We start from the raw sequence: 144179 nt of genomic DNA, 5'->3' as shown, positions 1-144179 counted from the left end.
AACTCATTACAATTATTATTACTATTACTACTTCCTACACTACTATCACCACTACCACCACCATTACATGCTACATCTACAACTGGTAACTTGTCCTTGCTTGAGACCTTTATATTATCAACACCCAGCAGTATTTGGCATTTAGCAAGTATTCAGTACCTGTGGATAAATGATATCCAGTTGATTTTTGACATCGACTACATAACCTTATAATCTGTCTTTTGGGCCACTTTAATTTTTTCATATTGTTTCTTTTGTTAACATTTATTACAGAATTGAAGCTTAGTGTTTCTGAGAGAAACACCTTTTTTCATTTTATTTCATATGATTTTGATTCTCACGCTGGGCTTTTTTTTTCCCACAGTTGAGAGAATTGTGAGTAGATCCAAGGAACACTCCTGGTTATATAGAAATGCAGAAATCAGATTCAGTAAATATGAGCTGTTAGGGTCACCGATACAATATCATATTATTTATATAGTTCAGTAATTACTGATTGTCTGTAATAAACAAGGCATTGGTGGGGAAAGTGGTGCAAGGGGCCTGTTGTAGAAAGACCCAGTACAGCACTATTGAGGATGTTAAAATTACAGTCTGGGTGGATAGCCATGTGTCTTCTAAACATTTAGTTTGAATTATATTGTACTGATGAATAAACTTATTCTAATAATCTGTCAATTTATACACCCATTTTTACTAATTGGTTGATTAACTGTATCAGATCAACCAGTTGATTGGAACATTATGAGAAAATAGTACATTGAAACCAAGATCACAGCCAATGCAAGGCAAATCTCTACCTTAGATTATACAGTGTTCCTTATTTGCCAGGAATATAGTCACTGGGATTGCTGCAGTGATAAGTAGGAGTAAGCCTTTATAGGAGCTACTTTGAATAAAAGCAAAAAAAGGCTTAAAATTAAAGCAAAATCATTTTTAAAGATTAATGTCAAATAATTTATACAAGGCCCATTTTTACATTCTCCTGATATTTGAAAATGGATTTTTACATTTACATATGGTAAATTGATGATGAACATATTCATCCAAAGAAATAATTCCTGAGCCAACAAGTTATCCTATACTCAAGTTTTATTTGTAGTTCTTTCTGGATTAAATATTTTAAAAATTTAAAGTACACCTTTGTAGTTGAGAATACTTATATTTCATACTCCACGTTCCAATATTGGGGGTGAAATTTATACTTCAGTCCTTAGGAAAAAAGAGAATGCAAGAAAGATTTCTAGCTTCTGTCTGTTTCTTACTCAATCTTCTCCAAGGAAAGAGAAATAGCTTTCTTATGGATAGATCATCTCTTATTGTTGTACTTCCAGGGAAGTATCAAAAGCTGAACTGTAGCTTTCCATTTAAATTGTATTCTCTACATTCCTTTATTAAAACAATAAAGTTCATATATTTATCTTATTTTCATCTGCTGAATACTAGTTTTACTTCTTGAATGATTACTAAGCCAGAGGTATAGGAGAGAAATGTAGTGAATTATAACATCAAACACAAAATATCTGTATTTCTGCTGACCTGTAAAAATAAGCCTTTAAATTGCCACTTAGTGCTTGGTTTACTTTCACAAGGAAATTGTAACATAATGCATACTCAATCAAAATATGTGTTTGAACTTATCCTGACTAAAAATACTGTTATGAAGTTATTGGTATTCAAATTAATCAGTCTTCATTGAATAATTTTGGTAGGTTTTATATTAACATTTAAATAAAACATAATAGGTAGTTCTCAATAATTGCATTTACATGCTCTTATTCAGTTTATTTAAATGTCTGGAAAAATATGACGTGTGTGTGTGTGTGGTGATATTATAAACTCTTTAGAGATAACCTTTTTAGTAATTCATTTTGCACATAAAATTGACAATATTCCCATCTCCCAATTCAAATCCCTTCATGTGGGCAATAACTGCCTATTAGAATTATCTGGGGAGCTGTGAGTTAATACCCATTACTGGATTTCTCCTCTGGGAATTCTGATTTAATTATTCTGGAGAAGAATCTGGTTGTGTATAGTTTTCAAAGTTTTACATGTATTTCATATGTACCAAGGTTGAAAACATTATTCTGGTTGGTGGGCCTGGGAAGCTCTTTTACAGATTACATGTCAGATTCACCTAGGAGCTGATACCTACAAAAATACACTCAAGGACTTTAATCCCTTACTCATGGGCTCATTATCCTACTGGTTATAATACAGCGAATCTTGAAAGTGGCTTTTTGGTGATTCCAAAGTAAGGTCAGGTATGAGAACCTCAGTTTAGATCATCTCACTTTTCTTACAGCTATTTACTAGCACCATGGACAGCACCCTTAACTTAAAAATTGGGAACTGGGATCCTAGAATTCTACAATATTTGAGTGAAAACAATCTTTGGGATGATAAAATGTATTATATTTTCTAGATTATAAAAGTAAACCGTATAAAAAATTTTAAAAGTTTGCCAAATCCTCGAAAGCAGGGTGAAGTTTCTACAGCCTTATTTCTCATCATTCTTTTTAATTCTCCATCTAACATAGAACATTCCTCATTCTGTGGGACACACAGTACCCATCTCCCAGCTCCCATTCGCTTTGTAAACTCCTCTTCCAGGTTCCAATGTCACTTTCTCAAGAAGTCATCAGTGACTTCTCAGACTGTCAGTTATTATTATATGCTTTTATAAATACATGTTGACACCTTTAACATTTTATCTCAACATGTAATTATAGACACAGTATTCTGATTATTAAAGTTTTCTCCTGCTAAGCAGTAAACTCCAGAGTCTGTGACTTTTTTTGGCTTATCTTCACGTTTTTCCCCCTAGCACAGTGCCAGGCACAGAATAGACACACAATGAATGTTTGTTTAATTGAATTGAATTTATTAGCAACCATAACATGGTGGAATTTTACGCATTCTAATTTAAAAATCTAATAAAATTTCTTGCTCATGTCATTTATTTTTGACTTCAGTGTGCTGTTTATGCCAGTACTAACATGTGCAAGGTCTTTTACTATCACATAAAAAGTTATTTATGACAGTAAGCTGTTTGTTGTTTTCAGTTATGTATGAGTTATAAGGAAAAATGTACTGGCTTGTCAGAAAGCAGATAAATTTTAGTGAATCTATTTAAGAAATAGAAAGACACATTTTCATATTTTCCCTGAAGTTACATATAGTACTATTTGTAGAGAGTTGCAATAGATAGAGAGATATAAATATATAGAGATAATATGAATATGTGGTCTGCTTTTCTTTTTAATCATCAACACTCATTTATGAAGAATGGTGAAAGCCAAAAATTAATATGCTAACAGAAATGCATTCTTCAAATATTTACATTCAGTCCCTATGTGATCTCATCTGGATATTTAAATTTATTATTTATATTTTATTTGTATAAAGTTAAGGGGTACAAGTGCAGTTTTGTTACATGAATGCATTGTGTAGTGAAGTCGGCTTTTAGGGTAACCATCATCTGAGTAATGTACATTGTACTCATTAAGTAGTTTCTCATCTTTATTCCTCACCATCTGCCCACCCTTTGAAGTCTCCAGTGTCTACTATTCCACAGTCTAAGTCCATGTGTGCACATTATTTATTTTCCACTTACACATGAGAACTTGTAGCATTTGACTTTCAGTGTCTGAGTTGTTTCACTTAAGATAATGGCCTCCAGTTCCATCTACATTATTGCAAAATACATAATTTTGTTCTTTTATATGGCTGAATAGTATTCCATTGTGTATATGTACCATATTGTCTTTATCCACTCATCTGCTGATAAACACTTAGATTGATTCCACATCTTTGCTACTGTGAATAGTGCTGCAATGAACATATAAGTGCAAATTATTTTTATATAATGATTTCTTTTCCTTTGGGTAGATACTCAGTAGTGGGATTGTTGTGTTGAATGGTAGTTCTATTTTCAGTTCTTTGAGAAATCTCTATACTGTTTTCCATAGACGTTTTACTAATGTACATTTCCACCAACAGTGTATGAGTGTTCCTTTTTCTCTGCATCCTCGCAAACATCTGTTTTTTTTTTATCTTTTTAATAATAGCTCTTCTGATTTATGTATGGTGATATTAAATTGTGGTTTTAATTTGCATTTCTCTGATAATTAGTGATATTGATCATCTTTTCATATGCTGTTTTTGGCCATTTGTATATTTTTTTTGAAAAATGTCTATTCATGTCATTTGCCCACTTTTTAATGAGGTTATTGGATTTTGTTGTTGCTGAGTTATTTGAGTTCCTTGTAAAATCTGGATATCAGCTCCCTGTAGAATGTATAGTTTTCCAGGCTTTTTTCTTATTCTGTAGGTCTTCTGTTAACTCTGTTGATTACATCTTTTGCTATGCAGAAGCTTTTTAGTTTAATTAAGTTCCAGTTGTCTGTTTATGTTTTTGTTGTTTGTGATTTTGAGGCCTTAGTCATGAATTCCTCACCTAGACTAATGGCAAAAAGGGTTTTTCCTAGGTTTTCTTCAATGCTTTTTATAGTTTCAGGTTTTACAGTTAAGTCTTTCATCCACTTTGTGCTGATTTTTGTACAGGGTGAGACATAGGGGTCCAGTTCCATTCTTCTGCATATGGCAATCCAATTTTCCTAGCATCATTTATTGAAAAGAGTATCCTTTTCCCACTGTATATTTTTGTTGATTGTGTCAAAGATCAGTTGGCTGCAGATATGTAGCATTTTTTTCTGGGTTCCCTGTTCTGTTTCATTGATCTCTGTGTTTATTTTTATACCAGTACCATGCCGGTTTTTTTACTATAGCCTTGTAGTATAATTTGAGGTCAGGTAATATGATACCTCCAGCTTTGGCCTTTTTGCTTAGGATTTATTTTGGTATTCAGGCTCTTTTTAAGCTTCATTTAAATTTTAAGTTTTTTTTCTAATTCTGCAAAAGTGACATTGGTATTTTGATAAGAATTGCAATGAATTTCTAGATTGCTTTGGGAAATATGGCCATTTTCATGATATTAATTCTCTCAATCCATGAGCATGGGATGTTTTCCCATTCATTTGTGCCCTTCATGATTTCCTCAGTTTTTTGTAATTTATCCCTGTAGAGATCTTTTACCCCCTTGGTCAAATATATCTCGTTACTTTATTTTTTTGTAGCTATGGTAAATGGGATTGGCTTCTTTGTTCTCAGCTTGATTGTTATTTGTGAATAGAAATGCTACTGCTTTTTGTATGTTGATTTGGGATCCTGAAACATTGCTGAATTCATTTATCAAATCTAAGAGTGTTTTGGAGGTCTTTTGGGTTTTCCATGTATAAAAACATATGTTCAACCAGAGATAATTTGAATTCCTCATTTCAGATTTGGATGCCTTTTATTTCTTTCTTTTGTCTAATTGCTCTGACTAGGACTTCTAACACTACATTGAATAGAAGTGGTGAAATTGGGCATACTTGTCTTGTTTCAATTCTTAGAGGAATTGCTATCAGCTTTTCTTTGTTTAGTATGATGTTGGCTGTGGGTTTGCCATCTATAGCCTTTATTATTTTGAAGTATGTTCCTTCTATGCCTAGTTTGTTGAGGGCTTTTATTGTGAATGGATGTCGGATATTAGCAAATGGTTTTTTGCATCTATGGAGATAATCATATTGTTTTTGTCTTTAATTCTATTTATGTAATGAATCATGTTTATTGACTTGTGTATGTTGAACCACCCTTACATACCTTGAATAAAATCAACCTTATCATGGTGTAATAGCTTTTTTTTTATGTACTCTTGATTCAGTTTGCTAGTATTCATTTGAGGATTTTTACACCTATGTTCATAAGGGATATTAATCTGTATTTTTCTATTTTTGTTGTGTTCTTTGGTATCATCCTGATACCAAAGCCAGACAAGGTATCATCCTGATACCAAAGCTTCATAGAATGAGTTAGGGAGGATTCCCTCCTCCTCGACTTTTTGGAAAAGTTTCAGGAAGATTGGTACCAGTTCTTTCTACATTTGGTAGAAGTCAGCTGAGATTTCATATGCTCATGGCCTTTTGTTGTTGGTAGTGGTGGCAGATTTTCTTATTACTGATTCAATCACACTATTACATATTGGTATGTTCAGGATTCCTATTTCTTCCTGGTTCAATCATGGGAAGTTGTGTATTTTCAGGAATTTATTCATTTCCTCTAGGTTTCTAGTTTGTGAACTTATGGTTGTTTTTGGTAGTTTCAGAAGATCCTTTGTATTTCAATGTACTTCAACAATATCAGTTGTAATGTCTCCTTTTTATTTCTCATAGTCCTCATATTTATTTACATTTATTTTGATTTTCTTTCTCCTTTTCTTTGTTGTCTAGCCAGCAGTTTAACAATTTTGTGTATCTTCTCAAAGAATTATCTTTTTGTTTCATTGATTATTTGTTTTATTTTTTGCTCTCAATTTTATTTAGTTCTGCTCTAATATTTGTTATTTCTTTTCTTCTGCTGGCTTTGGGTTTGGTTTCTTCTTATTTCTCTAGTTCCTTGATGTGTGAGATTAGGTTGTTAATTTGTAATCATCCTATTTTTTCAATGTAGGCCTTTAACACTGTAAACTTCCCTCTTAGCACTGCTTTTGCTGTATCTCAGAGGTTTTGGTATGTTGTGTCTGTGTTTTCATTCCTCTCAAAAATTTTTTAATTTTCATCTTAATTTCATCACTGGCTCAAAGATCATTTAGGATTCTGTTGTTTAATTTCCATATGTTTGCACAGTTCCAAGAGTTTTTCTTGGTATTGATTTTTAGTGTTGTCTCACTGTGGCCCAAGAAGATACGTAATATGATTTCAATTTTTAAAAATGTATTGAAACTTTTTTGTGGTCTAACATATGGTCTACCATGAATAATTTTCCATGTGCTGATGAGAATAATGTCTATCTAAAGTTGTTAGGTAGACCGTTTTGAAAATGTCTGTTAGATCCATTTGGTGTAAAGTCCAATTTAAGTCCAATATTTCTTTGTTGACTTTCTGTCTCAGAGACCTGTGTAGTGCTGTGTGTGGGAAGGTATTGAAGTCCCCTACTATTACTGCATTGCTGTCTTCCCCTTTTTTAGGTCTAGTAATATTTGTTTCATGAATCTGAGTGTTATGGTGTTGGATGCACATATATTTATGATTGTTATATCTGCTTGTTGAATTGTTTCCTTTCTCATTATATAATGACCTTCTTTGTCTTTTTTTTTACTGTTTTTGATTTAATGTCTGTGTTATCTGATGTAAACATAGCTACTCCTGCTGCTTTTAGTTTCTGTTTGCAAGGAATATCTTTTTCCATCCCTTTACCTTCAGCCTATATGTGTTTTTACCAGAAAGATGGGTTTCTTGTAAGCAGCATACAATTGGTTTATTAAAAAAATTCATTTCACCAATTTTTATCTTTTAAGGGGAGCAATTAGTCCATTTACTTTCAATGTTAATGTTGATAAATCAGGTTTGTTCCTGTCATAATTGTTTTTTAGTTGTCTTGTGGAATATTTAATCTGTTTCTTTTTTTTTTTTTTTCCTGTTTGTCCATGCGGTTTGGTGGAATTTTATCATGTGCCATTTTATTTCTGTCTCTTCCTTCTTCGTGTAATTGTTTAACAAGATCTGTGAGTTTCAGACTTTCATGTGATTTTTATGGTGGTGAATATTGATCTTTCATTTCTATATTTAGAACTCCTTTGAACATTTCTCATAGAACCAGTCTACTGGTGGTGAATTACCTCAGTGTTTCCTTGTCTGGGAAAGACTTTATTGTTTTCCATTCATGAAGCTTACTGTGGCAGGATATAAAATTGTATCAGAGTGAGATTTTTTTAGAAAGCTTTTCAAACTGTTTAAACAAGCAATTTAACATGACACGTTTCTTATTAGAAAATGGTTATGCACTGATGAATGCATTGCTGTGCAGATGCCCTGGGTTTCCCCTGGCCTTTACTGGAGAGGGTGGCCTTGCACCAGGCAGGTGAGTTTCCAGTGTGACCTTAGCTGCCTGGACATCCACATGCCTCCCTTTAAAACAAGATCAATGCAAGATTGCATTTTTCATTATTATGTTACAGACAACAAGTGAATATATATATATATAGGGATAGATAGAAGGCAATTTGTTGAAGTTTTAAAAAAAGGTAAAAAAAAATTTGTGGTTAAATTTTGTTCTTTAAGCACCCTGAAAACAGGATCCTAATCTCTTCTGGCTTGTAAGTTTTCTGCTGAGAACTCCACTGTTAATCTTTTGAGAATTCCTTTATAGATGAGCAGAGAAGATGCTTTTCTTTTACTGATTTTAGGATTTCCTCCTTCATCTTGACTTTAGACAGTCAACTCTCTAACGTGTGTATCATGATAAAATCCATCTTGCAGCTGGGTGCAGTGGCTCACCCCATAATCCCAGCACTTTGAGAGGGCAAGGAGGGCAGATCACGAGGTCAGGAGTTTGAGACCAGCTTGGCCAACACAGTGAAACCCTGCCTCTACTAAAAATACAAAAGTTAGCTGGGCATAGTGGTGGACACCTGTAATCCCAGCTGCTCAGGAGGCTGAGGCAGGAGAATCACTTGAAACTGGGATGATGCGGAGATTGCAGTGAGCTGAGATAGTGCCATTGCACTCCAGCCTGGGTAACAGAGCGAGATTCCACCAAAAAAAGAAAAAAAAAATCTTGCAATGTATTGACCTGGTGTTTAGTGGGCTTCTTGTATCAACATGTCTAAATCTCTTCTTAGACTAGAGAAGTTATTGTCAATTATTTCCTCAGATAAGTGTTTCCGACTTTTTGTGTTTCTTCTCTCTCAGGAATACCAAGGATTTTTATGTTTGGTTACTTTATGCTTTATGCAGTTTCCATAATTCTTGATGATTTTGTTCATTCTTTTAAAATCTATTTTCTTTATTTTTGTCTGACTGGATTAATTCAAAAACCTGTTTTTAACTTCTGAAATTTTCTCTGCTGCTTGGTCTAGTCTAATATTGAAGACTTCAAGTGTATTTTATGATTCTTTCAATAATTTTTTCATTTTCCAAAGTTTTGTTTGTTTTTTCTTAAAGATATCAATTTCCTTGGTAAATTTCTTGTTCATATCCTGAGTTGATTTTATGATCTTTGTATTGTTTTTCAGATTTCTCTGAAACCTCATTTAGCTTCTTTAAAATGAATACTTTGACTTCTGAGTTGGTGGAGCAAGATGGTGAAATAGAAGGCTGCACCTTTCAACCCCCCAAGAAAGATACCAATTTAACAACTATCTACACAGAAAAACAAAATCATCTTCATAGGAACCAAAAATCAGGTGGGCCCTCATAGAGCCCAGTTTTAACTCAGTATCACTAAAAGAGGCATGAAAAAGATAGAAAAAAAAGGTCTCGAATTGCTGACACCAGCCTTTCCCCACCTCCCAGCACTGATGTCATGGTGTAGAGAGCATCTCTTGGCACAGGGAGGGGAGAAAACAGCAAGTGTGAGGCATTGAACTCAGTGCTATCCTGTTAGAGCAGGAAAAAAAAACCCTACCAAACTCAGCTGATGCCCACCCACAGAGGGAGCATTTAAACCAGTCCTAGCCAGAGGGGAGTCACCAGTGCCAGTTGTCCAAACTTCAGTTTCTGCAAACCTTGCTACCAAGGGACAAAGCACTCTGGGTCTCTAAGTAAACTTGAAAGCAGTCTATGCCATAAGGACTGAAATTCTTAGGTGTGTCCTAGTGCTGAACTGGGTAAACAGGCAGTGAATTGGTGGGGTGGGCCATGTGACCTACTGAGACACCAGCTGGGATGGCATCACGCCTTCCCTAACTCCAGGCTGCACAGCTTGCAGCTCCAAAAGAGACCCCTTCCTTCCACTTGAGGAGAGCAAAGGGAAGACAGAGGAGGACTCTATCATGTATCATTGATACCAGTTCAACCACAGCAGGATAGGGCACTGGTTAGAGTCATGAGGCCCCTGTTGCAGGCTCTCATTCCCATTTCACATTTCTAGAAACAACCTAGGCCAGAGGGGAACCAGCTGCCTTGAAAGGAAGGATTCAGTCCTGGCAGGATCCATTACTTGTTAATTGAAGAGAACTTAGTCCTTGCACAAACAGCAACAATACCCAGATACTACGTTGAGGGGCTTGGGTAAGCCTCTGAGATTTGCTAGCTTCAAGTACCAGCATGGCCACAGGGGAGTAGAGCACCAAGCAGGTTCTTGGAGCCCCCGGTTTCAGGACTTGATTCTTGGATAGCATCTCTGGACCTGCCCTGGGCCAGAGGGGAACCCACTCCTCTTAAGGGTGAGTCCCAGGCCAGGCAGCATTTATCACAGGCAGACTTAAGAGAACTTGGGCCTTAAGGAAATACTGGTGGTGAGCTGGCAGAACTCTCCGTGGCCTGTAGTGTCAGTGGCTGTGAGTGAGGCTTCTCTGTCTTTGAAAAGGGGTGGGAAGAGCGGGAAGGACTGCATCTTGTGATTTGAGTGCCAGCTCAGCCACAGTACAATAGAACACCAGGTAGACTTCTAAGGTTTTTGACTCTAGTTTCTGACTCCTAGACAGCACCCCTGGACACATACAGGACTGAGGGAGCTCACCACCCTGAAGGGAAGGACACAGACCTGGCTGGTTTTACCACATGCTGATTGTAGAGCTCCAGGGCCTTTAGTGAACATAGGCAGTAGCTAGGGAGTGGTTACAGCAGGCCTTGGGTGAGACCCAGTGCTGTGCAGCCTTCAGATCTGACCTAGTGCATTTATTGTGGTAGTAGCCACAGGAGTTCTTGTGTCACACCACCCCCAGCTTTTGGTGGCTCAGAGCAGAGAGAGAAACTCCACTGGTTTGGGAGAAAGTAACGCTCTTTACCTGGTTGTCCAGAGAATTCTCTGGGATCTGTCCAAGACCATTGAAGTGGTACCTCTATTGGTCTGCAAGAAACATGGTGTTACTGGGCTTGGGTTGCCCCTCAAAGTACACACAACTTAGATCACAACACCCAGGCTGTTTCAAATATCTAGAAAGCCTTCCCAAGAAGGACTGCTATAAACAATCCCAGACAGTGAAGAATACAATAAATACCTAACTTAATGCCCAGACACCGAAGAACATCTAGTAGCATCAACATCATTCAGGAAAACATGACCTCATGAAATGAACTAAATAAGACACCAGGAACCAATCCCGGAGAAACAGAGGTAAATGATCATTCAGACAGAAAATTCAAAGTGATCATTCAGACAGAAAATTCAAAATAGCAGTGGCGAAGAAACTCAAAGAAATTCAAGATAACACAGAGAAGGAATTCAGAATTCTATCAGATAAATTTAACAAAGAGATGAAGATAATCAAAAAGCATTAAGCAGAAATTCTGTACTTGAAAAATACAATTGCATACGGAAGAATGCATCAAAACCTTTTAATAGTGTAATTGATTAAGCAGAGGAAAGAATTAGTGAGCTTGAAGACCGGCTATTTGAAAATACACAGAGGGGAAAATAAAAAACAATGAAGAATTTCTACAGGATCTAGAAAATAGCCTCAATAGGGCAAATATAAGAATTATTGGCCTTAAAAAGCAGGCAAATAAAGACATAGGGATAGAAAGTTTATTCAAAGGGATAATAACAGAGAACTTCCCAAACCTAGAGAAAGATGTCAATATCCAAATACAAGAAGGTTAGAGAACACCAAGCAGATTTAACCCAAAGAAGACTACCTCAAGACATGGAATAATCAGACTTCTAAATATCAAGGATACTAGAAGCAGAGAGATAAAAGAAACAAGTAACATACAATGGCGCTCCAATATGTTTGGCAGCAGACTTTTCAGTGGAAACCTTACAGGCCAGGAGAGAGTGTCATGACATATTTAAAGTGCTGAATGAAGAAAACCTTTTACCCAATAATAATATATCTGGCAAAATTATCCTTCAAACACAAAGGAGAAACAAATTCTTTCCCAGACAAACAAAAGCTGAGGAATTTCACCAATGCCAGATATGTCCTACAGGAAATGCTGAAGGGAGTGCTTCACTCAGAAAGAAAAGGATGTTAAAATGAGCAATAAGTAATCACCTGAAAGTACAAAACTCACTGTTAATAGTAAGTAAACAGAAAAACACAGAATATTATAACACTGCGACTATGGTGTGTAAGCTACTCATCCTAAGTAGAAAGACTAAACAGTGAACCAATCCAAACTAATTACTATAACAACTTTCCAAGATATAGACAGTACAATAAGACAAAAATAGAAACAAACAAAAATCAGAAAGTTGGGGGATAAAGAAGCCATAGAATTTTTCTTAGTTTCCTATTTGGTTGTTTGGTTCTTTTTGTTGTTTTTTATGCAAGCAGTGTTAAGTTCTTGTCAGGTTAAAATAATGGGTTATAAGATAGTATTTGCGAGTCTCATGGTAACTTCAAACCAGAAAGCAAATAGATATACAAAAAAATGAAAAGAAACTAAACCATAGTACCAGAGAAAATCACCTTTACTAAAGGAAGACAGCAAAGAGAGGAAGAAAGAAGAGAAGACGACAAAACCACCAGAAAACAAATAACAAAATGGCAGAGTAAGTCCTTACTTATCCATAATAATAATGAATGTAAATGGTCTAAAACCTCCAATCAAAATACATACAGTGGCTGAATGGATGAAAACATAAGACCCATTGATCTATTACCTACAAGAAACACACTTCATCTGTAAAGACACGTGCAGACTGAAAACAAACAGGATAGAAGAAAATATTCCAATGGAAACCAAAAAAGAGCAGGAGTAGCTATTCTTATATCAGACAAAATAGATTTCAAGACAAAAAAATATAAGAAGAGACAAAGAAGGTCATTTTATAGTGATTAGAGGATCAATTCAGCAAGACAATATAATAATTTTAAATTTATATGCACCCAACATTGGAGCACCCAGATATATAAATGAAATATTATTAGAGCTAGAGAGAGAAATGGCCCCAATACAATAATAGCTGGAGACTTCAATGTCCCATTTTCAGCATTGGACAGATCTTCCAAACAGAAAACCAACAAGGAAACTTCAGATGAAATCTACACTATAGATCAAATGGACCTAATAAATATTTGCAGAACATTTTATCCAACAGCTGCAAAATATACATTCTTCTCTTCAACACAAGGATCATTCTCAAGGATAGACCATATGTTAGTGTGTTAGTCTGTTTTCACACTGCTATAAAGAATTATCTGAGACTGGGTAATTTATGAAGAAAAAAGGTTTAATTGACTTACAAGTCCACATGGCTGGGAAGGCCTCAGGAGCTTATAATCATGGTGGAAAGTGAAGAGGAAGCAAAGCATGTCTTACATGGTGACAGGAGAGAGAGAGACAGACAGAGAGAGACAGAGAATTCCACACTTTAAAACCATCAACTTTTGTGAAAACTCACTCACTATCACAAGAACAGCATGGAAGAAACACCCCTATGATCCAATCATCTCCCACCAGGTATGTCCCCTGATATGAGAATTAACGTTTCAAATGAGATTTGGGTGGGGACACAGAGCCAAACTCTATCAGTTAGGTCACAAAACAAGTCTTAAAACATTCAAAAAAAATTGAAAATATCAAGTATCTTCTCTGACCACAATGGAAAAAAAACTAAAAATTAATTCAAAAGGAATTTTGGAAACTATACAAATACATGGAAATTAAGCAATATGCTTCTAACTGACCAGTGTCTTGATAAAGAATGTATGAAAGAAATTGAAAAATTTCTTGAAAAACATGACAATGGAAACATACTGTACCAAAAACTATGAAATACAGCAAAATACAATCCTAATACTAAAATGAGAGAGATTTACAGCTATCGGTACCTTCATCAAGAAAAAGGAAAAACTTCAAATAAACAATCTATGAATCATTTTGAAGAATTAATCAAGAGCAAACCAAACCCAAAATGAGAAGAAAAGAAATAATAAATGTCAGATCATATATAAATGAATTTGAAATGAAGAAAATAATACAAAAGATTAATGAAGTAAAAAGTTTTTTATTTTATTTTATTTTTATTAAGTTTAGTATTTTTATTTTTATTTATTTTTATACTTTTATTTCTGGGGTACATGTGCACAATGTGCAGGTTTGTTACAAAGGCATTCATGTGCCATGTTTGTTTGCTGCACCCATCAACTCATCATTTACATTAGGTATTTCTCCTTATGCTATTCATCCCCCAGCCCTCCAACCCTGACAGGCCCTGATGTGTGATGTTCCCCTCCCTGTGTTCATGAGTTCTCATTGTTCAACTCCCACTTATGAGTGATAGCATGCAGTGTCTAGTTTTCTGTGCTTGTGATAGTTTGCTGAGAATGATGGTTTCTAGCTTCATCCATGCCACTGCAAAGGACATGAAACTCATCCTTTTTTATGGCTGCGTAGTATTCCATGTGTATATGTGCCACATTTTCTTTATCCAGTGTATTATTGATGGACATTTGGGTTGGTTCCAAGTCTTTGCTATTGTGAATAGTGCCACAATAAACATACGTGTGCATGTGTCTTTATAGTAGCATAATTTATAATCCTTTGGGCATATACCCAGTAATGGGATCATGGGGACAAATGGTATTTCTAGTTCTAGATCCTTGAGGAATTGCCACACTGTCTTCCACATTCGATGAACTAATTTACACTCCCACCAACAGTGTAAAAGCATTCCTATTTCTTCACATCCTTTCCAGCATCTGTTGTTTCCTGACTTTTTAATGATTGCTATTCTAACTGGTGTGAGATGGTATCTCATTGTGGTTTTGATTTGCATTTCTTGGATGACCAGTGATAACGAGCATTTTTTCAGATGTTTGTTGGTTGCATAAATGTCTTCTTTTGAGAAGTGTTTGTTCATATCCTTTTTTGATGGAGTTGTTTGTTTTTTTCTTGTAAATTTGTTTAAGTTCTTTGTAGATTCTGGATATTAGCCCTTTGTCAGATGGATAGATTGCAAAAATTTTCTTCCATTCTGTGTGTTGCCTGTTCACTCTGATGATAGTTTCTTTTGCTGTGCAGAAGCTCTTTAGTTTAATTAGATCCCATTTGTCAATTTTGGCTTTTGTTGCCATTGCTTTTTGTGTTTTAGTCATGAAGTCTTTGCCCATGCCTATGTTCTGAATGGTATTGCCTAAGTTTTCTTCTAGGGTTTTTATGGTTTTAGGTATTACATTTAAGTCTTTAATCCATCTTGAATTAATTTTTGTATAAGGTGTAAGGAAGGGATCCAGTATCAGCTTTCTACATATGGCTAGCCAGTTTTCCAGGCAACATTTATTAAATAGGGGATCCTTTCCCCATTGCTTGTTTTTGTCAGATTTGTCAAAGATCAGAAGGTAGTAGATGTGTGGTGTTATTTCTGAGGCCTCTATTCTGTTCCATTGGTCTATGTCTCTGTTTTGGTACCAGTACTATGCTGTTTTGGTTAGTGTAGCCTTGTAGATAATTTGAAGTCAGGTAGCATGATGCCTCCAGCTTTGTTTTTTTTTATTAGGATTGTCTTGGCTATGCGGGCTCTTTTTTGTTTCCATATGAAATTTGAAGCAGTTTTTTTCCAATTCTGTGAAGAAAGTCAGTTGTAGATTGATGGGGATAGCACTGAATCTACAAATTACTTTGGGCAGTATGGCCATTTTCATGATATTAATTCTTCCTATCCATGAGCATGGAATGTTCTTTCATTTGTTTGTATCCTGTTTTATTTTGTTGAGCAGTGGTTTGTCGTTCTCCTTGAAGAGGTCCTTCACATCCCTTGTAAGTTGGATTCCTAGGTATTTTATTCTCTTTGTAGCAATTGTGAATGGGAGTTCCCACATGATTTGGCTCCCTGTTTGTCTGTTGTTGGCATATAGGAATGCTTGTGATTTTTGCACGTTGATTTTGTATCCTGAGACTTTGCTGAAGTTGCTTATCAGCTTAAGGAGATTGGACCAAGCGGACCTAATAGACATCTACAAAACTCTTCACCCCAAATCAACAGAATATACAGTCTTCTCAGCACCACATCACACTTATTCTAAAATTGGGCACATAATTTGAAGTAAAACACTCCTCAGCAAATGTAAATGAACAGAAATCATAACAATCTGTCTCTCAGACCACAGTGCAATCAAATTAGAACTCAGGATTAAGAAACTCACTCAAAACCACAAAACTACATGGAAAGTGAACAACCTGCTCCTGAATGACTACGGGGTAAATAATGAAATAAAGGCAGAAATAAAGATATTCTTTGAAACCAATGATAACAAAGACACACGTACCAGAATCTCCGGGACACACTTAAAGCAGTATGTAGAGGGAAATTTATAGCACTAAATGCCCACAAGAGAAAGCAGGAAAGATCTAAATTTGACACCCTAACATCACAATTAAAAGAACTAGAGAAGCAAGAGCAAACAAGTTCAAAAGCTAGCAGAAGACAAGAAATAACTAAGATCAGAGCAGAACTGAAGGAAATAGAGACACAAAATCCCTTCAAAAAATCAGTGAATCCAGGAGCTGGTTTTTTTTTTTTTTTTTCTTTTTTATTGATCATTCTTGGGTGTTTCTCGCAGAGGGGGATTTGGCAGGGTCACAGGACAATAGTGGAGGGAAGGTCAGCAGATAAACAAGTGAACAAAGTTCTCTGGTTTTCCTAGGCAGAGGACCCTGCGGCCTTCCGCAGTGTTTGTGTCCCTGGGTACTTGAGATTAAGGAGTGGTGATGACTCTTAAGGAACATGCTGCCTTCAAGCATCTGTTTAACAAAGCACATCTTGCACCGCCCTTAATCCATTCAACCCTGAGTGGATGCAGCACATGTTTCAGAGAGCACAGGGTTGGGGGTAAGGTCACAGATCAACAGGATCCCAAGGCAGAAGAATTTTTCTTAGTACAGAACAAAATGAAAAGTCTCCCATGTCTACCTCTTTCTACACAGACACAGCAACCATCCGATTTCTCAATCTTTTCCCCACCTTTCCCCCCTTTCTATTCCACAAAACCGCCATTGTCTTCATGGCCCGTTCTCAATGAGCTGTTGAGTACACCTCCCAGATGGGGTGGTGGCTGGGCAGAGGAGCCAGGAGCTGGTTTTTTGAAAAGATCAACAAAATAGGTAGACCGCTAAAAAGACTAATAAGAAAAGAGAGAAAAATCAAATAGACACAATAAAAAATGATACAGGGGATATCACCACTGATCCCACAGAAATACAAACTACCATCAGAGAATACTATAAACACCTCTACACAAATAAATTAGAAAATCTAGAAGAAATGGATAAATTCCTGGACACATACACCCTCCCAAGACTAAACCAGGAAGAAGTCAAATCTCTAAATAGACCAATAACAAGTTCTGAAATTGAGGCAATAATTGATAGCCTACCAACCAAAAAAAGTCCAGGACCAGACGGATTCACAGCTGAATTCTACCACACGTACAAAGAGGAGCTGGTACTATTCTTTCTGAAACTATTCCAGTCAATAGAAAAAGAGGGAGTCCTCCTTAACTCATTTTATGAGGCCAGCATCATCCTGATACCAAAGCCTGGCAGAGACACAACAAAAAAGAGAGAATTTTAGACCAATATCCCTGATGAACATCGATACATATCCTCAATAAAATACTGGCAAACCGAATCCAGCAGCACATCAAAAAGCTTATCGATCATGATCAGGTAGGCTTCATCCCTGGGATGCAAGGTTGGTTAAACATATGGAAATCAATAAACGTAATCCATCACATAAACAGAACCAATGACAAAAACCACATCTCAATAGATGCCTAAAAGGCCTTCGACAAAATTCAACAGCGCTTCATGCTAAAAACTCTCAATATACTAGGTATTGTTGGAACATATCTCAAGATAATAAAAGCTATTTATGACAAACCCACAGCCAATATCATACTGAATGGGCAAAAACTGGAAGCATTCCCTTTGAAAACCGGCACAAGACAAGGATGCCCTCTCTCACCATTCCTATTCAACATAGTATTGGAAATTCTGACCAGGGCAATCAGGCAAGAGAAAGAAAGAAAGTGTAGTCAATTAGGAAAAGAGGAAGTCAAATTGTCTCCGTTTGCAGATGACATTATTGTATTTTTAGTAAAAAGTTTTTTTTAAGTTAAGCAAAATTGACAAACCCTTAGCCAGAGTAACTAACAAAAAAAGAGAAAAGATTCAAATAAATACAATCAGAAATAAAATCAGAAAAAAAGGAGACATTACAACAAATACTGCAAAAATTTGAAGGATCATTAGTGGCTACTCTGGGTAACTATATGCCAATAAATTTAAATCCAGAAGAAACAGACAAATTCCTAAACACATACGACCTACCAAAATTGAACCATGAAGAATTCCAAGACCTGAACAGACAAAAATAAGTAACAAGACTGAAGCCATAATAAAAAGTCTCCCAGTAAGGAAAAGCTGGGACCGCCAAGGCTTCACTGCTGAATCCAACCAAACATTTAATGAATAACTATTACCAATCCTACTCAAAATATTCCTTAACATACAGGTGGAGGGAATACTTCTAAACTCATTCTATGAGGCTGGTATTTCCCTAATATTAAATGCAACAAGGACACATAAGAAAAATGCAGGCCAATATATCTGATGAATGTTGATGCAAATGTCCTCAACAAAATACTGGCAAACTAGTTGAACAATACATTAAAAAATCATTCATCATGATTACATGGGGTTTATCCCAAGGATGTACGAGTAGTTTAACATGTGCAAATAAATCAACATTCCATTGATACATTATAACATAGGAATATAGGATAGCAGAATAAAGGATTAAAAACTATATAATCATTTCAATTGATGCTGAGAAACTGTTGGATAAAATTCAACATTCCTTCATGATAAAAACCCTAAAATAACTGGGGATAGAAAGGACTTACCTCAACATAATAAAAGCCATATATGGCAGACCTACAGCTAGTATAATACCGAATGGGGAAAAACTAAAATCCTTTTTTCTAAGATCTGAAACATGACAAGGTTGCTCATTTTCACCATTGTTATTCAACATATAATAATATTGAAGTTCTAGCTTGAGCAATCAGGAAAGAGAAAGAAATAAAGGGCATCCAAATTGGAATGGAAGAAGTCAAATTATACTTGTTCATGTATGATATGATCTTATGTTTGGAAAACCCTAAAAACTGCACAAGGAAGCTATTAGAATTAATAAATTCAATAAATTTGCAAGATACAAAATCAGCATGCAGAAATCAGTAGCATTTCTACATGCCAACAGTGAGCAATGTGAAAAAGAAATAAACAGGTAATTCCATTTACAATTGCCACAGATAAAATTAAATACCCAGGAATTAACCAAAGAAATAAAAGATCACTATGATTAAAATTATAAAACACTGATGAAAGAAATTGACGAGGACACCAAAAAATGGAAAAAAAATCCATGTTCATGGATTGGAAGAATTGATATTGTTAAAATGTCCATACTACCAAAGGCAACCCACAGATTGAATGCAACTCCTATCAAAATACCAATTACGTTCTTCACAGAAAGAGAAAAAAGATCCTAAAATTTATATGGAACCGCAAAAGACCCAGAATAGCCAAAACTATCCTAGGAAAAAAGAACAAAACTGAAGGAATCACGTTACCTGACTTCAAGTTATACTATAGAACTATAGTAACGAAAATGGCATGGTACTGGCATAAAAACAGACACATAGACCAATGGAACAGAATAGAGAGCCCAGAAATAAACCTACACAATTATGTGAACTCATTTTCACAAAGGTGCCAAACATATACATGGAGGAAGAGACAATCTCTTCAATAAATGGTGCTGAGAAAACTGGATATTCATATATATATGAATGAAACTAGGCCCCTATCTCTCACTATACACAAAATCAAATCAAAATGGATTAAAGATTTAAATCTAAGACCTCAAGCCATGAAACTACTAAAATACAACATTGGGGAAAATCTGCAGGACATTGATCTGGACAAAATTTTTTTGAGCAACACCCTGGAGACAAAAATACCCCAAAATATAAAATTTTTGAGCAACACCTCAAAGCAAAAATGTACAAATGGGATTATATCAAGTTAAAAAGCTTCTGCACAGGAAAGGATACAATCAACAAGGTGAACAGGCAACCCACAGAATGGGAGAAAATATTTGCAAACTACCCATCTGATAAGGGAATAATAACCAGAATACATAAGGAGCTAAATAAGAACCCTATAAAAAAATTCTAATAATCTGATCAAAAAAGGGCAAAAGATTTGAATAGACATTTTCCAAAAGATGACATACAAATGGTAAACAGGCATATGAAAAGGTGCTCAACATCCTTGATCATCAGATATATGCAAATAAAAACTACAATGAGATATTATCTCACCCCAGTTAAAATGGCTTATATCCAAAAGACAGAAAATAACAAATGCTGGAGAGGATGTGGAGAAAAGGGAACCCTTGTGCACTATTGCTGGAAATGTAAATTCTATGGAGAACAGTTTGGAGGTTTCTGAGAAAACTAACTAGGGATGCCATATGATCCAGCAATCCCACTGCTGGGGATATAACAAAAAGAAAGGAAATCAGTATGTTGAAAAGATATCTACACTTCTATGTTTTGTTGTAGCACTATTCACAATAGCTAAGATTTGGAATCAACCTAAGTGTCCATGAACAGATGAATGGATAAAGAAAATGTAGTACTGATACATATACGCAATGGAGTACTATTCAGCCATACAAAAGAATGAAAGCCTGTCATTTACAAAAAATATAAATGAAACTGGAGATTTTATGTTAAGTGAAATGAGCCAGGCACAGAAAGAAAAACTTTGCATGTTCTCCTTTATTTGTGGGATCTAAAAATCAGGGTAATTGAACTCATGCACATAGAGTATGAAGGATGGATACGAGAGTCTGGGAGGAGAATCCACCCCCATGATCCAATCCCTTCCCACCAGGCCCCACCTCCAACATTGAGAATTACAATTTGACATGAGATTTGGTCAGGGACACAGATGCAAACCATATCAATGGGTGAATAGGTACAAGGCTTCTTGAGTAGCTGGGGTGGCATGGGTGAATGCTAGTGGCAGAGGTCATGCAAAGCTTGTCTCCTTTCTGAGCACTGTGCATTTGTGTCAGCAGATATTGTAATGGGCTATGTGGGTTGGCCTCCAGGATAACAGCTGATGCTTTCAGGTGGGAGACAGGTTTGACAGTAGTAGTCGGGTTTATGCTTGACCTTTTTTAACCAGGAGAAGTACTAGGACATTTCATGTGTTGGGTTGGGCCATGGAACACTCAGCTGTCCTGATCTCATATTCTGCCTCCATGGTGAGGGAGGTGATGTCAGATGGGGCTGGGCTGGGAAAGTGTGCACTCAGGTCCCCCAAGGGCAGGCACAAGCACTGACCCCAATGAGGGACAGGGGCAGTCTAAAATTGGATCCTTAGCTTTAAATACTATTTATGTGATGATGACTGGCAAATATGTATCTCTAGTTTGACCTTTCTCTTGACTTCTATGCTATGTCAACTTCCTTCCTACTCTACTTCTCCACTTAGATGTAGATAGGAATCTCTATCTTGACATGTCCAAAACTGACTTCTTGATTCCCATCCGCAAATTTCCGATCCTCCTTCTGCCCCTATTTTCTCCAATGCAGTAAATTTTACTATAATTGATTGAGCTGCGCAGGGAGAATCAAAGTAGTCATTCTAAATTCCTCTCTCTTCCTCAGCACTCGTTTCCAGTGAAATTGCATATGCATCACTGTCAGAATATATCCTTTGTCTCACCACTGCTTACCATTTCCAATATCCTCAACTCAGACCAAACTGAATTCCTTTTCTCACTGGTCTCTCTGTGTCTAGTCTTGACCCCTGCAAGGCAACCATGGCAGGTAAATAATCAGATCATGTGGCTCCTATTCTTTAACTCTCCAATAACATCCCAATTCACACATCATGAATGTCATGCCTGAAAAGCTAATATAATATAATATAATATAATATAATATAATATAATATGCTTTCCTACAACCTTTTTGATCCCAATCTTCTGCTATTTCCCCTCCCATCATCACTTTGCTCTAGCTCACTTGCCTTCTTTCCAGGAAGGTTCTAAGTATGTTCCTGTCTCAGGACCTTTCAAATTTCTGTTCCTTCTGACTGAAATAGACTCCTACCAGTTCACCAGGGTGACTCTCCTCACCTCATTCAGATTTATTCTCACAGGTCACCTCCCAGAGTAAAGTCTTTCCCCTTGGTAAACTTTTTGAAATAGTATCTTTGTTTAAACCCCTCAATCATGGTTTAATTTATATTCAAAATACTTATGACTACCTGACATTTTATTATATAACAGATTAAGTTTAACAAATTCTAGCTAAAGGAACCGCAAAGGAGCAATAAACCTTCATTATGTACAGTTTCCTTTAAGGTCTGATGGAATTTTGGATGATATGTGTAATTTCAGTGCCGGTGGAAGGAGTTCTCATTGGTAATGGCAAGAGAGACACCAATGGGCACATAAACAATTTATTGGGACGTGAACAATGCAGTGTGCAGACTTGGTACTGTAAATGGTAGACAAGTTATTTGACAAAAGAATTCTATAAATATTGGTATTTAATGACTTGATTAACTAATTATTATATATTCATACATTACTCGACTCAGTTCCCTATGGAATCCAGTAAGTTTTGGGTGTCCTTTTTTATTTTTTTCTTCCCCTTCAAGCTTGTGTGATTTCTCAATGTTTCCCATGTATCCCATTTAAGAACATGCAATTTTGCACTTTGGAACTGAGGACTTTTCCATGCAGAACCCAAATACCCAAATGGTTTATACCAACAAATATTTTTTGAGTGTCTCTTAAAGAAAAGTCATTGTTCTTGATTAAGTAAAGGATACAAAACAAAATAAGAGCAAAACCAAGCCTGTATGATTCCACTTATATGAGGTGCCTAAAGCAGTCAAAATCATAAAGGCATAAAGTTGAATAGGGGTTGCCAGGGAATAGTGGGAAGAGAGAATGGGAGTTAATGTTTAATGGACAAAGAGTTTCAGTTTTGCAAGATAAAACAAGTTCTGGAGATGGTTGTTGATGGTTGCACAACAATGTGAAAGCACTTAGTGCCACAGAAATGTACACTTAAGAATGATTACAATGGTAAATTTCACTTTGTGCACATTTTACTACCAAAAAATTAAGAGATTGTCTCTGCCTTCAAAGAACTCTTAATCTAGTTAGCATGACATGTAAACAGCTTTGGCAGTTTATGAATAAGGCATAAGATCTTTGGCTGTTTATGGATCAGGTTTACTATCCTGGTGAGAGTATGAGGTGGTCACTGTGGTCAGTTCTACCTGGCAAATGTTGTGCTTATTGGAACCCACAATCTTGACTCAAAAGTGAAGATATCCACTGAATGAGGCATCTCAATTCAGCTAAGTATACCTTTACAAAATGACTCAGAAAAATGTGCTTGGAAGTCAGTTCTTCTATGTTCAGCAAGATGGGAATGCTGAGCTTTGCCCAGTAAGTCATTCTCATCACTTTAGTAGAATGCTGACAAAGTTTGAAATTGGCCTCTTGCTGTTTTAGATGACCTGGACTTCCTCCCTATGTTTTCTAGCCTGATCCTGTAGTTCACACAGACAGGTACTGATGAAGCTTTTGTCTGTTAGTGAATGTGGATTCTTAGTAAAGAATTACGTATCAGGCTTTACTTCATTGTTTGTTTTAATATTTATTTTTATTTTAGTTGAGGCAAAGGACTTTGCAGTGCTCTTCAGATAAGGGGACTGACTATTGATTACTGTTCCTAATGCAGCTGGGGCTGCTGTAAACACCTAGGAAGGGCAGCAGAGAAGGTTGAAGGTGAAATATATGTGTAGGAGCATAGGACTAACATCAGATAATTATTAATAGGCAGATGTTCAGTTCTACCACAATTGATTCTAATTCAATAGGGCCTAGGTGGTGCCCAGGAATCTTTAGTTTTAAAAAGAACCCTGGTTTTGTTTTGTTTCTTTTTTCCCTTCCATAAACCGTTAAGTAAGATAAAAAGAAAGCCTATCAGCTTAAGCAGAATGTTTAACAATAGGGTCTATTGGCAACCAAGATAACAGAAATACTTGAGATGGGCCCTTATTAAGCCTTTCTACTGCGGATGAAATATGTAAGTGGTACTTAAAGCTTCAATGACAATGGGACAAAATGAGAAAAGTTAGTAAGGCAGAAAGTTATTTCATTGAGAGCACTAAATCAGGGATCTAAATACAAGATTGACCGAGTTTTTTATTAAACAGTGGTTTATTAAACAGTGGTCAGTTATGTCTATTGATAGGACTAATTGATAGAACCAATAGGTTGTCTCAGCATCACTGAAACAATGTTTTTAATCTGTCTGTTTCTTGGCCTGTCTTTAATAAATCTTTTAAAAAATGCTGGTAACGTCACTGAGGAGCTTTGAAAGGCAACATAATATAGTAAAAAATAGACAGCTCTAGGGCTGAATTGAGAATGCATTCTTTATTTCCGTACTGCTGTGGTACCACCATTACCACCAATGACTACAACTTTTATCACTTTCTGTTTTTTTGAGTACTAATAGACACAAGGCATTATTCTAATATTCAGAACAGCAGTTCTGTGTAGGAGTTTTCATATTATTTTGTAGATGAGTGAGCTAAGGCTTAAAGAGCTTAAAGGAAAGGACTTACTCAGGATCACACAACTAGTAAGTGATAACATGGATCAAAAGTTTCACCTGACAAATAGTGGATACCTCCCTCATTCTAGCTGGGTGATCTTAGAATAATTTATAATCTACATTTTAATTTCCTTATTTTCCAAGTGGCAATAATACGTTCCTCACAGTGTCTTTATTAGGATTAACAATTCAGTGCCTGATTTATAGGTTATTGAGAAACTAGTAGTATGATGTTGCAGAAAGTCTAGGTATCTCCAAATATTCATTTCCTCTTCTTTTCATAGCATTAAAAAAAAAAAGAAATTTTTACTGGGCGTACAGCTTCTCAGATTTGGTGTGCCCACACCCCACCTCCCAAGACCTCTGAGCTTTGCAGCTAAGTGTGGCCATGTACCAATGAGATGAAGGCTGAAGCATGTGGCAGCTGCCATCAATCTTCCTTTCACATGAATCAGCTGCTAAGTATCCTTTGTTCCACCTCTTCTCTGTCCATTTCTCTACCCTCTTGCTTAGGGATGATAGAACAGTGATAAGAAAAGGAGAGCCTGGGTCCCTGAGGACCTCATGGAGAAGAGGTATATACCAACCTGGCCTGCCTATCTTCAGACCTTTACATGAAAGAGAAGTAAACTTTCCTCTTCTTTGAACTCTTGAATAATATAAATATGAGACAAATATTGTAGACTATTTAATATTGTAATATTATGTGTAAAATTGCACTAGACATAATGTTATGTATTTTTTGCAGTATGTGATAAAACATGCTTCATATTAATATAGATATATCTATATACATGGAGAGAAGATGGATGGAGAGAGATTTGTTTTGAAGGAGATATTCTATTGGTTCCATTTCTCTGGAGAACTCTGATTAATACACTAATACAAGCCATTTAGAAATTATTTCCCATTGCTGAGTTGATATTTCCTTTTTTCTCTGGTGTTGACACTTTAAGATTTATGAATAGCATACTTTAGAAAATTCTGTACATAATCAGTTATCATTCTTTTAGTACCTACTAAATAGTATATATTTACCTAACGAAATTCACCCTTCCAAAACTTTTACAACTGTGAGTTAAATATTGTTGTTCCCTTTACATCTACGCTGAAAAAGATGCTATAATCACTGACACATTCTAAGTGAAATTACATTTAATAAAAATAATTGAAATACATTTTATAGTCTTAATAATATTCTGTTGTTTTATATTTCTCTGAAATATTTAATTCATTGTCCTAAGTGTTTTATTTATTTTATTTAAGTATCTTCTCAAACTATCATTTAACCTCTAACCTCTATGATTCTAACACTTATCATCAGTATGTTTTATTTTAACATGCTTACTCGTTTATTATATGTCTTTACACCCTAGAAAGTAAAATTCATGAGAATAGTGAGTCTGTCCATTTGCTTTTCTGCTGTTTCACAAGCACCAAGAAGAGTTTATGCATAAAATATGTCAGATAAATAAATTAAGAAAATGACAAAACCAGAATTTCAACCTCAGCAGGTTCACACTGCTTACATAATTACAATTTTTATTATGCCAAGAAAAGGGCAATTTTTGGATTTGAATTTTTTCGGAGCAGGAGGAATTTAGACATGGTAAATGCTAGCTAGCCATGGTAACAGATAAGCCCTAAATAATTCCAAGAGTTTTAATGCTGCAGAAGTTTATTTATTGGTCAATAACTCTTTAATGTGGCTGCTCAGCAGCAGACCTCTGTAAAGCGATTCAGGGATGAAGACTTCTTCCAATTTGGGTTTCCACCATCCCTTAGGGTTTCAATGTCCTTGACTGGCAGACAAAGGTAAAGATTAAGATAATTTTCCCGAGGTTTCCAGTCTCAGAAGTGACATGCATCATTTCCTCTCACAATCCATCAACCAGAATCTAGGCACATGGCCATAGGTAACTATAGAGGCACGTAGAAATATATTCTAGTTATATGTTTTTAAGAAAAGGGAAACAAGTTTAAGAAAAACCCATGTGTGCCACAGAAGACAACAGATTACAAACATAGATCATACAATTCTGCAAGGTTGTGATGGGTACTGTATATTCAACTTATTTGTATATCCAATAGCTTTAGCTACATGTTTATGGCATGAATAAAAAAATAACTAGATTATAATCGTAGTCTTGATGAAGGCACCACATTTATCCATCTTCGAACTCTCTCTAATGCCTAACACAGTTTATCCATCTTTGAACTCTCTGTCATGCCTAGCAAAATTTGATTACTATTTATTAAGTTATTCAAATTCAATTAGCTAATTAACACAAAATTTCCCATCAACTTGTAAGCACAAGAAGTGAATAGGTTTGACTGATTTCAAAGTGGCTGTGTAGCCATTATTATTGCTGTTCCTACTTGAAGAGAGATGTCTAGTTAACTATCCTTTTCTTCAGGAGTGATAGTCACAGTTCAGGTGAAAATGTAGTTAAGTCATATATTATGTGACAAAATTATAAACATTTATGAACAACAAGAAATGCTACACAATTGCCTTAGGTTGCCATTCGGTAGAGGCAGAGGAGGAAATGAGAGAGGAGTATGTGAATAGTTATCACAAACATTTTAGTTCTGGCTGATTGATAGATTTGGGGGTATTTCTTATTGTATTAAAAGTAAGTGAATAAATGAATGAATAAAAGCAGACAGTTCCACAGATAAATAATCATAGTGAATTATGAACCATGGAATATGATTAATTCAAATTTGTTTCCCTGGATTATAAGGGGGAAAGGAAAGAGTTGTTGCGTTTGCATGCATAATGACCAAATAGTGGGTTTATAGCCTCAGTTCATTTATTAAATTAAAATAACACACAAAAATGTTGCTTGAAATGTGTACACAAATAATTCATTAAATGAATATTTTATTTTTCCAACGATTTCTTTTTGCGAGTCAGAAATCTCTGCCACATCTGAAATTTATCATTAAAGGTCTGGTCAGTCAACTCATTCTTGAAGAATGCTATTATCCTTTTCTTCTCCTGTTCAACTTTATACTAGGTTTTATTGTCTTCTAAATGTTAATACACCTGTATTGGGATTATTAAATTTGGAAAGTATTCACCATCATTCCTGAGCCTAATCATTTCAATCCATGTGGGATTCCCTGCTAACATATCAGTCTCAATTATAAACATGTTTACTATTCACGTGACTATTTACTTTCCCCCACATTATTCAGTATTATTTCAACATTCAAAAGGAGATAGTTTTGTTGACATGTTGACCCACAGAGTAGTCAAAATATCAAACAAAAGTAACATTTAAAATAAAACTAGATTTTACTGGTGTGTGTGTGTGTGTGTGTGTGAGAAAGAGAGAGAGAGAGAGACTTTGCTGAATAAGAGAAGAAACCTTTCCTTGGGGTGGCATGTTTACATATGCAAAACTTAATTTTTACGTTCATTTCCAGGGTAGTAACGTTTATCTGTAATTCTAGAGTTAGTATATCTAATATCGGTAGATCGTATATCACATTGTACATGTGCTTCAGGGTTGGCCTCAAAGAGACATCTGTAATAAGACATTGCCATTCTCAGTGTAACTATTTCGTATACTAATTTGCCTTATCTCTTTGCAGTGGGCCAATTTGGATTTTATTTTTCTCCCCTTCTCTATCTTTTCTTTCATTTTACAACTATTCGTTGACAATCCTTTTGTTTTTTCTTTTATTTTTTTTTCTTCTTTCCTTTCTCTCCTATTTGTCTGTCCTTTTCTTTCTTTGTTATATTATAGTTTCTCCAGGTTGGCCAATTTCCATCTTATTTCCATTTAGAATAATTTGGCCTCTGTTATTTCCAAACCTTTTAAAATAAGTTGAAATAAAGATATTCATAAAGATCATTTGCTTCCAGAAATCCACTACTGAGAAGGTCACTCTGGTTTTTCATTCTAAGCTGAGGGCAGCGTGGTTAATATCACCTGTTGAGAAAAATTGAGGTTGCCTAATAAACCGGTCAAATTAGTCTATGAAAAAAATTGACTGGACTGATGTCAAGTGGTTTAGATAATGAGAATTAACCAAGTTTTACAACTGGTTTTATTGTTGTGTTTTAGTGCTTGTTTATAATGTGCATGTTGCGTGTATGTAGCATGCCTGGTTTTTAGTGCTGGTCTCACCTGTCCTTACTGGCTGGAAGGACTTAGGAAGCCATTTAGCATTCTAGTCTTCAGTTGACTCAGCTATAAAATGGCAGATTTAAGTTGGATTTTTAAGGTCATTTAGTTTGAGAATTCTGTATTTCTTCATGGATTAATTCGTGTGCTATTTTATCTTCCTACAGGGTTGTGTGTCTATGTGATTGAAAAGTTGATTCCAAACTGTTATATTAATGCTTTGCGTAGCTCTCCCTAAAAAATAATCTCTAAATAAATCAGTGGTGTTCAGTGGTTGTGGACTTTTGGCTGTGTATCTTTATGCTTTAGCACAGTATAGTAATAATCTACTGCATGATAAAACCAAAAGTGAAAATCTGAATGTCACTAATTTTCTTTTTGAAATAGCAACAAATCATATAGAAATGTGTTCAGAAGCTCAGTGAAAGAATAAATATCGGAAAAATACCCAGTTATCATTAAGAGGGGGCTGCACAGGATCTCTCTGGAGAGGAAATAGCCAAGCATAACCATTATAACTTAGCTGGATGGCATGAAATACATACAGACTTTTAGCGCCACAGGAATCATTTGAAGGCTGGAAGCTGTCAGGTTTAATGGCTCTAAGTGAATAGGGAGAAGGAAACTCCCTGAACCCGTTGAAATAGCTTCACAAACAATTCCATTTCTCTCTGATATTTATGTTTGATAGGCAGAAAAGGTTGTTTCTTTTGAGAAAAAGAAGAAGCTTCATTCCTCAGGTTGAAAGTCATCATTTTAGAGCATGACATTTGAAGACATAAACCCAGTGGGAAAAATGTAAATTAGAAAACAAATGTGCTGAAGGATAACACAATCGAGCATTTCCACCTGAACTATTTTGGCCATGAAGACAATCCATTTACTGAAATAGAGTGAGAATAGTAAGTGATAAGGAAAGGGAGCTGAGGTTTGACCATAAAGAAAAGTGTATATATATATATATATGTGTGTGTGTGTGTATATATGTGTATATATGTATACATATGTGTATATATGTGTATATATGTATACATATGTGTATATATGTGTATATACACATACATATACATAAACCTTCTCGTAATATGGACTCAGAAAGGTTAAAGAAAATGACCAATAAACCAGGAAAAAGAACAGAAGCACAATTTTTGACATTGGCACAAATTAGATCACACAATAGACTGTTTTAAGATAAACCCAATTTTTATTGCATATATACTGAAGCATATAGTTAGAACTTGTGTCTTTCATAAGATTCCAATTTCTCTTCCTGCTCCCTAACATATTGATAAAAACCATTAGCCATAGCTAAGAAAGAGTCACATTTCGGTTCAATCTGAAACCATTTTTGGAATAAACATAATTAGATTACAATATATAGAAAACTGCTCAATAAATTGTTACAAAGTGAACACACTCATATAAATACCACCCAGATAAAGAAATAGAACATTACTAGGATTACAGAAGTACTCCCCAGACACCTTCCAGGCATGACATTCCCACCTCTGCTATCTACTGACACTTAACAGATTAGATTTGCTTATCTTAACTCAACATTATGTCTGATTCATACATAGTGTTACATGTAGTAGTTTATTTTCATTGTTTCTAATATTTTATTTTATGAATATATTACAATTTATTTATTTGTTCTGTTTTAATGCTGATAAACATTTGAGCTGTATCAGTTGTGGACTACTATGAATAATGCAGCTGTGACCATTCTTTCATATATAGAATATTACTTCTGCATTCCATTGTTCAAAGCACTTACAGATATAGAGCGGATTCAAAAGTAGGGACAATAACCAACTTATGTGTGTATAGAGAAGGACAGAAGTATTGGGGGCAATCATACCGCATGAGACTTTTGAAAATACTACTCAACTTCTCAGCCACTCAGTCACCAATATAGATTACTCAAATGGTTTACAAGAAAAAAGTGATGGCCAACGTTGGCTTCTCTTTTCTCTTAGAGACTTTGACCCTTAAGTCCTCATGGGATTTCTAACTCCCTGATGCCTTCAGATAGGTTTTTAAAACATTTTTTCCACCTCTTCTAGGTCTGCTTGGGCAGAAGCCTTGTCTAAAACTAGCTATTATGCCTACTACGTTTGAACATTTACTTTGAACATTACAATGTTCAAAGTAAAACAATGGGGATTTTTCTTAATAGGCTAATCATGTGTCACTCACTTGCTCCAAATGCTTTAATGACTTCCTGTCATTATTTATATGTTGAGATCCAATGTTTTTAACCTGTCCTTTGAAATAGTGAATGGTTTGACCCCTGCCTAATTCTCATAAAAGAAAATGTCCACCAGAACAGTTAAATAGGCAAGGAGATTTTTATTCAAGGCTATTGCAATAGGGGAGAGAGATTGAACTCAACTCAGTTGAAACAAAAGGCGGTAGAGTTTTAAGCACTGGAGTAATCTAGTGGAAAAGTACTGAAGGACATTAGGGAGGAGGTTGGTTAATGTGATTAGGCCATCTCTGCTTGGTAATGGTCCTTATTTGTTTTAGGCTCCTAGCTTCTCACAGAGACTGGGAAATAGGTGCACTATCTCCTTCAATGATTGCATTTCAAAGGGATGGCTCTGAGATCCTTGAGAAGGACTTTTCTGAGTGGTTGAAGATTTGCATTTCAAAGGTTCTCCCCAAAATTTTTAATTATAAGTTTTCTAAGGTAAGTATTCTAAGAAAAGGAAGATCAGGGGCCTATAGTCAGGAAGAAATCTGTCTAAAATTTAATCAAGTTCAAGGAAATATTAAGGCTCTCCTGGGTGCTGTCCTGCTTCACTTCATCACTTTAGGTTGTTCCCTGCTTCTCTCTCTCTTTCCCAATGAACTCAGCAGGATGCCTTGATATGCAATTCTATCTTAAATGCTTTTTGCAAATCCCTTTGGCCTTCTACTCTGACTTGTGTTTCTACTTGAATGACATTTCCTAGAAAGGCTTTTTTGGACCCACCAATTTAAATTAGGTAGTCTTATTTTAGATATAGATATGAACATAGATATATACATGCTTAAATATAAAATTATTTGGCTACATGTCCTTATTTAGCAGTACTCAGTGAAGGCAGGGATCATCTTTACTTATTCAGCATCTAGCATATTACGTGATATACAGAAGGCATAAAATAATTCCTTAATAAAAAGAGGTTCAAGTCTCATTACCTCAGCCAGGTGATCAGGGTCCACATCAATGGTCGTAAGTCATGTTGATGGTATGTACCCTTGGGATGATGTGATGAGAAGAACTCTTTACCTGTGTGGTCTTCCTTCCCAAAACTCATAACCCCAGTCTAATAATAAAAACAACTTTGGCAAATCTCAATTGAGAGATAGTCTACAGAATACTTGGCCAGTACATCTCAAAACTGTCAAGGTCATGAAACAAAAAAGTGTGAAAAACTGTCATAGCCAAGAGGAACCTAAAGAGATATGATAATTAAATATAATATGCTATCCTGGATGGGATCCTAGAACAGAGAAAGGACATTAGGTTAAAACCAAGTAAATCTGAATAAAGCACAGACTTTAGTTAATAACCCTGTATCAATATTGGCTCATTAACTGTGACAAATGTATTATACTAATTTAAGATATTAATAGAAGGGGAAAGTAGGTACAGGAAGTGTCTGTAGTATATTTCTAATTTTTCTATAAATTAAAAATAATTCTAAAATAAAATGCTTATTTAAAAAATACTTGTCTCAATTCAGTTGCTTCCACATAAATGTTTACTGAGCACACACCTGTACCGTAGAGATATAGAAGGGTTATAAGTTATTCAAACTGGGATGGAGTTTAAGGATTTCATGATCCCATTTTCTTCATTTTATTCATGAAGAATCTAAGGTACAAGGGCATTAAATGACTTTCCCAAATTATATAGCCATCAAATGCTTTATTTAAGACTGGACCCTAGATATCCTTACTTTCTTTCCAGTGCTCTTTCTGATATAACTTTGTGCCTTCTGGGATAAAACCTACTTCCTTGAATAAATAATGCAGTTTGGGCCCATTCATAAAACCCTGTAAATGTAATGACTGTTTAGCAACTTACATTTTTGACAATTTCTTCAATGTTAATTTCAAGCAATGTCACCAAAATGCAAAATTATATCAGGGAGAGTCTATATCATCTTTTTTGGACTTATTCTGTGAAGGGATACATTGTTTAAACAATGGGAAACCTGATCAAACTGGCTTAAAGAAATAAGAAAAATTTATCACACATAGCACCCTATTTAGAGGTAGCATGGTTTATGGTTCCAGAATTGGTTAATTGCATGGAACAAGGAGAACTTTCCCAGTAACATGATCATCTGACTTCTCCAACATGTCTCATTGGCCATACATGTGCTGAATGCCACCTGAAAACTAATCACTGACAAAGGGAATAAAGGAATGTAATTAGTATAATTTGTTTTAGTTAAGATTCAGGGCCGGGCGCGGTGGCTCATGCCTGTAATCCCAGCACTTTGGGAGGCCGAGGCGGGCGGATCACGAGGTCAGGAGATCGAGACCATCCTGGCTAACACGGTGAAACCCCATCTCTACTAAAAATACAAAAAATTAGCCGGGTGAGGTGGTGGGTGCCTGTACTCCCAGCTACTCGGGAGGCTGAGGCAGGAGAATGGCGTGAACCCCGGGGGGCGGAGCTTGCAGTGAGCCAAGATCGTGCCACTGCACTCCAACCTGGGCGACAGCGAGACTTGGTCTCAAAAAAAAAAAAAAAAAAATGATTCAGCTTCTGGGCCTTGAAAGGGGCACAGACTTCAATCTTTCCTCAGGTATATGGCCACATAAAAACATACACACACATACGCAAACACGCTCACTCACTCTCTGTCTCTCTCTCTTTCTGTATCTTTCTCTCTTTCTCTCTTTCCATATATAGAGTTATACTACATATAACTTTATAACACACACACACACACACACACACACACACACATCTACTATCTCGTTGTATTATAGTGACCCTAGAGTAACTGTGTGAGGTAAAAAGAACATTTATCACAATAGGTGCTATACAGATTTAACTCAAATTTTGCTAAGGAAATTCATTCTCTCAGTTGGAGATATAAATAAAATTTCATTTTTTAATAAAAATTGAGCCAATAGAAAAATTCTAATAAAAGCACTATGTTAATAAGCCATTAATTGCTGGTTCACAAAAACATATGACAATGAAGATTTTGCTGTGATAGGTTAACTTAATGAAAGTTTTCTTTTTTTTCCTAAAAAACTGAAAACAGTTTATTATTTGTTTTATATATGTTAGTCCCGTACTCCCCACAGTTTTTAATAGTTGTACTGGATTTATATTATTAGATCACATAGCCATTACATACTATAATTTCTCCCGTTTAATCCTCACTTAATTCTATAAGTTGCTACATACTTAATGTTTTTCACCAGTCTTTACTGATCTTGGTTGTTTGAAGCTTGTTCTGTAGTAGATTCCTTGAGAAGTACTCATGAGGAGAATAGAAACTGAACTATTATCGCTTGCTGTCAGTCTCCTGTATATTTGAATGTTAGTTTTTCTGAATATAAAATATTTGGTGCACTTTTTTTCTTGAGTGTTTTAAATCGGCTATTCAGTTTTCTTTTGGGATAAACTGTTGTTGAAAATTCTAATGACAAACTAATAATCCAATCTATTATGTAAGTCATATGTTCTTTAGCCTAGATTCCAAAAGAATTTTTTCTTTAAATTCCTGTTCTTTTACAAGAATATTTATTTATTGCTTTTGGTTATTCTGGGTTTATATTTTCAAGTGTATATTGTACATTTTCAATATGTATTTTCAAGTCTTTTTTATTTCAGAAATTTGTTTTTGAATTATATTCTTGAGAATTTGTTTTAGTGCTTATCAATACTGGTTTTCTTCTTCAGGTATTCCTATTATCCATATGTTGGATCTTCTTAACTACTTCAATATTTCTCTCTTTTCCCACATCATTTTCATCTCTTTCTTCATTTGTTTTTGATGTTTAATATTTTTCTCCTTTTTTCTTCTATTTATTTCAAAGTATTGTTATTTACTCGTTTTCTTTTAAGTCTTCACTTCTAAAATAATTTTCTTAATTTCTAATTATTTCTTGAGTGTTATCTCAGTCAATTATTCTAATTTTGGTTTATGTTACTGTCATATTATATTACTTTCTTAATGACTTTAAGTCATTTTGAAGTATTATGTTACAGTTTTGATTGCTTTTTGAAATTTTTTTTTCTGGCATGCTTTTCTTTTCTATAATTGTGCTATACAATATAGTACCAACTAGCCTCACATAGCTATTTACATTTTAATTAGTTAGAATTTAATAAAGTTAAAATTTGGTTCCCTGGGCTCATTAGTCAATAGTCACATGTTCACATGTGTCTAGGAGCCACTATGTTGGATGGCACAGATATAGAATATTTCCATCACCAGGAAAAGTTCTATTGGGCAGACCTGAACTATAAGGATGTTATTCTGTTTCTTATTTATCTTTTCTCTTAGAGTAACTATCTAAGATATAGACTTCAATACATTCCTGCTGCTCATTTTCATGTTAATTTAGTTTTTTTGAGAATGTTAGAAGGAGCCTTGGTTCAGATAGCTGTGCAACTTTATAGAACTCCCTGTTCTCCTTTTGTTTGTTTGCTTATTTTTATGTTGTGCCAAGAAGTGTGACAGCTTGATTTCTGAGATTTCTCGCTAATTTTCTAGATCAAGACCATTTCTTTCCTTTGTCTTTTTTTTGGTCCATATCTTGCTTAACTTTTAAAAAATTGTATTTATTTATTTTTTAAAGAAGGGGTCTTACTCTGTTGTCTACAGTAGTGCAGTCATAGCTCATTGCAGCCTCAAAACCCTGGGCTCAAGAGATTCTCTCACTTCAGCCCCTGGGTAAATGGGACTGTAGGCATGTGCCACTATGTCTGGCTATTTTTATTTCTTTTAATTTTTTTAGAGACTGGGTATTACTATGCTTCTCAGGCTGGTCTCAAACTCCTCACTTTAAGCAATTCTCCCTCCTTAGCCAGGATTACAGGCACCACCCACCATGCCTGACCTGCTTCATTTTGATCCCACTGTCACCAGTTTCTCCTCGGTGTAAGTCCCCATCCTAAAAGACACACCTGGCTGGTCAGTTTCCAGTGTGCACAGTGGCTAGACTGCTCCAGCTCTTTTAGGTATTTACTTATGCCCTTTGTACACACAAGATATTAGATTGAGCAAAACTGTCCCAGTGTCATCCCCTAGTCTCAAATTGGCTTGCCAAGATTTCCAGTAATATCTGCTGGCTATTTTGAGGCTCTCTTATTCTTTTTTTTAAAATTTTATTATCATTGTACTTTAAGTTTTAGGGTACATGTGCACAACATGCAGGTTTGTTACCTATGTATACATGTGCCATGCTGGTGTGCTGCACCCATTAACTCATCATTTAGCATTAGGTATATCTCCTAATGCTATCCCTCCCCCCTTCCCCCACCCCACAACAGTCCCCGGTGTGTGACGTTCCCCTTCCTGTGTCCATGTGTTCTCATTGTTCAATTCCCACATATGAGTGAGAACATGCGGTGTTTGGTTTTTTGTCCTTGTGATAGTTTGCTGAGAATGATGGTTTCCAGCTTCATCCATGTCCCTACAAAGGACATGAACTCATCATTTTTTATGGCTGCATAGTATTCCATGGTGTATATGTGCCACATTTTCTTAATCCAGTCTATCATTGTTGGACATTTGGGTTGGTTCCAAGTCTTTGCTATCGTGAATAGTGCTGCAATAAACATACGTGTGCATGTGTCTTTATAGCAGCATGATTTATACTCCTTTGGGTATATACCCAGTAAAGGGATGGCTGGGTCAAATGGTATTTCTAGTTCTAGATCCCTGAGGAATCGCCACACTGACTTCCACAATGGTTGAACTAGTTTACAGCCTCGCCCTGCTTCGGCTCACGCATGGTGCACTGCACCCACTGTCCTGCACCCACTGTCCGGCACTCCCCAGTGAGATGAACCCGGTACCTCAGTTGGAAATGCAGAAATCACCTGTCTTCTGCATCGCTCATGCTGGGAGCTGTAGACTGGACTGAAAGTTTTCTAATAGTTAAAATGAATATCAACATTGTGCTTAAGAATATGGTCTCTGCAGCCTTATTGCCCAGAATCAAAACCTGTCTTTGACAATTAATTGTTGTGTATCCTTTGACAAGTTGCTTTATCTCCCTGTGCCTCTGTCTCTTTATCAGCTAAAAGGAGATAATAATAGCACATATCTCATAGGGTGGTAGTTGTTGTGAACATGAAATAAAATTATAAAGGGAAAGTACTTACAATAGTGCCTGGCATAGAGTATGCCTTCAATACATGTTAGCTACTATTGTTATAATTTAGTAATACATTTTTTGAGATATTTACACTTTTCCTTTTATTCCTTTTTACCTTCATATTTTATGTAGTTTCATTTATTTAGAGAACAGACTCAAACTTATCTAAGACATTATACTTCAGCAAAAAAAGGGATCAAAAGAAAACAAATTCTAAAATATTTTAAATTGTTTATGATGACACAAGTTTCAAAGAATAATGTTTTAGAAGCTTGAAAAATAGTAAAAATAATTGAATTAGCTTTTTTTAGAATAAAATTACATTGACAAAATTTGAAAGTGAACTATATCCTTAAGACTTTGTTCTTTGTTGCCCTATCCCCCAAAATGGGATGATATATATTGTAATCCCAACATTTCTCTTTACGCCTTACAGATGTTATTCATCTCTACATTTTTATGGGAGTGGATTAAGGGGAATTTAGGAAGGTGTAAAGACTGTATCTACTATAATTAATTTCTTAATATGAAAGAATATGTGGGAATGTAAATCAGTATAGTCGTTATTAACACACAGTGAATGAATATTGGGGGGACGACAATCCTGATATATGGTAGTGATTTGGAAACTGGTTCCCACCTCACCTTCAAGAAGCCTGATGCACAAAGTGTTGCTGGCCTGATTCAGTCCTCAGACCTGTGTTTTGGGATTAGCAAAATATTTGATGGAGGCTGCTGTCAGCAATGGATCAAGAAGCTGATATTGAGTTGAGTGATGAGAATCTCTGGAGTTCTTTGATGATTAACTAGGAGCTTTGCTAAAAAGATTTTGAGCTGTAGGGTCAGATCTAGACAGATATGAGTCACCATTCCAGCAGGGTGAAGCTTGATAGTGGTTAGGAGTTCTGAATCTGCCCTCAAACTGCCTGGGGTTGAATCCTGGCTTCATTCATCCCTTTCTAGTTGCATTGACCTTGGCAAATCACTTGAAACATCTATGCTTCAATTTCCTCATCTGATTTAAAATAATAATATCCACTTAATAGGGATATGATGGGTAAGTAAAGTAGTGGCCGTCTTTCTCTCTAGATAGCTATTATTTCTCTATCTATCTATCTATCTATCTATCTATCTGTCTGTCTATTATCTATCTATCTATCTATCTATCTATCTATCTATCTATCATCTATCTATCTATCTATCTATCTATCTAAACTGAGATTAATGACTGGCACACAGTAAGTATCCAGGGTCTATTACCATTATTTTTACAAAAGCTCCCATCACATGTCCATTTCTCCCAGAAACCTCAAAGAAGTCAAAGTTTATGGGATGCTGGGATCTCAAAGGCTCTCTCTCTGAGAAGACGGGAAAAGTAAAGACTGCCACGGTATGCATTTACACGGAGTCTTCCACAGGTCTAATTAAATGCTCCCCTTTTTCAAGCCTATCTCATTTGGTTCTTTTAATTTACCCTGAAATATAAGACAGAACTATAATATATTTATATCAGACACTTAATCATTGGGAGATTTAACACAAAACCTGACTTGTGTAAAGGCTTCCATCTGAGTTACTAACACAGCATTGTAATTTAGTGCTGTGTTACCCTGGACCAGCAGGGTGAGAGAGGAAATTCAGCATTCTCATTGGACTAGCTGTCAAGTCATTGACTGCCCTGTCCAAATTGACCTTTAGGGGCCAGGCATTAAAGCACTGTGGTGTGATAATGTCTTCTGTTATTTTCCATAAGTAAGATGATTTAATATTTGAAATAGAATCATCTTGAGAAAGGCTATTCTAGCTGGAATTTTGTGCCCAGGACAAAGAAGCGGGCAAGGCAGATACAAAGAAATTGTTTTTTATTAGTAAGGAACAAACTGACTTTGATTAATATAAGCAAATTAGTTTTAATACATACTGTGCTTATATGAAGGTAGGAAATTATATATCCATTTAACCATATCCAAAATTAGACACACTAAATGAGGAAGCATTCCTAATCACAGGATTAGGATAAAAACAAAATTCTGTATAGCACTTTATGCTTAAATGGTTAGTATTTTTAACGTTATAAATATTGAAGACAAGGCAAAGCTTCTAACTACCTACTGCTGTAAATGATGGCAATCAATTACTGTAAAGTAGATGGGGTCATCTGCAAAGGGGCTAGAAAAGATCAATACAGTCTCCTAGCAACAGAGCTGCATGCTGCAAGATCCTGCAGCCATCTGGGACCCTTCAATTCCTGACCTGGCCCAATAAGCCAAGGCAGGGTCACTCTGTATTTCCTTAATGCTAACTCAGAGTACATATTTCCCAAAGACAAAAGCATCCATATTTATCAAATAAATATGAGGAGGATTGAGCACCTAATGTACAATAGAGAGCTAATAAAATTATATTTGTGGCAAACGATATTTGATTTGACCTAGATAGCACCATACAAACTATAATTGGAGGTACAAAGAAAATCAGATGCGATTGCTCAGCAAATTCAAATCACAGACATTAACATAATATGGGAATTATCAGACTCTGAGTCTGGTAGTGTTTATTTTTGTTTGTTATTCTAATCACAAATGATCTTTATATGATGATCAAATCCAGAACTGACTAGTTACTTGGCTAGGTAAACTATTTCACATCTTGGTGGCTTGGTTTCCTCATCTGTATAATGAGTATAAGAATAGTGTTCTAAGTATTAATGTATGCAGAGGGCTGATAAAAATACCTATCATATAGTTAGCACAATAAATGTTAGTTTCCATGATTATCCTTATGAATAATTGCTGTGATATATGCTAATTTCATTAACTAACTTCATAAATGTTTCCTGAGAGACTACTCTGTCAGGAATTGCTCTCAACCTGGGTTCCATAGCAGTGAGCATGAGACAAAATCCCTGTTTTTATGGAGGTTACGTTTCTGAGATCAAGTCATTTAATTCTGACATAAGGCACTTGGAATGAATGTCTTAAAATTTCGGGTTACTGCAATGAGCAAAATAATACAAAGAAGGCTGCAAGTAGGGCCAGTAGTATCCACCACAATTTTAGCCTGTTGTATTTTACTTCAAGGAAAAGATTAGGCAAAAACAATGAAAGTTGGAGTCAAATGTCCTTCAATCTTGTGCACAGGCTATTGCTTTTATAATGTGATTTGAAGGGCACTGTTGAAAGGCTTAAGGCTTCCAAACCTTCCATTAACTTTGATATTCTTATTATTAGAATTTCATTCATTTGGGATAAAAATTATAATTCTTGGAACCCACTTGCAATACATACACTTTTCTAGAAAGAATGACAAATATTAAGCCATAATTATCCATTAGTAAAGTGTGAACATCAGCCTACCTGTCACCTAGCAAGGCTGTCATCTAGGAAGATACTGAGGATAACTAGAGAAACAAGTTAAAATGAGATCAGAGTCAGAAGAAGGATAATGGTTTTCCCTAAGGATGGGAAGAGCACTTTTCTGAGCATTGTAGAGGAGGCCCCTGGGCAACCTAGGGTGGCTGTGAGTACCTGGAAACATGAGAATGAAGGCACTCATAATGAGGAGAATAGTGAGTGGCATTCCTCACCTTATTTCCTAAAACCAGGTAAAACAAGACCAGCAAGAGAAAGAACATATTCCACTGGTTGTTGTTACAGAAAGATGACCTGAATTCCTGTTTCTCTTTGTTATTTACCCACTCTGTAACCCTAAGAAAGTTGTTTAACTTCTCTGAGACTTAGTGTCTTCACTTCTAAAATGGCAATGACAGTATTTATCTTGCAAGACTGTCATAAAGATCAAATAAGATAATATATGTAGAGCTTAGCTCATATAATATGCATATAATACATGAAATAATTAGGAAGATAATAATTTTGTAATTGTCATCATTATCTTAAAGTATAAATGCCCATAAAACAGGAAGGGAAGATGTGCTGGTTTCTCATGCCATTATAGTACCCATGCAATGGACTGAATGGTTGTGTTCCCCCCAGATTCATATGTTGAAATTCACCCCACAAGGTGATAGTATTAAGAGGCAGGGGTGCTAGGAGATGATTAGGTGATGGGGATAAAGCCCTCATGAATGGGGTCAGTGTCCTTATAACAGAGACCCCAGAGAGATCCCTCATCCCTTCTACCATGTAAGGACATAGTCAGACCATGTCTGTCTATGAAGAAGCAGTTTCTCACCCAGATACTGAATGTTCTGGTTCCTTGATCTTTGTCTTCAAGCCTTCAGAACTGTGAGAAATAAATTTCTGTTGTTTATAAGCCACCCAGTCTGTGGTATTTTGTTATAGCAGTCCAAAGAGACTATCTAGTAGAGTGCAACATTATGTTGGGTGCATATTAATAATATATATTATTTACAGTTAACCCTTGAACAATTAGGGGGTTAAGAGCACTGACTCCCCCAGTAGTCAAAAATCCACATAAAACTTTTGTCTCCCCCAAAACTTAACTACTAACAGCCTATTGATGACTGGAAGGTATAGCAATAACAGAGTCAATTAACACATAGTTTGTATGTTGTATTTATTATATATTATATTTTTACAATAAAGAAAGCTAGAGTAGAGAAAATGTTACTAACAGCATCATATGGAAGAGAAAATATACTTACTATTCATTAGGTGGAAGTGGATTATCATAAAGGTCTTCATCATCTTTATCTTTTCGTTGAATAGTCTGGCTAAGGAAGAGGAGAAAGATAAGGGGTTGGTCTTACTGTCTTATAGGTGGCAGAGGCAGAAGAAAAACGTGTAAGTGGGCCCACATAGTTTAAATCTATGTTGTTCAAGGGTAAACTGTATATTGTTTATACATATATACATATATTTACAATTATATTTATATATTTATATTTTTATAAGATTATAGACATAAAATTTTATACACGTATAACATAAAATGTGTATATATAACATACATTATATATACACACATATAATGTACACATATATACCCATTATATAAGATAATGGGTACATATGTATAAGTACATATATAAACACACATTATGCGCCCACACACACAGCTTCTAACCAATATATGACTATGTGAGTGCGAGTGCATGCATTGTGCCTAGTGTGCAGGATATCATGAAGAATGCAAAAAAGGTACAAGATGGTCATTGCTCTCAAGTGATTTGCAAACTAGATGGTGAGACAAAAGATGAATGAAAAAAAATGGATTGGATAAGGGCAAGAACTAAAGAATTTCCAGGTTGGGAACAGTATAATTCAGGCCAATGTATGGGATGTATAGAAAACCAGCCAGAGAACAACATAAGTCAGAGAATGAATAGAAGTGAGAGAAATGGCTTGAATCTTTGGTATGGAGCCAGGTACGGGGTGAGGTGGGGCTTAAGAAATGATGGCAAAATTTCATTCATCATTCATTCATCATTCTGCCACATCCAGAAATACTGGACACACTTACAAAAATGGAATGTAAAGTTCTGAGATTTTTGGCAATAGCAAACACTGGCAAAGCATTGACAATGATAGAAATAATCTGTTACACATACCCTAGGAAATAAGCCATAGCAAAGATGGTTCTTATTTTCCTGCAAATTCATGTCATCATTTCATATCAAAACAATCATTTTCAAGAAAAAAAAGACCATGGAAAAAGAGTCACATTTGGCAACATTATAGTTGCCTTTTCTTTTTTCTCTACTCTTACGTATTGATTTCCAAATAGAGTTGGCAAATGCAAATTGCAAATATATCGGGGCATTTCATAAACATCCGACACACTTCCAGGACCACTCAGAACCAAATGCAGAGTCAAAAGTCTGGCAAATAAAATGTGAAATCACTCTTAGGACAGATGATAGCCCAAAACTTCTTTATCATTATTATTATTATTATTTGCAGACTTGATGCTCCTACATTGTGGATACTTACTCTGAAGTTAAAGGAAGTCAGTCCACACCTCAATGTTTGATCCCATCTTAGGCAGATGGGAGCCAGGCTTGTACACTCTGATCCCACAGGAGCAAGGATGTGTGGTAAATAAGAAAATAATTTTAATGGAATTGAACATAAGCCCATCTCAAGCCCTCCTGGCTTGAGAAGGGCAGGCATATCACAAGATCTTACTGACTTGTGTTCAGGGACCAGAGGCACTGTTTGGAAAGACAAAGGTATCTACCAACGCCGTGGAATAACAGACAGAACTAATTGTGCTTTACCCTCAGCAACAAACTTTACTTGTTTTTCTTTAGTCTCTTGGCTTAGAAATGGAGTTAATTTGAAGTAAATATTAATACAATTGAGAATTTATATTTTGGGCATTATTTGATCTGTATTATGTGTATCTGTTTCTACAAATATATAACAACAATTTAAAATAATTCAAAGCATAGACAAGAAATTAGAGGAAATGACATTGCCTTTTTTTCCAAAGGGAGTTCTGTATCATAGAAATAACTTTAAACATGATAAAATTCAACGAAAAATCTATCATTTAATACTTAATTTTATTAAAGATTTAGTATCACTCATAGAAATAAGGGATGAAAAATAGGAAACACTATCTTAATGTGATATGGGGTTTATGAGCACATGTGGGAGATTGGTTGGGAGTATTTTCCTTAATCATTGAGGCTCATAAATTTATGATTCATTTTACTCATTATTGGACTGCAGTAAAAGGCCCATACTATGTTATTTTTCCCAAAGAAGAAAATACTATTTTCTCACTCATTTATCCTCAGCAAATAATTATTGAGCAATAGGCATTGTATGATTTTGAGAATGTTGTGCAACTTGGCATGTTTTAAGAATTTCTGTTGACTGCCATTAGTTGAAATCCTGCAAAAGTGAGTGACCCTGTGGGCAGACATGATATCAGGCATTTTAGCCCCTGGGAGCCTGTCCAGATTTTCTCCCAGGCCTCTGTCCTGATGTAGACCCCCACACTCTTCCCTATCACCTTGAACACTTGATATTTGGTGTGAAATTTATTATCTTAAGATTTAACATTAACAAAATCACCAGCAATGTATCAATGATAGAATGAGAGATGGTGATTTTATTGGTAGAAAGAAAAGCTGATGGAGTAGCAAAAAAGAAAAGAAATGTCTGAAATGTATGACAGTGAGGACAGGATAAACAAGGTCTGGATAAACAAAAGGCAAAAGTAATTTTGATATAAGCATAGAGTATCTAATATCAAAAGCCCATGATAGAGATTAAGAAAGAGAAAAAGAGAAAAGAGAGGGAAAGAGAGAGAGAGAGAGATTCTTTTTTTCCTCTTTCTTTAAAAAACTAAATATCAACTCAGATTTCATTAGCATATATTACAATCTCTCCCCAGCAACAGCGTCTCATTGGTCACTCAGTTTCCATGTAATTCCATAAAATCCAGGCCTGCTTTATGCCTGAACACAGAGCCCCACTAGGCCTTTCTTGTTAAGATAAGCGGAAAAAATAGCTTGAGGGGACAGCAGTAGGACCAATTTCTTTTCCCAGTTAGGGCCTAATGGTCTTCCCTAAGGGTCTACCTTATCAAAAATATCCAGATAGAACAATCTCTTTCCTCCAATTAAGCTCTCATTTTTTTGAAGTAAGATCAATAAAACGTTACTGAGATTTTGCTTGCCTAAAATATGAACATGAGCATGTGTAAACTCAATCCTAAATTGCAGAGACACATCTGGAGAAAATGTCTTTGGGCAAAATCTCCCAGGACCTCCTAGAGAGCCAAATTTGATGTCAGGCAGGACTTGATAGAACTGTCTGTCTATTAGGGCTTAATTGTCAGCATGTTGAAAGGAGATTTCTATTTTTAAATTACAGATTTACTTATAAAGAGATTGTATGGCATAAAATAAAAAAATGACACTATAGAAGTTATAAAGGAAACAATTTTAATGTCACACTAAGTTGTTAAATTTTACTGAAAAGAAAAGCAAAATGCTATATCATTCGATAGAAAATTGAAAGATTGCTCAGGATTTTGCACACCTTTTATCCATTCCACATGCCGTAAGAATGCCCAAGCTGCTGCAGCTTTTGCAAAATGCACTGTCCCTGATATTCTGAGTAAGATTTTACTGCCTGGCATGTGTCTCTCCTCTTGTCTCTTTGTCATTTACTCTCTCAAGACTGCAGTGTTCACAGAAGGAGTTTAAACTGAACACGTCTTAAGGTAACTGAACAATGTTATGCAAAATCTAACATTTCCTTTTCTTGTGATGCATGATTTCTCCTTGCATAGTGGGTGTCCTTGAATTTGTGTCAAGCAAAGCATTCCTCTTAGTGTCCTATCTCTGTGGAGATGAGAACAAACTACACACTGGCACAGTATTTGTTAAATTTATAAGGAAAAGAAAAACTGTCCACAGCAGGAAGACATCCTCACTCTCACCCATCCTAGTGGAACATCTGAAAAGAGAATTAGGATAGTGCCAAGATGGCGTTAAAAGACATGGATTGTAGCAATTCTGTGTTGCCAAATTCTCTCCAAAATGCATCTTCCAACAAAAATCTATGCCACTGCAGCCTTAGTATCTGAATATTACTGTTATGAAGATAGGGAATTATTTTTCATCATTGTTCTGGTTTAGAGACAATAAAATATGACATTGTCTCTTTTCCTAGGAACTGACAACAGGGATACGACCTCACAGTGTTTTCACTTTGCTTTGCGTATAACTTTGTTTCCATTTCTCATGGAACAGAGTGATAGGAAGCAGATGTAGTCTGAAAGTTATGTTGACCTCAATTTTCAGTAAGTGGACAAAAATAAAAGATTTTGGAGTCATGGAGGTGGCAGCCATTCCTCATATGTACATGTGGAACTGATTTTAATCCTCACTTTTCTGCTGTGGGTCACAGTTCTGTTGTTTCTATTTGTTCAATAAACATTGATTAAATATTTACTATGCTCCAAGCATGCATGGCATTAGCTACTGGGAGTAGGCAGATGAATATTAATTCAGGACCCTTCCCTCTCAGAGTTATTAGGGTCCACAGTTGTACTCATCCATAAATTCATGATGGTAAGAGGTAGAGGAAAACAAGCACAAGGCCCAGAAAAAGGTGCTTACGTCTGGACGGAGGTTTGTAGCAGGAGGCTGTTTGCTCACTTGTAAGAAGCACTGTGGGAAAGGCTGAAGTTGGTGTTAGGAGCTATAATCATTCTTCAGAGAATGTGCTCACTGCTACATTCATTACTGACTGAGTGACTACCATGTGTTCTGAGAAAAAAATTGTAATCTGAGGAATGTGAGCCCCTTTAAGTCATCAGGCCCAGAGAGACATTAAAACTGTGATAGCAAGTCACTTCCCTCTCCCTTGAGCTAAATAATTAACTCTTGACGTCACTTCCTATGTGAACTCTAGACTAACTGATGCCAAGTAGCCATACCCTGGATGCCATACTCATACCCCATAGTTCAACAATGTATAGTCAGTCATAACCACTATTATTTTTGTAAATCGATAAGAAGTCCTGTCAAACAACTTTGTGCCAACCCACTCCTTGTTCCTTGTGGTCTAGGCTGGAGGGGCAGCTGTCATCATGGTAAGTTCTTTTTCAGGTGATGCAGAAATGCAAAAGGGAAAGTGGAAACCCTGGGGGTCTCTCTTTTTTTTTTTTTTTTTTTTTTAGAAGGAGTTTTGCTCTGTCACCAGGCTGGAGTGCAGTGGCGTGATCTCAGCTCACTGCAACCTCTGCCTCCCGGGTTCCAGGTATTCTCCTGCTTCAGCCTTCTGAGTAGCTTGGATTACATGCACCCACGACCATGCCCGGCTAACTTTTGTATTTTTAGTGGAGATGGGGTTTCACCAAGTTGGCCAGGATGGTCTTCATCTCTTGACCTCGTGATCTGCTCACCTTGGCCTCGCAAAGTGTTGAGATTACAGGTGTGAGCTACCACGCCCGGCCCCCTGTGGGTCTCTTAAGTCTTAGTCTCAGTCCAGTGCTCTTTCATTTCAGCCACGTTCCATTAACTAGAGTCAGTCATGTGGATGAATCCAAATTCAAGGGGCTGTCAGTGCACTATGAATTTTGTGTGAGCATCTACAAAGTTACATGCAAAAGATATGGATAGAGAGGAAAATGAAGAATTGGAGCCAGTATTTCAATTTAACCTCTGAAATTGTCACTAGATGTCTCGAAAGAATCAAGGATTTCAGAAGACAAAGGAAAATTATGGTCAAAGTGAAGATGATGGAAATGAATGTCAAACCTAGAATTTTATATGAGGTTAAACTAATATTGCCATATAAGTACAAACTGAAGATGTTATCAGGAATGAAGAATTCATAAAAATTGAACATAGAAACTTCTTGGGAAATAGGCTTTGAAGAAGCATAGTGAGAGAATGAATAAATACAGAAAAACTATAAGGAAAATAGGATAGAATAATACGTAAGTAAATTTTATTAATGCTTAAATAACTAAGAATCAAATATGTAAAAACTGCCCACATGATCTACAATTAAAGTATAAGCCAGTGTTGCGCAATTGACCTCTCTGTGATAAAAATATTTCTTATTTGTACTGTTCAATGTGGAAGTCATTAGTAAAATGGAACCATTGATCACTTGAAATGTGGTTGGTAAGACTGAGAAACTAAATTTTAAATTTTATTTAATTAAAACAATTTAAAGATTCACATGTGGCTAGGGGCCACATGTGAATTGTTTTGGAAAGCACAAAAGTTATTTGGCAGTGGGAAGTGAAAGTAGCACCAAGAGAATAAATTGAGGTTACGATGTGCTGTGATCTTTGTCTTAATCCTTAATGATGTGAATATTGATATGTTTAATATATTGGTAAGTGAATAGAAATATAGGCACAGGATTTAATAAGTAACCAGAAATGGAAGAGCATGTGATATGGTTGTGTGATTGTTGCTTCCAAATCTCGTGTTGAAATGTCATCTCCAATATTATAGGTGGGGCCTAGTGGGAAGTATTGGATCATGGGGATGGAACTCTCATGAATGGCTTGGTGTCTTCCCCAAGGTAATAAGTGAGTTCTTGCTCTGTTAGTTCATGTGAGAGCTGGTTGTTTAAAAGTCTGGGATCTCTTCCTGCTCTCTCTTGCTCCTGCTCTCTCTGTGTGACATGCTTGCTCTTTTCCCTTTCTCCAGGATTGGAAGCTTCCTGAGGTCCTCACCAGAAGCAGATGCTGGAGCTATGCTTGTGCAGCCTGCACTATCATGAGCCAATTAAACTTCTTTTCTTTATGAATGGCCCAGCCTCGGGTATTTCTTTATAGTAATGGAAGAATGGACTAACATAGCACATATAAAATACAAACACATTGAGGAAAAATCTCCAGTGGAAAAAGAAAGGGAAAGTAGAAGTTAAATAAGTATGATAAGTGGAAAATATGAACTAAGGTGCAGAAGTAAGTCTAATTTTAATAGTGTTTATAATAATTCTGGAGAGGTAAAATGAACAAAAAACTCATATTGGATTAAAAACTATGTGGTCCTCAAAACAAAAGGAAGCATAAACCCTGAACAAAAGGGATGGAAAAGGTTAATATTACTGTAGTCTCTCCATTTAAATAACTATGAAATAGAAAAAGTTATAAGGAAAGATTTTAACTTCTGCCTTCATAAAGAAATATTCCCAATATTCTGAGATTATAGTGAACAAATGATAGATTGCTAGTTTTTCTGGCTTCCCAGCCTCTGAATTCTCTTTCTACATTTGATTGATCTTTCACTGTATGACAGAAAGCCATCCTAATATACAAGCATATAATGCCAGATACTTACTCCTTAATCTCTCCTTGAGTTCTGCCTATTTGTGCACCCACAAATAGGTTTTCTCAGTCTTTGACTGAGAAGGTGGGAATGTAAAGAAGCAGGGCCGTGGGATGCATTCTGGAGGCAGGTAGCAGAGGTTACATCAAATTTTGAGAGCCAATAGTGGCAGCAGTTCCTGTGGCCACGTCCATTCTTTGTCCAGTGGTGGCTGAATCAGCAATACAAGCTTTAGGATCTGTTTCAATATGCAATGGTGTTTGGGGAGATTGTTCTCATATCCTTAAACTTGTTTCTCTGACTTTTCTTTTTGCTTTTCTCTTTGACTGTTCTCAACACTCCAGCATTAAGATTCTGTAAACTATTCAACATTCTTTAATGTATTTTTGTGCTTAAATCAGTCATGGTTGGCTTGTTTCCTGCAACCAAAACTCCCTATGATATGATAGACTAACAATAACAGAAAATGGTTTTTCTTTCAATATTTCAAGTGGCAGATATGGACTGCCATATTTGCAAAGTGAGAGAAGTACTTGTGTTTTTTATTTCTTGTGTCTGAGTAAGATGCAATGGAGCGTTTCATGAAAACTACATCTATTGTTCTATAATGGACCTATTCTTCAAATGCCAATGTTTTCATTTCTTTTAGAAAAATATATATTCTGAAAGACTTAAAATTCACGTAAGCCTCATCATTGCAGAAAGCAAGGGAAGTCCTGTTTGAGAGAAAGTCCATGTATACCTTGAAAAATGTTGCTTTTCTCAGCAAAGATATTTTGTTGAGCAATTAGTATCCCTTTAAACATCAATGGAAAAACAATTATATTTATATTACATTCCTATATTGCAGAATAAAGCTTAGTAATGGGAACTGTCCTGAGTTAAGTAGTTAGGTCAACTCACCGCATGGAATCTGTAAAACCTGCCATTTCATTTGGAAGGGGTAAAAGCACCATTTAGAGAGGCTGTTCATAGAAGATCAATGAAGATTAAGTAACAGGGCATTTTACAAACCTGCTTTCCTCCTATGCCAGTTTAACAATGAAAGGAACTGCATAAATTCCTTCACTTTACTAGACCTTTTCAACCTGAAAAAACAAACACAGAAACAAAATAAAAATGGGATTAGAATGGATTTGAATAATGGCCAAATTCACAATTTCTTTAACTATTGTACACCTATCATAGTATACTCTAGAGCCCTTTAAATTTGGATTCACTGACATGACTGACTTTAGTCCATGCAATGTATTTGAAATGACAGTCTGAGAGTAGGACTTAAGAGACCTCCAGGGTTTCCACTTTTTCCCTTTTGCATTTCTGCCAGCACCAGAGAGAGTTTGCCATGGTTGCTGCTGCCCCTTCAGCTAATAAAAACTATTGATATTATTCAATACTGGTAAAGCTGTGGAGAAACAGTCATTTCATTGGTAGTAGTGCCAAGTTTTTCAATTGTCTCAGATAGTAATTGTTGTGATCTATTAATATATTTATACTATTTCTGGCTAGTAATTTCTTCTCTAGGAATTTATCTTACAGAAACTTTGTCACAGGTGAAAAAATATATAATATATCTTTAATATATATAGTATATAGAATATGACAGAGCTCTTATAAAGAATGAAGTAGGACTATAGGTACTGAAGAATAAAGATATTCATAATATAGTGTTAAATACAAGTGCAGATACAAAACATATGCTATGCTATAATCTAATTTTCTGTATTATTTAATAAAGTTAGATTTTAACTGCTATTTAAAACAATTTATTTTAGGATCAGGGGTACATGTGCAGGTTTGTTATATGGGTAAACTCATGCCATGGGGTTTTGCTGTACAGATTATTTTGTCACCCAGGTACTAAGCCTAGTACCCAATAGTTATTTTTTCTGTTCCTCTACCTCCTCCCATCCTCTACCCTCAAGCAGGCCCCAGTGTCTGCTGTTTCCCTTTTTGTGTCCATGTGTTTTCATCACTTAGCTCCCACTTATAAGTGAGAACATGCAGTACTTGGTTTTCTGTTCCTGCATTAGTTTGCTATGTATGATGACCTCCAGCTCCATCCATGTTCCTGCAAAAAACATGCTCTTATTCTGTTTTAATGGTTGCATTATGGCTGTATATGTATCACGTTTTCTTTATCCAGTCTACCATTGATGGGCATTGGGTTGATTTGGGTCTTTGCTCTTGTGAACAGTGCTGCAATTAACAGACACGTGCATGTGTCTTTATGGTGGAATAATCTATATTCCTTTGAGTATATACTCAGTAATGCGATTGTTGGGTCAGATGGTAGTTATGTTTTTAGCTCTTTGAGGAATTGCCACACTGCTTTTTACAGTGGTTGAACTGATTTACACTCTAACTGCTATTTTTTTAATCCTGTGAAAATGACTTGAATGAATTTCTGCCAAATTTGGGGAATATGGCCAATACAAAATTTGGAGGATATGATTTTTAAAAAGCTGTTCAAGATAACCAAAATTACTTTTTAAAAGACTGCTGTTGGTGAAGAGCACTTCAGAGACAGAAGTAGTCACTAATCAGAACAGGTACTCTCATTGATTTGGTATGATATAATTGATGATGTAATATTATTTATAAAAACCAGAAATTGAAAAGAACTCAAATATTCATTTACTGACAAATGAATAAACAAATGTGTTATATACATACAATGGAATGTTATTTGGTATTAAAAATAATCAAATACTGATCTACTTGCTTCCACATGGATAACCCTTGAAAATATTATGCCACCGTGAAAGAAACCAGTTATAAAAGACCATATACTGTATAACTCCACTTATATGAAGTGTCCAGAAGAGTCATATTGATAAGGACAGAGAATAGATTAATGGTTGCCTGGAGAGGGACAGGAATGGGGATATAACTGCTAATGGGGATGGGGTTTCTTGTGATTGTGATAGTTGCACAAGTCTGTGAATACACTTAAAAGCATTGAATTGTACACCCTAAAGGGGGATGTTCATGGTATGTGAATTATATCTCAATAAAGCTGTTGAAGAAGAAAAGGAAATAGAAGGAGGAAGAGGAAGAGAAGGCAGTGGGTGGTGGGTGATATTGATATCACTATTAGAAAACTGATTGTTCACATAGTTTCTGAGTCAAAGTCAGTTCACAGACCTGCAGCCTGTGATTAAAAGAGAAGCCAGGTTATGTTAAGGAAAACTCCTCAAAAGCTTCAGTAATATTCCACTGATCTTTCTTCAAAGGGTCCTGCCATTTGCTGAATGACGTTTGTCTAGGAAAAGATGAATATCTAGGCTTTTTGAAAATAGTTATATATGATACTAAGTTAGTTCTGATTCCCTAAGGAACCCAAACCACATTTAGTCTTATAGAGAGACTGGTGTCTTATAGAGGCTATGTGACAAATGATGCTTTTGCCTTTCTGTTGTCAACACACTGATGATATAATATCAATGTCTCTGCTTAGCTATATCACAATGAAAGCTGGAACACACCAGTAAATTTGGGAAACACTAAAATCCAGACTTCTTTTCTTCCTCCCTCCCTTCCTTCATTTCCTTTTTCTCCCTCTCTCTCCCCTTATCTTTCTCTCTGTGTGTGTCTCTCTCTGTCTCTGTCTCCCTTCTGTTTTTCCTTTTGAGATACAGTTGTTAAGCATTTATCATTATATTGCTGGATAACCATCATCAGTCAGAGGGTATTTATATTTATAAGGCAGAAACAACCATATACATTCATACGCTTGCTCCAGAGTTATGTTAACTCTTCTGCTGTCTTCCTATATTTCACAATGACTTCAATTGTTCCAACATTATATATAACATATAAGGATCCTTAGACCCATTGAGGAGAAAGTGGCAAGAACCTACAGGTCAAGTAAGACAAGTACATTCCAGATAGTTTAAGACAGACCCAATGAACATTCAGCCTGCTGGTACTTTGCTGATATCTTTGGAAGTCCAGTGTTTTGAAGCTTATCAGAACATCTTTTCTGAGGTTGAGGACAAGTTTTTGTACCTACAACTCCTATTATTACTGGCATCACTATGAATGTAGCAAGAAGCTTCTGGGATTTGGAAGTAACATGTATTGCATTTGCGTATATTGATAGGGTTCATTTATTGGCAACGAGAAAAGCTAACAGTTTTGAGGCCCTTGAGCAAGGAAAAGCTCTGCATTATGTTTGAGCACCAGTATAATTACCCATGCTACTTGGACCCTATGATCTAGCATATTAATGGTATTTGTGGTAGATAATGATGATGTTTGGAGTTTCTGGCAAGCTCCATGGCAGATACCTAAGATTATGTAGTGAAGCCATGTTCTTATCAGGTAATTAATGTCCATTGGAAAATACATTTCCCAGTTTCTTTTAGACCCTGGTAGAGATTAAGTGCCTGACCGCAGAACCCCAAAAGATTATATGAGCTGAGCTTCTCATCATAAAGTAGGTATTATCAGATAAGTTTGGTAGGAATATCAGCAATTTATTGTATAATGTAAATATTACATTTGGCATTAAACTAAAGCAGGTCCAGAAGGCATGGGTAAATTGCAGGAACAGATAGTCTAGACTCCTAGGTTACCTCTTTCTGTTGCATGATATTATCCTCTTGGCTCATACTTTTGAGCTTATGGGGGATTACCTATGTCAAAATGTGGAGGAGAAAGGCCTTAGACTTCTTTTACAAATGGGTTGGTGTTATATGTTTACATGAGGAAGAAACTAGTTGTTTCATTACAGCTTAATTCAGGAAGTTAAATCTTTTCAGTAGTTAGAACTGTAGACAATATAGTCAATCAACTACTTTGTATGAAGAGACATAGGGCCTGAGTTATGAATAAACACTGGGTCCTGGGCAGTACTGATTGCTTCCCTGGTGGGTCACTGAACTGAAAGGCATGCGATAGTAGGGTCTTGTAAAAGGTGTGTAGTGATATATGGGAGAAGTACAAAATACATTAACTACTACCTCTCCCATTAGTGTGAAGGAGAGAGCATTCATTATGGAGGAGAACATCTAACATAATTGGACCAGATGACCTATCCTGTGGATATTAGCTATCCTGTGTCTCTAACTACTTCAGTGTTTCCCCAGTCAGTCCATAACTAGACCAGAGCGGCCATTAAAGTAGAGATGCAGACTGCACATGAGTCTCAGTATAATCGTTCTTTTTCAATTAGGTTAAGCTGGATACTGCCTCTCCTGAGTGCCCAACATGCCAGCAGCAGAAACCAACACAAACTATTGACTGATATGATGCCATTTCTAGAAATGACAAGCCAGCCACCTGTCTGACTACCACAGAAGAGGCTGCAATTTGGCTTTCTCAGAATAATATGTATGTTGGGCTCAGGTTTGCTTTCTTTGCCAGTGATAGATTTTACAATACCTTACTTATCATCACATTATTTTAGGAAACATTGTCTGAACAGGGGACCAATTTTACATCAACAAAGTATGGCAACGAGATCATGACCATAAAATTCACTGACTTACCAAGTACTTTATCACTTAGAAGTAGCCAGTCTAATAGAATTTTGGGTTGGCTCAGTTGAAGGCTCACATACAGCACCAGCACTAGGACAATCCTCTGTGGAACTGAGGAGCATATCCTCTAGTATACCGTACATGCATTGAAACAATAGCTGCTATGTGGCACAACAGTTACCATAACATTGTGCTCCCCCAGAACTTTGAACCAAAGAGAATAAGTAGGAGTGGCCCCTCTCACCATCACATCTAGAACCTATTCAGACAATTTTTGCTTCCTATGCTCATGATATTAGGCATGACTAGGATGAAGGCTGTGGTTCCAGACAAGAAATATTTTCATCAGGGAATGTAGTAATTCCCACTGAATTGGGTTCTGTGACTAATACTACAGGCCCTGAGGACAGTGAATAAGCAAGCCAAAAAGAAGATAATTCACTGCCTGGAATAATCAATATTGATTACCAAAATGATTTGGGGTTGTTATTCTACCACAGGGGTAAGATTGTGTATGTTTGAGACATGGGAATTTCCCTGGGATGATTTTAGTATTATTATGCTGGGTAATAATTGCTAATGGGCATTTGCAGCAATTGCAACCCAACATGGGCAGAAAAAGGAAGGGTTTACCCATATTGAAGATAAAAGTCTAGCCATAAGCAGATTGAAATTGAAACTGGACCTCTTCCTTACACCATATACAAATATCATCTCGAGATGGATTAAAGACTTAAATATAAAACCTAAAACTATAAAAATCCTGGAAGATAACCTAGGAAATAGCATTGTGGACATAAGACCTGGCAAATATTTCATGATAAAGATGCTAAAAGCAATTGCAACAAAAGCAAAAATTGACAAATGGGGCCTAATTAAACCAAAGACCTTCTATACAGCAAAAGAAACTATGAATAGATTAAACAGACAACCTACAGAATTAGAGAAAATATTTGCAAACTGCATCTGACAAAGTTATCTAATATCCGGAATCTATAAAAAGCTTAAACAAATTAACAAGCAAAACACAAGCAACCACATAAAAAATGCAGGCAAAGCTCATGAACACTTTTCAAAAGAAGACACACATGCGCCTAAAAAGCATATAAAAAGATGTTCAACATCACTAATCATTAGAGAAATGCCAATCAAAACCACGATGAGATACCATCCCATACCAGTCCGAATGGCCCCCATTAAAAAGTCAAAAAATAGATGCTGATGAGATTGTGGAGAGAAAAAGAATATTTATATACTGTCAGTGGGAATGTAAATCATTTTAGCCATTGTGGAAAGCAGTTTGGTAATTTCTCAAAGAACGCAAAACAGAATTACCATTTGACCAAGCAATCCCATTATTGGGTATATATCCAAAGGAATATGAATTGTTCTACCATGAAGACACATGTATGCATATGTTCATTGCAGCACTATTCACAATAGCAAGGATGTGGAATCAATGTAAATTCCCATCAACAGTAGACTGCATGAAGAAAATGTGTTACATATACACCATGGAATATTATGTAGTCATAAAAAATCAATAAGATCACATCCTTTGCAGCAACATGGATAGAGTTCAAGGACATTATCCTAAGTAAAATAAGACTAGAAAACCAAATACCACAAGTTTTCACTTATAAGTGGAAGCTAATCATTGAGTACATATGGACACAAAGAAGGAAACAACAGACACATGGGCCTATTTGAGGGTAGAGGATGGGAATAGAGTGAGGATCAAATACTATGCTTATTACCTGGCTGATGAAATAATCTGCACACCAAACCTCCATGGCATGCAATTTACCTATATAAAAAACTTGTACATGTACCCCTAAACCTGAAAGATTTTTAAAATTTTTTATTTTTTTTAAGATGAAAGCCTGATGAGCCATTAAGCAAACATCTTAGAACAGGAACATTTGGCCTAAGGAAAGGGCAATCTATAATACAATATTTGGTGGAAGAAGCCAATAGATAATGTCAGTTGCAACTTTAGGACCAGCTGCATGAGTGTGTCTGTAATTTGTTTTTAATGCTTTGCTTGCTTTTAGTAATCTAGTTTAGTCTATCCTAGGAAGAATCTACGACGAATTGGACCTGTAGCTTCTTTTTTGAGGATGAAATGAATATATCTTTTTCTCTGCAGTCTTAAAGTAAACGATTCTAACACAAATGAAAAGTGGTAAGTGGAGGAAGAGAGTAGAGGGAGAGGGGGAAGAATGGGAGTGCATATTTAATTTTTTGTTTTCTTTCCAGTTTTTCATTCCCCTTCAACTTTTTATCTAATTAGATTTTAGAGCAATCTTAGGGTTTCAGTTTGGGCATACCCAGAAGTTGGCACAGCTAGGAAAGAAATGAGATTGAAGAACAAATACTGCCCAGAAATTGCAGCATATGTGTTTGCTGCCATTCTGTGGACAGGGAGCTCTGTTCATGTGCCAAGCTAGACATGTTCAAAATGCTAAACTTGGCCAGCAATCAGAATCATTTCTCTGTGGGGTGATTTTTATTGTAAGCATGAGCAAAGAAATAAAGATTTGTAAAGTATGGGATGGAGTAGAGAAAAAGTAGAACGGGAAGGGTGTTTAACACCCTTTCACATATCCACTGATAAATGTCAAAGTGTGTAGACTGATGGTGTCATGGCTTGGTGATATTTCCTGAGCACTGTTCACTTCCAGATCATTGAAGTCACATTTTTTCATTCACATTTTCTACGAAGCCATTTATTCAGAGAGAATCTATAAGTTCCAGAAGAGATATGAAAAAGCAATTTTACATTATTAGCATGGCTACTTCCTATATAATAACTCCTGTGTGTGGCTCTAATCCATATATATCTCTATCTCTATATCTATGTCTATATCTATATCTATATCTATATCCACATACACATATATACTTATGTATTAGTCCGTTCTCACGCTGCTAATAAAGACATACCAGAGACTGGGTAATTAGTTAAAAAAAGAGGTTTAATTGACTCACAGTTCAGCATGGCTGGGGAGGCCTCAGGAAAATTACAGTCATGGCAGAAGGGATAACAAACAAGTCCTTCTTCACATGGTGGCAGGAAGGAGAAGTGCTGTGCGAAAGAAGAAAAGGCCCCTTATGAAACCATCAGATGTTGTGAGAACTCACTCACTATAACAAGTAAAGCATGAGGGTAACCACCCCCAAGATTTCATTACCTCCAACTGGGTCCATTCCATGACACATAGGGATTATAGGAGCTACAATTCAAGATGAGATTTGGGTGGGGACACAGCCAAAGCATATCATTCTGCCCCTGGCCCCTCCCAAATCTCATGTCCTCACATTTCAAAACACAATCATGCCTTCCCAACAGTCCCTCAACGTCTTAACTCATATTGGTATTAACTCAAAAGCCCAAGTCCAAAGTCTCATCTAAGACAAAGCAAGTCCCTTCTGCCTATGAGCCTGTAAAAATCAAAAGCAAGCTAGTTACTTCCTAGATACAATGGATATGCAGGCATTGCATAAATACATTCATTCCAAATGGGAGAAATTGGCCAAAACAAAGGGGCCGCAGGCCCCATGAAAGTCCAAAATCCAAAATATGATCAAGAAATAATAAAGGATGTGAAAAGTTAATTTTATTTTCTATACAATGCTATCCTACCTCTGTAGTATCATCAACGAATTGTCAGTACAAGGAATATAGGAATCATGAAAGCACACATTGATTAGGTAAACAATCACTCATTTTTCTGAATTTAAAATTGTAATGTTATGCAGGGCTGCAGTGATTGGTGTTCAGTGTAAATGTGGGAACACAAATCACTTAAGTGGTGAAAGAAAGTGATTATTTCAAACCAAGACCCAGAGTTAACAGGTCAGAAAGTCATTTGCTTTGTATCTGAGGAGAACAGACAGGTAATAATGAGGGCAGTGGCACCCCATTGATATGGTTTGGTTGTGTCTGCTTCCAAATCTCATCTTGAATTTTAGCTCCCATAATTCCTACTTGTCATGGGAGGAACCTGGTGGGAGGTAACTGAATCAAGGGGCCACGTTTTTTCCATGCTGTTATCGTGATAGTAAATCAGTCTCACAAGATCTGATGGTTTTATAAAGGGCACACACTCTCTTGCCTACTGACATGTAAAACATGCCTTTCCTCCTCCTTCACCTTCGCTCATAGATTGTGAGACTTCCCCGGCCATGTGTAACTGCGAGTCCATTAAGCCTCATTTTCTTTATTAATTACCCAGTCTTGGGTATTTCTTCATAGCAGTATGAAAATGGACTAATACAGTACTTTGGTACTGGGAGAGTGGGGGTACTGCTATTAAGATAACTGAAAATGTGAAAGCGACCTCAGAACTGGGTAACAGGCAGAGGTTGGAACAGTTTGGAGGGCTCTGAAGAAGACAAGATGATATGGGAAAGTTTGGAACTTCCTAGAGACTTATTGAATGGTTTTGATCAAAATACTGATAGTAATATGCTGATAGTAATAAAATCCAGGCTGGGTCCCAGATGGAGAGGAGGAGCTAATCTGGAACTGGAGCAAAGGTGATTCTTGCTATGCTTCAGCAACAAAAACTGGCAGTGTTTGGCCCCTGCCCTGGAGATCTGTGGAATTTTGAACTTGAGAGAGATGATTTAGAGTATCTAGTGAAAGAAATTTCTAAGCATCAAAGCATTCAAGAGGTGACCTGAGTGCTCTTTAAAGCATTCAATTTTTTTAAATTATACTTTAAGTTCTAGGGTACAGGTGCACAACATGCAGGTTTGTTACATATGTATACATGTGCCATGTTGGTGTGCTGCACCCATTAACTCATCATTTACATTAGGTATATCTCCTAATGCTATCCCTCCCCCCTCCCCCCTCCCCCCACCCCACGACAGGCCCTGGTGTGTGCTGTTCTCCTTCCTTTGTCCAAGTGTTCTCATTGTTAAATTCCCACCTATGAGTGAGAACATGCAGTGTTTGGTTTTTTGTCCTTGTGATAGTTTGCTGAGAATGATGGTTTCCAGCTTCATCCATGTCCCTACAAAGGACATGAACTAATCCTTTTTTATGGCTGCATAGTATTTTATTCATTCACAGAGACATGGTTTGGAATTTGAACTTATGTTTAAAAGGAAAGCAGAGCATAAAGGTTCAGTAAATTTCCAGCCTGACAGTGTGGTAGAAAAGAAAAACCCATTCTCTGAAAAGAAATTTAAGCTGGCTACAGAAATTTGCATAAGTAACAAAGTTCCAAATGTTAATTGTCAAGAAAATGGGGAAAATATCTCTAGGGCATGTCAAAGGTCTTCAGAGAAGCCACTCCCATCACAGGTATGGAGACCTAGAAGGAAAAAATGGTTTAATCGGCTAGATCCAGGGCCTTGCTGCTTTGTGCAGTCTCAGGATTTGGTGTTCTGTGTCTCAGCTGTGGCTTAAAGGGGTCTAATATACCGCTCAGGCTGTTGCTTCAGATGGTTCAAGTCCCAGGCTCCTAGTGGCTTTCACATGGTGTTAGGCCTGCAGGTGCACAGAAGTCAAGAATTGACCTTTGGAAACCTCTGCCTAGATTTCAGAGGATGTATGGAAACACCTGGATGTCCAGGCAGAGGCTTGCTGCTGGGGTGGAGCCCTCATGGAGAACCTCTGCTAGAGTAGTGCTGAAGGGAAATGTGGGGTGAGAACCCTCACACAGTGTCCCCGCTGGGGCACTGCATAGTGGAGCTGTGAGAAGACAGCCACCATTATTCATACTCCAAAATGATAGACCCACTGACAGCTTGCACTTTGTGCCTGCAAAAGCCACAGACACTAAATGCCAGCCCATGATATCAACCAGGAGGGGAGCTGTACACTGCGAAGCCACAGGAGTGGAGCTGCCCAAGGTCATGGGGACCCACCTCTTGCATCAGCATGACCTGGATGTGAGACATGGAGTCAAAGGAGATCATTTTGGAGCCTTAACATTTGACTTCCTCACTGGATTTTGGACTTTCATGGGGCCTGTAACCCCTTTGTTTTGGCCAAATTTCACCCAAATCTCATCTTGAATTGTATCTTCCATAATTCCCACATGTCATGGAAGGGTCCTGGTTGGAAGTAATTGAATCAGGGGGCAGGTTTTTCCCATGTTGTTCTCACGATAGTGAATATATCTCACAAGATTTGATGGTTTTATAAAGGGAAGTTCCCATGTATATGCGCTATTGCCTGCTGCCATGTAAGACATACCTTTTCTCCTCCTTCACTTTCTGCCATGATTTTGATGCCTTCTCAGCCATTCTGAAATGTGAGTCCATTAAACATCTTTTTCTTTATAAATTACATCGTCTCAGGCATGTCTTCACAGCAGTATGAAAATGGACTAGTACACCCATAAAAGTATCCTGTCACTGTATTCCATAAAAAGAGCCCTTTGGCTTTTGACCTTTGGCTTCCTCCAAAATGTTCTGTGAATGTGGCCAGAGTGGAAATTTTGTTGTGGGAGGGAGTAGCCAGAATGTCATCATTGAAACTTCTCTAATAAAACTGAGTTCAACAGATACTAATTGCATTTTTTTAAATTCACTATTTGTATTTCAAAATTAAATCCCCTCACTTTTTAGACTCTTTATGTGTATGCAGGTGTGTGCCTACTTAAGCAAATGGGACAAGGAGGCACACATATTGCAAAGAGGGTGCTTGAAGGAAAATCTGAATCTCTTCCATGATAGGGCCATGTTAGATCTGTGAGTCGTACAGAATTAATTTTTTACAATCTGAATAATTAAGGGTAAAATGAAGCCCACTGAATACTGAATGCCTCTATATAGCTCTTTTATGCAGAACATGAAGGTACCATTGGCAGGATGTTTACACATTCTGTTTGGCCTGAACTGCTTTTCAGGTGTAATTATAAACAGCTTTCTTTTCACTCTCAAAATTTTCTTGTTTGGAAGGTAAGTCATGTAGTCCTTCTAACCATGAGGAGAAACACGTTTGAGAGCACAGGCTCTGTCCTCAAGAAGCACACTGGTTGAAGAATATACAACCTAGTGTAACTGCTGTGGCTGCTCATGCTCCTCTTTCAAGACACTGAACAGGGCCTTCCTTTGACATAGAACTTTGGAGATCCCCCCATCGATCACCAGTGGATAAAGAAAATGTGATATATCTATATAGATATAGATATAGATATTATATATTTTATATATATATAATGGAATATTACTCAGCCATAAAAAGGAACAAAATAATGGCATTTGCAGCAACTTGGATATAATTAGAGACAATTACTCTAAGTGAAGTAACTCAGGAATGAAAAACCAAACAACGTATAGTCTCACTCATAAGTGGGAGCTAAGCTATGAAGATGCAAAGGCATAAGAATGATACAGTGGACTTTGGGGGCTCAGAGGAAAGGATGAGAGGAAGATGAGGAATAAAATACTACATATTGGGTACAATATACACTGATCAGGTGATGGGTGCACCAAAATCTCAGAAATCACCACTAAATAACTTACTTATGTACTCAGACACCACCTGTTCCCCCAAAACCTGTTGAAATAATAAAAAATAACTTTGGAGATCCAATGTTCCTCTGAATTTGGGAAAAAAGACTCTTCTCTGTGAATCAGGGCTGCAGGTCTTTTATAAAATTCTTATATGGGGCTTGACTTCAAAAACAACATCATTTACCTGGGCCTGCATACTTCCACTTGTAAAATGAGAATAGAGCTAGATCAATAGTTTTCTGAAGGAGTCATGGTCCTGAGTTATAGGGGTCACAAGTGTGGGGATCGGAGGGCTCTTGTCTTACTGTCCTTGTTTCAACCAGAGCATCAGGGCTTCTCTGTTTACATTCTGGGTATCTGTCTAAAGTTTCATTTGAATACAAGTTTCTGCATATACTCTATAGAAAAATAATAAATGTTTTAAATTATCTAACAAATGATCCAGTGACTCTGACTGGGTAATAAGAACACTACTACAGGGTCGCTGCTGGAGTGCTTATCCATCCATGTGAACTAGACATTAAGCAGGTGAAGCAATTAAATATTATTCTAAGATCTAGGATAACTGCTTACCTTCCTTCCACATGTAATTGCAATAATTGCTGATAATGTGGCTTGTGCCTTTACAGATTACATGTGAAAAATTGAACTTATTGTATTTCCTTTATAAGAATTCTGGGCCAACAGTCTGGAGGCTGAATTCTTGGCTCAGGCCTGTACCTAACTATTGCTGTGGCAAAGTAAGCTTATTAATGTCTGGTTCTCAATCTAATCATGTATATGTACGTATTAGTCCATTCTCATGCTGCTATGAAAAAATACCTGAGACTGGGTAATTTATAAAGAGGTTTCATTGACTCACAGTTTAGCATGGCTGGGGAGGGCTCAGGAAACTTGGAATCATGATGGAAGACACCTCTTCACAGGGCGGCAGGAGAAAAAATGAATGCTGAGCAAAGAGGGAAGACCCTTATGAAACCATCAGATCTCGTGGGAACTCACTTACTATCATGAGAACAGCATGAAGGAAACCGCCCCATGATTCAATTATCTCCAACTTGTCTAGCCCTGGACACATGGGGGTTATTTCAATTCAAGGTAAGATTTAGCTGGAGACACACAGCCAAACCCTACCAGTGCATAAAATTGGAATAACATTTTCTGTCCTTCTGGTCTCTCTTGCTTGTTGCCATTGTCAAGTAAGGTAATAGATGGAAAAGCACTCTGAAAATCACCAAATGAATGCATTTCATTGTTACTTATTAGGATAATTTCTTGGGATGGTTGTTACAATTGTTAAATTTTGTGATTATTCTGATTATTTTTGAATATTAATCAACTTTAATTCTTCATTATAAACTTCTCTAAAAATGTTATTTTTCAGAAACATTGTATTGTAGGATAGAACAGAGATATTCTTGCAAGCAAAGGAGACCAGTCCTGCTCATTTTAGACAAAATAGCATTGAGTGTCCATAGGATAAGTAGAAACCCAGATGACAGGGTTTAGGGAATAGACAAATCCATGGAAGCAGGAAAAATACACTAAGCATCTGGAGTAGTTTGCCATCACTTATCACTGTTCCTGTGTTGAATTACCTCTAACTAGGAGTAGGTAATTTTCAAAATATATATCTCTTTGTATAATACAAACACCGAATACTCTGAATGGTCTGTAACTAAAAACCTAGTAGGGCCATACTGGTGCATGACTGCTGGATATTAAGTTTTGCCTCCAATTATTTCTCATGCTTCTGCATCTCTAGCTCAAGACCAAAGTTCTATCCAATAGCAGTGCATTAGATGAGCTTGGGTCACTTGTGGTTAAATAATGGGAAAAGGCTTAGCGAGTTTGTAGCCTGCAGCTTCTGTCAGAACAGAAAAGATGCAATCTCTGACCAAGACTGCACACAGAAGGTATTTGGGTGGCTAATAGTGAAGGGATTTAATTCTTAATAGCTAAAATAAAAAGTGTTCGCAGAAAATATGGTATTTACTTCCTATCTTGTTTTTCTCATGTGTATTTTGGTAATTGAATTACCTGTTATTTCTCTAAAGTACAGAATAGTAATGCTGAGGTGACAGGTATATATGCAAGACATGGAATTTTAGATGTTGATACTTATTAGCATTGATTTATTCAATGTTATTTCACTGAGCAATCAAACATTAAAATTTAATAAGACAAGGTACAGAAATACATGTGACAGATAATATTTAGCATGTCTGTTTCAGAGATAGAAACATCCTTTAATTTAAGTAAAGAAATGAAATTCCACAGAGAGGCCTTGACACATTTGTAAGTGTAGATGACATATGTAGAATTTTTGGTAGTATTTTGCATATGTGGGTTTTTGATATACAAAGAAAAACTTCTTCCTTTCTATATTAAAGTGATTTCCTTATCTTGTTTCCATGGTAATAATGAATTGGTGTTAATTGTCTGACTTCCCACCTACAATGCAATCTGGGCTAATTCTGCCAGGTTCCAGCTGAGTCTCCAAAGACAAGGACAGGCTCCTAAGTGGCCCAGACTGAGCCTCACTACTCAAGCCATCAAGGAAGCTGGCAATTGCATGGTGACTCAACCTTAAGCCAAGATCAAAACCTAAATACAAAACACAATGCAGAATGCACAAATAGCTATTTCACAAGCTGTAGGTGAGAACTAAGAGTTAACAACAGAATAGAAGAGGAATTTAAAAGAAGCAGGAGAGGAACAGAACGAGTCCTGGAAATTTACCTGTAATGTCAACAGTTCACCTTTAGGGGCCAGGAAATCAATCATGTCTAGGCCCGCTGGCTATTTCTAAAGGTCGGGATCTGGGAAAATGGATCTGTTTGCATTATCTTGCTATTTCAGTTTACAGGCCTGCTTTCAGTAATGAGGGGTCAGGGCCAGAGTCCAAAGAGAGGCTTTCATATACAAGATGTCTAAATACGTATTTAAAAGCTATGTGTAAAACTATCCAACTGTCAAATAAAACATGTTCTATCAAACTCATTGAACAATATACCTTCATAATAAAAAAATGAAAAAATTTATGTAAAGCTATGGTTTCTTAGGATAAAAAGTAGCAAAATATATCTGATTGAATTCAACTTTTATTGTGCATAACTAGGTATTCTGTTAACAGAAGTTCAATGTTTAAATCAGTAGTAAACACTTATAATTTATAAATTACTATGTATTTATTTATAATATTCTTTTTACTTGCCCGATTATGGTTTTATAATAGATACTTTTGCATACTTTTATTTTTTTAACAGCGATAATGTGAAGGATAAAAAATAAGATATAATTTTGTTCAGTGTATAAGCTTTAAAATACAAAATTATAAATTAGAGTACAATAATTTTCATGCATATTAAAAATTAATTTATTCTCAAGTATTCAAATTTTTTGAGGAAATTCAAAAGTAAAATACAACTTATAATTAATAAATATCCATTCTAATGTTATTTAAATAACTAAATTAATATTTTTTGAAAATTTTATTCTTATTGAATTTTTTATTATGAGGAGGCTTCTCACAATTCTAGTTTTCAGTAGGTACTATCATTGCCAATGTGAAAAATTGGTGTCAAGCTTCCTGCATGTTATGTCTATACTGACATACATATATGTATATGTATACACACACACACACATACACTTAAGAGTACTATGCATTAACATTGAAAATGTTTCTAGGCTACCTTGCATAAATGCTGTAAAGATTCAATTAATTCATAGATATCTGTGGAATTGTGACTTGGAATACAAAGAAAAGGAAAAAAAGATGGATGCCCAGCATACTGGGAAATGATTTTTCATTATCAAATATTCTATTACATTCATGCCCTGTAAGAGGAAGAATTTGACAAGGTTTTTTCTCTAGCTCAAAACCTTCTAACATTCAATTTTTTTTGCTGTGTTTATTCCCAACGTGGGTAGCAAGACAATCCACAATCCTCAAAGCATTCAGATAGACGCAAATTTTGTTCAAGAACGTAAGGGAAGATATAGAGAAGCATTTCTCTGGGCCTGAACGGTATTAGTCAAGGCAGCAGTTTTAGGGTCCTGGGTCATAGTGTACCAGTCCTGAGCACCAGGTCCTAGTAAAATAGGTATTCAGTAATAATTTAGTTTTGTATGTTTGTCATATTTAGGGTCCTCTAAAACAGGGGATCTTTCGCAGGACCCTCTCTTGCATGGCCCTAAGGGTGCTATTCTAGTTAAGAAAAATAGCATTTATTTCAAATCACTAACGAGTGCTAGAGGTGCAGTTTTGAGTCATAAAAAGAAAAAAGTAAGCCATCCAGAGTTGATGGAACTTTAGCTCTGTGGGGCGGGGTGGGGGCGGGGGGCGGGAAGCAGCATTTAATATGTTGGTGAAGCTTAAGGTATTGAGATTTTAATCTGTGGTTGTACTTCCTGTATTATTTCTTCATGGTCATGACCAAGCATATTGCCAGATCTTTTATACTTTTGTGTTTTGGGAACTTTTGCCAAGAGCAAAGCTCATAGACACTAACGAGTTTATGTTTGGTTCCTGAGATGGGAGGAGAAAAAAGAAAGAGGGAGAGAGTACCTTTGAGAACAGCAAAAGGGAATAGAGAGACTTTGACAGACTAGTAGGAGGATGGGGTTGGAAGATTCTACAAGGGGTATTCATCCACATCCTATTTTGTGGCAACATGCAAGAGTGGTATCAAGACTCCAGAAAGGATGGTTTTCTAGAGCACCTGTGCACTTGGCCATGAGGCAGGAACCATAGCCTCAGAACAAAGTTTCAAATATTGCATAGGCACTGACAGCCACCAAACGTCAAGAGTTCTGTAGGCAGGGACAGCAAGATCTCAATAGTTATCATCAGAGTAGTGAGAAAAGATGCCTTCTTCTGTTCTGAATAAGGTGATATGAGTGAGAAGGGCTATAGAGTATTAATGCCTGATACTGATTTTCTGGCTTGAAGGCAGATTTAATTTTTTTTATTAAAAATAAAGAAATGCGGTTGCACGCATACTTGAGTTTGTGCTGCAAGTTAATTATCATTGTATAACTTCATTTTTGTTCAGCTCTGCGTATTTTAGGTTTATCTACTAATCATACTCATATAGATATTTGTGATTCAGAGATACTTCAGCAGTATTTAACAGTCTCTGGACATCAATATTTGACATTAATTTTACCATATTGTTGCAACTAGATCATCTACATGTAATCATTACATTACTTTTATCTGTATTTGATTAGTTGTATAGTTTGTGAAAATAAGATCCCTACCCAAATATATATTCTCATTCGGAGATCATAGTATCTGAAGATTCACCTTTAAAGATTTTTTTCACTGACCTCTTAAGGCTATATTTTAAAAATATAAATTAACCTTCAAAAGATGGCATAAACTATTATCATATCAATAGGACACCTTAGATTTGAGGAAGAAACCCCATTGTCATGATGATAATGGACTTCCTGGGGACAGAAGAGAACTAGTATATGTAAAGATGCAAAAGTCTACAAAGCAAGAAGCTAATGATTCTATGTGGGTCCAAGCTTGCATTTATAGGCTCCAGTTCAACAGGGTTTCTGATAAATTTTGGCCAATCCAAAGATGCAATAAACCTGGGTACAAGAGCAGGGCTCTACAATCTTTTAAAAGCTTCCCACTGGTACAATCAACAAGAAAGGTATGAAGAAATATTCTCTGAGATAGGTGAGAGTGTTCTCTTCTCTCCATTTTGCACCCTGATCATTGTTTTCATCTCTCTTTCTGTTCTGTGTTCAGAGGCCAGTGTACTGGGACCACACTATTGATACAGATGTTGTTTACCTCATGGTTGACTTTCTTGACTTTACTTGCTTCTTATGAAATGTATGTGAGGTCAAGCCAGTAGGGTGTATGTGTGTAAAAGTGATTTGCATGCAAATGTGAAGTTGTTTGCAAATGAAAGCTCTATTGACATTTTCCATGCTGAATTATTTTTTCAAATAGAAGAGAATCTCAGTCATAATATTCTTATATACTATTGGAAAATATGAACTATTCACCTTCTTTGGACTACTGTGAGATAGGTCTTGGTGTTACTTTGAATATGTCAAAAGGCTGACTTCAAAATATTACTGATTGGATACTGTTGCAAATTGTATGCATGCTTTCTTTTTCTTTCTTGTCTCTATCTTTGTGCCATCTTTAAAATGACAGATTACGACACCGTGGTTAATGTCATTGTCAAATATTTGCCACTTGGTTCACCTTGTGATGACCAATATAATAATATTAACTAAGTCTTATGCTTCAATACAACTTTTCATGTTTTCAAAGTGTTTTCACACACCTTATCTCCTTCTGTCTTTACTTGATCCTATGAAGTCAATTCAGAAGGTATGATCTTCCCTACTTTATGGTAAGAAAATAGTGTCAGGGCACATGAAAAAATGCTCATCATCACTGGCCATCAGAGAAATGCAAATCAAAACCACAATGAGATACCATCTCACACCAGTTAGAATGGCAATCATTAAAAAGTCAGGAAACAACAGGTGCTGGAGAGGATGTGGAGAAACAGGAACACTTTTACACTGTTGGTGGGACTGTAAACTAGTTCAACCATTGTGGAAGTCAGTGTGGCGATTCCTCAGGGATCTAGAACTAGAAATACCATTTGACCCAGCTATATTTTTATGTCTTGATTTTAAAGCAAAGCGATATTACTGGGTATATACCCAAAGGATTATAAATCATGCTGCTATAAAGACACATGCACACGTATGTTTATTGCGGCACTATTCACAATAGCAAAGACTTGGAACCAACCCAAATGTCCAACAATGATAGACTGGATTAAGAAAATGTGGCACATATACACCATGGAATACTATGCAGCCATAAAAAATGATGAGTTCATGTCCTTTGTAGGGACATGGATGAAGCTGGAAACCACCATTTTCAGCAAACTATCGTGAGGACAAAAAACCAAACACCGCATGCTCTCACTCATAGGTGGGAATTGAACAATGAGGACACTTGGACACAGGAAGGGGAACATCACACTCCAGGGCCTGTTGTGGGGTGGGGGGAGGGGGGAGGGATAGCATTAGGAGATATACCTAATGTAAATGACGAGTTAATGGGTGCAGCACACCAACATGGCACATGTATACATATGTAACAAACCTGTACGTTGTGCACATGTACCCTAAAACTTAAGGTATAATTTAAAAAAAAAAGAAAATAGTGTCAGGGAATGGAGTGATTGGCCCAAGGTTATAAAGTTAGTAAATAACAGAACCACATAGTAATCTGGACTTTTAAGTTTTATGCTTTTCTATAATAATAATTGATAATTGAAGGACATTTTATTTCAAAAGTATTCTCCCTCATATAAAATTCAGAGTTAGGCTATCTTTTCTTTTAAGCTTGCATTACCTGGGATTTAATAAGTGAGCTTCAGAAGGTTTCCATCAGTCTTATTACCTTAATCTAAGTTCCTAAGCGTTTTTTCATTTGAAGTAAAAATTTCTGCTAACTTATTTAGTCTCCAAATATTCAAATGTTAAGAAGACTGAAAAAAAACCCTATAGTTTCCTTTCACTTTTTCCAACAATTTGTAAACCCCCAACCCCTTTGCTTATAGAACTCTTCTTTCTTTTATACTAGAGGGTACTTGGAAAAAAATAGCAATGAACCTGAGAGCTGAAACGGAAACAGCAATAAATTCACATGAAATACTTCAATTATGAAGTGCTGCAATCACTTAGTTTTATGAAGCCTCTTGGTTAGAACATTGCAATAGCATTTTGATGTTCTAGAAGCTTCAAAGTGGGTCAGTTTTTACTGTACCAAGGAAAAAAAATGAGATATTAAAATTGTCTGTGGCTGTAACTTTTAAGGCTCTTCTCCATTTCCACCTCACTTCTTTGCAGTGTTAAAATACCAAAATAAAGAGAAAAATGAGTAAAATATTTAATTTACTCATTTATGTACTTGTGATTAATAGTTATTATAAGCAAAAAAGACATAGCTACATTTGCTGTCCATATAATTTTAGAATGAGACCAGATTATTACAGATAAGTAGCATTATAATATTTATTTCAAAGGTGAATTTTGGTGCTATATTTTTATGTCTTGATTTTAAAGCAAAGCAATAAAAAGTAAGTGGCTATATACCTTCACTTTCCACAGATCTATGTTAAGTACCTACTGGGTACAATGCATTCTCTTGGATCTATGTGGATATACATATATACATTAGAAGTTGGGATAAAGCTCTGCATCCATTAGAGTTAATCACATATTCAGATAACAACAGTGACTGAGAGCAGCTACTCAGAATTATGCATCTATGTCTGTGCAAACCATAAAAATTGAGAATTATGTAAAAAGTCTCGAAGCCATGATACTCCCATCAAATTGAAATAAAGTATAAAGAAGGCTACTTTACTTTGGCACTTGTGGCATCCACTCTGGATGGTTGATGACACTCCAACTAATAGTAGGAGGCTCACAGTCTCCCAAGGCCGATGAGAAGGTTGAGAACAATCAGAAAGATTATGAGTAATGACAATTATTTTTCTATTAAAGTCTAAAGAATAGTTTGTAGAACTAAATCTAGCCAAGCATATGCTTTTTTATTAATCTTTTTATAGAGGAAACATCTGTCATTTAAAGAATTCAAGATATTTATGTGGAAAGACATACCTATTATGTAGCAGTTCTTAAAACCACCTACTGATTGTTTTAACTATGCTAAACTATAACCTTCTTGAACCTGTGTACTACAATGCCTCTGAAATATTGTTGCCAATTATTCTTTTCTCCAAATGTACAGCCAGTGCCTGTTGCCAACCTGCTCTCTTTTTTTCCTTCATGTTTTTTCTTAGCTTCATCTCTGATACAAACTCATATATGCACACAAACCACATTCAAAAGGTTGCTGTTTGAGAATTCAACTAGCAACAATTTCTACTCTTTAATTATACTGTAATATAATTTTATTATATTTGTTTGTTGTGGTTCTGTTTCAAGTTCTGTAGCATTTTCAATATTAGTCAATATATATTATGAAAGGGTGCACTTATGTTTCTCTATAGTAGATAGAGTCTATTGAATAGGACATTATAAAAAAAAATTCGAAAAGATTCCTAGTTGATTTTCTTTTTGTCTGAAGACACTGCTGCTAATTATGTTGCTCTGTATCTCTGAGTGTGGTTGAAGAAATAAATCAATGTGGAACTACTGGTCCTTATTATACTCTCAGTGTGAATAAGTCATATTTTGCTGTAGACAATGTGAGGCCTGAATATTAACATAAACTTTGTTTTCCATTTTGGTAAACTATTCTCACATCTTTATTGAAACTCTCCAAATATTTTACTGGATATAAAACTAAAAAGTAAAATCTGATCCCACTTTTTGAAAAACTGAATTGAGACTGATTTTATACATACACACATACAATCACATATACATTTCTATTTAAATTATTGATCAGGAATATCAAATAGATTTCAACTTCCTTCTTAGTCAAATTGATTGATAATAATGGGTTTGAAGATTCTGAAGCCATCTTCAGGCTTAGTGGGAAAGGATGCTAAGATCAATTAGCAATACCTGCTACAGATGCAACAGTGGAGGATGGCATGCCTTGCATATGTTGCCTCAACTATGTTCTTTTAGGAACCACTGTTTTCATTCCTTGCACAATGCCTGACAAGTGCTTGGCATCAAATGCTGAATGAATAAATGAATGAATCTAGGCTTTCTCAATTAAAATAAAAACGCACGTTAGATCCACACGAAACAATGGGAAAACAATTATATTCTGGCCTATAAGCTACTGACACTTGCTGAAGAGAAGAGGTGAACTGAGGTGAACTGAGGAAGTTAAATAATATTTGCAGAGGAATTGAGTCTTGAAGACTAGCTAGAAGAACCAGAAGAATGGTTAAGCAGAAAGTTTAGAGAAGGGGATAGAGGAAACAAAATGAAAAAAAGATGTGGAGATATAAATATAGAACTAACTACTGTGTGTTCGAGGTGAAGAAAAGACCTACTAAGAAATATACGGAGTAAGGGAACAATGGAATACTGGGTAAGAAAGGTGTGTGTGTGTGTGTGTGTGTGTGTGTGTGTGTGTGAAAGAGAGAGAGAGAAAGAGATAGAGAGTGGTGTCAGAGATAGGGACAGATTTTGGTGGACTATCAAACCAAGTTAAAGGATTACAATTGATGTAGAAGAAAATACATTTTTATTTATTTATTTATTTTATTTATTTTATTTTTTTTAGGACAGAGTCTCGCTCTGTCGACCGGGCTGGAATACGGTGGCGCAAATCTCGGCTCAGTGCAAGCTCCGCCTCCCGGGTTCATGCCATTCTCCTGCCTCAGCCTCCTGAGTAGCTGGGACTACAGGTGCCCACCACCATGCCTGGCTAATTTTTTGTATTTTTAGTAGAGACGGGGTTTCACCATGTTAGCCAGGATGGTCTCGATCTCCTGACCTCGTGATCCGCCCACCTCGGCCTCCCAAAGTGCTGGGATTACAGGCATGAGCCACCGCGCTCGGCCTATAAATTTTTATTTTAATAGAAAAGTGAAATACTGAATGTGGTAGTCTAGAAGCTTTCTCCTGGCATTAGTACACAAACAGAGTGGATGCAGAAAAACCTCGAGACAGATCAAGAGTACCAAGACAAGATCAAGACAAGAGTATCAGAGGCTTGGGGTGCTAAGGATGGTCCAGTTAGGAATGAGGAGAAAAGGGAAACTATGTAAGGTCTGTTGAAAGTTTAGAAGTTATATTTTTGATAACCTTCATGTAGAGACAAAAAGTAAAGGAAGAAGAAACATTATTCCAAGTTCCTAATCAAATATTATTAAATAATTTGGAATCTCCAAAGCATACTACTAGCGACCCTAGGAGGCTGATGTGGTTAGATACCGTGGCTTAATTGCATATGAGATAAATAGGCTTTGGGTGTTAGAGGGAACTCATGCATATAGAAAGCAAAGACCAAAAACTTTCCTTCCTGTTGTGCATTATGGAACATGAGTTGCTTTGGAGATTGAAGAATAGGAGAGCAGAAGAAAGACATTATAATATGGGGATTAAAAATCTTTTCCTGCTTATTAATCCTGGGCTGCCTTATTTGCTTCTATGTGTAACAACAGCTGTCTGTTACAGGGACATCAGTAGTGGTGTTTGTAGAGAGTGGGGTTGAAAGTCTTTCTTCCTTACTCTTACGATTTTCTACGTAGAGAAGAGCAGATGTACTTGGGCAGGATGGTAAAGCACAGTACTTTCATGGCCATTACAACATTTTTTTTTTCCTGTCACCAAAATATGCTAAAAATGAAGAGGAATTGCAGGCAAGTATTTTAAAAAATGAAAGTATTATACAATAAGATTGTATTTGAGGTTTGTCATGGTTCCTTATTCCGCTCTATGGACAAATCAGTGGTACTTTTGGAATTTGTTGGCTCCGAAGAAGGGAACGTTTGATTGTAAGTTTCAGACAACTGAGCATTGAGTTCCTGAAATAGCAGACCTTCCAAACAGAGCAACAACTAGGCTCAGATCACCAAGTGTGGATTTGAACCTACTGAAACTATAACTAGCAGCTCTGCAAGCTGTTGGCCATGGCTCGATTCTCTACCATCATCGCTTCTCCTCAATCGGCTTTTTCATTGAGGAGCAGTATTGTCCTACTCTCAGGGCCTGCCTCAGATTGCAACCAAATCAAATGAGAGCCAGAAAAGGAAGCCATCCCCAGTAATGCTGGCTTTCCCTCACTTCCCTGAGTTGTGCAGGCACTCTGGCTTCTAGAAATTTCCGTTCCAGTTAAAATATTTGCCATGCCTAAAATAAAATATGAGTTTTAATGAAATGTGCTCTGGCAAAATACTAGTGTAGAAAATTACTTTAAGTGTATTCCCAGTCATTTGAACATAGCTTATCCCAGCACCATTTTCACCTGTTTCTTCATAATGTTATAAAAAAAGAAGATGGAGAATAGGGTATTGGAAGCAGAACTGAACAAAATAATTACAAGGTGGTTGGAAATAATTTCATTGTCTTTACTAATTGCTCCTTAACAGAGACTTCTTCCATTCATTTAGGAAAATCAGTCTTTTTAAATACATGTGAGTGCTTGAATACCAGGAAATAATATTTCTTTTTAGGAATGAACATGCTTTTCTGACAAGCTAACAATGAAACTTTCTGTCAGTGTTCCAAATGTATAAAATAGTGTATTTGAAAGTTCTTTCATTGTATCCTGCTAGTTTTTTATGAATTTAATAACTACTTGGTTTAATTCTCATTTTCAACCATCCACATATTCCTGATTCTAATGATGCCTTTTAAGATAAACTAATCATGAAACACAGCCTAAAGAACTAAGTTAATTATTGATTTATATTTTAATGCCTGCCTCTTCAAATCCGCATGTAAAGCAGTCAGTCACACATCCTAAGCTCCTATATGATTCCTGATGGTTAATTTTTTCTGACCTAAATAGTGGAGCTGACTCAATTCTTTTTCTCATAAAAGTGAGGTTATCCACAGTTTCAGCAAAATTCTTCCTATTTCATGAGTGAGACAAATCAATATATTTCCCATGCTTTGTTGTATCACAAAGAAAAAAAATATCCATGGCAACTGAAAGCTGAAGCAAAATGTTAATCATTTGTGCTTCTCTTTGACTAGGAAAAACCTCACATTAGCGTATTGGGGAGAGGGCTGGAAGGGAGAAAGTGAGAAAAGTCTACAGAATTGACTATTTGGGCTCCATTAATGTTAGCACAGATTTTATTTTAACCATTGGTAACTGTTCTTGTTTACCTCTCTGCTATCTGTAAATTGTACAATTCCGATAAGAGGATTTCAATTTGCCACTGAAGCACGGAGTTATGGCTTCACTGCTGATGGAGGACAATACCAGCAAATGGCATTTAATGGCTTATTTAAAAGCCATTAGCTGTGTAAATGGAATTAAGGGCTACTTTGGGCTGGTTGGAAACTTATGATTTTTTTCTTAGTATACACTGAAAATTGGAAATTGCTTAAATGTCACCCTATTTTTAAAGATATGGGAGGCTGTATATGATGAGAGATTGTTAGTATCACAGATTTACTGACATGTGGTATTATCAGTCATCCAATGTTCAAATTAGAGATAAGGAAGGAACTGCATATTGTGATGTTAATAAGCATGTATTTAAAATTATGACTTAATTTGTTCTTATTATGCACCAAGCAATGTCTATGTTTATAAGTTAACTCACTAAATTCTCACAACAATGCTATGAGGTAGGAATTCTTAAATGTCTCCATTTTATAGATGTGAAAACTGAAGCACAGGTAGGTGCTGTCATCTGAATGTTTGTGTCTCTCAAAATTTATTCGTTGAAGCACAATCACCAAGGTGATTTTTGGACCTGGTCACTGGTTCCAGAGACTGTACTCTTCAATCGACCAGTGGCTGTCAGAAATGCATAATAAAACCACAGGAAGGTCAGTACATTCATTAATTTTCAGGATTCTTTAAAAGATGGATAGTAGGGGAATGCTTCAATAGGCTGAACAAGTTAGACTTTCCCATCCCTACAAGGTTTGTATTTTGCCTCTGGTTCCTGTTCGTCTGAGGAGAGTAATAAAAGAGTTTTAACATGTCTTTCCAAAATAATATAGGATTTTTATAATATAGGGTTTGCATATATATATATATGTTTATCATATGTATGTAATATATATGATAAACATTTATAATGAGAGGGCAATAACTACATATACTGATGAACAGATATAGATATAATCAGAGAACACAGGAAGAACCCACATTTATTCAGTACCTGTTCGGGGCCAGGAAATAGTCCAAGAACTTGACATGTATTAGCATGTTTCACCCTTACCATAACCCCATGAAGTAAGTGCTGTGATCTCCTCTCTTATCTTAAAGCTGGGAAATCTGAGGGTCAGAGTAGTTTCATGGCCTGCCCCGGGTCCCATAGTAATGGAACTGGGCTTCAGACACACAGGGTAGCTCTAAGGCCCAATCATCTAACCACTAGCTATATGATAGTTTTAGTTTCCTATAATATTTCTAATTAATAATTCCTTAAATAATAAGGAAGCAAATAAAAAACCTATATGCTAATTGCCCAAATTTACTTTCTCCAACCTGTTCAACTCATGTTTTTTTTCCAATTGTGAGCTTTAATATTCACCGTGACCATGTTTATAAATGTTTGCTAACACAATAATAAAGCTGATAATATAAGAACAGCTCTTCCTTCTCATAGAAATGCCTGTCTTGCAGAGAATTGAAGATACATTTAAAGTAGGATTGGCCTGCCTTCAAGTTCTGTTCTAGCAGATCAATATAAAGATCAATAAAAAAAAAGAATATCTTAGCAAATAACTAGGATGGTTTCTATGCGTTATTTTATTTTAACTAAGGAGAAGGTTATCTCTGCTATTGCATCTGACATTTTAATTTAGCCTCTTTCAGTAACTATATTTGAAAGCAAGCATTTTTTTTCTCCATTAGTTACATTTTACTTCAGCTTCAGTACCAAGCTTTTAATCATTCCTCTGACTTCTACAAGCTCAAGTGATTTCAGCTTGCCTGTCACTACTCTCAGGAATCCTACACTTTGGGGTCAATACAGCAGGGATTTCATGACATCCTGAAATGCATTGGCCTGTGGGCTCTACTGACAGATAAGATTTATTACTTGGTGAGTGTAATGTTTTTGCCAATGAGTAAGTACAATGTCCATGATTTCTGAATCAAAAATATTGAGGATGCATCATCCAGCATATGTTCTGACGATTAGATGGAATATATAATATTACTCCCGTCAGTAAAATTTATGGCACATTATCAGCTTTTGTGTGAGGGCACTGTGGGCAGTTGGAAAATACAAAGTGCAATTCTGGATTTCCTTCGTTGATCTCTGCTGGGAGAGGAGACTAACGGGAGAAATGACTTTTTCTCTAAAAATTGAACTCTATGGAGATCCTTCTGTCCTTTCCCTTATCTCCTTCCCCCATTTTTCCCCACACTTATTGAGCATGTTTTATGAAGCAGAAGCTTTATTAAGCACTTGTAGATTATAGATGAATATTGTCTCTGCCTAACAGGAGTTCATAGTCTATTTGGAGAAAGAGATATTAAAGTGTGCCATTTAAATATGGTGTTCCATGAGGAATATGAGAGAGGGAATACAAGGCAGAATGGCATTTAAGGAAACCATGTCAAATCGGCTTAAAGATTAATGGAGGAAAAAGGCTCATAGAAATCCCAGGGATGGAGTAGCAACTTCAGACAAGGCTGAATCTTAGAATTCTGAACAATTTCTTTCAAACTTGGCATCTCTTTCTGTCTTTTAGTTATGCTTTTCTTTCTACTGCCTTTATTCTCAGATAGGCTTTCTTTATCTAGAGACAGCTTTAGGTGTACACCTTACCATTTTAATATACCTAGTAGAAGGGAGAATTTTCCGGCTTATAATTCCAGAGAAGTCCCAGGCTCTATGTTTATTGCCTTAATTGTGAAACATGCTTAGTCCTGTATCATCACTATTGTGTGTGTGTGTGTTTGTGTGTGTGTGTGTGTGTGTGTGTGTGTGTGTGTGTGTGTAAAGCTCTGATTGCCCTTATCTGGTTCTTATGCTGCTCCTGGAACCAGAAAGAGGGATTAACCCCAATGTAACCACATGCACTGTGGTTGATAAAGAACCACATTTTGCTGTTGGAAGCTAACATTTGCTGTTGGAAGCTAAAATGGATACTCACTGGGGAAAAAAGAAAACAGAAAAATAGAGTAAGAAAGCAGCTGCCATTCTTAAAGTATTTATAGAAGACAGAATGTTATAGGTTGAGAAGATTTGCTGAAAGACAATGGTGGAAGTATATACATAGAAACAACCCAGCAAACCACCAAGGAGGTATGTCCAGGGGATGGTATAGAGCCTAAGTACATGATGTGGCCTTGGATTCTAAACCTGTATGATTGGAATGTTCCTTATGTATAACAAGCCATTAACACCTTTGCTACAGTGAAGATTAGAAGTTCAGATACATTCATTTTATAGTTATAACAATCTGGAGTGACCCGAAAAATATGATGAAGGAAGAGCTGAATGCTTCTTGCAGTTTGGCCAGTGTGATATTTGCATGCTTCTCATCTTGAAGGAGAATTTCAAACCAAAAGCAACCCAGAGACTACAAACAAGAAAAGAGGATGACTTTAGTGTCTTTCTTCACTGTATTGTTTTCTAAAATAAAGAAGGCAAGGGCAAATATAGTATAATAGAAAAAAGAAAAACAGGAGTTTAAATTTGAAAACTTAATTGTAGTGCTGGTTATGCTACTGATTAGGTAAGTGTATGATGTTGGGGGATTTATTTAATCTCTCTGGGACTCAGTTTTTGTATCTTTAAAATGGAAATTTACATATCTATCTATCTATCTATCTATCTATCTATATCTTCAGAATTCTTTGACGATTAAATAAAATATAGATGTAAAAGTATTTTGCAGGCACTAAGGTGGTATTATTAGCATGATCTAGTAGATATGAATTTGTAGATTATATTTAATTATTGATACCTTCTATTAATTGTGAATATAATGTATATTTTTGGCTGTTCATGATTTCCTTTAAAAGTAGAGTTTAACATAATGGCATAGCTCAAGTAAAATATTATCAAATATATTTTTCATTCATATGTGTTTAATTAAGTTCTAGGCCTCCAATTGTATATAAAATATTTAGGCTTTAGTTTGAAAACAGTAATATGAGAAGATTCAACATGACCAAAATCTGATGTCCAAAACAGATAGTAAGAGCAAACCACAAGAGATACAGTAAATGAGGTAATCTATTGTAGAGTCTAAAAACAATAATAATGATTAATGTGTTCAAGGAATTAATGATAAGATGGAGAATTTTAGCAAAAAAATAGATTTTGTAAACAAAATAAACAAACATCAATTCTATAATTAAAAAAACAAAGTAACTGAAATTAGTGGGTGAATTTAATAAGAGGTAGGCACAGAGAAAGAGATAATTAGTAACTGAAGGAAATCTTTTTATTCACTTATTTATTTATTTTTGAGACAAGGTCTTGCTCTATTGTTCTGACTGGAGTGCAATGGTATGATCACAGCCCACTTGACCTCCTGGGTTCAAGTGATCCTCCCACCTCAGCCTCCTGAGTAGCTGGGACTACAGGTGTGCATCTGTAGTGCACGTGGCTAATTTTTGTAAACAGAAAAGATCTTACAACCTGTAAAATATGTAAAAATATCTAGCATATATACAATTGGAAGTCCAAAGTAAAGGAGAGAGGGAATCATAATAAAACAATATTTGAAGAAACAATGTCTGAGACTTTTTTCAAAACTGCCAAAAGACATCAAACTAAGATTTAAGAAGATCTAGAAAGATAAACATAGAAGAAAACACAACTAAAATCACGAGTGTATATTTCTGGAAATAGGTGTGCTAGATTAAGGAAGTAAAAAAATACTGAATGCTCCATTAAATTCAAATTTCAAATAAGTAACAAGTAATTTTGGGGTATAAATATCTTCCATGCAATATCTGGTATATACTTACACCAAAAAATCATTGTCTATCTGAAATTATAATTTAATTGTATTTTATTTGGCAACTCAATATTTAAACCAAAGGAAACCAAGTAAATATTTTAAAAGCAACCAAAGAGAATGACACGATCCCCTCTAAAAAAGCAATAATGAACCAAAAGATGACTATTCAATAGAAACTATGAAGTCAAAAACAATCCAATGCTATTTTCAAAGTTTTAAAAGAAAATAATAGTCAAACTAGACTGCTGCATTCAACAAAAATATTCATCAAAACAAAGAGAAAATAAGACCATTTTCAGACAAAAAAAAAACCTAGGAAAGGCACGAACTGGCAGAATTAACCTAAATTAAATAATAAAGGGTGTTTTAAAGAAAACATCTGCAATTAGCAGATGGAAGCATGAAGCTGATGAATAAATGAAGCAACATGGAAAGATTATCTTCCGAATATTTTAAATTAATTGGAACAGTGTATGACTGTAGGGAGTGGGATTGGGAGTTGACTGTTGGGAAGAACCATGGGGAAAATTTCTGGCGATGGTAATGGTTTATGTCTTTAAAAAGGTTTGGATTATGCAATAAATGCAATGATCAAAATGCATTGAATGATACACTTAAGATTTACGCATTTTAGTGCATGTAAAAAAAGAAAATATATGCAAAAATTTAACTCTAGTAATTTATATTTATGCTGAAGTATTTAGGAATGAGGTATACTGATATCTGAATTACTTTTAAATACACAAAAATTAGGTGGATGAAAGAATTGATAGATGGATGAATATGTGGGTATATTTGTAATAAAGCAAAAAGATTGATAGACTCCAAATGGTGGCTATATGAGTGTTCACTGCGTAATTTTTCAATTTTCCTGTATTTTAAAAATTTTCGTAATAGAATGGTGGAAAATGTAGGTGAATACATGACAATAATATATCATACATCAGGAGGGTTGTGTTAGACTGTTCTTGCATTGCTAAAAAGAAATACCTGAGACTGGGTAGTTTACAAAGAAAAGAGGTTTATTTGGCTCACAGTTCTCCAGGCTGTACAAGAATGGTACGGGCATCTGCATGGCTTCTGGGGAGTCCTCAGGGAGCTTTTACTCATGGCAGAAGGAAAAGGGGGAGTAGGTACACCACATGGCGAGAGCAGGAGCAAGAGAGAGGGTGGGGAGAGGTACCACACGCTTTTAAAAACCAGGTCTCATGAGAACTCAGTATCACAATGACAGCACCAAGCCATAAGGGAATCTGCTATGATAACCCAGATATCTCCCACCAGGCTCCACCTCCAACACTCGGGATTATATCTCAAGGTGAGATTTGGAGAGGACATCCAAGGTACATTAAGGGAGTAAATGGTTATAAGGCTTTTGAATTATCCAGGGAATTTTCAAAGTACAAATTTCAATTAGACTTTAATAATTTAAAAATGCACGTTGTAATCTCTATGTTAATCATTAAAAGAAGACTGTGTTAGAAAATGTATAACTATCAAACTAATAAAAAAAGATTCAAAATAATACATTGAAATAAGGTAAAAATAAGAATACTTAACTCAAAAAAAGACAAGAATAGAGAGAAAAGTGAACACAAGAAAAGTGAGACAATAGAAAAGCAGTACATTTAAATCCATATGTTATAATAATTTCATTAAATATAAATTAAATACTGTAGGCTGACTACAATATCTAGAAACAGTTTTTAAAAATAGATTTAAGGTGTCATTGATAATATTATGTATATACATATGTATTTCTAGACTAAGGAGACCCTGTATAATTAAAATACAAAAATTAAAAATTATTAAACTGGAAAAATAATCGTATGCTGTTTATTTTGACCATGAAGATAGCAAAAAGTTTGAAATTTAAAGTATGAAAAAATATATAGCTTCTAAGCACTAACCAAAAGACAGTTGATGTAACTATTCTAATACTTGTCAAAGTAGAGTTGAAGTAAAGAAGGATTCCTGCAGATAAAGAATAATATTTATTATACTATAAGGAACAACCATCAGAAATAAATAAAAGTTCTTAATTTCTATACACCAATTATATCAACTCAAAGATCATGATGCAAAAATTCACAGAAATAAAAGGAGAAATAGTTTAATCCATAATCATAGTAAAAAATTTAATGTAGTTCTTTCAGTAACTGACAGGATGCATAGATAGCATTAGTAAAGATATGGAAGATTTGAATAATATAAATAACATTTAATAAATTATATACAAATGTATGATGAACATCTTTTTGTATTGCACATGTATTTTACTAAAATTGATCATTAATTTTATCCTTAGCCATTAAGCAGAAGTCAACAAATGTCAAAAGAATGTTACCCTAACAAATGACAAAAAGATAAATAGAAAATCTCCATTTAGTGGACAATAAGCATTGCATGTTTCCATAAGTCATCAGATAATTCAGAATTGTAATGGAAATTAATAACTAATTTAATGCATTTAATTATTTAACAATTAAAATATAATGATTAATTAAATGTTAATAATAAAAATAACAATTAAATATTAATAAATTAATAATTTTCATTATATGTGTGATATCTCATATATATTTCTTGAGAAGAAATACAGGCATTTTAAATTACTTAAAATCTGAATTAAATATGCATTCTTTAAGGGGTCAAGGAGAGAACAATGCAAATATTCATGGTAGTATCAATTTCCAATGAAAAACCTCAAAAACTTTTTAGGTTTTTTATATTACTATTTCTCCTCATTATTTAAATTGTGGAAAATGATGTAGCAAAAAATCCATTCCTTGGTTTTTATATAGTATTCAATAGCTATAAAACGATTTTTTTAGCTTCAAAACCTTGTCAAATTCATAATGAAAAAATGTAGTCAATCCTAATGTCAAAAAATTCTGAGGCACTATAGAATCATTTAGAAATTACTGATTATTTTAATAAAGAGAGACATTATAGCAGCTAAACCAAAGACATATAGTTGAAAGTATTGATTTAGCATGATGCTTTTAATAATATTAATGTTTCAAATGAAATATTGCACAAAAGTTTAATTATATAATATTTTCAAAAGTATCAAAGGGATTAGAAAAGTATGTGAGGAATAAAATGAAGCAACGAAGAAGAAAAGCATATTTTGATGCTAATGGAATTGCAGTGTCTTGCCATTGCTTTCAACTTTTTCCTTTTAGAAAATTTTAAGAGGGAGGAAAATAACCATTTTTGACTGAAATGTCATGATCAGCCCACCTATGATCCAAAACTAAACTTTAAAATATATTGTTTTTCTACATTTGATACAGAAATCTCACCTTCATAATTTAAAATGCTAAATGTATGTTTTGGCTTTTTAGCATTCTAGATGTTTATTACAATTCTTTCAATTATATTTGCTATGTACAACTGCAATTCTAACTCAAACTGATGATAACTCAGTAAAGAGTGGTGGATTGATAAGGCAATGATACATGAGTAAGTGAAACATTAAATTTTTTTCTAATGTCAAGCCTGATTCCTTTGAAATATGACGTTTTACTTTCAGGAAAAAAAAAACTGCTGCACACATTTTCAAATACTCCTGTAGCTCTAAGGGGATATTTATTTTGCTAACTTTACTTTTATTTATTTTTGCTAACTTATTTTTATATAAGTTAACAATTGTTTTAACTGTTATCTTGGGTGAGGTCTGGTGAAGCCAGCAGCAGATCAAGAGAGAAACTGGAAAGAGTTTTACAGTTTTGTTGTACTCACAGTGCACAAAGAGGAACATGGCACACCATGCAGGGCCACTCAGAGAAGCACCTGTCAGTTATAAGGCAGAGGGAGAAAGGGGAACTATGGAATTTAATGTGGTTTCCATGAAAAGGAAAGGCAAACGGACTTAGAATTGGCTTATTTGGATAATTTCAGTGAGCTCTGGCCCATAGGGGCTGTCCTAGGTAGTCTGATACCTGGCACTGGGATAAATAACGTGGGTGCTTAGGAGGATGTGAGCACAATTATAGAGGTGGTTGGCAGGTGGGGATTTACCTGGCTTATCTGGCTGCTAAAGAAATATAATTAATTGGCTTTAGCCATAGACTCAAAAGTGGGTCAAAACTGCATTTAAGAAACCATATTATGAGAGTGGAGCATATAGTTTACCAAATGATAATTCATTAAAAACCACTTCCACAATGCCAAAAGAAAGTCTATTAAATTGAATGGCCACCTCTATCAAAAGCAAGATATTGGAGAATGTAAATATTTAAACTATTTCCATCAGACAAGATGTGTAACTATTTCATGACAAATTATATTCTAGTGACTTTGACTCTCTAATCATTCTGATCAAAATTTTGAATTATTTATATTATGTTTAATAATTTGGTTTGCATAATTTACAAATAATATAATTTGTATATATTTATAGATAATATAATTCCTTTATAGCAGCTTAAATGGACTTGAACTGAATTGAGTTATTTACATTATGTTTAATAGTTTTGTTTGCATAATTTATAGATAATAAATTTGTATATTTTTATAGATAATATAATTCCTTTACAGCAGTTCAAATGGACTAAGACAAATTATATTTGTCTGGATAATTTATAATGAAAGGAGGTTTATTTGACTCACAGTTCTGCAGACTGTACAAGAAGCATGGTACCAGCATCGGCTTCTGGCAAGGGCTTCAGGAAGCTTCCATTCACAGTGAAATGTCAAGGAAGAGCTGGCATGTCACATGGCAAAAAATGGAGCAAGAGAGAGGAGAAGGAGGTGCCACCCTCTTTTTAAAAATCAGCTCAGTGAGAACTAATAGAGCAATAACTCACTTATTACATCTAGGAAAGCACTAATCCATTCATGAAGGATCTGCTCCCATGACCCAAACACCTCTCATTAAACCCTGCCTCCAATATTGGCAATCAAATTTCAACATGAGGTTTGAAGGGAACAGACTATATCATTCCACCCCTGGTCCCACAAAACTCATGCCCCTCTCACATTGCAAAATATAATCATCCCTTCCCAATAGTCCCCAAAAGTCCTGACTTGTTCCAGTATCAGTTCAAAAGTCCAAAGACCAAACCCTCGTTTGAGACTCAAGGCAAGTTCCTTACAACAGAGAGCCTGTAAAATAAAAAATTTTAAAAAACCACATCAAAATGAGTTATTTACTTCTAAGATACAATGGTGGTACAGGCATTGAGTAAATATTCTCATTCCTAAAAGGTAAAATCAACCAAAAGAAAGGAGCAACAGGCCCTTCTTAAGTCCAAAACTCAGCAGGGGAGACATTAGATCTTAAAGCTCCTAAACAATTCCCCTTGACTCCATGTTCTTTATCCTGGGAACACTGGTTCCGATGGTGGGTCCCCAAGGCCTCAGGCAGTCTCACCCCCATGGCTTTGCTGGGCACAGCCCACATGGCTACTGTCACAGGTTGGAGTCCAATGCCTGTGGCTTTTCCAGGTTGAGGTTGCAAGCTGCTAGTGACCCTGCCTTTCTGGCATCTAGAGGATGATGGCCCTATTCCCACAGCTCCACTAGACAGTGCCCCAGTAGAGCCTCTCCATGGGGGCTCCAACCCCACATTTCCTTTTGACATTGCCCTAGTAGAGTCTATTTGTAGGGGTGCTGGTTCTGCAGCAGGCTTCTGCCTGAGCACCTTGGCTTTCCAATATATCCTCTGAAATGTAGGTGGAAGTTGCCAATCCTCCATTACTCTTGCATTCTGCATACCTGCAGACTTAACACCACATGGGGGTTACCGCTGGAGTGGTTGGGATGTAGGGTGCGGCATCCCATGGCAGCGTAGGGCAGCAGGGATGGTCCCCCAAACCATTCTGTTCTAAGCCTGTTGGTCTGTGATGGGAGGGGTGGCCTTGAAGATTTCTGAAATGACTTCAGGGCCTTTTCCCTATTGTCTTGACTACTAGTGCCTGGCTCCCTTTTATTCATGCTAATCTCTGTAGCAAAGAGTTTCTAAGCTGCACCTTTGAAATGCTCTTTCCTTCCCTACGACATGGACAACCTGTAAATTTTCCAAATTTTTATACTCTGCTTCCTTTTAAACATAAGTTCAAACTTTTGGTCATTCCTTTTCTCCCATACTTAGTCTTAAGTTGTTAGAAGCAGCCACATCACTCCTTGAATAGTTTGTTGCCTAGAAATTTCTTCTGCCAGATACCATATATCATCACTCTTAAGTTCAGCCTTCTAAAAGTCCTAGGGCATGGGCACAATGCAGCCAAGTTCTTTGCTATGGCATAACAAAAGTGACCTTTGCTCCAGTTCCCAGTAAGTTCCTCATTTCCATATAAAACCTCAACAGTCTGGCCTTTGATCTATATATCTGATATGGTTTGGCTATGTCCCCACCCAAATCTCACCTTGAATTCGCATGTTGTTGGAGGGAACTGGGGGGAGGTAATCGAATCATGAAGGCAAGTCTTTTCTATGCTGTTCTCATGATAGTGAATAAGTCTCACAAGATCTGATGGTTTTAAAAACGAGAGTTTCCCTGCACAAGTTCACTCTCTCTTTGCCTGCCACCATCCATGTAAGATGTGACTTGCTCCTCCTTGCCTTCTGCCATTATTGTGAGGCCTCCACAGCTATGTGGACTGTAAATCCAATAAACCTCTTTGTTTTGTAGATTGCTCAGTCTAGGCTATCTCTTCATCAGCAGTGTGAAAATGGACTGATAAAATATTTATATCAGCATTTTGGTCACAATCACTTAACCGGTCTCTGATAAGTTCTAAACTTTCCCTCATCTTCTTGTCTTCTTCTGAGCCCTCCAAACTCTTCCAACCTCTGCTCATTACCCAGTTCCAAAGCCGTTGTCACAGTCTGCTGTCTTTATAGCAATGCCCCACTCCTCCATGCCAATTTTTTGTCCTAGTCTGTTAGGGTTGCTTTAAAGCAATACCTAAGGCTGGGTAATTTATAAAGAAAAGGGGTTTATTTGGATAACGGTCTGCAGACTCTACAAAAAGCATGGTGCCAGCATCAATTTCTGGTAAAGACCTCAGGAAGCTTCCACTAATGGTAGAAAGCTAAGGGGAATTGGTGTGTGACATGGCAAGAGAGGGGAGGGAGATTCTAGGCTCTTTTTAACAATCAGTTTTTGTGGGAACTAATAGAGGAAGAACTCACTTATTACTGCAAAGATGGCACCAATCTGTTCATGTAAAAATCTGCTACCATGACCCCCAAACCCCCCATTAGACCCCACCTCCAATATTGGGGATTAAATTTCAACATGAGACTTGGAGGGGACAGATATCTAAACTTTATCATAATTTTTATTGTTGAAAAAATATATGAGCCAATACTTCAAAACATTTTTACTTGGGAAAGGGTTGTACCATTTCCTTTATTGTAAAAAGAAATAATAAAGATGCCTATTTGATATCACTGCACAAAATATCTGCCCAGGTCAATTTTTTATTTTTGCTTAATAGGCAGAAGTTTCCCCTCCCCCATTTGGAAGCTGCAGTCCAGAATAGAAATTCACCAGAGCATAGGACTCAGAAGGGGAAGGAGTGAATGGAGAAAGTTGATTAGTCCCACAGAGTGTGCACCATGGGACTTTTGCTGCAGATGTCCTCGGTGAGAGGCTGCCAGTGATGTCCCATGGCAGCCACAGGGGAAAGGCAAGAGCAGAGTTAGATCAGCTTTTGTCTTATTTATTCTCTCCTAGCTACACTTGCTGTCCCCTCCCTGTCCAAGGTTGCAGCAGCATGTCCTCCATATCACCCATAGCCTACCCGTTCAAAAACAGCTCTTCAACTCCCTAGATGTATCTCACAGTTTTTATTGTTGTAAGTTAGTTTTAAAAATATTACTTTCTGGCCAACTCAGGTAGATGTGGGACCTTGACAGGATTCCTTCACTAAGGTTTGCAGGTGCTTCATGCCATTGCATTTGAAATTTTAAAGCAGAAACATGAAGTCTGCCCCAGAAATCATTAATAATTTGGAGATTTGTGTGTGGTGCAGGAAACATAGCTGTAGGAAATTGTATTTCTAATTTTATTGTATCCCTGCTTACATTAAAACTTTTCTAGAGGAAAGAGACTATTTTAGTATCCTTCTACCACCTCCATACCTTTATTGCTTAGAGGCTCATCATTGTAATTTAAAAGTGTCAAACTTTATGCAGAGCTGGATGGTAAAAGGGAGTGTACATAATCGTTCAAATTTAACTTCTATAACAGCAAATGTAGAAAGGGGAATCTATAAGGTATTCAGTTCACATCTATGAAAGATTTGATACAAAAGGCCAGCATGCGTAATGCATTGGTGATGCAGAGACATTGATAAGACTCTTTAATACAGTACAGTGATTTATAAATCAGCTGCCACTTACCAACAATTAGAAATTCAATTCAGTTGTAAATGCAACAAACTAGGTAAACATGTTTCCATCTTTTGTATAAATAGAAATACACAGAAATACACCTATAAGCTTTTTGAAGTCATTTTCTTTAAAGACGTAAAGAATACCTATACCATCTACTTTATATTGATTTGTATTTATATATGGCACAGAGCACAGAGGCAATATTTTCAGGGGGGTTGAAAGCCTTTCCAGTGTCTAGGATTCTGAAATAATTCAGTAAAACTAGAAGACAGTCTTCTTTAATGTGCATTTCAAATTTTCTTTATACAGGGGAATGGATGCTACTCTTTGTTTCATTGTCAGTAGCTAAGTGAGCATTAGAAAGCTTAATTAAGATAATATTAATGCTATCCTAGACTTTAGAGACTCAGATGGATTTTTCAGAGTAAGAATTGAATTTCATTTTATCAGGTTTGTGATTTTACTCTGATTAGGTAATTAGGAAAAAACAAAATGTCACATTAGTCTTCTTATTTCTTACAATTGTACTACATTCTTGATTTTGACTTAGGAGAGGAGCACATTTTATCTTCCTATTTGAATACTGACTCAACCAGGTTTTATATTTCTGTGAGATTCTAGATAAACAGCATAAATGTTAGAAATATGAATTTCTGCTTCCTACATCAGACAATCTTTACAATCACACTGAACACAAATGAGCTCTCAACTACCATAGTTCCAGCCAAAGCCCATGTTACTGAATAGTAATAATCAGATTTGAAAACAGCTTGTGAGATGCTTTCTTGCTTTCTTTGTGTATCAGTCGAAATTGCCTTTGTTTGCATGTCAAGAAAAGTGGCAAATAAGAACAACATAATGAGGAGTCCAAAAGAAGGCAGCCCCAGTTGCAGCAGCAGCAGAAAACCCTCTCTGCCCCAGGCACCCACTGTCTTTCCACTCCACCATCCTTAGTCTCTGGCTTTCATCTTCCTGCTTACAAAGATGGAGAGCTATCCAGGCCCACAGAAAGGTAAAGGGAGAAAGACTGAAGGGACAGGCCTTTTAATAGGCTTTCTGGAAGTCCAGCCCAGCCACTGTTGCTTACCTTGCTTCATACCAAACTGGATCACTTAGAAATTGCAGAAGGCAAGGGAGTCTGGGCAGGTGGATTCCTTTAAATGAACATAACCTTCTTTTAAATGAGTACATCGTTTTTTGTTCTTGCGATAGTTTACAGAGAATGACACCGCATATTCTCACTCATAGGTGGGAATTGAACAATGAGAACACATGGACACAGGAAGGGGAACATCACACTCTGGGGACTGTTGTGGGGTTGGGGGAGCGGGGAGGGATAGCATTGGGAGATATACCTAATGCTAGATGACGAGTTGGTGGGTGCAGCGCACCAGCATGGCACATGTATACATATGTAACTAACCTGCACATTGTGCACATGTACCCTAAAACTTAAAGTATAATAATAATAAAAAATAAAAATAAAATAAACTATTCTTAAAAGTAATGTTACAAAATAATAACTACAGAAAAAAAAATGAGTACATTGTGACTCCAAAAATCAAAGTTTTTATAGGAAGGAGGAAATAAGGGATTTTGAGTAGGCAGCTAAGGGTGTGTGCCACACTGCAGTTAGGTGCTGGTGATAGAATTCATTGGGCAATATCTTAGGGAACGGCTGATGAGTCTGAGTTTCCTAAAATGACCTTGACAATAACTGATAACTAATATGTACATCTGTGGCTGTACTGAGAAAACAGGATCTGTAGCAGCAACAAAAATAGGTAAGTGTTTAGACAAATCCTCTGGTGTCCTTGAAAGCGCAGAATGAGGATGGGAGAAAACACTCACTCAAGAAACAAATTTCTCACTAGAGAAAGTGTACTTTAGGGTCCCCAGGTTTTTAGGTAAGCACTGTGAAAAAGTACTCACTTGCCACTGTTCTACCTTGAGTTCTTCTTGTTGCAAAAAGTTCCAGGAAGAAGCTTAGCCTCAGAAAAAAAAAAAAATTGGATCCAGAGATGCTTTAGTTGGAGATGAACTTTAGCGAACTCTCCTCATACTAAAAATCCACATCCAGGGAGGAGCTTATTCGCTACTTACTATACAGGCAAGTTATGTAGAAGCATGATTGGCGACCACGCCTGTGCCGCCTTTTCTCCACCTCTACATGCAATGATGCAGCACACCAGTCCAATAAAAGCCATGTTTTCACCCTTGTTAGGGGGCGCTCTCCTTTGGGAAGGTGTCCTCGTTGTCCTCCTTGTTTGCTGCAAGTAATAAAAATTCTCTTATTATATCCTCCCTGGTCGTGGTCATTGGACTATCACCTGCCAAGCAATCGAACCTACCCATGTTGTGTGGATAAAGAAGTAATTTAATTGAAAAGCAATTTAGAAAAATTCAGAGTTCAAGGTCAAAACAGACAAGGATGCTCTCCAAGGTTGGAACACTGAATTGGACATGTATCTGTATGGTAACTGATATTCCAGCAAGAGGAATAACAGAAGGGAAACATATCTGTTCTGAATATTTCTGTAGAACTAACCATTGGCTTCCCCTAATAACTGTCACTTATGTTTGTTTGGCTTTGACTATTTGCTGCAGTCTTTTCAATGTTTAAGTTATGTGAGTACATAGTAGGTATACATATTTATGTGGTATATAAGATATTTTGGTATAGGGATATACTGTGTAATAATCATATCAGGGTAAATGGGGTATTCATCACCTCAAACATTTATCCTTTGTGTTACCAACAATCTAATTATATTCTTTTAGAAATTTAAAAATTTACAATTAAATTATTATTGACTATAGTCACTCCATTTGATTGCTTTATCACCACCCCTTAGGTTTTGTTTTCTAATATATGCTTTAAGCCTGCTTTGCTTTATCACTATGTTCCAAACTTTTGCATCCTTGCCCTCCCATGGATTTTGACCCTGACTACCCAGAGCTCCCCAAAGGGTTCCTCTTCTTTACTACAAGTAATGTAGCCAGGGTTCACCTAGGTCAAGAGTAGCCATTGAAATTTCTTCTTGGCAGGTGAGCAAAGCAACTTTAAAAAAATTAAAAACCCTTCACCAAAGAAGATACACAGATAGCAAGCAAGCATATGAAAAGGGGCTTCATATCATATGTCAAGAGGGAAATTTAAAACAACAGTGAGATGCCACCATACATCTATTACGGTGGCAAAAATCCAAAACACTGACAACACCAAATGCTGGCAAGGATGTTGAGCAAAAGGAACTCTCATTCATTGCTGGTGGGAATGCTGCATAATGATACAATCACTTTGAAAGGAAATTTGAAAGTTTTTTTACAAAACTAAACATACTCTTACAGTTGCACTCCTTGGTATTTACTCAAAGGAGGTGGAAACCTACGTCTGCACAAAAAGCTGCACGCAGATGTGCGTAGCAGTTTTATTCATAATTGCCAAAATCTGAAAGCAACCAAAATGACATTCAGTAGGTTATTGAATAAATAAACTGTGATACCACCAGACATTGGAATATTGTTCAGTGATAAAAAGAAATGAGCTATAAAGGCATGAAAAGACACAGTGGAACAGTAAATGCATATTGCTACGTGAAAGAAGCCAACCTGAAAGTCTCCATACTGTATGATTTCAACCATGTGATGTTCTGGAAAAGGCAAAACTATGGGGACAGTAAAAAGATCAGTAGTTTCTAGGGTTTTGGGGAAGAGAGGGGTGATTAGGTGGAGCACAGAGGATTTTTAGGGCGGTGTAACTATATTGTATGATACTACAATGGTGATACACGTCATTATACATTTGTCCAAACCTATAGAATGTACAATACCAAGAGTGAAAGCTAATGTAAACTATGGACCTCTAGTGCTAATAATGTGTCCGTGTAGGTTCATCATTTGTAGTAGATGTACTCCTGGCTCAGATGTTGATAGTAGGGGTGGCTATGCATGTGTAAAGCCAATAGATACATGGAAAAATCTTTATACCTTCCACTTAATTTTTGTGTGAACCTAAAACTTCTCAAAAAATTGCAACCAGAATGATTTATTTTTGTATGTTTCCACCTTTATTCTACATCACATGGCAACTCAGTTGTCTCAATCCAATTCATTGAATAGTGCCTGTTTTACACACTACTTTGATATACAACCTTTATCATATATAGGCATACGTTGACGATATTGCAAGTCTGGTTCTACCACTGCAATAAAGCAAATATTACAATAGAGTGAATCACATGAATGTTTGGTTTCCCAGTACATGTAAAAGTTATGCTTACACTATACTGTAGTCTATTGAGTATGCAATGGCATTAAGTCTAAAGCAATGTATATGCCTTATTTTATGTTATTTAATTTATGTTTTTTGAATGTAATATTCTAATCTTTTTTTAAATTTTACTTTTAGTTCTGGGATACATGTGCAGAACCTGCAGGTCTGTTACATAGATATACATGTGCCATGGTGGTTTGCTGCACCTATCAACCCATCATCTAGAATGATTTTTTAAAAAGTTTGTACAATAGAATGAATCAAATGTACATTGTAGAAATTTGGAAAATACATAAAAACAACCAAAAGAAAAGAAAAACACCATATTCTCACTGACCTGAGATTACTATTAGCATTTTATTTACCTTTCCATATTAATAAATTTTTATCTTATCTATATCCAGTCCTTAAATAAATTTCTCCAGATGTTCCCAAAATACTTTTTTTAAGGCAAACTTGATATAATCTGTTTGTTATGCCACTTGAGGTTTTAAAATCTAGTATAATGTTTTCCTAAGACACTGATTTGTTGACTAAATCTACTTAGATATCCTGCAGAAGGCCCTAACTTCTAAATTTGTCTTTTTCAGGGTTGTTCAACAGAATTTTCTATGATGATAGAAAAATTTCATATCTGTGCTAAACAATAAGGTATGAGATGGTATCTCATTGTGGTTTTGATTTGCGTTTCTCTGATGGCCAGTGATGAGGAGCATTTTTTCATGTGTCTTTTGGCTGCATAAATGTCTTCTTTTGAGAAGTGTCTATTCATATCCTTCACCCACTTTTTGATGGGGTGTTTGTTTTTTTCTTGTAATGGCGATCATTAAAAAGTCAGGAAACAACAGGTGCTGGAGAGGATGTGGAGAAATAGAAACACTTTTACAATGTTGGTGGGACTGTAAACTAGTTCAACCATTGTGGAAGTCAGTGTGGCGATTCCTCAGGGATCTAGAACTAGAAATACCATTTGACCCAGCCATCCCATTACTGGGTATATACCCAAAGGATTATAAATCATGCTGCTATAAAGACGCATGCACACATGTGTTTATTGTGGCACTATTCACAATAGCAAAGACTTGGAACCAAGCCAAATGTCCAACAATGATAGACTGGATTAAGAAAATGTGGCACATATACTCCATGAAATACCATGCAGCCATAAAAATGATGAGTTCATGTCCTTTGTAGGGACATGGATGAAGCTGGAAACCATCATTTTCAGCAAACTATCGCAAGGACAAAAAAACAAACACCACATGTTCTCACTCATAGGTGGAAATTGAACAATGAGAACACATGGACACAGGAAGGGGAACATCATACACCAGGGCCTGTTGTGGGATGGGGGAAGGGGGGAGGGATAGCATTAGGAGATATACCTAATGTTAAATGATGAGTTGCTGGGTGCAGCACACCAACATGGCACATGTATACATATGTAACTAACCTGCACATTGTGCACATGTACCCTAAAACTTAAAGTATAATATATATTAAAAAAAAACAAGGTAACATATTATTCAGAGTTCTCCTGAAAGACAGAACCAACAGGATACATACATAGATACATGAGAGTGGATTTATTGGTGGAATTGGCTTATGGGATTAAGGAGGCTGAGGCATCCCCATGACAAGCCATCTTCAAGCTGGGTACCCTGGGAGGCCAGTCCAAGTCCAAAGGCTTCAAAACCAGGGAAGTTGATAATGTAACTCTTAGTTTGAGACCAAAGGCCTGAAAACCTTGGGGAGCACTGGTGTTAAGTCCTGGAGTTCAAAGCCTAGGGAGCCTGGAGTTTTGATCCCCAAGAACAGAAGAGGACAAGTGTATTCCAAGTCTAGGAGATAGAGAAATTTGCCTTTCATATTTTTGTTCTCTCTGGGCCCCTGGTCAATTGAAAGGTGCCCATCTACACTGAGGATGGATCTTCCCCACCTAGTCTGGCCAGATTCACACAGCAACCTCCTCTAGAAACACCCTCACAGACACATCCAAATATGATTCTTCACCAGGCTTCTAGGTATTCCCTAATCCAGTTGACACTAAAATTAACCATCAAAGGTAGTCACTTTTCACATGTGGCTATTGGGTACTTGAAACCTGCCTGGTGTGATTAATTTAATTTTAATCAATTCAGATTCAAATTTAAGTTAAATTTGAATTAAAATAGCCACCATCCGTGGCTTGTGGCTATTGTATTGAACAGTACAGGTTTTGTTGCTTCTTCCTTCTCAGGCTTGGCTTATCCTTCTATTCCTGTATTTCCTGTTAATTGGAAAATGTAGACAGGCCTAATACTAGGCAAATTGGATGGAATACTTCCTGAGGACATTGTATACTGCATATTGTGTTATATCAGGAGACAGTTTACTATTTGCTAGGCTCACCATTAGTGATACTAAGATTGATTCCAGGATGGAATGATGACAAAATGGCTCATTCAATACGCAGTCAATTTTCCCCTTGAGTCTAGAAATCCATGGAGTAGCTGGAGTGGAAGTAAACACATGTCTGGTTCGTTCTCAACCATACCCTCCAAATTTTTTTTGACACCAATTGATAATTCTTGTGTGTGTCTAATTTTTATGAAGATTGCAGAGTTATGATCTTTTAGCTCTGCCTTTGCCTCTGCATTATTATATTGGCTTTTCCTTTTGTAAAGAAGAGATTTCCTGATTAACTGGAGCTGTTTGTTTGCTATACATCAACAAAGGTCAACAAAGGTAAATGCTTTCTTTTCCTTCATTTACCAGTTTATTTATTTATTTATTTTGAGATGGAGGTTTCATTCTTGTTGCCCAGGCTCGGGTGCAATGGTGTGCTCTCGGCTCACCGCAACCTCCACCTTCTGGGTTCAAGTGATTCTCCTGCCTCAGCCTACCGAGTAGGTGGGATTATAGGCAAGTGCCACCACACCTGGCTAGCTTTTTTGTATTTTTAGTAGAGACATAATTTCTCTATGTTTGTCAGGCTGGTCTTGAACTCCTGACCTTAGGTGATCTGCCTGCTTCAGCCTCCCAAAGTGCCGGGATTACAGGTGTGAGCCATAGGATGTTTTATAATAACCACCTCAAACGGTAAAATTTTTCTGGCTTTTCCTATTATGAGTACTATGAAGAAATTATGTTTTTTTATTAATTCAAAGAGTTTTCCGCTGGGCGTGGTTGCTCATGCCTGTAATCCCAACACTTTGGGAGGCCGAGATGGGTGGATCACCTGAGGTCAGGAGTTCAGCCTGACCAACATGGCAAAACCCCGTCTCTACTAAAAATACAAAAATTAGCTGGGCTTGGTGGCATGCACCTGTGGTCCCAGCTACTCAGGAGGCTGAGACAGGAGAATAGCTTGAACCCAGGAGGCGGAGGTTGGAGTGAGCAGAGATCATGCCACTGCACTCCAGCCTGGGTGATGGAGCAAGACTCTGTGTCACACACACACACACACACACAAAAGTTTTCAACCCACTACAATCACTTTTTTAAAAATTAAATTGTTGAGCTGGACCCATGAATTTACCTTCAGTCTGGCTTTTGATATTATCTTTTAAAACAAGACTCAAGGTTTGTTGTAGAGCTTCCTTAGGGAGGTACATCATGGGTTTATAGAGATGGTGCCTTGAGAGCAGATGATAGTCAATATCATGTCCCTCTCTAACATCTCTTTTGTGAGGTTCCAATATAATCCCCACCTTTCAAACATATTCCTCTTTTTGTGAATCTGGGCAAGGCAGAGTGTTTAGTGGAAAGCCAGGCTACCCTGAGACTGGAAGATTCTTATGTGCTTTAAACAGTGTGAATATAGGCAGTGAGCACCTATGTTTAATTTTCAAGGCCATAGCTTTCCTAACACACCAAGTGCTGATGTGACTTAAAGCAAAAAACCCAAGATGGCCCGTACTGAGTGCTCTTCTGTATCCACTCCTGGATATAGTGCAAGATACAGACTTAAAGGGCAGAGGAGACAAGAGAAACACTTAATAAGTCTTGAGGTGTAAGATAAGGAGCTGTAATTTGTAAGACACCTAATTTTAACTCTCAAGTTAGGGAGAGAGCCCAAAGTGGAATGGTATGATTTCATGTTGGGTCAAACAACATGGAAGTATAGGATGCACACGCTTATACTCCAGTATGTACATGTATATCTGAAAAGACTGCAGTTTGTCATCTTGTAGTTTGCACTGAGCGTTTGTGAATTTCAGAGCATGTGTAGCTTGTTGGGAATGGATTTCCTCTACCAGTCTGGCAGTATTTGGAGGTAAAGACTGAGGCTGAGAAGTGTCCTGGGAGTTTATGTGATATAGGGTAGACATGTCATAATTGGGTTTAGCAATGGATGACTTATATGCTTTGATCTTTTGATGCCCACGATATGATTCTAATGGCAAATTTAAGGCATCAACTTGACTGGATTAAGAGATACTTCGATAGCTGGTAAAGCATTATTTCTGTAGATGCCTGTTAGAATGTTTTTGTAAGAGATGGGCATTTGAATCAGCAACTGAGTAAAAAAGATCCACCCTCATTCAGTGTGGTCCAGCACCACCCAATTGGCCAAGGGTCTAGAGAACAAGAAGGCAAAGGCAAGGCAGATTTGCTCTCTCTAGATCTCTCTCTCCTGGAGCTGGGGCACACTTTTCCCCTACTTTTAGACATCAGAACTCCAGTTTCTCTGGCCTTTGGACTTCTGGACTTGCACCAGCAACTGCTGTGTTCTCAGGTCTTTGACCTGGACTGAGTTTCACCCTAGTTCTGAGGCTTTTGGTCTTGGACTGAGCCATGCTACAAATTCTTTGCTTGTCCAATTTGCAGACAGCCTATCATGAGACTTCTCAGCCTCCATAATCATGTGAGCCTATTCTCCTAACACATCCTTTCTCAGATATCTATATCTGTCTATCCCTCTATCTCCCTACCCTATTGGTTCTGTCTCTGTGGAGAATTGTGACTAATGTGGAAATAATAGTGGTTTCTGATACTTCTAAATTACTTCATAGCTGATAAGGCACATCTCTATATAATACATAGCTTGCTTTTCACACATACACAAATAATTTAGCAACTCAGATTTTATTGTATCCTGATTTTCAGTGAAAAAAAAAAGGCCTATAGGAATAACTTGCTCTGATTTTTTCATCTAGCCTCATTGGGATTTAAAACCAAGTCTACTGGGAGGTCAAGGTGGGCAGATCACTTGAGGTCAGGAGTTCGAGACCAGACTGGCCAACATGGTGAAACCCCATCTCTACTAAAATACAAAAAATTAGCTGCGCATGGTGGCGCATGCCTATAGTCTCAGCTACTCAGGAGGCTGAGGCAGGAGAATCGCTTGAAACCGGGAGGTGGAAGTTGCAGTGAGCCAAGATCACGCCACTGCACTCCAGCCTCAGCAAGAGTGAGACTCCATCTCAAAACAAAAACAAACAAAAACAAAAACAAACAGAAACAAACCCAAGTTAGTCATTAACTCCGTTGATAACAATTTATTCAACACTATTTGTCAAGCCCTCTGTTAGGCACTAAGGACACACTGCTGCACAAGATGGATACATACTGTATTTCCGTTAGGGTAAATAAAACATAGCTCACAGCCCTCCCATAAGCCTGTTCTATAAAGCCACTTAAAAGTATATCTCATGCTCACCCCATCATTATATTACCTCATCACTGTCCTTCTTTCAAAAAGCAGTAAATACAATTGCTCTTCTCCTTGTGTTTTCTATCACAGTAAATGTTTACCTAATGGCTCTCCAAGGAACCTGGGAGACAGTCTTCACCTTTCCTAATTACTTCATTATACTGATTCCACCCCCAAGTCCTGAAGGCTGTATTTTCTAATATTTTTTTGATTCCCATACCTCACTTTCTATTTTCATTACCGTTTCCACAGATTAAAGACTTATTTCTTGATTGAACTATTGCAACTATCATTGAATAGGTGTCCCTGTCTTTGATCCATGATTTATGCTTCATGTGGTTGCCATAGTCCTTTTTCTATAATGTATATCTGTTCTTTGAAGATTTTGCTTTCAAACAGTTTTATTAATATCACATTCTTTTTTTTTTTTTTTTTTTTTTTTTTTTTCCTGAGGCAGAGTCTTACTCTGTCACCCAGGCTGGAGTGCAGTGGCATGATTTTGGCTTACTGCAACCTCCACGTCCCAGGTTCAAGGGATTCTCCTGCCTCAGCCTCCAGAGTAGCTGGGATTACAGGCATGCGCCACCATACCCGGCTCATTTTTGTATTTTTAGTAAAGACAGGGTTTCACCATGTTGTCCAGGCTGGTTTTGAACTCCTGGCCTCAAGTGATCTGCCCACCTTGGCCTCCCAAAGTGCTGGGATTACAGGTGTGAGCCACCAGGCCCAGCCGACATTCACAATTTTATTGTAAGTCCAAACTTCTTAGCAACGGCTTTCATGATCTAGCTTCTGCATAACCCTATTGTTTCTTGTTTCAGAGGAGCTTGCGACCCACATCACATCCCAAAACTCCACTGTGCTAAAATGTTTGTAGTTCTCAAATGTGGAAATACAGGGTAGCCTTCTTTGCTTCAACCTTCCTCACCACCCCACCAACCTGGAGCTATTTTAGATAGTGGGATCAAGTAATTTATTCTATAAACTGGGACCTATTGAGAGTGAAAGAGGAGTTATTAATAATTATTTTGGGAAAGAAAGGTATTTGCTGATTTTGTACCAGGCAGCTAGAATATATGTTTAATCTAAAGGATTCTTCTTTATGCACCTGTAACACCCTGAACTTATCTCTATGATAATATTTACTGCTTTCTATAAAAATATTTGTCTCAATTCTGAGTTTCTTTATTTCAGAGACAAGTCTGTTTTGCTCATCCTTGTCTCCAGAAAGTTTTGCATAGTTTTTGATATCTTGTAGGTATTCAAATATTTTAAAAAGAAATGCTGTTAAATGAACTTCAGGTAGGAACTTCACTGAACATTTGGAAGTAAATTGAGTTTTGCAGCTACTGTGGTGTAAACACCTCTTAATACTTAAAATACATAGAATCTTGTTGAAATTTGGAAAGGAAACTAGCGGAAGATATTTCAATATTTCAAATTGCTTGTAAGATATTGTTTTTATCCTATGAAATTCATCACTGTAATTCAATGGTTTATGATTAACTTCTTTAGAGACCTTGAAGTAATTAAAGAATATCTTTCTTGAAGATACACTATTTGCTTTAAAGAGATAGCCCAATTTAATTATAGATTATAATTATAGACCAGTCTGGGTATTTCAGACTGGTCTACTGCAGAGAAAGAATAAAGCTGGTGGAGACTTCTAGTCTGAGTTCAAAGGCCTGAAAACAAGGAGTCCAAGGGCAGAAGACCAAGGTTCCAGCTCTGGTAGTTAGACAAAGCAAATTCTCCCTTCCTCCTCTTTGTTCTATTTAGGCCCCAGATATACTGAATAATGCCCACCCACCTTGGGGAGAGCAATTTGCTTTACTGTGTCTACCAATTCAAATACTAATGCCTTCCAGAAACACCATTTCAGACATACCCAGAAATAATGTTTAGCCAAATACCTGGGTACTCCATTATCTAGTAAAGTAGACACATAAAATTAAGTACCCATCACCTTTGTAGCATCACAATGTATTCTGGACAAATTCAACGCTATTATTGCAAAGCTGCCTTCAACTACATTGTGGATCTGGAGGTAAGAAGACAGTTTATCCCTCGCATCTTAATACTGATGTCCACCCTTATCAAACTATTGTAAAAATACAGGGCCTCTCAGAAATCACCTTTGAAGAACTGAAGCTATGGTCTGTCTCATTTACGTTCATTTGGGTCTGTTGCAGTCCTCACAGTGGAAAGCAGAAAAATTTTATCCAGCAGAACCCAAGGTACCCTGCTGTTATTCTGCTTCTCAACTTACCATAAGGATTTCTGGGACAATGATTGAGTCCATTTGTCTGTGGCCAGCTACTAGCACATTGACTGCTCCATGGATTATATTCAACAAATGATTTATTGAATCAACAAAAAAGATAAATGTTTATCAACCACCTGGGGGAAATACAAGAAAACATTATGTTTTATTATTGTTGTGAAGTCCCTTCAACTGCCTTTTGAATGGCCTTTTATTTGATGAAAACTACAACAATAATAATAAAACTTCATCTGATAGTGTGACATAGTATATAAGGATAAATGTGGCAAATTTGGGGAGAAAATAGGGACACTTATTGATATATAAGGATTAATATTTATAAATCACTTTATTGTAACATTTATGTTTTCCCTCGATGGGCAATAGTGAAAACATGGTGACCTATCTAGGCTACTAATAGTTCTTAAATAATGAAAAGAATAACAATTTATTAATTCTTCAGGGCAAAAGCAGAAGTGTTCTCTTTTTTGTCATTTCAATAGAGAATATCACCATGCTTCTTTTACTCAATCACCAATTACAAAATCATACAGATGGAATGAACTTGTGACATCTTAATAGCCATAGCTTCCAGCAGAGCTATAATTATATTGTCCTAGAGAGATGAACATCTACTTAGCCCTAATTTTAACATTCTCTAAAGAAAAATATTCCACAGATTGTGCCATAAACTAGTCTGTGTGTAACAATTCTCATCATTAGTGCCGTCCTGATATTCCTGCTGTGGTTTATATGGGTTTTATTTTAAGCAGAAATTAAAGCTGCTTCTAAAGTTAATCCTCAATGTTGGCAATAGGTTCTTGGAAATTGTGACTTTAAGCAAAAAGATGTCTAATGAAATCATTTTTTATAATCAACATGATAATGAAAAGATGTTTAACAAAATGACATTATTTGATAACCTGCTATATGTCATTTTGTTTAAAGTTGCAGATTTCAAGTACTGATCCATCATGTTAGGTGAGAACTTGCTGTACATGATGTCAAAATTATTTATCGAAAGGGAAGAGCTCATGCAAACCATGCATTTAGTACAAAAGAAAAATAAATGTCATTTGGCAGAGTTCAACTAGATATTATGTGTGGAGTATGTGTTTGCAAGTGTCTAAATGGATTGTGAATTCCAAACTAACATTCATTAAGCTTGTAAAGTATAACTGATATCATCATTTTAAAACATTTTTTGAGTACTTATTGTGTAGCAGGTACTTTTCTAACCATGTAGATAAACATTTCAGTCTCATGGAACTTGCATTCTAGTGTTTGTATATGCATGTGAGGGAGACTTAGCAAATAAACAAATAAATGTAAATATATACGAAGATGCTAAGTAGATAGAGAAATCTACTACATGGGAATACAGAAATTCTAGAATACCAGAGAGGCAGTATTCATTTTCTGTGCTGTGTAACATTCTACCACAAATTTTATGGCTTAAAATAATGCTCCCTCACTATCTTACAGCTTTGGTGGGTCAGGAGCCCAGGCATGGCTTGAGTTTTTTGCTTCAGGGTCTCACAAGGCTGCAATCCAGGTATCCACAAAGGCTGCATTCTCATCTTGAGGCTCAAGTGGGGAAGAGGCTTCTTCCAAGCTCATGTAGGTTGTTGGCAGAATTAACTTTATTGTGTGTTGTAGCATTTATGACAGCTTGCTTCTTCACTGTCAATAATGGAAAGACAGATTCTAGAACTGAGTCTGCTAGCAAGATGTAAATATGAGGGTGATATCCAATCATCTTTTCCATCTTCTATGGGTTAGAAGCAAGTCACAGTTCTCTACCACACTCAGGGAAGGAGTTATATGAGGTCGTGAACACCAGAAGGTGGGAATCATGGAAACCACTTGAAAGGTCAGCCTGTCACAGAGGCATGATTAGTGAAATCTTCATTGAGAAGGTGATGATATTAGGTCTAATATTGAAGGAACTGTGGAAGGCAGATACAAGGCTGCTTTTGAGAACAGCATCTCAGATAAAGTGCAAACAATCTAAAGTGAGAGTGTGTTTAGAAAATTGAGAAATAGCAAGGAGGCAAGTGTGGCTGGAGCAGACCAAGTGAGAAAAAGACAGTAGTAGAAAAGTTGAAGTCAGAAGATTAGACACGTACCAGGAATGAGTTGCTGAAGGGGGGAGATTCCATAGGATATTGCAGGAAATTGTAGAAATTTGACTTTTATTCAGAACAAGATCAGATGCCTATGAAGGGTTTAGAGAAGAGGGGTGCTTTGATTTAAAATGTATTTAATGGTATCACTGGCTGAGTACAGGCATAGAAGCGTGCTTGGAAGTATGAGGCTGCTGGAGAAGGCAGTAGAGATGATAAAAACTGGTCAGAATCTATAAAATTTCTTGAATTTTCTCTTTTGTTTTGTTTTTTTTTTTTTTTTTTTTTTTGAGAGGGAGTCTCACTCTGTCACCCAGGCTGGAGTGCAGTGTCACAATCTTGGCTCACTGCAACCGCTGTCTCCTGGCTTCAAGTGATTCTCATGCCTCAGCCTCCTGAGTAGCTGGAACTACAGGCATGTGCCATCACACCCAGCTTTTTTTTTTGTATTTTTAGTAGAGACAGGGTTTTACCATGTTGGCCAGGCTGGTCTCTAACTTCTGACCTGAAATGATCTGCCTGCCTCAGCCTCCCAAAGTGCAGGAAATACAGGTGTGATCCACCACACCTGGCCTGCTTTCTCTATTCTGTAGACAAAAAGGAAATTTCAGAATTCGGCACTCAACCTGCATGGTTCAAGTTCCTTCTTTGAAAATTTGGAACTGGACATAAGACAGGCTCAATTTAATCTCCCCAAGTAACTACAACCTGTGAAACTCAGGAGTTTGTAATTGCCATTGTCCATCATGTTGCCTGAAATAACAACAACAACAAAAACATTCAAAAAGAAGAGTGAAGCTTATGCATAGCAAGTATTCTATAAATATCAGCTGTTTTTATTTGGCCTAGCCAGGCAATTAACATTATCCTACTCACTTAAAGGAGACAGAAAAATCAACTTGTGGAAAATCAATTCCTAAGAAAAATTTTTAAAAGAACTTTCCATTTTTTATTATTAACTTACCTTGTTTAATAATTAGCCTTGTTTATTATTAGCCTCAGAAAAGGCTGTAAATCTTTTGTGATGTGGTACATTTTGGTAAAACAGAAGATGTATAACAGCATTTTTATGGTTCTCTAAATCTTTTTGAGCCTTACCAGAAGTCTTCAAAATTGTGCAACTTGCAGAGAACACAGATATTTTTAAGGATCTTTTGTGGGTATGTATTGTTTTTTTCTTTTTCAAACAACAGAGTGGCCTGTAAAGAGTAAGTTTTGTTTTCTTTCTCTTTTTAAATCCTGAGAAGCTGAGGCAATTAAGTGAAGTTCAAATGCACAGTGATTTCATTTTATTTGAATTGTTACATGACTGCTAAACCCCTGCATCCTGGAGTCTATTATTTCCAAAACCTGCTCTACTTATAAGCAAATGTGATGGTTGTAATTCATTAGGATGGTTTCATTTTAGGTACCTGTTTGCACTTCTAAGCCATTTTCTTAATAGCTAATTGGATGTCATTGATGGTATTAATAAGAGAATGATTTCATTTCCACAAGGCTGTTGGCATGTCTGTTGCTCTCTCCATAAGCCATCACGGTGCAGGTGTAAATGGGTAACTGGCTTAAAGAATGCAATGACTCTCGCCTTGTTATAGTGTGACCATATGTGGCCAATTATATTTCCTCTGTTTTTAATAATGTGGTTGTTGATTTACTAGGCCACATTCTTCTCTGATCATTAATTTTTACAGGCTTTCATCTTTTGAATTATCCTCACATGGTTGTTACAGCAGCACTTTCTTGCCACCACATATTTTAAGCTTATAAACAGAACACACAATCGTGTTGTTCCTATAGAAACCTTCAAACATTGAGGAATCACAGCTTTGAATCTGTAACTATTATTGTGTATGGGTTCATATCCTGCAATGGCACCTTTTAATCTCCAATGCCTCTAACATCAAGCTGCAGTTAACCTGTATGCCATTAGAGCTAACTGCTTATTTTATTTTCATTTTTAAAATACTTTGGATTAATTCAAACTGTCATGGTGGAAAATCACAATTAACCAAAGGCAGATTCTTCATGACCATAAGTATTTGTTATGGAGAGGAGAGAAGTAGCGACTGGGACAATTTCTAGATTTCTTTTTTTTTTTTTTTTTTTGAGATGGGTTCTTGCTCTGTCGCCCAGGCTGGAGTGGTGCAGTGGCGTGATCTCTGCTCACAGCAACCTCTGCCTCCCGGGCTCAAGCGATTCTCCTGCCTCAGCCTCCTAAGTAGCTGGGATTACAGGTGCCCACCATCATGCCCAGCTAATTTTTGTATTTTTAGTAGAGATAGGGTTTCGCCATGCTGGCTAGGCTGGTTTCGAACTCCTGACCTCAAATGATCTGACTGCATAGGCCTCCCAAAATGCTGGGATTACACATGTAAGTTACTGTGGTGATTTCTAGATTTCTTATACATTAATTCACTTACTAATTCATTCAGCTATTATTTATTGAGTAACTCTAATGAAAGGGGCACTATTCTAGGCCTGGAAGTTGCTACAATGGTAAACAAGATGAAATCTACTACTTCATAATGCTTACATTCTTTTTTTTTCTTTTTTTTCTTTTCTTTTTTTTTTTTTTTTGGTGACAGGGTCTCAGGTGCCCAGGTTGGAGTGCAGTGGCATGATCATAGCTCACCGAAGCCTCAAACTCCTGGGCTCAAGCAATCCTCCTGCCTCAGCCTCCCCAGTAGCTGGGAATATGGGAAAAACAGGTGTGCATCATTAGGCCCAGCAATTTTTGTTTAATTAATTAATTTATTTATTTTTTAGAGACAGCATCTCACTATATTGCCCAGACTGGTCCCAAACTCTTAGGCTCAAGTAACCCTCCCACCTTGGCCTTCCAAAATGCTGGGATTATACACCACACACAAATACACAAAACAATGGGATGGGAATAGAGGCAATACGTATGTGGTAATGGTTGTGATTTCAACTAAGGTCAGCTGTGGACATGTTATTGTAGTAGAGATATTTGAGCAGAGACTTAATTGGAGTGAGTCATGAAAATATCTGAACGACGTTCTTTCCAGGGAGAAAAAAACTGCAAGCACAAATGCAAATATCCCGAAGTGGGAACAAGTTTGACATGCAAGAGTTCCAGTATCCTAGCTCCTAATAACCAAGGAGGGGAGATAAGTAAGTGATGTGAAAGTTGAGATAGGAAGATGAATGGGGGTTGGGGGAAGCAATCATGTAGTGTCTTTCAGGCCACAGCAAGAACATGGAGTTTGGTTTTGGGTATGAAGGACTTTGAGCAGGAAAATAATGTGACCTAATTTCCACTATAAGTAAGATTGATCTATTTGTGGTGAAGACAATTAACTCTATCAAGGCAACAGTAGCTCCTGGGACACTCGTTAGGACACTATTGGATTTAGAATCCAACGCTCTTGAAAGATAGAGCCAGCAGGTCTTACTGATGTTTTGAACACAAATTGTGAATGAAAGGAGTCAAAATTGATGACTAGAGTATTGTATTGTCCTGAGTAAGTAGGATGATGATGATGCTACTTACTGAAATGTAGAAGTCTGAGGAAAGGGAAGTTCTGAGGGGGGGATACGAGGGTTCTCATTTGAACATGTTAAGTTAGAACCGTCCAATTAGACATCCTAATGTAGATTTTGCTCATGTGGTTTGATATCTAAGTCTGGAACTCAGAGCATGTGTGGCAGGGAATATAAGCTGTGATTCTAGGAAATCCACCTGTAACGATGCCATCTGTATGAATAGCAGAAGCCAGAAAAGTTGCTATTGATGATTTCTAGGATACAGCCCTCCATATATACAAATTGACTTTAAATTGTTTTAGTTATTGGCTTTCACAATAATGCCATATTAAAAGACAACCACAAAGCCTCAGTGACACACAATATTGAGCATTGATTACGTATGTTTGGACTGTTGATGGCCAAGTAGGTAGTTTTGCTATTCTTATCTGGGCTCATTCACATATCTGGGGGTTGGGTCACTGTCAGCTGGAGCAACTGTAGTGACTCAGCTCTGCTGCCCCCATCAAGGATGGACAGTTTAGGTTGGAGTAGGATAGAACAGTATCTGTATCAAGTTTAAGATGAAGCTGATGCAGTATTTATCAATGTGGAATACAATCTGTATCAAGTTTAAGATGAAGCTGATGCAGTATTTATCAATGTGGAATACAAAATGACCCAATAAATGATAACCTCCAACTAAATGGTTGAAAATGCCTGAATCAGAGGGCAATGTGGTCACATTAATCTGTTTTTGAAAATGAATGCTATTAAGTAGGTCTAGATACTTTATCCGTATTGATTACTCTCTCCGAGTAAGATTGTCCAGCTTCTTAGTTAGCTTTGGCCAGATATCCTTGTTATTCAGAGTTCATAAGATCACAAGAATTTGACTCCCTCTTTTTTTGGGGGGGCTGGAGATTGTAAGCCCCAGGAAAGCAGTAGTTCTGTCTGTTTTGCTCACTCTTTTATTCTGAGTGCCTGGGCTTTTTTATGGATGCAGGCACTGGAAAATGCTAAATCTGTATTTGTTGATAGATTTGTTCAATGGATGTTTCCATGAAGAATATTTTTCCACCTACTTTGCCTATATTTTTTGAGGGGGCTAGCTGGATTAAAATACTGGAGAAATAAACAATATAATCAAAGAATAGAGAAGTCTAAAAAGAGATTTACTCCTTAGCACTTTTAGAAATAATTGTATACCCTCCACCCTGTCTGCTGATAATATACTTACTTGTGCTGATTTAATATTAAGCTCTTTCTGCACATCAGGAGGTCCCCAGTAAAAAGTAAAAATAAAAATAAAGTTAAACTCTTCAAGGCTTTTCATTATTATTAGGATGAAGAACTGATAGTCATGCATAGCAATAAAGCTCTGCATGATCTGGCTTCTGCCAACCTCTATCCCATCATCTTGTATCCTTTTCCCCATGTCTCTCGTACCCCAGCCACATTAGCCTTCTTTCACTTTCTTGGATAAAAAATGGTCCTTATCATTGTTCCAGGACTTTCTTGTGCCTGGAGTCCTGTTGGGAAATGCCTTGTCCCTCTTCAGATCCTAAATGGACTGTCAGAACTCCAGTATAGGCATTCATAAAGTTCGGTGTTTTAACTCCTAACAGTAATCATAGCATAGATAATTATATATTTATTTTTGTATGATTATTTTATTTATGTCTTTCCTTTCTACCGTAGCATTAGCTCCATGAGAAGAGGGAGGGACTATATCAGTTCAACTCACTTGCATTTCCAAGGCTTGTACAGTGCTTGGTACAAAACACAAACTCAATAAAATACTCTTGTCCCATATACTAGCTTACATCAATGTGATTCTTTTAACTTAAAAAACAATTAGGTGATTCTGAAGAACTCTAGAGGGCTTTATAGAAAGATATATGAAATTACTCATTTGATATCTTCTTCCTATTTCTAGGACATCTCTTATTAAGGTGTCAAAATCATCCCTTTTTTAGATCTTTCCAAAGTTATTTTATCATTAAAAAAATGCGAGAAAGCTTTGACTTGAAAAATCATTAAGACAGAAGATATTATATTTCTCTTCATACCTGCTTTCTACATGCAAAAACCCTAGAAACTCGGACATGATTTATATTTCCGGGACTGTTAAGAACAAGGGCTTTGCTATAAAATTTGATCATCTGTTATCTCAATTTTTTTAATGAGAAAAATTCTTGAGTCCTAGACCAAGATAAAGAGAATTTTGCTTACATGCTTAAACATATCAGAAAATTTGTAAGTGAAGATAAACAATTATAGAAGACCTGGATTTTTAATATTTATGGAGCTCAAACTGTATTTCTTTTTATAAAGTAAATCTTTCCCAATTATCTACCTATATATCTATTCAGTTATTCTCTTAATGAACATTAAATAGATAGGATTTTTTAAAATCTTATCCAAGAATAGCTTTATCTACTGATAGATAATAACAATATTACTACAATTGGCTTATTGAGAATAAAATATTACTTGTTACAATCCTTCATTCACACCATTTTATTTGGTTCTAATTCTTGCAATAATTATTTTCCTATTCAGTGACCCTGCATTTCAAGGATACTAAGCCTATCCTTACGAGAATAAACAGATAAATTTCCCTGTGCAGTTGGTAGACTTCTTTTCCAGAACTTCTTCATAAACAATTAGGTAGAGATATTCCTACGTCTTTGCCCCAAAGTGATAGCACATTTCAACTGAAAGTGTGAGAAGAATGTGTTCATTGCTCAAATACAAGCTTCGTCATCAATGGATAGACAACTTTCAGACTAAAATAACATCTGGCAATCTGTCTCCATAAGAATCCTTTCTAGATTTCTTTAAAACTAGCCATGAATCAGAGAAGAAGACGTTACAAAAAATTAATTCTGAGAAAACCTATTGCCACATTTGGAGGAATTTCCCTTATTATAATATAAAGCTGGTGGGATTGATTTGAGAAATACAATTAGTGGCTGCTCTTGATTTATGTCATCAGAAACCCTTTATCCTCCAAAGAAGACAGACAAAAATTTCCCCTTAATTTATCACTTAATCTTTCAACAGCAACAACAATGCCTTGAGCTTCTGCTATGTGCTGGCACTGTAAGTACTGGGGATATGATAATAAAGACAGCCATGATTCTTATCTTTATTGAGCTTCAGTCTTTCAGGAAATTCTGCAATTTTAAAGGTATATAATGATGACACAGACATACAAACTGCTACAGAAATATGCCATGGGAGTAACTAATCTACTGGAAGTAGATTGCAAAATAAAGTAACATCTAATTTGAGATATAAAGAATGAGTAGTTAATGAGACAAGATGGAAATTATGATTATTTCAACAGAATGAGTGTTTAACTTCATGTTGAGATTTTCTTATCAAATAGGCTGGACTAGAAGTCTAATAAATCTTTTCCTACATGTCGTTAGAATTACACATCTGGATATCATCCCAGATGAGATACACCAATTTACCCAATGGTATGAAGGCCTGAAAAGAAGATTGAGTAAGATGCTTTTAGATACTTTTTAAAAGTTCAGTATGACTGGATTATATAAGGTGAGGTAGAGAGCAGTAGAATTGAAATTGAAGAAGTCAGCCAGTGCAAAATTAGAAAGGATCTTCAAACCTTTTTAAGGATTTCAGAAATCATTGCAAAGCAGCAGGAGGACAACTGAGTGCTGAAAGGAAGAAAGATTTGCCTTTTAGAATTATCAATAGGGCTTCGGTGAAAAAAAATAAATTTGAGAAAAGCAATACAAGAGTGAGAATAATAAGATAAAGACAATTATAAACAATGCTCCAAGGATGAGATAATAGTATCCTGGATGGTGAAAATGAAGAAACGTTAACAAATAGATTCTTATTTGATGGAAGATGAAACTAATAAGCTTTAGCAGTTGGTTGAATGTAGGAATGAAGAGAAATGTCAAATGTGGCTTAGCTGTCTGGACATTTGATGCCTTTCATTGACATAGAAAACCTATGAACAAAAGCAAGTCAGGGAAAGATGAGCTTGATTTTTATTTTATTTTATTATACTTTAAGTTCTGGGATACATGTGCAGAATGTGCAGGTTTGTTACACAGGTATTCATGTGCCATGGTAGTTTGCTGCACCCATCAACCCATCATCTACATTAGGTATTTTTCCTAATGCTATCCCTCCCCTTGTCCCCCATCCCTCAGACAGGCAAAGTAAGACAGGAACAGAAAACCAAACACCGCATGTTCTCACTGAAAAGTAGGAGTTGAACAATGAGCTTGATATTTTGCATCTTAAGTTTGTGGTTCTTGTGCTCAATACAAGAGGACATGTACAATAGGAATTTAGACAGACCATTGCCATAAATATGTGAGAGTCATCAATATAAGGAATAGTTGAGGTCTTGGAAATTGCTGAGACTATTCTCTAAAACTACATAGAGTGAAAGAAGGGGGACTAGAACAAAATTCGAGACACACTGATATTTATGGGATATTCGGAGAAATGGAGTTTTGCAAAGGTAAGTGAGGAACACTGGACATCTCCAAAGAGGAGTGATTAGCCAAGTTGGAATTCAGAAAGTCACAAGTAAAAGAGTGTTTGAGAATAAGGGAGTGTCTATACTTCCAGTAAAGTCTGACTCCTCACTTAAGGGATGTATTTTCATCTGACTAAGTAGTGGTTGTTTTTTGAGGTAGCAAAAATGTCTCTACTCACATAAGTCTATATTCATGAAAATAGAGGGAACTTAAGAGCAAAAATTAGAGATCAGAGGCAATATAGATGGAAAATTATAGATTGGAAGTTATGAAGTCCTAAAGTTTGAAGTTTAATAGAAATATTTAGGGTAACATTAGCAAATAACCAACCAGGGCATCCATTCAAATATTTGAAAAGCATTTTTTTTTGCATTCATCTAGTTGCTCTCATTTGAGTAAGGATGTATTAACATTTTCTTCTGTAAAGAGGAAAGAGGAGGTTTGTATATGGTAAGGTTGTGATTTTAATTAAGGTCCATATTCTAGTAGAATATTTTTTTATTTAGCTCAGACATCTTTATGAAACATTTTGGGTCAAAATTGTTATTCTAATTTCTATAATACAGGAATGTGAAGTTTCATACTTATTTAGTAAATATTTAATGAAGTGGTATGACAGTTCCTTTTACCATATTTCCTTGTATATAGTTAAACAACCTTCTAATAAGTTCATTCATTCAAATAATGAATTTTTTACCGAGAAACTATTATGTACCAAGTACTGAGTTCTGTGAAACATAAAAGACAAGAATTCCTATCTCTGAGAAGCTTACATTTTGCTATAGGAAATAGATAATAAAAAATTAAGCACTAAAATATAAGAAAATTATGCATTACATTAAAAGATAATAACTGCTATTGGGAAAATAACAGAGTAAAGGAAAATAGGATTGCCAAGGGCAGGATGTAGATGGAATGTCATCCATGTGCTAGGCATTTGCTAGATGCTATTGACTTAGACATTCCTTGCCATCAGCAGTCTAGAGATGAAGATAAATAAGTAAACAGAACATTGTAGTTTGCTGTGACATCCATGTTGTACTACAGAGGCACAAAACAGGAGTGCCTAATCTAAGCTGGGGGCAAGTTCTAATTAAGGAAGACTTCCTGTGAAAGACGGCACCTTATCTCAGTCTTGAAGATGAGCAAAATTTGGCCAGGCAGCAAGAGGAATGAAGTACATCTTAGAGTTCAAATATATACATATATATATATATATATATATATATGTTGGCCCCTATTTCCAACACCTTTCCACTCCACAGTAGGTGGCAGTAACACGACCCTTACAAATTGGGCTCCTTGATTTACACGACAGAAGGTCAGTTTTAGCTCTTGCAGAGCACATCAATTCTTCTTTAACAAAGAAATGAGGCTATCTCTTCTCCAGCCATGAATTGATTGCAATGAAGCAATTGCCAAAATGTCTCTGAAAACATCAATTTTTTGAGCCTAATGAATATGTCATACATCCATTCCTCTAAACTAGTTCTTCATAAAGTGAGGTACCTAGACCACATTTTCAAAGCTCTCTCGGTGGTGCCATAATTTTGATAGCAGGCTAATATTTGAAAATTTCTTTGATCAATATATATTATCTCTTGCAAAGCAGTTTCAAACATTGTCTATTTCCTTACCTAAGACTTCCTAAACACAAACCAGGAACCCAACACAATACAGTGCTATATTAATTCACTATCTAGAACAAGTAAATATCCAAATTAATGTTTACAATTTCTTCTGCTGTTAAACACTTCATCGTATGGACTCAGTCATCAATTTCTGTCACTTTTGCCTTTCTCCATCTCCACCTTCACTTCCCTAGGTTAGATCCTAATCATTTTTGGCCAATCTGCTGAAATCATTTGTTCTCTGTGTTAGAAACAAGAGCTCGGAGTTGCAAAGAAAATGAGCACTCAAATAAAAGACTTCTTAGCAAGGCAAATCTGCTTCTGCAGATGGTGCTGCCTGCATCAGTCACAACAGCAAGAGCACACCGAACAAAGGAGGGAAGGGGTTTTTATCCCTAACGTGGTTAGTCACTGCCTCTGTGTCCTGTCCCCATTGGCTGGAGTCAGATGGCAAAATCTAAACTGACCTGATTGGCTACTGTTTAAAATTGAATCTGTCTCTTTAGGTGGGAAGGGAGAGGCTGTCTGTTATGGTACAAGGCATGTTTGGGCATGTCAGGGTGCGGCAAAGGCAGGAAGGGTAGTTTCAGCGGGAGGGGCGGTTTACAGAATGGGTAGCCAGGAGTAAAGAGGACTCTTTCCAAATAAAGAAGAGATGTGAGTTACAGATTGGGACTGGCGGGAGAAGTTGTTTACAGAGCAGGTAGCTTAGGAGAAGGGACAAGGAAGCTGATCTTGAGAACAAAGAACAAGGAAGTCAGAAATTAAACCTTTGAAGAAGAACTTACTGTATCTGACAATTCCCTCTCCTTTTGATTTTTATAATTCTTCGTCTTCAAACCTTTTTAACATGTCTTGACTGTTGTTCTGCTTGGTTTTCTATAAGTAGGAGCTTATCTGAATAAGGCAGGGGGGAACAGAAAAAGGTTTTAGCGAGAGCTGTTTCAATAAGCCTTTGTACTAGGCTTCAGGCACAGGGTATGATACAACATCCTACAAGAATAAGCACACCTATTACAATGGCAAGAGAAGTAAGGATTGAGGACATAAGCCCTTTCCATCTTCCAAACCATTTTTTCCATGAGATCAAAGAAATGGTCATTTACTCTAGAATTTTCAGCCAATTTCTTTGCTAGGGTGGTAAGGCCCTGTAAAGCCTTTGTGATTGTTCCATTGGGGGCTGTGTTGTTAGGGATAAAACTACAGCATTGGACTCCAATCATAACACAGACCCTGTCATTCTCAGGTAATATTATTTCCAGAGCTATTCTATTTTCCCAGGCTATTTGGCTGGTAGGGCCTAATTGTTAGCTATCCCTTTTATGGCATCTCTAGTATAATTAATAAACTGCTATTGATTATAGTAAATGTGATTTATCCGGTCTACATTTTTTTTTACAGTTACCCATGAGAACAATATAAATTCAAATCCTGTGGCTATTTGATTTCAGGTTTTAAATTCATTTGGCACTCTTCGTGCAACTCCAGTGGCATCCATATAAATGTGAGGGTCAAAGGACCCATGAAGGGTACTTCTTTTACGATTGTTCTTTTTGTTTGGTTGATAAAAATGCCAGGGTGAAAGGGATGGCTAGTTGGATTTCAGCACAAGTGCTGCTTCAGTTACTTGGCAGAGTACCCAATAGTAGCTCACCACAATACCACTATACATCCGCTCTGGGATGACCTGCAGGGCCTTTAACTTTTGGGAATAGCAGCGAGAGAGTTCAGCATGCCTTATTGCCCCTGGCTGTGGGGTCTTGGAAGAGAGCTACCATACAGCTCATACCCTGTTGGTCTGAGGACCATCCAAGTGGAAAGGGAACAATTTGGGCTTCTGGCCTGCCCATTGCACAAGCATAACAATTGCTCTTATTTAGGGTGCGAACAGAATATTTAATCCATTCCAGCCAGGCATTTACATCTTGATGCCAAGTTTCTATGGCTAAGGTTTGCTTTAAGTCCTTGGCTTCTACTGCAACTACTTTGGTTTTGTCATTGGGTAAGAAACAAGAAATGGAAATAGTTTAATTTGGTGGGCTTGGGGAAGGAGTAGTTGGAGGGGGAGAAACAAAGAGCATTTCAAAGAAGCCTATGGGTTTTTCTTCCAGTGACATCTGCTCCTAGACCATATAGAGTTGTGAGAGAAAGGGATAGTAATGGAGAATAAAATGGGGGGCAGTTAAGGGAAAGAGAAGAGGAAAAAGAGGCAGACAAATTAGGCTTTTCTTTTTAATGTTACTCTCGTGGGAGCTGGCCCTGGGACAATGGTCCATGGTTTTGGAGAGGGTGAGCCTTCTTGACTCAGGTATGACAGTTCCACCCTTTTTCAGCAGTTTGGACTTCTCAGTTGTGAGGAGCACCAGGTAAGGTCCTTCCCAGGTGGGCTCGAGTTTTCCCTCTCTCCAACTTCTGACAAGGACATAATCTCCAGGCTGGTGTTGATGAACTGGGAATTCAAGGGGTGGAATCTGCACTAGGAGGCTTTGAGTCCTGACTGAGGAAAGGGTGAAAGATAGACCAAATATGTAGTTTTTGAGATTGGGAACAACAGGGTTGGTGGTTTGAACTATTTGATTAATAGCCCATAGGTCTTGTACTAACCGGTATGACCTGTCCCATTTCCTTACAGGCAATACAGGAGTGTTATAAGAGGACCAACAGGGTTCAAGGGAGTCCATCATGGACAAGGCTTTCAATTATAGGTTTTAAACCTATTCTAGCTTTTAAAGGAATAGGGTATTATTTTCTTTTTACTACTTCCCCAGGAATTTTTAATTTGACATTGATTGGAGGAACCTGTAGCTTTCCTTAATTACCTTCTCTTGACCAGATACTGGGATGGATATACTTTTCATCTATAGTAGTAAGTTTAGGGAGGTGAGAAATTTTCCCTGGTTAATATAGAGGCCTAAACCTAATTCTATATTAAATCTCTCCCTAATAGGTTTGTTCCTGCCTCTGGAATTAATAGAAACTTAATATTAACTGATTTGTTTATATATATAACTTTTGTTTCTTTTAAGATCTTTGCTTTAAATCCTTCTCTTTTTACTCCTGAGATATGAAGTTCTTCTTGTGAACAAATTACACCTGATGGGGGATAACAAACAGAGGAGCGAGCCACCCCTGAGTCAATTAAAAAAAGTAATAAGCTCAGAGTTGGGTCCCACCTCTAAATTTATCAAGGGCTTTTGGTGGGACCAGAGGTAGAAAAGACAGAGCCTCTGACCCCCGTATTCTTCCTCAAAAACCATAAGGGGGATGGCTTCCTTTTCTATTTCCCACTTAAGGCATTCTCTTTAAAGTGCCCTATTTTTCCACATTTGAAACATTCGTTTTGTCCTTTTCTCCTTTTTATTTCCTGGCCTCCCTGCTTGATTCCTTTGCCTCTTGTGTAGGGTCTGGCAGCCTGGTTCTTGGAAGGCTTACAGGCTCTATTTCCCTGGGCTCCCTGTTGAAGAGCACCCTGTTGTAGGGTGGACAGCATAATTTTTGCATTTTGCTTCTGCCTTTCCTCATCCCTCCATACATACATCTTTTGGGCCTTTCTTAAAAGTTCCTCTATGGGATGGTCTTTCCAATTCTCTGTTTTCTGTAATTTTCTTATAAAATCTGGCCAACTGTTGGTGACAAAGTGGAGTTTTAACATTCCTTGTTCCAGGGGGTTTTCTAATTTTAGGCCAGCTTACTTTCTCTTTTGCTCCTTAAGCCTCTCTAAGGACTCTATAGGTCCTTCATCCTTTCCCTGCTGTATATTAAAGGCTTTGGTAATATTCTGGGTGCGGGGCATCAAGTCTCTAATTTCTTTAGTTATCATTTCCCTTAGATCTCTCATATTTCCTCAGTGGGCTATTGGAGGGAATTTTATTGTCTTTTTTTTTTTTTTTTCTGCTTTGCTTGGGGTATTTCCCATCCTGGAAGTTTTAGATGTTTCCCAGAGTTTTCTGAGTCTATGGGACCCAACCTCTCTTACTAGAGATTTCTTGCAACTTTTTCCCTGGAGACTGTGGGGCTCAACCTCTCCTACTAGAGATTTCTTGCACCATTTTCCCTGGAGCCTCAACCCCCACGAGTGGAAATTTCTTGCACTCCCCTACTTTCACTTCACACTCAATTGTGTGTCTCATTCACACACTTTTAACCTCCAGGATGTCTCAACCACCAAGGAAGTACTTCCCTGCCCCCACGGCTTTTCTTACATTGGTCTGTGCACAGAGTTACCTGATCACTGTGGCATTTATAGGCCTCCTCTTCCTGTGTTGCTGAGAGTCTGTGTTTATTCGTCACACTGGGTGGGTCCAGATTCCTTAACCCTGAGGCCACCACAATGAGGCAGCAGGATGTGTCTCCTCACGAGAGGTGATTAGAGACCCTTCCCCAGAGGAGAATGGGATCTGGGACAGGTCCCCAAATTGTTAGAAACAACAGCTCAGAGTCACAAAGAAAATGAGCACTCAAACAAAAGACTTCTCAGCAAGGCAAATTTACTTCTGCAGAAGGGTGCTGCCTGTGTCAGTCACGACTGCAAGAGCACACCAAACAAAGGAGGGAAGGGGGTTTTATCCCTAACGGGGCTAGTCCCTGCTTCTGTGTCCTGTCCCCATTTGCTCGAGTTGGACAGCACAATCTAAACTGACCCAATTGGCTACTGTTTAAAATTGAATATGGCAAGTTAGGTGGGAAGGGAGAGGCTGTCCTTTATGGTACAGGGCATGTTTGGGCCTGTCAGGGCACGGCAAAGGCAGGAGAAGGGTAGTTTCAGTGGGAGGGGCAGTTTACAGAATGGGTAGCCAGGAGTAAAGAGGACTCTTTCCAAATAAGGAAGAGATGTGAGTTACAGATTGGGACTGGCGGGAGAAGTTGTTTACAGAGCAGGTAGCTTAGAAGAAGGGACAAGGAAGTTGATCTCGAGAACAAAGAACAAGGAAGTCAGAAATTAAACCTTTGAAGAGGAACTTACTGTATCTGACATCTGTGTCCTCTACCTCCAATCTAGCTCAAATTCATTTTCCTTTCTGATATGAAAGTGATATATTTGAAATGAAAATCTGTCAATGTTAACCTCCTGCTTAAAGCTGTCATTGATGTCTTGTTACCTACAGGATAAAGTTTTAGTTTGTTATATGACTGAGGAAATTAACTGTGATCTGTCATTTTCTGTCTCCCCAGAATCATCTACAGCTGTCCCAAACTTACCCCAACCAAATCCTCTGCTAGGGTCGTGTAGCAATATGCGCTGTGGAATTTAAACACAAATACACACACACACATACACAGCCCCCACCAAAGCATCACCTATGAGATTAAGCCCAGACACAAGTATTTCTTTAAAATTTCAGTTAATGTCACACCACTGTTCTAGTAACAGTGTGCTGTTGGAAGGTCCTGGCCCCCTACCTGGCTCACTTACACTTCAGAGTTTTTGACATTCTTTTCCCTAGGCCTGAAATGCTATTTCTCTCATTATTCCCTTTCTTCACATGGCAACTCCTCATCTTTCAAGGATAGGATTACACATTATTTCCTGGAGTATGCATTTCTTCTTTGTCTCCTTGCCCCATGCTATTAGATGTCTGTGTTCGTGTGCTTGCAAAGCATCCCAGTTAAAGTTCTATGTTATTATTTCTGCCATAGCATTACAATGACTAAAAGTATCAGTCTTATTTTAGACTATAAATTCTGCTATTGCAGAGATTGCAGATTTGTTTTGTTTTTGAAACTTTTAAAAAAGGTAGAAGGAAAATAGGCAATTTGATTTAAAGTGAACAATTGGAAGGAACAGACTTTTCAGACCTGATTAATAGGATTTTAGGAAAAAAATATTTTAAAATATTTCTAGTTACCAAATTATTATCTTTGCAGATGTTTATATCATTAAGAGACATTTATTATTATATACTTTATATATATATATATATATATGTACTGATACACACACAAAGTTGCTAATATGTGTTGAATGCCTTTTATGTACCAGGCACTGTGCTAAATGTATTACCCATATTATCTCACAGTAGTCTCTTAATAATCCTACTAGGGGTTATGATTATTATTTACTATTTTACAGATGGGATTGCTGAAGATTTGAGAGGTTGGGATACTTGCACATGATACGAAGTTGACCCACTTTATATAAATACAAAAACATTGTGGAAAATGAATGGTTTCCCTGTGCCAATATTCATTACGCAACTGAAGAGACTAGCTGTAACTAATTGTATTTGAAGGTACTTTAGCTTGGAAGCTCCAATGTAGTTCATAATTTTTATAAAGCCAAACTAACAAAAAAAAACCAGATTCATATTTCTGGTTTTTATTTCACACTCTAGTGTTAAAATAACTGTAAAAATGTTATCTTTTGAGAAATATTGAACAAAAATCATTTATTTCTTTGTCCTCAAAGTTTAATTTTCTCTATGAATGAGACTTTACTGAGGATGTTTAAATATTGTTTAAAAATACCGTAAATAGGGTAAAACATGAAATATGCATCAGAAGCTACATTGTTGTAAAATCAAATTATTATATCTTATTTAACTTTTTAAATTTTTAATTATTATAGTTGTACAGTCATTTCTCGTAAAAATGTAGGCATCACAGGTGAAAAATGCTAAAAAAATTACTAGAATTAGCATTGTTTTAGTACTTTATTATTTTATTTTATTTTATATTACTTATTATACTTTAAGTTTTAGGGTACATGTGCACAACTTGCAGGTTTGTTACATATGTATACATGTACTGTGTTGGTTTGCTGCACCCATTAACTAGTCATTCACATTAGGTATTTCTCCTAATGCTATCCCTCCCCTGTTCCTCCAGCCCATGAAAGGCCCTGGTATGTGATGTTCCACACCCTGTGTCCAAGTGTTCTCATTGTTCAATTCCCACCTATGAGTGAGAACATGTGGTGTTTGGTTTTCTGTCCTTGCGATAGTTTGCTCACAATTATGGTTTCCAGCTTCATCCATGTCGCTACAAAGGACATGAACTCATCCTTTTTTCATGACTGCGTAGTATTCCATTGTGTATATGTGCCACATTTTCTTAATCCAGTCTATCACTGATGGACATTTGGGTTGATTCCAAGTCTTTGCTATTGTGAATACTGCCACAATAAACATACATGTTCATGTGTCTTTATACTAGCATGATTTATAATCCTTTGGGTATATACCCAGTAATAGGATCACTGGGTCAAATGGTATTTCTAGTTCTAGATCCTTGAGGAATCGCCATACTGTCTTCCACAATGATTGAACTAGTTTACACTCCCACCAACAGTGTAAAAGCATTCCTATTTCTCCACATCCTCTCCAGTACCTGTTGTTTCCTGACTTTTTAATGATTGCCATTCTAACTAGTGTGAGATGGTATCTCATTGTGGTTTTGATTTGCATTTCTCTGATGACCAGTGATGATGAGCATTTTTTCATATGTCTGTTGGCTGCTTAAAAGTCTTCTTTTGAGAAGTGTCTGTTCATATCCTTTGCCCACTTTTTGATGGGATTCTTTGTTTTTTTCTTGTAAATTTGTTTAAGTTCTTTGTGGATTCTCGATATTAGCCCTTTGGCAGATGGGTAGATTGCAAAAATTTTCTCCTATTCTACAGGTTGCCTGTTCACTCTGATGATAGTTTCTTTTGCTGTGCAGAAGCTCTTTAGTTTAATTAGATCCCATTTGCCAGTTTTGGCTTTTGTTGTCATTGCTTTTGGTGTTTTAGTCATGAAGTCTTTGCCCATGCCTATGTCCTGAATGGTATTGCCTAAGTTTTTTTCTAGGGTTTTTATGGTTTCAGGTCTACATTTAAGCTTTTAATCCATCTTTAATTATTTTTTGTATAAGGTGTAAGGAAGGGATCCAGCTTCAGCTTTCTACATATGGCTAGCCAGTTTTCCCAGCACCGTTTATTAAATAGGGAATGATTTCCCCATTTCTTGTTTTTGTCAGGTTTGTCAAAGATCAGGTGGTTGTAGATGTGTGATGTTATTCCTGAGGCCTCTGTTCTGTTCCATTCATCTATTTCTCTGTTTTGGTACTAGTACCATGCTGTTTTGGTTACGGTAGCCTTGTAATATAGTTTGAAGTCAGGTAGCGTGATGCCTGCAGCTTTGTTCTTTTTGCTTAGGATTGTCTTGGCAATGTGGGCTCTCTTTTGGTTCCATATGAACTTTAAAGTAGTTTTTTCCAATTCTGTGAAGAAAGTCATTGGTAGCTTGATAGGGATGGCATTGAATCTATAAATTACCTTGGGCAGTATTGCCATTTTGACGATATTGATTCTTCCTATCCATGAGCATGGAATGTTCTTCCATTTGTTTGTGTCCTCTTTTATTTTGTTGAGCAGTGGTTTGCAGTTCTCCTTGAAGAGGTCCTTCACATCCCTTGTAAGTTGGATTCCTAGGTATTTTATTCTCTTTGTAGCAATTGTGAATGGGAGTTCACTCACAATTTGACTCCCTGTCTGTATGTTATTGGTGTATTGGAATGCTTGTGATTTTGCACATTGATTTTGTATCCTGAGACTTTGCTGAAGTTGCTTATGAGCTTAAGATTTTGGGCTGAGACGATGGGGTTTTCTAAATGTGCAATCATGTCATCAGCAAACAGGGACAATTTGACTTCCTCTTTTCCTAATTGAATGCCCTCTATTTCTTTCTCCTGCCTGATTGCCCTGGCCAGAACTTCCAACAGTGTGTTGAATAGGAGTGGTGAGAGAGGGCATCCCTGTCTTGTGCCAGTTTTCAAAGGGAATGCTTCCAGTTTTTGCCCATTCAGTATGATACTGGCTGTGGATTTTTCATAAATAGCTCTCATTATTTTGAGATACGTCCCATCAATACCTAGTTTATTGAGAGTTTTTAGCATGAAGTGCTGTTGAATTTTGTTGAAGGCCTTTTCTGCATCTATTTAGATAATCATATAGTTTTTGTCTTTGGTTCTGTTTATGCGATGGATTATGTTTATTGATTTATGTATGTTGAACCAGCCTTGCATCCCAGGGATGAAGCAAACTTGATCTTGGTGGATAAGCTTTTTGATGTGCTGCTGGATTCAGATGCCAGTATTTTATTGAGGATTTTCGCATCAATGTTCATCAGGGATATTGGTCTAAAATTCTCCTTTCTTTGTTGTGTCTCTGCCAGGCTTTTGTATCAGAATGATGCTAGCCTCATAAAATGAGTTAGGGAGGATTCCCTCCTTTTCTATGATTGGAATAGTTTCAGAAGAAATAGTACCAGCTCCTCTTTGTACCTGTGGTAGAATTCAGCTGTGAATCTGTCTGGTCCTAGACTTTTTTTGGTTGGTAGGCTGTTAATTATTGCCTCAATTTCAGAGCCTGTTATTGGTCTATTCAGCGATTCAACTTCTTCCTGGTTTAGTCTTGGGAGGGTCTATGTGTCCAAGAATTTATCCATTTCTTCTAGATTTTCTAGTTTATTTGCGTAGAGGTGTTCATAGTATTCTCTGATGGTAGTTTGCATTTCTGTGGTATCGGTGGTGATGTCCCCTTTATCATTTTTTATTGCGTCTCTTTGATTCTTCTCTCTTTTCTTCTTATTAGTCTTGCTAGCAGTCTGTCAATTTTGTTGATCTTTTCAAAAAACCAGCTCCTGGATTCTTGATCTTTTGAAGGGTTTTTTTATGTCTCTATCTCCCTCAGTTCTGCTCTTAGTTATTTCTTGCCTTCTGCTAGCTTTGAATGTGTTTGCTCTTGCTTCTCTAGTTCTATTAATTGTGATGTTAGGGTGTCAAATTTAGATCTTTCCTGCTTTCTCTTGTGAGCATTTAGTGCTATAAATTTCCCTCTACACACTACTTTAAATGTGTCCCAGAGATCCTGGTACATTGTGTCTTTGTTCTCATTGGTTTCAAAGAACATCTTTATTTCTGCCTTCATATCGTTATTTACACAGTAGTCATTCAGGAGCAGGTTGTTCAGTTTCCATGTAGTTGTGTGGTTTTGAGTGAGTTTCTTAATCCTGAGTTCTAATTTGATTGCACTGTGGTCTGAGAGACAGTCTGTTGTGATTTCTGTTCTTTTACATTTGCTGAGGAGTGCTTTACTTCCAAGTATGTGGTCAATTTTGGAATAAGTGTGATGTGGTGCTGAGAAGAATGTATATTCTGTTGATTTGGGGTGGAGAGTTCTGTAGATGTCTATTAGGTCTGCTTGTGTAGAGCTGAGTTCAAGTCCTGGATATCCTTGTTAACCTTCTGTCTCATTGATCTGTCTAATATTGACAGTGGAGCATTAAAGTCTCCCATTACTATTGTGTGGGAGTCTCTTTGTAGGTCTCTCAGGACTTGCTTTATGAATCTGGGTGCCCCTGTATTGGTTGCATATATATTTAGGATAGTTAGCTCTTCTTGTTGAATTGATCCCTTTACTATTATGTAATGGCCTTCTTTGTCTCTTTTTATCTTTGTTGGTTTAAAGTCTGTTTTATCAGAGACTAGGATTGCAACCCCTGCTCAAAATAAAGGGATGGAAGAAGATCTACCAAGCAAATGGAAAGCAAAAAAAAAAAAGCAGGCGTTGTTTTAGTACTTTATATAAAGACATCTGATACATAGTATATGTTCAATAAATAATTTGTTGGGTTAAACCAGATTGGAAAGTTTATTTTAGTGCATTTTACTGAATTGCTATGGTTACATCTCTTCACCCCACTGGACTAGATGGTCTTTGGAGCTATATGTCATATTGTATCTATCTTCATATTCCTTCATATGAAACCCAATGAATAGAAGGTATTTAGTATATACTTATTAATGTAACAGGCTACAAACTTTTAGGTGTCAACACCCCATTGCACTCTTAAAAATTATTTACTACCCTCGAAGTCTCTATTTATGTGGGTTATAGTTAGATATATGTACCATACTAGAAATCAAAATTGAGTTTTTAAAAATAAATTGATTAGTATTTTAAAATAAAAATAATAGACTCACTACGTGTTACCTTAAATTGATACCTAATATCATGAAAAATCACCATATTTTCCAAAGCAAAACAACTTGATGATAACAGTCATTGTTTTCATTTTTCACATTTCTTTAATATCTAGTTTAGCAGATATAAAATAGGTAGAATAATCTAGCTTTTCATATCTGCCTGTGCATTCAATCTTTTTTGATATGTTGTTTGAGTTGAATAATATTTTTATGGACTTTAGAGAAAACTGTGGCTGTTCTTGCTTACTCTATCAAAATTCAATTAGTAGTTTCTTAATAGTTTATTGCAATGTAGAATTTGAGTTCATATCAGTAAACTTTTGTACTCTGTTACATTAAAACCTATGCTAGATATTGAATTTTGAAAAGATCTTCTATCCATGCATTGTTTTGCAATACCATCTATTAATAATTTTGAAAACTTTTATCCACTTAGTAATGTTGAACTTCCAAATGTGGATATATTTTGTTACACATTTTTTTTAATCACATTTGTTAATTTCACCAATGATCTCAACCAAAAGTCTTCAGGAAGCTGTCGGTGGTAGATATAAATTTTCCAAATTTCTATTTTAGCTTGAAAGCTGTAATTTTATTATTGACATCAAAGAATGTCTATTGTTTTCCCTGAAGTAAAAATCTTACTTTACTTATTGCTGCCCCAAACGCAAGTCTATATATCCATAGTTTGTCTGTTATTCACTCTTTAAGTAAAAGTGGTTAGCCAGTTAAGTTGGTAATTCAAAGAATTTCATTTTTTTAAATCAAGATAACCATAAAACTTAAATATGCAGCTGGAGTTTTTTTTCATACTCTCCATTTTGTCATAGAGAATGTGAAAAAAATACATGCACAGGAGGGTAGAAATTTAATAAAATTATTAATTTGCTTTGTCATCAAAGGAATTCTTAGGTGAAACAGGTGCATATGCATATACACATACACAAACACACACACACGTATATATATTATATATATATATGTTATATATACTTTTCTGATGAATGTTTAAAGATGAAGAATATGATGATTTGAACATCACTATCTTGACTGGAGTGAAGGCACCAGCACTTTTACCCAGCATTGTTTTGTACCCTTAATGCAAATGTCAATATAGTGAAGAAAGCAAGTAACATCCTAGTATTATGATGAAATAGGGCATTTTTGTGGATGAAATAATTTTAGAGACTCCCAGGTATTAATAAAACCATAAAACAAGTTCTTTTATATAATTATTGGGGAAACATAAACCTAATTTTAGTTTATGCTGCCTTATGCAGAATTTGCTGAAAAAGTTTCTAATTTTAAAGATAAAATCTGTGATCTTCACAGATTTTTACACAAATCAAGCAAAAGTGTTGCTAATAAAAGTATTGTTATTACAGTTAGGCTCAAGTCTCTAAGCAAACAACAATTTCTGTTTATTCTACTTCAAAAATAGCTCTGATACATACATAGATTATTCTTCTATCTCTTCTTCTAGCCACCTAAACCAAGCTGCAATATGTAACTTCTGAACTATTATGTTTGCTCCCTAAATATTTTATCTATTGATGTACTTATTCATACAAAATATATTCTTCATAGTAGACAGAGTGATCTAAAAATATAAATCAGATCTAATAAACTCCTTTCCAAAAATCCTCCAGTGGCTTTCGGCTACCAATTGAAGAAAATTCAACTTTCTTGCCATCTCCCACATATTTACATTAGTGCCTTTGTCTCTGACCTCATGGTATACCAGTATTGCCCTCATTCACTATTTGCCAGCTGTCTTACTGAACTTTCTGTTCTTCAAACTGACTCCTTATAGTCTAGAAGAATGTTAAGCACATATAAGATGCTCAGTAACCACTGGTTGACATAATAAATGTGTTGCTTTGAACAATTATGGTAAAAAAAGAGCCTTAATCTGATATGAGTTCATTTTAACAGTCTTATGGTCTGAAACCAAGGACAGTGCCAAATAGGCTTTATTTAAAAATATGTATATATTAGGTTGGTACAAAAGTAATTGTGGCTTTTGCATTGTTGGAATTTGCTGTTTGATATTGGAATACATTCTTAAATAAATGTGCTTATGTTATACATCATTTTAATGGGCATTTCCCGCTTGATGTTTTTCTGCTAATGACTTATTACTTGCTGTTTATTTTATATTTATTTTAGACTATGGAAATTATGTTAGACAAAAAGCAAATTTGAGTGATTTTCTTATTCAAGTTCAAAATGGGTTGTAAAGCAGCAGAGACAACTTGTAACATCAACAAAATATTTGACCCAGGAGCTACTAACATACAGTGCAGTGGTGGTTTAAGAAGTTTTGCAAAGGAGATGAGAGCCTTAAAGTTGAGCGTATTTGGAAGTTGACAATGACCAGTTGACAGCGATCATCGCATCTGATCCCCTTACAACTACACAAGAAGTTGCTGAAGAACGTAACAGTGACCATTCTACAGTCATTTGGCATTTGAAGCAAATTGGAAAGGTACGAAAGCTCGATAAGCTGGTGCCTTATGAGCTGAGCAAAAATAATAAAAAAATTTGGTTCTGAAGCGTCGTCTTCTCTTATTTTATGCAATCATTTCTCGATTGGATTGTGACATGCAACAAAAAGTGGATTTTATATGACAACCGGTGATGGCCAACTCAGTGGCTGGACTGAGAAGAAGCTCCAAAGCACTTCCCAAAGCCAAACTTGCACCAAAAGAAAGGTCATGGTCACTGTTTGGTGGTCTGCTGCTGGTCTGATCCACTATAGCTTTCTGAAATCTGGTGAAACCATTACATCTGAGAAGTATGCTTAGCAAATCAATGAGCTGCACCAAAAAGTGCAACGCCTACAGCCAGCATTGGTCAACAGAAAGGGCCCAATTATTCTCCACAACAATGCCCGACCGCACGTCACACAACCAACACTTCAAAAGTTGAATGAATTGGGCTATGAAATTTTGCCTCATCCACCATATTCACCTGACCTCTCACCAACTGACTACTACTTCTTCAAACACTTTGACAACTTTTTGCAGGGAAAACACTTCCACAACCAGCAGGATGGAGAAAATGCTTTCCAAGAGTTCATCAAATCACAAAGCATTTATTTTTACGCTACAGGAATAAACAAACATATCTTGTTGGCAAATATGTGAGGATTGTAATGGTTCCTATTTTTATTAATAAAGATGTGTTTGATTTAGTGATTTAAAACTCATGGTCTAAAACTGTAATTACTTTTTCACCAACCAGAATATGCTCATGATGTCATGTATAGACAGTGCCACTAACATTAAACTCCTACAATGGGGCAGTTTAGAGACATAGAACTTAAATTTTTTTGCCTACAGTCACACTAGTGAAAATCTGACAAAATCTCTAAATCCTCCCCTCAAGAAGAAAATAAAGCACATCTGTACAATATTTGAAATGTAATGTCAGGGAATTTACAGACACCTTATAGTCCACCCATGGATTACAGAAAAAGCCTGTAGACTTCAAGATGTCCTAAAGCTACATACTAATTGAAAGACAAATTTTACAACAGGTAAACCATTGCTGAGTATCTTGGGACTTAAAAAGATTACAAATACTTCAACCGAGAACTAGAGGGACTTCAAGATCATCTGATCAATATTATAAAATGTAAAAGTTTAGAGATCATCTTCAGGTCCAAACCTTTCATTCTTATCGATATGGTTTGGCTGTATATCCACCCAAAATCTTATCTTGAATTGTAATCTTCATAATCCCCATAATGCCTATGTGTCAAGGGAGAGACCAGCAGGAGGTAATTGAATCATGGGGGTGGTATCCACCATGCTGTTTTGATGATCGAGAATGAGTTCCTAAGAGGTCAGATAGTTTATAAGGGGCTCTTCCGCCTTCACTGAGCACTTCTACCCGTCGCTTCGTGAAGAAGCTGTGAAGAAGGTACCTTGCTTCCCCTTCATCTTCCGCCATGATTGTAAGTTTCCTGAGGCCTCCCCAGTCATGCTGAACTGTAAGTCAATTAAACCTCTTTCCTGTATAAATTACCCAGTCTCAGGAAGCTCTTTATAGCAGTATGAAAACAGACTAATACACTTATCATGGGAAATATGGAGAGGGCCAAAGGTTTAAAGTGATTTACTGCCATCCACAGTGCATGTTAATGACAGAGCTGTTAAAGGATTCTACATCTTTCGAATCCACATCTTTGCTTTACCACTGCATGAGGCTCCATTTATGTTGGGGAGTTTTGATGAAAAATGCAACTTCAACTGGAATTACTGGTGCAATTGCAATATCACCTGTAAAAGACTTGGCCTCACATGAACCCTGCTTGATAATTTCTCTAGATCTTTTGCATATATCATCAGAAGTCACAAAATAATTTTTATGTATACCATATTATATCTATATATACACCCATATATATATGTATATATATATTTTATGACATAGATATGAAATACCACACAGAGTCTAGAGAAATACTACAAAGGTCTAGAAAAATTATGTTCTGCATATACTATTACAGAATATATGTCTCAAATATATACCAGAAATATATGTGTGTATATATATGCATGCACACATTCCAGATTACAAGGAAAAGTTGTGTAAGAGTCCAAGTCTTTAATTCACCCTTGATATGGAAAATTATATAACTGTATCTCATTGGAATGCATAAAAATGAGGAATAAGTAAGAGAAAGATATTTGCATCAACTGTATATCATATGGAGAAGAATTTCAGGCGTTCTGCCATTGGTTGTAAATACACGGCAGCCAAGGACATTTATTATGGGAAAAGCATTATCATTAGAAGTGCTGTGCTTTGGAACATAGTGTTCAAAGTACATTTTTCTCCTGCCTTTCAGATGATTGCATTTTAAAGAATAATTCAACTAGATTTTTTTTGAAAATTAAATAATCATTGGGCAAACAGTATTTATACTGGCTGCTTGATTATTATTCTAAAGCATTTTTGAAAATCAATACTTGATAAAGACATAGAGTAATAATGTTTTCCTAACTGGGTAGTTTAAAAAATGCTTTTGCCTGCATCTTTTCATTTGACCATCACAATAATCCTGTATGATAACTGGGAGTTATTTGTTCTCACTTTGAAGATAAATAAAAGTTATCACTGAGTGACTATATATCAAAATAGCATTACAAAAATCTATAATGACTATTGTTGCTACTATAGTGGGGTAGTAAACAAAATGTAAACATTTATCTAAGAAGCTATTAAATATTTATTTTAAATAAAAAGAATTTTTTTCATATGGCAGACAGTAAATTATTGAAATGGAAGTTATCTAACTCCCCAAGTATAATTATAATCTATTCTTTAATATTATTGTTGATTTTTAAATAGTTTCAAATTAGAGCATAGCATTTCAGGTATTGGCTGAAATTTCAACCATGTGACTTCCACTAAAGACAATAAATGAATAGATATTTCCCAAAATAATTCCTTGTAAACAAACTAAGAGAAATGTACAAACTCTAAATGCATAAGTCTAAATCTTTATACATAGAGGGCATTAACTGAAATCTAATAAATGACTGGGGCTCTGCCACTTAGGATGTTGATTTTTTTTTTCTTCGCTTTAACTACTCAAGAGAACTTTGTTTCTTTAGATTTGTATACGTATATGGAAGAGGCAGACAGATGGAAAAGCAACTAATCACGAGGCTGTAATTATTATACACTTTCATTACTTCCTCCAAATGATGACCTCTCACCCTTGGGAAAAAAATGCCTCCTTTACTAGGGCTCCTACTTTGACAAAAAGATGAAGAAAAGCAAGATATTACCAGATCCTCAACTTCTGGCACTTTCTGGCACCCGTACAAGTCTAGAAAATTTCCAAGGAATTATTTTGGGAAGTATCTGTTTCATTAATTGTCTTTAGTGGAAGTCACATGGTTGAAATTTCAGCCAATACTTGAAATGCTATGCTCTAATTTGAAACTATGTTAAAATCAACAACAGTATTAAAGATTAGATTATAACTTTCTTTGAAGAGTTAGATAATTTTGATTCCAAGAATTTACAGTCTCCCGCATGAAGAATTTCTCTTTATTAAAAATAAACAGCTTGTTAGATAACTCAAAAATTATTTCTAATAACAGTATTGATATAGCCTAGATTATATAATTTAAAATAAGATGAAAATTCTCCTTACAGTACCAATAAAAGCAGATTTCTAAATTTGTTTAAAATATAACAAACAAAAAGTTACAATACATAGGCATTATATAAAAGTCTCTAATTTTTTATATCAATGGTAAATTACACAGTAACCATTCTAGGTTAGGTTCACAAAGTATCATTTACTAAAAATGAATACTACAGTCACGTAAATTACATTTATTGATAGAATATTCCTAGCTCTAAAAATCAGACAGAACCTTGAGTTAGTCTGGATTTTATTCTAAGGACAACATGAAGTCATTTGGGACATTTAAACAGTGAGTATCTGGGAATGTGGCAAACTGCTAAGTTTATAGTCATGGCATGTATTCAGCTCCAGCCAGCTGCCTTACAAGAATATAGTTCAATTTCCCATGTTGCCAGATTTTTTTGATTTGCAAAAGAAGAATTTAAAATTTTTAAATTCTCAAGTGTTGGCAACCAATTAAGAAATCATTAAAAAGAAAAAACACTTGGTGGGTAAAGAGAACATGTCTCTAGGCTATATTTAACCAAAGGGTCACTTGTTTGCATCATCAGGGTTGAATTTGCATTTCTAGAAGTCTGGCCCTTTTCTTTTAGTAAAGGAAGACTGAAACCCTCTTGGTGGAATATTTTTTCAGTGACACAGTTCTGTTTTGCTATTGGATGCACATCTTGTCCGATTACTGTTGTTTTCTGGTATAAGCTGCTTCTCCATTCTACATAGAGTATTATGTTTAGGGTCATCTCCCTTCCATCTAATGCTGAGTGATAGAGATAGAACACAGTATAGACAACTTTCTGTTGTCATTATTTCCCATTTCTTCATACCAGGTTAGGAATTAGGCATTGGCGTACACAAATCCATAATTTATGTCAATAAAACATAAAGAGAAAAGTTCAAAAATATGTTTAGGTTGGATTTCTATTCAAAGCCAAATAACTGTCTGTGCTGTTGCTATTGGGAGAGAAGTCCAGAAAATATGTGGTCAGCTAAAACATTTTAAGTTAGTTAGAAGATTGAAGTTACATTGATTTTGTTTCTGCTTTTTTTAAAATGTAAACCAGAGCTAGGGATCTCAATCTTCTGAAATATATGATACTCTTAAAATAACTTATGAATTATGTATGAATGGAAATAAGTTATTCTTTATCGCTGTCTGTCAAGTGCCTCACATAGTACTTGAGCTGTCACTTTAGGTGCTCAAAAATGTGCACTGACTCCATACATATCCCAAACAACTTGACTATAAGCTAATGGTGACCAAACTTACTTCAATGACAAGGTTTTACTTTGGAGATAAATATTTTCTTATTTATTTTAACACAAGCTTCTTCTCATTTATTTTACCAGGCCAAACACCCAGAATCACACTTGATTCTTCTCATTCTATTGCATATCCCACTTGCAATTAATAAGAAAATCCTACCAGCACTAATTTCCACATTTTATCTTGGAGCTGCTTCTCACCATCCCTGCCCGTTACCCTCCTAATCCAACCCATGATATTTTGTCTAGGATACTGCAATGAATTTACTATTTGATTTCCTTATTTCTCACTCTGCCCATAATCTATTTTCCGCACAGAAGTTAGAATGATCTATTTAAAACATAAAGCAAATCATGCTCTTCCCCTGATCAAAACGCAAGCACTGGTGCAATGGTTTCGTATCACAAATTGAACAAACTCCAAATTCCCTAATATTGTCCTTGATGCTCTATGTAATCAGGTCCTTACGTAACTCTCTGATCTCATTTTTTACCATTATCTCTCTTGGTCACAGTGGTTTGACAATTTAGTCACCTTATTGTTTGTCAAACATGCCAAGCTTATTACTGGCTCTTAACTTCGCATTTGTTCTTCGTTTGCCTAGACCATGCTTCTCCAAGACATTTTCATAATTCATTCCACTTTCCTTTAATAACACCAAGCTATTACTCCCCAAAGTGCCTTTCTTGATTTCCTCATCTGGTAACATGTTTACTCCCATAACCTTATTTGTTTCTTTCCTGGTACACGTCACAATCAGAAATAATATTTTGTGTTTGTTTAATCTTTAACTATCTTTATCCCTAATGAGAATAGAAGTGTTTTGACACTAAGGATCTCATGTGTCTCGATTCCTGATGTACCTATAGAGAAGATTCTGGTAAAGATATATTGAATTGAATTTATTTTAAATGCAGTTATCTTTGATAAGATTTGTAACAACAAGACTCTAATTGTTTTAGCAGTGGACCATATTTACATTGATAAATTAGGAAGGTCGAAGAGAAATATAAAATCCAGTATTAACCTTCATGTCCTTAAAATTCTGTCACAACTTCTACATCAAACACACAAAACACTCAGTCTTATAAAGTAGGGGAAAATAGAATAGGCAAGAGTAAATAGGTATAATTATTCCTAGGACAAAAGAAAAAGAAAAAAAGCAGTTTTATTCAAATTTCTTTGGCATTAGGAACAGAACATTTCTTTATGCCATAGAGAATAATGTGAATAATTCTCTGGCTACCAATTTGGAAATCTTAAAAAAAATCAATTAGTTGTCTTTTAGATGAGCAATAAAGTATTTTTTGTCTCCCTCCAAAAGTCGATCCCAATATTGTTTTTCTCTTGTAAATACTGTGGTCTCAATACTCTGCTGCCACCCCACAAGGTGGCTGTAATTAGGGTGAAGAAGCTGAATATAAATAATATTTAAGAACTTCTGTAGTTGTCTATCAGAATACTTTGATTCAAAGCCGTATTTTCATTTTAAGTCTTTTGCTTTTTGCCTCTAATGCTAAGAATGTTTCAGGTCATTTGTCTGTAAAAATGACTTATTTTTATAACTCATTTATATGTATTTCCATAACTTTTATGATTGTTCTCTCTATGTAATTCACATTTTTTAAAAGTCAAGCTGGCTAGAAGTAGCCAAAAGCCATCAAAAAGCACTAAAAAACTTTGCCAGTGAAAAATGTTATTTAACACTAAGCTTAATTGTTAATATAGTACAATTTTACTTTGATTCTTCAATATAAATATTGAAGTATCATATACCCAACCTTAGGTATATGATATTAAAGAACATTTCAAAGATGGAAATATTATCAGATTTTTAAAGAAAAAAACTAATCTCAATTTTTCAAATTGCTTATTAATTCGGCTAATGTTAAAAGAAGAAGAGGAGGCAGGGGTAGAAGAGGCCAAAAATACAAGAAGGAGAAGGAGAAGAATGAGAAAATACTAATTCTTCAAACTACATTTCATTCTGATAGGGACATCTCAAATTGCAGTTTTTGAAAAAAAAACCTCTAAGATTTTAATCATATAGTAGAGAATATTCTATACATAAATGTAAGTTTGGAACATCACACATTTTAAGTGAAACAATGATTCTTCTTAGTACTCATGATGGAAACTAATTGGACTGCTGAATCTGACCAAGAGGCTTATTGACAGGAAAATAAACTTGGAGGATTTTATTTAATCTTTTCTCTCACATTGCTGATATATAGTGGTGAATTTTTTATTTTGTTTGGCCTTTCACTCTAAACTTCAGGAGTGAACAATAACATAGTGAGTCTATGACTTCCAGCAAAATCCTAAGGACTACAAAAGTGAACTGTTAAACTATTGTGAGCTAAGAACAAATAGCATCATGCTTACCTCATCCACTGAGTTCAAAGTCATGGCTCCACACTGATTGATCATCACTGAAAATCATAATCCCAAACCACTTAATGACTCATTCTGTACCTCCCAAACCTTTCCCCTGTTTTTCTGGAAATGAATGTTTACCATTAGCAAATTTCTGGGCAAATCTCAGAGATAAAGCAAGAATTCCTTTTGCTTGCTTTTTTTTTTTTTAACTTTAAGTTCAGAGGCACATGTGGAGGTTTGTTATATAGGTAAATTGCATGTCACAAGGGTTTGGTGTACAAATTATTTCATCACCCAGGTATTAAGCATAGAACTCATAAGTTATTTTTCCTGATCCCCTCCCTCCTCCCACCATCCACCATTTGATAGGCCCCAGTATCTGTTGTTCCCCTCTGTGTGTCCATGTGTTCTCATGAGTTAGCTCCCAGTTGTAAGTGAGAACACGTGGTATTTGCTTTTCTGTTTCTGAGTTAGTTTGCTAAGGATAATGACCCCCAGCTTTATACGTGTTTCTGCAAAGGACATGATCTCATTCTTTTTTATGGCTGTATCATATTCCATGGTATATATGTACCACATTTTCTTTATCCAGTCTATCATTGGTGGGCATTTACGTTGGTTTCATGTCTTTGCTATTGTGATTAGTGTTGCAATAAACATATACAGGTATGGGTCTTTATGATAGAACAATTTATATTCCTGTGAATATGTACCTAATAATGGGATTCTGGGTTGAATGGTAGTCCTGTTTTTAGGACTTTGAGGAATCACCACACTGTTTTCTACAATGGTTAAACTAATTTGCACTCCCAACAAAAGTGTATAAGTGTTCCTTTTTCTCCACAACCTCGCCAGCATCTGTTATTTTTTGACACTTTGAAAATAGCCATTCTGACTGGTGTGAGATTGTATCTCATTGTGGTTTTGACTTGGATTTCTCTAATGATCAGTGATGTCGAGCTATTTTTCATGTGTTTGTTGGCCACGTGTAGGTCTTCTTTTGAAAACTGTCTTTTTATTTACTTTGCCCACTTTTTAATGGAGTTCTTTGTATTTTTCTTGTAAATTTGTTTAAGTTCCTTATAGACGCTTTATATTAGACCTTTGTCAGATGCATAGTTTGTAGAAATTTTCTTCCATTCTGTAGGTTATCTGTTCGTTCTGTTGATAGTTTCTTTTGCTGTGCAGAAGCTCTTTAATCAGATCCCATATGTCAATTTGTGCTTTTGTTGCAACTGAAGATTGAGACATGAAAAACCATTCAAAAGATAAAAAAAAGTAGTTTGTTTTTTGAAAATGTTAATAAAATAGACTACTAGCTAGACTAATAAAGAATAAAAGAGAGAAGACTCAAATAAACACAATTAAAAACAAGGATATTGCCACTGATCCCACAGAAATAAAAATAACCATCAAAGGATATTATGAACACCTCCACAAACTGGAAAATCTAGAAGAAATAGATACAACCCTGGATACATACACCTTCCCAAGACTGAGTCAGAAAGAAATTAAATCTCTGAACAGACTAATAATGACCTCTGAATTTGAATCAATATTAAATAGCCCACCAACCAAAAAAAGTGCAGGACCAGATGATTTCACAGCCGAATTCTACCCAATGTGCAATGAAGAGCTGGTACCATTGGTACTGAAACTATTCCAAAACATTGAGAAAGAGGGACTCCACCCTAACTTGGAGGCTAGCATCATCATAGCAAAACTTTGCAGAGAAACAATGAAAAAGAAAACTTCAGGCCAATACACTTGTTGAACATCAGTGCAAAAATCCTCAACAAAGCACTGGCAAACCAAATCCAGCAGCACAACCAAAAGCCTGTCCATCACAATCAACTAGGCTTTATCCCTGGGATACAAAGTTGGTTTAACGTACACAAATCAATAAACGTGACTCATCACATAAATAGAACTAAAGACAAAAACCACATGAATCTCCCAATAGACGCAGAAAAGTTTTCTGATAAAACTCAAGACCCCTTAATGTTAAAACTCTCAATAAACTAGGTATTGAGGCAACATACCTCAAAATAATAAGAGCCATCTATGACAAACCCACAGCCAACATCATATTGAATGGGCAAAAGCTAGTAGCATTCCCCTTGGAAACCAGCACAAGACAAGGATGCCCTCTCTCACCACTCCTATTCACCATAGTATTGGAAGCCCTGGTCAGAACCATCAGGTAAGAGAAAGAAATAAAGTTCATCCAAATAAGAAGAGAAGAAGTCAGACTATCTTTGTTTGCAGGGGACATTATCATATATCTAGAAAACCCCATTGTCTCAGCCCAAAAGCTCCTTAGTTAGATAAACAACTTTAGCAAAGTCTCGGGATACAAAATCAATGTATAAAAATTGATGGCATTCCTATACCCTAACAACTGTTAAGCTGGAGCCAAATCAGGAACACAATCCCATTCACAATAGCCACAAAAAGAATAAAATACTTAGGAATACAGCTAACCAAGAAGGTGAAAGATCTCTACAAGGATAACTATTAAAAACTGCCCAAAGAAATCAGAAATGACACAAACAAATGGAAAAACATTCCATGCTCATAAGTAAGAAGAATCAATTTTAAGATGCTCGTAGTGCCCAAAGCAATTTATAGATTCAATGTTATTCCTATCAAACTACCAATGACATTCTTCATGGAACTAGAAAAAAGCTATTTTAAAATTAATATGAAACCCCAAAAGAGCCCTAATAGACAAGGCCATCTAAGTAAAAAGAACAAAGCTGGAGGCATCATGCTACCCGACTTCAAACTATACTACAGTGCAACAGTAACTGAAACAGCACAGTAGTGGTACAAAAACAGACATATAGACCAATGGAACAGAATACAGAACCCAGAAATAAGACCATACACCTACAACTATTCAATCTTTGACAAAGCTGACAAAAAAAGGCAATGCAGAAAGGACTCCCTATGCAATAAATGGTGCTGATGTAACTGGCTAGCCATATGCAGAAGATTGAAACTGGAACCCTTTCTTACACCATATACAAAAATCAACTCAAGATGGGTTAAACACTTAATGTAAAACCCCAAACTCTAAAAACCCTGGAATATAACCTAGTCAATACCATTCTGGACATAGTAATGGGTAAAGATTTCGTGATGAAGACACCTTTTGCTTTTTATGGCCACTCTAGATCATTTCTCCTCCCGCCATTCCCAAAAGATGCAGATTTTTTGCAGTGCATGTCATCACATTATGTTACTTGTTCTCTTTCCTTATCACAACCATCTATCAGCCTTCAGGTTACTTGTCCTTTATTCCCTGGAGATTTTAAAGCTGACTCATTGATTCTCTTCCCCCACTATTCTTGCACCAATTTGTGTGACTTTAATTATTTGTTAATGATTCATCCAACACCTTGCCTTTCACATTCTTGAATTCCACCCCGGTCAGCTTTATCTACTCCACTTTAGCTACATACCTTCATGGTGGTGCCCTAGACTTTCTACCTCTAATAACTCAGGGACTCAAAAATCTTCTTTGAAAACATGTCTTTCTCAGAACAAACCACTAAGTATATTTTTGCCTCATTAAAAAAAATACTTCTATGCTACGAGTACTTTTTTTCTAATTGAGATTTCTGTTGACTGATTTTATAACTCTTTTACAGTTGAAACATGCATCTCATTCCTCTCTTTCCTTCCTTACCTGCCATGGCCTGAAATTATCATCACAAAATACCATATGTTTACTTGCTCTTTGCTTTCTCCATTGTGAAAGCATGTGAAAAGGATCCAAAATATGTTTAAAACCAAGTATTTACTTACTATTTGCCTACACTGCAGTGATTTAACATTATTGAAAAAAATTCACATCAATTGCAATTTAAATTTCTGGTCCCAAAATTCAATGAGCACAACTTATTTACTGATTTTTATAATTCTCCAAAATGAATATTTTACATCTCATCACTCTGAAACACCTTCCCCTCCTCTATACTTAAGTTAATCTTCTAGCCTACTACTTAACTACATTAGAAATAGTATAGTGAAACATTGTTATGTCAGAAATTTTCTCATTTTCTCATCAGCAAATCTACCAACCAACCTGAACCCAAATCCATATTTTCTTTTTGCCTTACCTCCTATTAAAAGGGAAGAAGTGCTTGCTTCTATCAAAGGCCACCTCCTTTTCTTTCCACAAGATTCAATAGTCAATGTCATCTTAACCACTCAGGAATTTCTGCAATTACTACTTTTTCTCAGATTATAAATTCAGATTTTCTTTCTGGATTCTACACATGTACATAAAAACATGATTTAATCTCACTCATATTAAAGCAAACAAAAAAACTATACCCTGACTTCCAGCTATAACATGATTTCTCTGAATCTTTTCATAGCAAATTACTCTAAAGTGTTACCTGAAGTCACTGTTTTTACTTGATTCACATTTTCTGTTTATTCTAGGTGGGTTCTCATTCCCAACTCTTTTGTCAAATCATGACTGACCTCCTTCTTGCTGAAAACAACTGGGAATTCATCATTCTTGATAATATTCAGCATAAACACTCTGCCATCATAAAAGTCTTTGCTTTTAAAAAAATCTAATCAATTTAGTAATATATAATTTATATACCATATAATTCCCTCATTTATAGTACACAATTCAATAGATTTTAGTATTTTCACCAAGTTTCATGAACATCACCACAATATGTTTTAAAATAGTTTCATAATCCCCAAAAGAAACCCCACACCCAGTCACTTCCCATTCTCTGCACACCGCCACACCCTACGAATTAGGCAACTGCTTACTGATATACCTCCTGTCTTTTTTTGATTTGCCTATTCCAGATATTTCATATAAATGAAATCATGCACTATATAGTCCTTTGTGACCAACCTCTTTCATTAGCATGTGTTTAAGGTTCACCCTTGTTGTAGCATATATAGGTACTTCATTCCTTTTTATTGCTAAATAATATTTCATTGCATGGATGTGCCACATTTATTAATTCATTCATCAGTTGGTGGACATTTGGGTTGTTTCCAGTTTGGAGCCATTATGAATAATATTGCTATGAACAATTATGTACAAATTTTTGTGTGGACATATGCTTTCATTTCTCTTGGATATATACCTAACAATGGAATTTTTGAGTCAAATGGTAACTTGATGTTTAACCTTTTGAGAAGTTGGCAGACTGTTTTCAAAAGTGGCTTCACTGTTTTACATTTTCACAAGTAACTTATGAAGGTTCCAATTTTTCCACATCATCATTCCTGTGTTTATCTCCCTGTTTAATTATAACCATCCTAGTGGATATACAGTGGCATATCATTGTGGTTTTTGTATTTATTTTCCTTATTGCTAATCTATTGTTTCATGACAGAAAAAAATTCTATAGGCAGCTTAAAAGAACGAGGTATGATTGTACTGTTATTTCAAAAGTTTCAAAAGCCACCACACCTCTGTTGCGTATTATTGGGCAAAAGTCACAGTAATTGCAAACTAGATTCGGGGCATTGGTTCTTGGTTACACCCACAAGTAACTGAAAACCATGCCATAATTATTACAAACATAAGAAAGAGTAATACTTGTGCTGATAAGAGAGAAAATGTTACAAACAAAAGATTAGCCCACATTATTAGGGCAATGAAACTATTCTGTATGATTCTATAATGGTGCATATGTTATCATACATTTGTTGAAACCCACAGAATGTACAACCACAGTGAACCCTAATATAAACTATGGATGTTGAGTGATAATGACGTGTCAATGTAAGTTCATCAATTATAACAAATGTCCACTCTGGTGGGTGATGTTGATAACAGGAGAAGCTGTGCACATGTGGAGTCAGGGAGTATATGAGAACTCTCTACTTTCCACTCAGTTTTGCTGTGAACCTAAAACTGCTCTGACGGATAGAGTCTCAAAAAAAAAATCCCCAAAAAATCAAAAAATTTCCTTCAACTTTGCCAGCTGCCCCTCCTCAGTCTCACTGCTGATTCCTCTCACACCCAAACTCTAAATTTTGGAATGTTACAGTTCTACCTATATTCTCTCCCTAGGTGATTTTTTTTTCTGTGTGGGTGTAAATACCATTTACATGATGATTACTCCCTTACTTTTACTTTCAACACTGAACTTTTCTACCTACTTGACTTCTTTCCATTCAGTTTGTACCTTGAATTTCTTACTTCCAAAATTAAATTATTTATAATGGTACCCTCCATATCCACCTATTTATACCTTTCCCCATATTATCCATTTAATCTAATTATACTGTCATCTATTCAGCCATCTAAGATGCAAACCTAGAATCCATAATAATTTCTCTCATTTTCTTACCATGCATGAGCAGACTGTCAACTTGACATTCAAAATACCATCCAGATATGTTTACCTCTTTGCTGTCAGCCTATTCCACTTCATGACACATGAAGGCAGTAGACACCTATCTTACATCTTTATTTCTACTCATGCCACATCTACAATTTACTCTCCACACAGAAGTGACTACAAGCTTTGTATTAAGTTGATGCAAAAGTAATCACGGCAAAACCCACTAAAAATAATTGCAAAAACCGTGATTACTTTTGCACCAACCTAATGAAACTTAAATTAGAACTTACCACATTCAAGCAGGAAATGTTCTTGTCTTGCACTTAGTGTTTTCTTGAACAAGAAAATGGGGAATGTATAATGTATGAGGAAGTTGACCTTTATTCAGGAACTTGAAGATACTAAAATCCTGAGTATATTTGGGTAAGATTAGAGAAAGTGGAAACAGTAATTTATTTATAATACTGGATTGGAGGGTAGTTATAGAGAGAGTGTGATTATTTTGCAATCTGTCATTACATACCTCTATTCCTTGGGGTAGTCAAAGTACAAATATCCTATCTTAAAATTAGTTACTTACTTTGCTCTTTTGTGGTATTATAGAATTTATTTCTTTAACAAATTATCAGATCAAGTGATGGAGTAAGAAGTTATACAATTAAATGAAGAGAAGAATAAAGAACTCAGTTTGTCAATTCAGATAAGTTGCTAGCTACCTGGGCTGCAGCTAACGCACCCGAGAATTCTGGTGGCTGGATGGAGTAATATCTGTAGCTACTCCAGCTCTAACGCCATGAGAGCCATCTCCAGTGATGTGTAATTACTCCAAATACCAAGTTTTATAAGATCATTACTGGAAGTATTTGACTTTTACTGCCAGGAAGTCTTTGGCACTTTAAATGCAGCTATGTTTTGGTACTTAGGAAAGCTGCCAGAAAGTGAATAAACATTAAGTACAGAAACTTTCTGTTTATTACCAGAGTAAATACCATAAAAGCAGAAGTGACTTTTATCTTTCATACCAAGTAATTAAGTAATTAACTAAACTTGTCTTCTCAAAAATGCTACTCTTATAGACAAATGATCCATTCAGTTTCTGTACAGTTTTTATTAGTGGCTTAAAATAAATGTTTCCACCACCCCAAAATTAAGTAAAGCTTCAAAACAAGGAGCTGAGCTGACACTAGATAGTTCATGTAATAACTTACTGGCTTTCAGTGCCAATTAATATAACTTCAGTGCAGGGAGGAAAAAAGAAGCAGTATTGTGTTAAAGGAGTCATAGAAAAACAGGAAAATCAAACTGGAGAAAATCTGTTGACACAGAGATGATAGTCCTGAATCATTTACCTGTTGTTAAAGAAAATGGATTTATATTGGTAATTTCAAGAATTGTTATGTGAAGAAAAAATTGGTAATTGTGAAGCACAAGTCTAACTAATTTTGGTGGCAGTTGTTACTATGACAGTGTTAGTCATACAGGGCAGTGTGTGACATAGCTTAGCATGTCCATGTTTGTAGGTATCAAGGAAGGAAATACTAAATTTCTAGGTGTGGAATTGTATGGAATACTGACAAGCAAAGCAAGATACACAAGTGTTTTCTATCCTTTTGACAACCTCTGCTTACCAAAGGAAAGTGTTCTCATCCACCTGCAGTTTAAAGTTACAAGTTGTTATGCCATACTGAGATGGCAGATTTCTGGAAGGCAACAGAATAAATATTACTGCATGACGATTTCAAACAGAAAGAAATAATTTTCCCTTTCATCCTTTATGTGGTTTTATAACTTTATTGAGATATACTTGAAATATTATACCATATTCATATTTAAAATACTCAATTTGACCAGTTTTGACATATGCATAAGACTTTGAAACAATCACCATAATCAGGAGAGTAAACATTTTTATCACTCCGCAAAGTTTCCTTGTCTCCCTTTATCAACCATCCTCTTCTCCATCTCCATCCTCAGGCAATCACTAGTAGATTGGTAACTGTAGATTAGTTTTGAGAATTTTATAGAAACAGCATCATATAGTATACGTCCTTTTTTGACAGGCTTCTTTACCTTCATTATAATGATTTTGAGATTTATCCATGTTGTTGTGTGTATCTACAGTTTTCTCCCTTTTCTTGCTAAGTAGTATTCCATTCTATGAATATGCCACAATTTGTTTCTATATTCACCTGTTAATGGCTATTTGGTTTGTTTTCAGTTTTGTACAATTACCAGTGAAGCCACAATGAACATACACGTGCAAGTCTATGTTGATACATACACTTTCACTTCTAATACACAGGAGTGAATGACTGGGTCATATGATAAATATATGTTTAACTTAATAATAATACCAAAACTATTACCTAGAGTGGCTGTACCATTTGGCATTCTTTCTGTAATCTACGAGAGTGATAGTTGTTTTGCATTCTCACCAATGCTTGGTACTGTCATATTTTATTATTACTGTTTTTTAAGGTCTTCTTATGCAGTGGCAACTCATTGTGATTTTAGATTTACATATCCTTTGTGATTTATAATTTTGAGCATTTTTTCATATGCTTATGCATTTGCATATATACTTTTGTAAAATATCTCTTCAAATATTTTCTCCATTTTTATTGGGTTATCTTTTTATTATTGAGTTGAAAGAGTCTCTTACATTTTTGGAGACAAGCCTTTTGCGTGATACATGCTTTGAAGATATTTTCTTCCTGTTTGTGGTATTTTCCTAGAGTAAAATTATTTTAATTTGGTGACATTCAGTTCATCAGGTTTGTTTTCATATTGTATATTTTTTGTTTGTTTTCTAGTTAAGAAATATTTGCCTATTACCAAACTGCAAAGACTTATTTCTGTTTTCCTGTAGTTTTATAGTTTCATTTTTTAGATCTGTGGTTTGCTTTCACTTTATATCTATATATGGTGTGAAGTAAGGACTTAGGCTTAATTTTTTCCCCATACAGATATTCCATTGGCATGACACCATATGTGGAGAAGACGTTCCTTTTTCCATTGAATTGCCTGAGCACTATTAAAAATCAACTGAAATTACATGTGTGGATACACTTCTAGACTATCTATTTTATTTCATTGATTTATATGCCTATCTTTTCACTAATACTACATTCTATTGATTGCTATGTCTTCATAATAAATCCAAACTTTTTTTTTCTTAAATTGCGTTTATTATTCTAGTTCCTTTGCATTTTCTTGTGTTGTAGAATCAGCTTATCAAATTGGTACAATATTGGAATTGCATTTAATAAGTAGATCAGTTTGGGGAGAATTATGATCTTAATGACATTCAGTTTTTCAGTCTATAAACATGGTATCTCTCTCCATGTATTTGAGCCTTCTTCAGTTTCGATCAACAATGTTGTAGTTTCAGTGTAGATGTAATGATGTACACAATATTCGTGTAGACGATACATAAATAAATGGGTATGGCTGTGTTCCAATTAAACTTTATTTACAAAAAGTGAGCAGTCAGCTGAATTTGGTCCGTGAGTTAGTAGTTTGCTGACCCATAGTTTAGGCTATTAACATTTAATGTATTTATGAATATGGTTTAATTTATATCTGCCATTTTATTTTTAATCTCTACTTGTCTACTATTTTTATTAAAATCATCTGTTTTTTTCTGTTTTCTTTATGTTGAATTGACACTTTTTCAAATTCTCATATTATTATTGGATTTTTGGCTATATCGTTTTGTATTATATTTTTAATGATTGCTTTTCAGATTATATAATACAGGTTTAAATTTTCAAAATCAACTTAAAGTTGAAATACTTTCCATAAAATGTAGAAAGCTTGCAGCAATATAGACCTTTTAATATCCCTCTCCGACTGACCTTTATGTTATGGTTGTCATACAGATTATATCTGTAAGTACTGAAGCTCCATCAGACAATGTTATAACTTTTCCTTTCACAATAATATGTTTTGTAGTATTAAGCATGTCATTTATTCTGTTATTTTGGTGTCTGGGGTCTTACTGACCCTGGGAAACCTCCATTCCATGGCCATCCAATTCCTTGAGGGAGTAAACAACTTGCCTGTGAGTGCACTTTTCATATGCAAACCAACCCAAGAGAAGCCCATGCCCCCATCACTTCCTTTATTGGCCTTTCACAGGGTTTTCATACTCTGGCCACTCTTTCCCTACCCAAATCAACCCAGGACCAGGTACCAGACAACTAGGGACATCCCTATACTCCAGGGCTCACTGAAGTTATTCAAATCAGCCAATCCTAAACCTGCTTGGCCTGCTTACTGTGCCTTGCTCCTTCCTTCCCATGAAAACCACAACATAGGCTCCTGCCCCTGTTTTCCCGTCTCTCCTGCATCCTGACTAACACTGGTACTTCCCCATAGGTCTCCGTGTAGCTGAGGTGCCCTCTTCTCTTGAGAACTGTAAGCAACAAACTATCTTTTCAATAGGGGTCATCTGATCTTTTGGTCTCATCACACCTTAATAATAATAAAACCTACATTTTAAAACCATATTAAGCAACTTAAGAGGAAAAAGAATTGTCTTTTATTTTTACTTAGCTATTCAATATTTCTGTTGAACTTGCTTTATTCCTGAAACTTCAAGTTTCCCTAAGAATTAGTTCTTTTGAGCTCATGAAGCTTCCCTTAGCATTTATTTTAGAGCACATTTGTTAATGATGATTTCCTTCAGTTTCCCTTAATCAGAGAATATCTATCTTTCTGGCCTCTATGGATTTTGATGAAAAATCAACACTCACTAAAATTATTGTTCCCCAATATGTTATGCTTTTTTCTGTAGAAGCTTTCAAAATGTTTATTTTATCAGCAATTTAATTTATCTATGTCTAGGTGTGGTTGTCTTTGTGTTTACCTTTTTTTGTAGCTCACTTGATTTCTCAAGTCTGTAAGTGGATGTGTTTCACCAAATTTGAAAAACCTTTATCATATTTTCAAGAATTTTTCTTTCTGAAACTCCAAAGACATGTGTGTTAGATTTTTATGTTATATTTTCTCACAGATACCTGAGACTCTGCTCATTATGTTTTAATGTTTCTTCTCTGTATTTTTAATTGAATACTTTTTGTTGATCTTTTTTATCTTCACTTCCTCTGTTATCTGTCTTCTGCAATTGAGGTTATTCAGTGAGCTTCTTATTTAAAATATTGCATTTTTTTAAGGCTTAAAATTTCCATTTGGTTATTTTCATTGTTTCTCTTTCTGTGCTAAGAATAATTAT

The sequence above is a fragment of the Pan paniscus genome, chromosome 7 (assembly GCF_029289425.2).
Source record: "Pan paniscus chromosome 7, NHGRI_mPanPan1-v2.0_pri, whole genome shotgun sequence".
Taxonomy (NCBI): domain Eukaryota; kingdom Metazoa; phylum Chordata; class Mammalia; order Primates; family Hominidae; genus Pan; species Pan paniscus.
Note: the sequence above shows the minus strand (reverse complement) of the source record.